We start from the raw sequence: 134,415 nt of genomic DNA, 5'->3' as shown, positions 1-134,415 counted from the left end.
CGTCAAGACATACTGGGAATCTCTGGGACTAGAATCTTCATCTCCTGGGTGAAGTAGAAGGGATTAATGTTCCACCCAGGGGAGGCTTTTATAGACCCAGGGTTGAGAATCACAATGAATTCACTACTTGAAGTGGTACCTATCTGAAGGGCATTTGAAGATTTTGGAATTAATCAGCAAGTCTTTTTCCCCCCTCTTTCTCTTAAAACATTCTGTAAGCAGGATACTGCTATTTCAAGTCTTCTGTTGCAAATTATGTCTTCTACAGGAATGAAGAGTACACGTGGTCCATCTAATCACAATGTAAATCAAAACACATGTCCACAGCTGGACCAAAAGCATTAGGACTGTCTAACTGGATTCCATTGGAATGAGTCAATGTGACACCATGGCAAAGTAATTGTGCAAACTCCCCTAAAAAAAGCTACATGAAGGATAGCCAAAACACACACCAAAAGATGGATTTAACTCAATTTTCTTAAAAAAAAAAGTATAATGCATATACTGTATCTTTTGCAAATAAAAGGATACCAAATGTCAGAAAGCAACACAAGAGTACATTGCTTCCAGACAGGAAGCCCAGACTTATTGTGACCAGTCCTTCCACTACTCACGTTCCCTCCTCCTTTTCTTTAGTCCAAATAGCTGTGTATGCTCTCTTAGGTAATTAGGCAGAGAATGCATCTGAAGATGGAGACCATTAGGAAATCACGCTCCCCTTTATTTATTAGTTTCCATGGCAAGAGCAAAATAAAAGACAATTGTGTTTCAAAGCAACAATAAAAGAAGCAACATCTCTCTCAAGTAGGCAAACCTCCAAGGGAAAGTAAAAGTTACATTGCCCTACATGCCTTTCCCCAAACCAAGGGACATCATTGATAATGGTGTTGTAAACGTTAAGTTCAGAAACCAAGAAGCTACTCCTGGAAGGTACGAGCTTTAGTGTTTTCTGTGGGTATTCTGTTGCTAAGCTTCTCCTTCGATTGACTCCCAGAAATCAGACAGTGAAATCTCTGGGGCTTTCCTGGCCACCTAATTCAAGGTAATCAGGAACCTGAGTAGGGTCAGGATGCTGGCTGCCTTCTTTCAAAAATCAGGGACCTAAAAATTGGTCTACTGAGATATTTAGCCAGCTTTATCCCTTAAGATAAAGTCAGCAGGTAAAATGCCCTAGATAGTTGGCTTGTGTAGTGCTTGAGGCAGGCAAGTCCAAAGCTAGATCCCTCTCCCTCTGAGCAACCAAGGTCATCACACTCGTTAGTAGCATAGTGGTGATACTCCTGCACCTCAGCCTCATCCTGATGGGTCACCTCTGCCTCACATTCAAGGGCCTGGTGCATGTCAACTGCAGCAGTCTGCTTAAATCATTAGTTTCAAGTATCAGATCATTAGTTTCCTCACTACCCAACACAATGACAGTATTCTTTTTTTAATGTTTATTCTTGAGAGAGAGAGAGAAGGAGAGAGAGAGCATGAGAGCATAAGCAGAGAAGGAGCAGAGAGAGAGGGAGACACAGAATCCAAAGCAGGCTCCAGGCTCCGAGCTGTTGGCACAGAGCCCGATGTGGAGCTCAAATTCATGAATCGTAAGATCATGGCTGAGCCAAAGTCAATGCTTAACCAACTGAGCCACCCAGGGGCCCCATCAGTTTTCTCCTTGATTAGCCTCCACAGCCCTATCTTAGAAGAGTGGAAAATTAGGCATAGATACAATGGTGAAAGCAGTAGTTTCTAACCCTTCTTCTTCTTCTTCTTTTATGGGAGGAAATTCCCTCTGTGGATATTTTGCTTTAGAGCAAAAATGGTATCGCAGCGTTGGGCTTGCCCCTACATTCATTCATGTTGGTACTTTTTATTTAAGTTTTTATAGTAGGTAGGTTCCCCTTTGCCTAAAAACCCAAGGGAAAAAACCCAATTCTTTAATTTACTCACATCCTGCTATGCTTTCTCAGGCTATTCATTTTCTTACCCCGCCTCATCTTCAGCTGCAAGGAAGTGGAGTTTGGAGGAAAGGGGAGGCAGGTCAACTGGAGGTTGTCCTGACCTCAGAGGGAGAGGCCCCCTGTCGTCAACACTAGGGCTACCCCAGTCTATTTCAAAATGTCAGCAGGCTCAATTCTAGAAGAAAATACCATCTACTTCCCAACGTGCTGGGGCTCAGTGGGGCATAACAAAAAAATTAAGTAAATTAACTGACAATATTTGGTAATTGTCAGTTCCTGAGAACTTAAAAGAGAAATGGTAAAAGGGATCCTGAACCTTCAGGAGCATGGAGAGAGTATCTTGATGTAATAAAAATAAAGGAGTGATGTGCTCTGCATATTTGGAAAGAACCTCTTCTCTTGTCCTGGGGTGCCCCTGTGTCCCTGGCTCTCAGAGACAACCCAACCAGCAAAATGACACTAAAAAAAAAAAAAAAAAAAAAAAAAAAAAAAAAAAAGAAAAGAAAAGAAAAGGATAATGCTTGCTCTACTTACCACTTGGACCTGTGGACTGCTTTTATTCTAAGGGTGATTTTAAATTCTTCTCTTCCTGTCATGGCTGCTTCACGCTGTGGCCCATCTCAAATATTTATAGCCGGGTTTGAGCACATGGAAATGAACTCTGAGCATCGTCAAGGAACCACAAATGGGGGGAGAGGCAGAAAATTGGGGTCAGAATGCCTACTCTGGCTGACAAGGGTAGTCATGATCTTGGGGTGGGCTGGCGGGATTTTGTGTAGATCATATGTGAGACAGGATCAAACAATAAAGGCGCCTATTTTACTGCCTGGCTGGTGAAGCCAATTTCACTACTGTCCTGCCACATTGAATATGTACATGAACTCCAGGTCTTTTCTTAGCCCTTCCTGGCAAATACGCTTCTAGCTCCTCCTATGCAGCCTCCCCTGGTCCCTACCTGGCCATCAGTTACCTCCAAAGTCCCATGGCCCTCAAAGTAAGGGAGCTCTGGCCACTTGCTATTTGTAATGTCACCCCCTGAAATCCTTATGTCTCCTTTTGAGCTCACACACTTGGATTTTGGCGTTATATTCTTCAACTGAAAAGTTCTTCACTTCATGGCCATTCAGAAGGCCTAACTAAGCAGGCAAGGCTAATTCATCTAGGCAATGGCCGATTTACTCCATGGGAATCTGTTCCTTTCATTACCCTGTACCCGTGGACAGTTAGTTTTCACTCTTTCCCTAATAGCCATTTGACTTTGGGGAAAGGCCTATCTTTTCTCTAGGTTTTGGTTTTCTCCTCTTACAAATGAGAAGCTGGCTAGGCAATCAGTCATGTTTCTTTCACCTGCATTTTTTTTTTTTTTTTGAGGGAGAACTCAAGCAAGGTGGGGGTGGGGGAACAGAGGGACAGAGAGAGAATCTTAAGCAGTTCCACACTCAGCATAGAGTCTGACACAGGGCTCAATCCCACAACTCTGGGATCATGACCTGAGCCGAAATCAAGAGATGCTCAACTGATTGAGCCGCGCAGGTGGAGCCTCCGCTGTATGTTCTACACTTTGTTAACTGAATGTTGAAGATCAGAACTGCACACTCCAAAAGGACTTAAAAATAATAGTACCTAACATGCACTTTCCATGTATTAAGTCATTTAATCCTCTTTAGAATCCTATGAGTAAGTATTATAATTATGACTCCTATTTTTTGGGTGAAGAGAATGGCATAGAGGTTGAGTAGCTTAAACTGTCATGCAGCAATAGGGCAAAGGGACATGAACTCAGGCATTCTGGCCCCAAGCTATGTACTAGAGACCAGGAGAAATACAGGATAATAGGCAGATCTGAGGACCGAGCCTCCTTGATGTTTGTGTGCTTAGGTGAGGATCACAGTTTATCTGCCAGTCAATAGCAGTTACCAGAAACCAAGACTAGAACCAGCCAGTGCCCTCTCTGCCACCTGCTGGATTCTCCTGCATTATTTAGGACACATTTTACCACGGACAAACACAAGCACTTTGTGGCAGTGGCGTGAATCAGGATGATCCTGGAAGCCAAAGCCTAGAATCACGAAAATGACCAGCTTGGGCTCTCTTTGTCACCTACTGATCTGTCAGTGTATTGATGTCGTTCAGGGTAAGAAATATTCAAATGGTACTGAATGAGGGAACACAAGAAACCAGCCAAAAAGAGTAGCTCCCAAGACCAATTTAAAGGAATAATCTGTGTCTTCAGGGGTCTTGAAAATGTAGCCACTCTGAGGTCCTGACTGCCTTCTTCTGATGTCCTGGCTGTTCTCGAGAGCAAGTGCCTTTAGTGCCTTTCATTGAGGCCGATCCTAGCCCAGGGAGATCTTTGCACAGGAAAGACAACATGCTCATTCATTTCCAAAATAGATTCATTAAGAGCCCCAAACTCAACAAGACTCTTCCAGGGAAGTTCTTGCCAGTTCACCATAAAAAAGTAGTAATAGAAATGTATAAAGCTATCTTGATTCTAAGCTCATTACCATCCTGTCCCTAGGTTTTGAGTTGGGCCTCTTTTCAATGCTTAAACATTACTGAGTGTTGAGTGTTGTTTAGTTCTGTGCCCTTCGGGTCTTTTCCATCTTTAATCCTCTTGGAGCAGGGTGGGGCTGAGCTGGGAACTAGTATAACTCAGGTTGCAATTATCCTTGTGCAAATCAGCACATCCACAAGTTAACACCACTTTTGGGAAGAAACCAACACAACAGTGCTGTTTGATACAGCTTCATGCTGCTAGTGGTCACCGACAGGTGCGATGGCCAGCTTGGGAAGAATTCTACGTACTGATACTTTCTTTGACCTTATCAACCAAATAGCTATGTGGCATATATGCTACCATACTGAGTGAAATACCTTTCTTCCCTGGAGCTAACCGCACACCATAATAAGAAGCCATAGATTCTTTGCCACCATGTCACTGATTTATCTACTGTACTTTGTAACCCAAAACTATGAATCATCCTTCCTAACTTTTTAGCTAACAAAACACATTCCTTTTGATACAATCTCTTCTTTATCTAGATTTATTTGTTCTGAGGCCTGATGCATTCTTAGGGCATTATTTCTCACCGAAGGCACCTCTCCCTCAATGTTTGTTTAATGATAATTTTTATTTTAAGCTCTTCCTGAGTAGTATGCTTGTCCTTTCTCAAGGTTTTATATTCCTAGGACTGAGTCAATTGTCAGATTTCCAGCATTCATCAAATACAGGCAATGGGGCCATATTTCCTTTCCTCTCTTCCATGGTCACTGAACAGTGCTAANCCCCCCCCCCCCCCCCCTTCTCTTCTTATTCATTATTTTTAATTTCTAGGTGATGCAACAGGTCACTTATTCATTCCAACACTAGTTGGAGAATAACCATGTGTCAGGCACTTTTTTGGAGACCCATAGATGAAGAAACATGGTCTGCTCTTAGGAAGCTCACAATATAGTGAACAAGATGTGGTCAAGGTTACATAACAAATACGTGCTCCGAGGAAAAGTCGGCAAGGCATTTATAAGTGTGCAGATCCCAGAACATCTATCCTAAAGCCAAGAAATGATGTTTGACCTGAACTTTAAAGGACAAGTAGCAGGCATTTTGGAAGAGTCCTAAAAACGAGTGGATTGATGTGGATGGAGCAGAGGGACATTATAATTAAGGGAGTTGCTGGAGTCATGGCCAGATCATGAAGCACTTTGTCCCTTGGGCTAAGAAATTTGAACTTGATCTTTAAAAAGAGAGGAACCACCAAAGGGGAGAGACAGAATTGTAATATAGAATGGTATTACATATGAAAGAATGAGATCTCTGCTAAGCTCACAAAAATAAGAACATAGTAAGATTCTATGTCCCCATTTCCTTCATCTGACATTGCCTTTTGGCCCCAGGGATGGCTTACAGAGCGTGTGGAGACTAGTCTGGGCTTAGCGCCAGTTCATGGTGCCAGTCCGCCTCTCCAGGAGACTTACAGCACTGACCTTCAAACTCTGAGGGTTGTGCTTGTTCTGCATTCTGCTCTGTACAGTGATCATCCTGGAAGCCTTCTGGAACACGCTCTCTTTGCATAAGGTCATGAAATAAGGAGTCCAGATGGTGGAGAGCGGTGTAAATGGCACTTGGAGATGGGAAGAGAACGTGTGCGCAGCGGCAGACAGTTAGCAAGCCCCACGTGTGACATCTTAAATACAGGGAAGTAGGGGAAGAGGTGAAAAACGTGGGGAAAAAAGATCCTCTGGAGTGATCCCTGTGAGTGTTGCTGCGCATAATCTTACACATTTCCAAGTAGGAGAAACCAGGGTACAAAGAGATGGAGTAAAGGGACTCTGCACAAAGGTGAAGCAGTAGAAAATTAATAAAACAAAGCACATGGGCTTGCTTGTTCCTTTTTCCAATTTCTGTTCTCCATGCTCAAAGCAGCCTTCCTCTCACATCAGGTTAAACATTCTCCCTTGGAAATCCTGCATTCGCAGAGCTTAAGGAAGCTTGTAAATGGAAATGTTATTACTTAAAAAAATAAAAAAGCCTCATGCAATGTCCTAATCATCTCCTATTGTTGCTCTGATCTGTAACACAGCCCACGTGCACTAACACACCTCAGGCTCATCCGAAGTCTGGGAAAGTGCTCAGGAGAACAAGCTGATGCCTAATGATCCCTGAAACATTCTTTTCATGTTCTTCCCCGGACACTGACTTTCTAAATTTTCCTTGAGCAATTATGGGTACAGCTAATTAATACTTACCAGAATTTTATGAGTGAGTGGAACTGAGTTCATCTGGTCCCATGAACCAGATGGGACCACCAGCCTCCCTGCTCCACATCAACCCATCATTTTTTCCCCCTCACATATATGTCTTATGACGGATTTTTCGGGAATTTAAGTTTCACTCAGGCCGAGGTTCCTCATTGTTCATTAGTAAGTTCATTGGCCAGGATGTGTTACAGGGACAAAAAGCAATTTCAAAATTGCTGGCTCAGTGACTCTCAGCATGGCAAAGAAGAAAAGTTGTGTTGTTACTGTCCTCAAACATACACTTTGTGTTCGTATGTGACCCCCTAGTTCCTCTCATTTGGGTCACATTTCCTATTTCACAACTAGAAAATGACCGGTTCTGGATACTGTACGGTGAATGCAAGGTTCCTGTGTTTAATGCAATAGGTGTATTTTCTACAAAATACTAAAAAGTAGTTTACAGTTTTTTTACAAAAATAAGGATTTTGTTAAGCACCATTGAAAACTATCTGAAGGGTATTTTCTAGGGAACTTTCTGCGGATCTTTTCAAACACCAGAAAGCCCTTTGGAAAAATATCCATCTCTACTTCATAGGTTCTAGTTTCCAGTTTTCGTGAACTAATCTCAAAAACTGACGGAGGCCTCCATTCTTTTTCACTTGTCGAGCCAGCTCTGCACCAACCCAACAGCCAGTCACGCTTTGCTCTACAACTTTACTGAACAGTGACATCTGCAACCGTGGACTACTCAAACAGAAAACTTCCCCGTGAGTCAGTAGCCAGTCCCAGCAAAAGAGCTCATGGTTCCAACTAACGAGCCCACGAGCCTTTCATATCCAGTTCTGCTTTTTCAGTGGTCTCTAGGAGTCGAATTTCTGGTTAGGAACTGAAAAATCAGGTTGGTTTTGACTTCCGTAGAATAGTAGCGGTGCTAGCCGCTATAGCCTGGGAGTTCCAGGATCGCTTGCCCACCTGAAGCCCCCACTCTAACTAACCTCTGCCCTGTGGGGTTCCAAAGCGACACCGTATATGAGAGGGAAGAGGAGGCCAGGCAAGAAAGACAGCTTGTTAGCGGGACCCTGCTTCAAACTCGGAAGTAGTGGGTCCTGGGGGGCTGGCGTGGACTATAAGCACTCTCGCCAGAGGAACAGTTCCTAAATCTCCTTACACATCATAATGACCTGGGGAGGTCTAGGTTTTGCAGCTCCGAGTCTCGTCTCAGACTGATCTCCAGGGGTAAGGCCCTGGATTCTGTATTTTAAAAGGCATATTGGCACGTCTCCCCTGTCCCCCAAACCTTGGGCATTAAGGAAGAACTGGTCGGAGATGGAGAGTGAAAAGCCAGTGGCTGGGGCTGCCTCGTACCAGCTTGGGGGAGCAGTACCCTCCTGTACCGCTGTAGTGTTAAGGAAAGCAGATTGTTTCAGGAATTTTCCAAGTCTTTATTAAAAGTTGTTATATAAGCTTACTATTAAATAATTATCAAAACCCAAAATAATACCCAGAGTTCATTACCTCTTACTCATGTGCCGTTATCTATGCTTCTGACATTTTTCATATTTATCTTTACTAATGGCAGAAAATGTTATAAAATGGTGTGCGGCCACGTGCCTCTTCCCAACTCTGCATTCAATACATCACATAGGTAGCTTGAGGTCAGAGCATTTATACAAAAACTAAACGCTAAAAATCAGGACTTGATTTATTGTTGGTTATCTCCAGGCTTAAGAAAGTGGCGGAAAAATGTAAATAATGCAGATGAAACTTAAAAATATGTCATATCAATAGCTGGTATGTTGTGAATAGCACAGAGTTTGAGGAAATGTGCTTCCAGTATCTGAAAATGATCTGATTTCAGTAAAGAAGTGACTCTCTTCATTGACAAATAAGCGAAACTCCAACATATGTCTTTGTTGGTTTAACTTTCATCTTACTCTGTCATGTAAAGTAAAATATCAACCAAGATTCATGCTGGGAATCCTACTTATTCATCACCTGCAACCATCGTTTGGCTACAGATAGAACGGTTCCATAAAATCAGTGAGCACGTTCTGTGAGAATCAATGAGCTATATAAAACTGACAATAAAGGCTGCTGTATGTTCTATTACTTGTGAATTGTATATTTCATTGCATTGTATTATTAATATATTTATGCATTATTGTATTTAATAGCATTATATATCCTATTCAATTTGTTAATTGTATATGGCATTGTTTGTCTATCAGTAAGATGTATAATAGACTTACATTTGATTATAGGCACCTATACGTTTCCCCCCCGAGAGCCAGTTGTTAAACATTTACCAACACGCCACTGCCTAAGCCGAGAACAAAAACAAGTTGAACAGCTTCTTTGGCTTCTATCCTCTAGATCCACACCCTTATCTCAGCCATTAAGTTTACCATTTTCCTGTCAAGAAAAATACAAACAACTGCACAAGAACACAAATCAAAAGGAAAAGAGATTTTCCTAAAGACTCCAAGCAGATAATTTAATCTGCCTAATCCAGCACTTTCTAAGAAGGCTGCCTTCCAAGTAGGTACAGCTTTGGGCTGATCCGACCACACCTGCCGTGTGGAAAGAAAGAACGAAGCCTAACAGATGGCAGTTCTGGCACCATAGCCTAATAAATACCCTCCTACTTGAATCCATGTCAGATGGCTCCTTGGGAGCTGAGAAGAGGGGAATACGAAAAGTGTTGAAATAGGGAACAAAGGAATTTGGATCTTCCTGTCAAATTTGGTACATGTTTGGGGTACGTAACAAAAAGACCAGTGAGGATTCCCACTTTTCACCAGGCAGAGTTCCCCTGCACTCTGTGGCATCTTACATGTTTATTTTTAAATTGTCATTGGTTGTGATTTAAAAAATGCCTGTCTAAAGGTGAAATAAGATGCAGTTACAAAACCAAGAGATATATAGAATTTGTAAAAATATTTTTTAAATGTTTATTTATTTTTGAGAGAGACAGTGTGAGCAGGGGAGGTGCAGAGAGAGAGGGAAACACAGAATCTGAAGCAGGCTCCAAGCTCCAAGCTGTCAGCACAGAGCCTGACGAGGGGCTCGAACTTGTGAACTGTGAGATCGTGACCTGAGCCAAAGTCAGATGCTTAACTGACTGAGCCACCCAGGTGCCCCTAGAAATTTTAAAAATTCTGTTACTTGGTAGCTTTTTTTTTTTTTTGGTAACTTTAGGCCAACAGCCAACACTAATCAGTAAGGGATTTACTTTAGAGCTGGAAAAATAGATTGGAATGAAATTTTAAAGTTTTCTTTAAAAAAAAAAAAAAAAAGCCTGTCCTGTCTCTAATCAAATCAAATTACTGACTGTTCATGTTAACCCTGAGTCCTTGTCTAGGTGTCTATTTAATATTACGAATATTTCCATTTGTGTCTTATTTCTCCTGCCTCATCTTCTCCTTAATGATTTTTCTCTTAAAAAGGAAACGGCAAAAGTCCACCAAATATCTGTTATTCTCTGAGTACCATGAACTAGAAACCTTTTCTAAAGAGTCATCCTCCATTTAAAGAGTGTAATCTTTCAATTGCGAGAAAAACACAATTGATGCAGATAAAGAGTCTTCATCATTCAACAGGTAAGTTGCTTTTATATGTCCACTATAAGGTACTGCAAGCATAAATAGACAGAAAGACTTGGACCTTCAAATAAGAGAGGGCCCTGCTACCAGCCGAAAACGTTCACCTATCTATCTACCCACCATACAGGGAAACTGGCCACAGAACTCATCTTATGGAAAGCATAGTTTATGGGTTAGTTTTTTTTTTTTTTAATTTTTTTAATGTTTTATTTATTTCTAGGAGAGGGAGAGAGAGGGAGAGAGAGAGAGACAGCGTGAGCAGGGGAGGGTCAGAGAGAGAGGGAATCACAGACTCTGAAACAGGCTCCAGGCTCTGAGCTGGCAGTCAGCACAGAGCCCGACGTGGGGCTCGAACCCACGAACCGCGAGATCATGACCTAAGCGAAAGTCGGACGCTTAACTGACTAAGCCACCCAGGCACCCCTGTTTATGGGTTAGTCTTGACAAATGGTAACATTCTTACTTGATCAGTATGTCCTTGAAATCTAGGCACAGAATAGCTCCAACAACATTTTAGGAAGTATTCCTTCCAATTATTTCCCAACGTTGGGACAACTCCTTTAGGAAATGAGGAAACACAGATAAAAGCCCATCCCCCTATGACTATGGAGCTTCCATTTTACCCGATTCTCAGGCTCATGTACTCTCAGCTCAAAGGAGTAACTGGCTTCTGAAAAAAGGGCCCAACCTGAAATTTTTAGATCGAGGATTAGAGTCTACTTTCAGGAACAGATAATCTATAAAATTTAGCCTATACTTCTATTCTTCTGAAGTTGCATCAAAGCATTAAAGTGAATACCTGGAAACTTGCATTCTGATTAGATTTAATTAACAAGTTGAGATAAAATAGTTATTAATTTATCAATAAAGAACAGATGATTTGGTGTCAAAATGAAATGCCCACAGACTGCATAATGTATTGAGTAATGAAATCAAGTTAACCCGAAGGGCTGCGTGGTGCTAGTGAGTGAACAAAGCTGGTCTCCGAAACTACTAATTTGATATTTAGCATTAAAGATACGGAATGCTAAAAAATAGAACACAATTTTCACTTGCTCCTATAGTTTTGTTTAGTTAGCTGGGGAGCCCAAAGATGATCACGATTCTCTGAAAATAAATTTAACAGATGGTCCCTCGAGATGTGAAACTATGGGCGTGAAGATACCTAAAGAAATATCTGTCCTGGCACATGACTTACTCCATAAACAGAACGCATTTGCACACACAAAACGTCTTCAAAACAGCAGAGGCTGAGAAAGAGGTAAGGGAATAGAGGTAATATTAAAATCTATTTCAATTAAACAGGGCACGAGCGCTTATTCCTAAACAAATCTGACTTTCCTTAGGCGTAATGACCTTGGCAAGAACATTTTCTTGCAGGTAATAGGTGTAAAGCTCTCTCCGCCCACACAACTGCCCACTGAGTACCTTTCCTTCCAACTCTGTTTCTAAGCACTGTTGGAGTTAAAGTTACCTGTGGTATGCGCACGTATTGAGTCGAGGTTAAACACGATGGGGTGCTGATACTTGTACATTAGGTGTGTATAAGGTGCTAAATATTTTGGCTAATGAAATTAGAGAAGCCAGAAACAAAAGGGAGTTGGTTAAAATTGGTAAAAACCTGCTGCAAATGTTACATCCTGCAGGAAGCCTGCCTCTTGACCCAGGCCCTGGGCACGAACTTTGTAGAACTTAATGAATTGTGTATCACTTATCTGGAGGTTGAGCTGATTGAGGGCAAAGCCATTAGCTATGAATCCTCAGTAGTGATGCACAGGAGATGCTCACCACTGTTGAATGAATACTGTATTTCACATTTTACTTTTGTTTCAGACTTGAATGAATGTCCCATCTAGGAAATAAGGGGAATCACTTGAGATGAAGTGACGATATTTTCAGTACTACCTGTAGCCTAGATAGGTTTTTACCCACAAAGCAGGTCTAATGCAGACTGCTATGCCTTCCTAAGATGTCTTATGATTTGGTGTTATTCCAAATAATGACATCATACTTTACTTCCCAGCCTTCATGGTTGGGCTTATTATGCCAGTTATTGATTTACTGTCTCTCAATTTCAAATTTACCCTTTAATGCCTGTTGTAAAGTAATGAATGCAATTCTCTTAAGCATTTTCCTTTTACAGCAAAATGATGTTAAGCTTTCTCAGAAGGCGCATGAGGGAACAAGTAGGTGTCTTTTTTCCTGCCATATGTCCAGAATGGCCCTCCTAACATTAAGTCCCGATGGCCCTCTCAATGTAGATACCGTGTGCTCCAAGCCTCCCATCCACCGTGGCACCCTGAGCCCTCTCAGTGTGCCAGCCCAGTGGCTGAGGCTCACCCGTGTCCTGGAGAGCTGCTTCCTGTTTCCCCTGGTGAACATGGACAGATCTGGCCTCGACAACTCAATGAACTCTGCCAGACGGTGAACCACAATCAATGGTCCCTGACTAATAAGGTCAATACACAAGACCAGACCTTGACTGATACTGGTTGTCCACACAGAAGTCTGGAGCCTGGAGAGGAAAAATTGGGAGTAACTACTTTTACTTCTGAACTTGGACCAGATTCCCAGGTATTTATTAAATGTGAAATATATCATGTTTTTATCCTTAGAGAAACTAAGCCCCTAGTTTCTTAAGTTGATATTTTTCTAAGCCTTCCATTCAGAGGGAGGAGCTATATAATACTTAACTTCAGCATTTCCAGTTAACGGAAAATGTCCATAATGAAAACAAATACCCCTCAGCACTTTCTGCATACAATTACCAACCAGAAAGACACAAAGAGAACTACTACAGAAGAAACATGAAATGACTAAAGAGTGGCCATGTAGCAAACATATCAGTGTAACTCCTGAGAAATAAGACCTTCAGTTATTCCAAGTGGAAGGTGCTGTGTATTAATACCCAACTATCTCAGTACCAGTACAGCTTGCACTGTGGTGAGCTTGAATTTGGGTGCTGCACGGGTCCGGGTTCAAATCCCAGTTGTGGTACGTGAGCCATATGCCTCTGGCCAAATTACATAATCTCTTGAGTTTGTGTGATGATGGTAAAGTAGGCTCTACCCGCCTTACAGAATTGAGAAGATTAAACAGGACTAGCAACCACCACCACCACTGGTTCATTTTCCCTCCTGTTTCCTCATGTTTTTATAGGTAAGAGTACTGAGGCACAGGAAAATAGAGTGTTTGCCAAGAGCACAATAATTTATAGATAAAGCTGAACCCAGGCTAAAATACTCTTGATTTAATACTTGGGGTGCAAAGTATGTGCTGAAGAGCAGTTCTGCTGTGAAGGACAGTGACTTACCGAGTGCTCTCCTGCAGTTCCCTGACAAATGCCATTCTTTACCCAACAGGCTGTTGGGGAGCCACTGGAAAGAAGTAGAATGAGTGCAATTTACATGATTAACATTTCGACAACTTACATGTATAGAATACTTTATGCTTCATAAAGTGCTATGACTAATATAATGTCTCATTTGATCTCAACAGCCTCAAAAGAGATCTATTTTTAAGTGATGGGGTAATAAAGGATTTCATAAATGAAGGAATTTCAGAAAACAAATTATTTTTGGTGTGAATAAAGGCAAATCATGACTAATTAATGATTTTGTGAATAATTTCTCAACTTTTAATAAAAGCCCACGTTTCCTTTTATTGTATATATCATGTGTAGTAGAGGCTGAGTTAGAGGTTTAAAAGTATCTACTTTCCTAGGAAGAAAAGGCTGCTTGAACTTGTTGCAAAAAATACAGATGAGTGATAAAATGTGAAAGTAAGCTTTTCATATATGAAAAAAACAAAAGACTAGTACTAAGAGGCTAATCACTTTTCAAAACACATCTTTATAATTTCATTCAATATTACAAGTCTAGACAAACCACACCTTTCCTCCAACCCAGCACCTGTCCCCATCTGCTGCAACCAATGGAAACGAGAACGTAAACTTTAGAGGTTGACAAAACTATTTAAAATTATTTTATTGGAAGACTGCTGCTCTCTCCGTTTGCAGAAAGTTAAATGTCTTCTGAAATATACCATTTGCTGTACATAACTTAATCGTTTGGATACTGGAGATGTGGGCCATGAAGGACTGTGTTTTGGACCGGGAAATTACATTACTGCATCACCTGACAGCACACACCCACTCTCAATATTTATAACAGACCTCAGCAAATAGACATTAAAGTCCCCTGACCTAGTGTAGAGTCTGGTTAATGCACTCTTTCATTAATGCAACAGCTTCCAGATGGTTCTGGCTGACTGCTGTCCTCTCCCTGTTTTGACCTGCCTTGTATATTATGGCCAGCCTAACCTTACAGAAATTCTGCACTGTTACTTCTGGTGTCTGAAAAACAGAAGAAACTTAACAGAAGTTTCTCATGAAGAAGACCAAATTTAAATTAACAGTTAATTCTTACCTGCAACATACTTGGTTCTTTTACTTTTCATGTCACCTGAGACAAAGTCCATCATAATGCAATGTGTAATGAGGATACAGTTCCCTTGAATGTGAAGATTTAAATGCCATTTTACTTTTTTTCCCCCACACTCTAACTATAATCCATTAACTCACAGCACCACCTATCTTTCAGTTAAAAGGTTAGAAAACTAGGTTTATTTTAACATAATGCCTGAATGGCTGGCCTCTACAGTTTAGTGTGAAGTTAAATCCAAAATGCAAAAAATTAAAAAAATTTAAAAATTAAAGTTCACTGGACACTATATATAAGATAGCTGTACTAGTACATATAAGTCTCTTAGTAATGTTTCCAACAAAGGAGTTGGGCCAGCAATATATTGTCGCCACAAAACAGTGAACAAACTCTGTAAATGTAACCTATGAATTGCAATTGGAGAAGCAGGGCCATTTGATTTATAAATTCTAACATTCATTGGTATTTATTTTCATGCCCAAGTGTTAACTGAAATGTGTGTTGCCTTTTCCTTAGAAGTCTTCCCAACATTTTACTCATTTTCCCTGTTCAAATGAGAAAAAAGATGACCAGATATAAAATTTAATTTTTATAACCTCTCAGTGTGACACCTATCAGTACTACAAATGAATATCTATTTTATACATACAATAAAGTATATATAAATAATACATATAAAAAGAAACAAACATCTATATATGTACACATAAAAACGGGAGGAGGGAGCCTGGCCATGTAGCATAAAGCACATCCTCCAGAATAACCCAAACCACGTTACCATGTTTATAGTACTTCTTCTCACATCAGTGTTATGGCCAATTTCCTTCCATAATCAGTGTGAATACTAGAGAAAATGCTTCCAGTCAGAATGAATTTGTACCAAAAGCTGAGAGGTGAACCCGTGAAAAATCACAATGTCTCAAATGTACACGGCATTTCTGCCGTGTGGTTCACGACTTTCTAAGGCAGGCAGTGGGGGGCTAAGAGCACCCATCTCCCTGCCGGGGAAGCAGATGCATTACCGCGTATGCCTGTCGCTATGTGGAAACAGAGCTCCAAGCCAACGCTTATTTATGGTCGTCTCAAGTTCTAGTCCTCAGATATAAAAATTAGGAAAAAGCCAGATAAGTCCAGTGAAAACTGAAAGTAACATAACTTATGAAAGTTATTTTGAAAAAAGCATTTGGTGACAATTTTTAGTGTAACTGTTAATATGACAAAGGTTTTTAAGACTACTTTGAAAAAAAACAGCTTGTTAAAACTGAGCAATTGGATTAAGCACATCCTTAACAACTGATACACTGGGGCTCCAATGGTTTTAGAAGCTCTTTGGCTGGAGCATAAGTAGTGAGCTGTCATGCCATGTGGTGTGTCTTCTAGTGACTCCCGGCAGCAGATGCTAACGCAAGCCTTTCAGTGACTGGGTATTTAAATGAGCACCCAATCTCAGGACAGTTAACATGCTGATCGTAGTACAGTTGTTAAAAGAGAAATAAGCTCTTCTAACTTTTACAATATTTAGTAAAAAGTTCTTACTATTGATGGAGTAAAAAGGAGAGTTCCTGCCTACCTCGTAAGATTTCCTTTCTACTCTCTTTCAAAGTTTTACATTCCATATCCGTTGTTTTCCTAAGGTTGGATCAAGTTTAAATTCTTTCTTTCCTCCTGTAGAATTCCTTATAAGCTGTTCCAGCTAAATTACTGTCCAACTTCAGGGATTTGCTAAACTGTTGTGTCCTAACATTTAAAAAATAAAGAAGTTTTTATATTTTCTCACATTTTATTGCACAATACAAACTTGATTAAAATGCACTAAAAAACATTTTGTGTTTAAATTAACACTAGTTTAAAATGTTTGGTAGGAAATAGCATAATTTATTTTAATATATTCCAACTTAATATGAAGGTGAACAGTTTATTTCAGAAAGTTTAGATATTTTAACTAGTTTATTACTGAAACATACGTTTTGGTCTCTCTCTCTTATTTTTGACTTTTTAATTCTTCCTCTTTAGAAGTTCACAGTGTCATAGAAGTGAAAAATAAGACTGATAGAAACCACTCTAAAACCTATGGCTTTATGTACATAAAAAATTCAATAATGTTGCCACAACCCCTAATACAATGTGATCCTTAGTTACTCACTATTATCCAGAATAAACTTCTGTACATATTAAATTGTTCAAGTATATCTAAAGCAGTGCTTATAAAAAGTGAGGTCCCACTGCTTAAATTAAAGGGCTTCTCTTTGAAGATGAGTTCTAATTTTAACATAATTAGTTCTAACAATTCTTCCATTTTACAACTTATTATATATTCTCAAATAGTCTAAAATGCTCACATGAGCCAAACAATTTAATTTACATTTCACTTTAGGACAGCACCAAAGGTTAAAAATAAATCTAACCAAGTGTTCTCTTTCTTTTACTAGTTACAGTTTGCTATTTATTTCTATAACATCAAACCCAAACTGAAAACGAAGACAACTCGGGCCAAACTCGTTCACCTTAAATAAATAAACAACTCATCCACTTCACGCTCATAAACCTAATTGTTTTCGTATAGTGTAGGTTCTAGTAACAGCTACCCAATTAACTAAGCCAAAGACCAACTTCTTATCTTAGAGAACTAGGCCAGTCGGATAGGGTTCTCTAGGTTTGCTTTAAAAGTTTCAAGAAACCTGGTAGCCAGTTCATCGTCCACGACTCGGCTGTCACTTGACATGGTGACCGTTATGAGCTGGTGCTGCTGCAGCCTGTCGTTCCCTTCTTCGTCCTGCGTGAGCTTGAGCACAGGTCGGAACCTCCCAACAGCCAGAATGCAGGCCTGAGGAGGGTTGATCACTGCAGTGAATTCGTCGATGCCAAACATGCCTAAGTTGGAAATACTAGGGGAAAAGAAAAAACTCTGAAGGTGGCATGTCCTTAGTCAAAGAACACTTTCCTGAAGCCTATGATTTTCCTTTGCTAAAAAACTGATACAGAACCTTATGCCAAGTTACTCAAAGACCAAAGACAAAGACAAACATATCATTTACAACAGTATCAAAAAACAAATATCGACACACATATATCGTATGTCTAATAAATACAACATTCATTCAGCATTGAATTGGAAATCCTTAGCAGTGGAATATGACAAGAAAAAGAAATGACGAGGTATAAGAAGGACTAGAAAAAAGAAATAAAATGGTCATGGGGTGCCTGGGTGGCTCAGTCAGTTAAGTGTCTGACTCTTGGCTTTAGCTTAGGTCATGATCTCATGGTTTGTGGGATTGAGCCCCACACTGGGCTCTGTGCTGGCAGCGCAGAGCCTGCTTGAGATTCTCTCCCCCCTCTCTCTGCCCCTCACTTGCTTACACACTCTCTCTGAAAATAAACTTAAAAAAAAAAAAGAAAACAGTCATTATTCACAGATGAATTGACTATGTACATAGAAAATCTAAGACTACTGATAAAATAGTAGAATACATAAGTGAATTTAGCTAAGCCACCAGATAAAAAGGCCAATGTAAAAATTAGTTTTATATCTATATACAGGTTGCTGTAGTTAAAAATGAAATTTAAGGGGCATCTGGGTGGCTCAGTCGGTTAGGCGTCCGACTTCAGCTCAGGTCATGATCTCATGGTCCTTCTGTGGGTTTGAACCCCTCATTGGGCTCTATGCTGACAGCTCAGAGCCTGGAGCCTGTTTCAGATTCTGTGTCTCCATCTCTCTCTCTGTCCTTCTCTCTCTCTCCAAAAATAAATAAACATTAAGAAAAGAAAATTTTAAAAAATGAAATTTAATACCATTTACAATAGTAGCAAGAAACAGATATTAAGAAATACATCTACTAAGACCTCTCTCTATAGGATTATAAAACAGAACTGAAAGAAACCAAAGAACTGAATAAACAGTGGTTTATACCATGTTCACTGCCTGGAAGATTCAATGCTGGAAAGCTATCAACTCTTCTCAAACTGATCAAAAGATTTAATGCAATCCCAACCAAAATCCCAGCAAGGTTTGTATGTATGTGTATGTATATGAAAAGTGATAAGCTGATTCTGAAGTTTATTTGGAAATATAAAGAGCCAAGAAAGACAATCTTGAGGGTGAACAATATTAAAGACTTCTCTTACCAGGTATCAAAGGTTCTATAGCTTGGTGGTACCGAGCAAGGGATGAACACTCAGGCCATTTGAAGGGACAACACAGAACAGACGAAACACATACATGGTCATTTTCTCAGAGCTACAGAGGAGTCAGCTCTTGAATAAGGGATGCTAGGTCAGTGTAATTAATATCCATTTGAGGGAAGAAAAAAAAGAATCTTGACCTTTATCTTCACACCATATACAAAATCCAATTTTAAATGGATTGGGATCTACATATGAAAAGTTGTAAAACTTCTAGAAAGTAACATAGAAAAATAACTTCATAATTTTGGGATGGTAATTCCAAACAGAAAATAAATACTACAAGCTGTAAAACAAACAAAAACAAACAAACAAAAAACCCCAAACCCAAAAAACTAACAAATAGAACTTCATTAAAATTCACAACTTGTGTTCATTAAAAATACTGTGAAGAAAGTTCCAAAGGCAAGGGACAGAGAGGGAAAGAATATTTGAAATAATATGTATCCTACAAAGGTCTGTGTATCTGTAACTAAGAGCCTTCCACATATCATTTTTAAAAATGGACATAAGATATCAACAGGTACTTTATCTGATAAGTCACCAGATACCCAAAAGGCTGAGAGGGAAATGAAAATAGTATTCAATAGCAATAATTTGCCTGACCCCAAAGAGAACCACTATATACCTCAAGAACTGTTACAATTTAAAACCTAACATTACAAAGTGCTGGTGAGAACATGAAGCAATGAGAATTCTCATACACTGTTCCTGGAAGTATAAATTTGTATAACTGTTTTGGAAAACTGGCAGTATCCATTAAAGCTTTTAATTTAGGAGCTCCACTCCCAGGTCTATACAACAAATATATTCACCATAAGGCACTGATGAGAATGTTCCCGGCACCATTATTGGTAACAGCACCAAACTGTAAACAACAACATATGCCCAAGAGTAAAAGCAGATACCGGCGTATTTATACGTTACAAAATACTACACACTGCAAAAACAAATAAATAACTACTTCACATTGCAACACGGTAATCTCACAGACATTAATGATGAGTAAAAGAAGTCAGAAACTAATGAATATATATTATTTACATAAAGACCAAAGGTAGCAAAACAAATCTATGGTGATAATTTTCAGAATGGTGGTTACCTTTGCCAGGGGGATAATCAGGAAAGGGTAAATGGAAGCTTCTGGGATGCTGGTCATGGTCTAACACTTGCTTTGACTGGTTACACTGAGACCTGTGTTCTTCTATTTTTGAAACATTCACACTATACTCAGTATACTACACTGTATGAAAGTGACACTTAAGATCACTGATAATATCTAAAGGATGGAAATGTTAATATTTTCCCCTGAAATATCTTAAAATAAGAGATCACAAATAGAAAACAAAAAAAGGCTTAAGTTTATAAATGTATTTATAAATATGTATTTTTTTTTAATGTTTAATTATTTTTGAGGGACAGAGAGACAAAGCACGAGTCGGGGAGGGGCAGAGAGAGAGAAAGAGACACAGAATCTAAAGCAGGCTCCAGGCTCTGAGCTGTCAACACAGAGACCAACACGGGGCTTGAACCCACTAACCGTGAGATCATAATCTGGGCCAAAGTTGGACGCTTAACCAACTGAGCCACCCAGGCGTCCCTATAAATACATATTTTTTAAGTTTCAGAACCTGCATGTCATTCTGAGAGTACATGAACAGATTAACTAGCTAACACTAGAAGGCTCCTACCAGCCTCAATATTGTGCTTAAAGTAAAAAGAAGTGTTTCAGAAAATAGATGAAAAGGGCTGACACAGACGTGCAGGTCTGGTTGTCTGTTTGATACTACCAGTAATTCAGAGTTTAAATTTTACCTAAAAGATCCGCCTTGGTATTCTTCGGGTAACAGTTTTCCGTCTCTTGCTTTCTTTGATAGAGCCTGAAAAAGAAAAATGCAAATAGAGAATGAAAACCTACACCACGTGACACAGCTAATTTTGCCCCTTACAATATTTGTCTGGGGATCACGCTCACCGCTGATGTGCCTTCACTGACTTTATAGGACATATATACACACACAAAGTCACTTTCTCTGATGCAATTCAAAAATGAATAAGTTAGAGCACAAATCATCTAAGAAGCTAAAGGTGTGAACTGAAACTCTACAAAAATATTTCCCTTTACCAATTCTTCCAGTATCAGAACAACCCCATAGTCCATTACCATGCAGCACACTTTCCACAGGTACACTGAAATTATTCTGCCTACACAGATTTTCGTGTGGGACAAAGTATTAGGAGAAGCCATTCTTGTCGACCTAGGAGGTTTTAAATAAATTGTCCAATGGCAACAATCACACAACCAACATATTAGTTTTTATCTTTCAGTGTTTGCTTTTTTTTTTTTTTTAATGTTTTTTATTTATTTCTAGGAGAGAGAGAGAGACAGCGTGAGCAGGGGAGGGTCAGAGAGAGAGGGAGTCACAGACTGAAACAGGCTCCAGGCTCTGAGCTGGCAGTCAGCACAGAGCCCGACGCGGGGCTCGAACCCACCAACCGAGATCATGACCTGAGCGAAAGTCGGACGCTTAACCGACTAAGCCACCCGGGCGCCCCAGTGTTTGCTTTTTTATAAAGCCATAACATACTCGTATCTATCACTTCAGGCAGTTGCAAAAAAAAAAAGAATTTTAGATTTCGCTCTCAATATTATAAGCATCTTCTGTGTTGTTGGTCTTTATCAACGATTTTTTTAATGTCTGCTTAATATTCTAAAGGCTACATTTGCCACAATTCAGTCGTGCCCCCAGTGTTTTATTTTCTTTATTTTTTTTTAATAGTTTATTATCAAGTTGGTTTCCATATAACACCCTGTACTCATCCCCACAAGTTCCCTCCTCCATGCCCATCACCCCCTTTCCTCTCCCCCCCACCCCCGTCAGCCCTCAGTTTGTTCTCGNATGGGATCAGTTTCTTGATGTCTCTTTCTGTTGCTTCATTGTTGGTGTACAAAAATGCAACCGATTTTTGTACATTGATTTTGTACCCTGCAAGTTTGCTGAATTCATGCATCAGTTCTAGTAGGCTCCTGGTGGAGTCTGTTAGATTTTCTATGTAGAGTATCATGANGTACATTACACTCTAGGCCTATTTCAAGAAATTAGAAAAAGCGCAAGTGCAAATTCTAACAGTGCACCTAAAAGAACTTGAGGGAGAGCAATAAGAGCACCCCAAACCCAGTAGGAGAAGAGAAATAATAAAAACCAGGGCAGAAATAAACAATATAGAAACCAAAGAAACAGTTGAACAGATCAATGAAACTAAGAGTTGGTTTTTTGAAAAAATAAACAAAATTGACAAACCTCTAGCTAGGCTTCTCAAAAAGAAAAGAGAGAGCATTCAAATAGACAAAATCATGAATGCAAATGGACTTATTACAATAAACCCCTCAGAAATACAAGCAATTATCAGGGAATACTATGAAAAATTATACGCCAACAAATTGGACAACTTAGAAGAAATGGACAAATTCCTAAACACACACTCAATGCCCTCTGTGTTTTAATTTGGTTCACTGGTTTCAATTACTTCATATAAATTTTCAGAAATGAAATTACAAAGCCCTTGAACATAAACATTTTTTGGGTTCTTGATCTATAGCAGAAGCATTTCCTCAATGAGCTAGTCCAATTTACACTGCCATGAGGAATATAAAAATATAGTAATTTCATATCACTCTTGGCAAAACTGATTTCTAAAAACTGACAGAGGAAAAGACAGATGAACGGTCTGAGAATGATACTAAGAAAAGTCGCTCAGGTGCACCTGGGTGGCTAAATCAGTTGAGCATCCAACTCTCGATTTCGGCTCAGGTCATGATCTCTAGGTTTGTAGGTTTGGGCCCTGGGTTGGGTGTGTTTTAACAGTGCCAAATCTGCTTGGGATTCTCTCTCTGCCCTTCCCTTTCTTTTTCTTTTTCTCAGAATAAATAAACATTTTAAAAAAAAGAAAGTAGTTAAATATTCTTTTACTTGCCCTTGCAATTAATTACCCTCGTGTTAATTTTTATGTTTTAATGTTTTAAAGACAAAGAAACGGAGGTTGAGTCATTATATATGAAAAATTAATATGAACTAATTTATGAGGGGAAGGAGAAAAATAAAGGTATTATCATCTGAGGAGATAAAATAAATCTGAAGCTTACTTAATTTTCTGTACTATCGGCCTAACATAGGTACCATTACAGTCACCATAGATGATTTAATTTTTGAAAAATAAAACGTTCTTTAAAAGTCTAAAAATGATCTCAACATATCATGGTGACTTACTGACACCTGAGATGACTACATATTTACTTACACTAGTTGGATGCACTTATTTACAAAATTACTTGGATCCAAATGAAAATTGGAAAGATGAACTTAGCATGGTCCTTAGACTATCAGAAACAGGACAATCTACAAATGTGGTTTTTCTGCCTTAAGCGATGTAACTGTTCACATCATTTAAACAGGTACGTATTGTGAACTTTGAAAGGTATGAATGTATGTGTGTATGTAGGTATTTATTTACATATTTATTTATTGAAAGGCATTTCTTTAAAGGCAGATGATCTCAACAATCCTGATGAATTACCAGGCTAAAACAAATAAAACACATATTCATTTTAAAAACTGGATTGTAAGCCCACATAATATACTTTAAAAAAAAATCTCTGTAGGCCCCAAACATATCAGCAGGATATTCCTACCGATGAACTCGAAAAACCCGGCACAATGAGAATACTTCTGAGGAGGATCCCTGGTTTCAAAACTCCCTAATTCTCACTGGGATTTCCCAGCAACGTAAACTTAAAATCAAGCACACGTTACCTGAAGACTTTAGCTGAAAGGATGTAATACAAGAGGACTAGCAAATATTGCTAAAATATGTCACATTTCTTACTAACTCATTTAAAGAACATTCTGGGTAAACTGAGGAAAACTTTGCATCTGTCTTTTAAAATGTTATAATTAATGAAGCATGAGATCTAAGGCTTGTTACTATATTACTTTCTTTAGGGAATACAAACTTGAACTTAGCAAAGGCATGCCTTCAGCACCGCACAGTGACATCCTTAAGGTTAGTGAGAGTCAGGAAGTAAAACCTTAGTGCCAGTATTATCCATTCTGGGTCCAGATGGAGTTGCAGAGACCCACAAATTCCTTGAAACCTTAATTTAAATAAAAGATTTTATTGAAAGTTAAACAAATAAATTCACTTAGCACCTACTATCTCCATGTACTCTTCTAGAATTGGATATATGACAAAAACAAGACTGTGAACATCAGACAGGAAGGAACAGAGAAGGATCAATAAACAAATAAATGAAGGAGGTGATCTCAAAGAATGATCAACTACATGAACACACTAAAACAGGGTAACGTCAGGAAGCTGCGTTAGCAATGGAAGTCAGAGAAGGCCTAAGAAAATGGCACGTGAATTGAGAGATAGCCAGATTTAAATAAATCCTCACTTCTGCTTTCTAGATGCATACCTTGGGCACATTTCTTAATGGCACTAAAACTCCATTTCCTCAATTTCAAATTGGGTAAATTAAGGTTTCAACTATGATACTGGGCTAATAGGATTAAATAAAGTGCTTAGCCTGGTGTCTCATCTATCCTAAGAACAAGAGAGAGGAGAGTGTTGATCACAGGCAGAAGGGTGGGAGAGAGAAGCAGGGAGAGTGTGAAGCAGAGTAGCCAGAGCACACTAAACCTTAAGGGCTGCCAGGAATTACAGGAAAACCTCAAGGACTATCACAGAGACCCTGGAGCCTTCCAAAGGGTCAAGGCTGCCCTTCCCACTGCTGAGAGGTTGTTCACACTGTTTCCTTACCACTTCAGCTTAGCTTCTTTCAGAATACAAGAAATAGGGAATACTAACACAGCTACTTTAAGAACTATGTATTATCACAGTAAAATTAGTAAATTGGTCAAAAGCAAAGTGGCCTTCCTACAATGCTTACTTTTAATAATTTAATATATAAGAAATACATAAATATTAAAAATAAGAATATATAAAAATACAGAAAATTCTAACTCTATAGTTAAGTTTAATCCCATTTGAATTTCACAAAAACACTAATAATACATGTATTCTCATTGTTGTTGAAAACTTCTGATGAATAAAAGGCACACAACTATCTTAGAAAACCAACATTTTTTACTTTGACTTCTGATCAGGTCAAATTAAATCACCACTCAATTAAAAAAACAGCTGCATTTTTATCTATACAAACACATTCTTCTAATCTTTTCAAAGAGAAGTGAAGAAAGATCTAAAAATGTTCATTCTACTAAGGTCACCCTTAACTATATCCAACTCAAAGATTCTAAGAGTATGCTTTTAAAAAGTAGATTAACTTGTGTTCATGTATTTTGGGCAAGTACATCTACACATGTGTATGCTGTCAGCTCTCCAAAGAGATCTTATCTTCTACTTTTAAAAGTGTAACTCTTTGGTCCACTAGATATGCAACTGGTCTTTGGTAAATGAAAAAGAGAAAAGAATCATTCATCTAAATAGCCTGAAATGTTCAATTCTAACACTATAAGAGCCATGATACTTCTGTCAAAAAAATCTTTGGAAATTATACAGGCTGTCAAAGCCGATCTACTGCCCATGTTCCTATGCTGCTCAATGGATATTTGGGGGGTAATCTCATGCCTTCATATTGGAGCTAGAAAAATTGTTTTTCAAGAAACTCAGGAAAAGTCCAGTACTTTTGCTTCTGGAAAATTAAGGACATTCAGTGGTCTCAATTCTAGAGAGGAAATGAATAACATTAGTTTTTAAGAATAAAACACTGTGAACAGTGAGATCTATCCACCACCTTCATAGAAATATACAGTTTCAGCTTTAACTTTAAAACTATCTAAAATCCCCTCCTCCACTTCTGCTCTGCCCCTCTCTCAGAAATAAATAAAAATTTTTTTAAAATATAGACTTAAGAAAACTATTTAAAATATCATCTTTAGAGTGGAATTCTAGACTTTGGGAAATAAAATCTCACCTATAACCTGAATACAGTAGACCCTAATCTATCTGTATGTTTTTTCTGAATTTTTGAATATTAAATGTTCTTAAAATGGGTTCTACCTAGATAAAACCTTAAAAACGTTCATACACAGCTGACAATCACTTGAAAATACTAATACATATCTATCTCTATCACAGTGTGACTAGATCATGTCAAGACTTTATCAGAGTAAAGACTAACATTTTGAAAGCACAGACATACCTTTACAGAGTCAGCAATTTCCTGTATACCTTTCGCGGCGGCATCTTTTATGATTGGTGTAATTAGACCTTTATCTGTTGCCACAGCCACTGAAATGTCAATAAAAGGCAGTTGCTTTGGGCCCTCTCCGTCCCAGCTCACATTAACATCTGGCATTTGCTACAGAACAGAAATAGAAGAAACATGTCACTAAAGAAGCAGCTTTAGATCGAGGTGGTTAAAGAAAAATAACTAAAATTATTCTGCATTTTTGAAAGTGAATAGAGGTGGACAGAGCTAATAAGTGAAGCTTTGGCTTGAAACAATGATGTGGATCTCAGTGTTAAATGTCATCACTGTTTGGGAAGAATAAACATACACTCTTTTCTGAACCAAGCCTGATAATAAATCATGGCTTATAATAAATCATGGCTAAAAAAAGGTCTCCCTCTGTGAAACCTGATTACTAAAAAGCATTTAGCATTTGCCATACTTCCTGTCTCATACATTGACCGACATGGCCTTGAGGAGAAGAGGGGAGGGGAATGGGTAGCAACGTTCAGCCACATATTCCTGTGGCATATAGAAGGCACAATTTTGTAGTGTAGCCCTGGTGGATATCATCCGGCCCTTAATAAGTGATTTCCATATTTAGGAGAGATTTCCCCGGCCTCACAAACATACGACAGACACTGTATGTACAGCGTGCATGTGTTTAGTATACCTACAGCTACACAGAAGATGAGAAGAGTGTAGGAAACGGATAATGCCTGGAGACAATGTATACTGATAACTGCTGCCGAGTATCAGAGAGAGTGATGCTGAAAGCCAGAAATCACAAATGAATTTCTCTTCCCAAACATTCTCTGCTTTGGTAACAGCCAACCTAAGTGTACTTGTGAGCTCTCCCCAAAGAGGCATTTCCCTCCGTGCTTCTCCCGGTCCTGTTAGACTCACTCCTGCTCTATTCAAAGTAATCAAAGCTCGTTTGTCAAAATAAGACAATGGTGAAGTCCCATCCCCCACCCCCTGAAGATTTTAAATCCTACATAGAGGACACTAAAGAAAAAGAAGGGGGAAAAAAGCCCTTCCCAAGTGAGGAATACCTGGCAAAAGAAATATAATTACGAAGCAATGTAACAAAAGCCCGGGGGACGTGGTCTCAGTTGCAGGCAAAGGAAACTTCATACCCTTAAACTTTCTTATTCATATTGAGAATTATAATAATTATTTCACATTTTCTAACAAAATATTTTTTTAAAAGATTTTTTTAATGTTTTATTTATTTCTGAGAGAGAGAGAGACAGACAGACAGACAGACAGACAGCGTGAGCAGGGGAGGGTCAGAGAGGGAGACACAGAATCTGAAACAGGCTCCAGGCTCCGAGCTGTCAGCATAGAGCCCGATGCGGGGCTCGAACCCACGAACCGTGAGATCATGACCTGAGCCGAAGTCAGAAGCTCAACCAACTGAGCCACCCAGGCGCCCCTAACAAAATATTTTCAACCAAAGTCTAATCTAATTCTACTCTACAGCTAAGGAAATGACGGAAAGAATACATATGGAAACAATATAAAAGGACTGAAAACACAAATATACAATAGTAATAGCGACACAGGGTATAGAATAAAGCCAGCCTTGAGGACATTACAATATTAGAAGAAGCAGATTTAAATAACTCTAGGCTAGTAAGTTTGGGAATCCAGATGAAATGAGTGATTTTCTGGGAATCCAAAAGTGATTCAAGAAAAAACTGAAAATTAAGCAGGTCAATAATTATGGGGAAAAATGAGAGAGTTGTCAAGGCTACCTCCTCAAAACAGAACTAGGCTCAGATATTTTTATTGGTGAATTCTATAAAAGCTTCAAGAAATAAAAATCTTTGTAATAATGAAGTAATCACAGAGAAAGGAAAGAAAAAAAGGACCCAAATTCATTTTAAGAAGCTAATGGTTTTAAAAAAGCCTGATAAAACTAGCACAAAATTTAAATTGCAATCACAGTTCCTGATACAAAATTATGAAATGAAATGTAATGACCACTTGAGAGTCACTTAAGGAGGACAAGAATGATTCATAATTTAAAAAATCACTAATACAATTTAAAATATTATTTGGTCAAAAGACAAAAGCCATATGAGCACTTGGATATAAATAGCTAAGAAAAGACATAACTTTAAAATTCCCTATTATTGTATTCAAGAAATAAAAATAAATTCCTTATAAGCATACTTTAAGTATAGCCCTTGATACACAACAAACCAGAAAAACGGCCTAGTTATAAAAAGAAAGGCAAGACAGAAAACGGTGCAGAGCAGGAAGGCAGGAAATCTGGTTTTCCAACCTATGCATCCAGCCAGACACCCCCACTGCTCACCTGTCTTCCTGGCCGCTCTACTGGGACACCATTTGGCTTCTCAAACTGAGTTCTGTCCAAATCCAACTCTAGAACGCCTACCTCGAACTTGCTCCTCTCCCACATTCCCAATCTCCATACGTGGAAAGCTCCATTCCTCCCCCTGCTTGGGCCAAAGTCCTCGTCTTTCACATCCCACATTCAATCCATCAGTAAATCTTATTGGCTCTGCTTTGAAACGTATCCCAAATCTCGCCTTCACCCTGGCCTTCCTGCTAGCTGCCACCTGTGTCCACACCATGGTCAGGGTGTACAGCCTCGCAGGAGAGCACCGCCACCCCGGCCTCTCCACAGGCTGTACTCCTCAAACCATCAGAGCAGTCACTCCTTTGTAAAGGAGAAGTAGGATGTCAGTCCTCTCTCAATCCCCTCCAAAGGCTTCCTTCCCCTTGATAATAAAACCCCTAGTCCTTTTCATGGCCACCAAGTTGCTTGGGGGCCCTCTCAACTCCTCCGTCTTTTAATATCATCTGTTCAATCTCATCTCCTACCTTCTCTCTCCTGGGCACACTTTGTCCCTGGTGCCATGTCTGAAAGGCAGCACTCTCTTCTCCCAGCCGCTGTGTCTGCAGTTCCCTCTGCCTGGAGCACTCTTCTACCAGGGATGTGTGTGGCTCACACCCTCTTTTTCAGGCCTTGGCTTAGTTATCACCTTGCCAGAGAGGCCTTCCTTGCCTAACTGTACACAATGACACCCCAAATCTACTTTCCCTGGGTCTTCAATCCTTTCACTATCTACAAATACCAGTCTCTTCCATCTAGAGTATATGCCCCAGGAGAGCAGAAAACATGCAGACCTTCATTCACTATTGTATCTCTAATGTCTGCAATGTACTCAGCACACCACAGGGGATCAATTCGTATTTGCTGAATGGTCTTTGTTCTGCTATGATTAGTCATAAACCCTACTGATTCTCAGTTTCATCTGTGTAACTGAGGGGGTGAGACTAAATATCTTTTTAGCAGTAACATTATAAAATTTTTGTGACTTAAAAATGAGAGTTCTATTTATCATATAACAATCCCAAGCCATGAGACTATTTAAAAAATATTTTAATGTTTATTAATTTTTAAGAGACAGAACATGAATGAGGGAGAGGCAGAGAGAGAAGGAGACAGAATCCAAAGCAGGCTCCAGGCTCCGAGCTGTCAGCACAGAGCCTGACACTGGGCTCGAACTCCCAAGCCATGAGATCATGACCTGAGCCAAAGTTGGACACTCAACCAACTGAGCCACCAGGCGCCCTGACATGAGACTATTTTAGAAGCCAAAATTATTTGGGGTCTGCTACTTACTTTAAGGGTAACAGCTGCTGCCTTGATGATAAAATCGTTTACTGATACTTTAATGTCATCTGAAAGAAAAACAAGCATATCAAAATTAGTGTTCATAATAAAACTTTAACATTGACCATTATGATTGCAAACTTACGCATTGACAAACTATAATGAAAAATATTAGAAGTTTTGGTTTGCTTAGTCAGTAAAATTTCCCTGATTAGGAAAACTTATATGAGGCCCTGGACAAATAATATTAGCCATACATGTAAACGATTACTTCCTGGACTTCATTACAATTCTTTTAATTGCTTAGATATAATATACAAGAGTTTGAAGGATACATTATAACCGTAATTAGAAAGAAAAGAAACAACTCCTATGTCTCTAAAAACACAAATGGTCTCTCTATATAACAATTTGAAGGATTCATTTTTTTCTCTCTTCCTTTTCAAATGTCTTCATTCTACATGAGCTTTATAATATATTGATTATACTAGAACAGCAGTAACATAGTCTCTTTAAAGATATCTCTGTCCGTCCGTCCGTCCGTCTGTCTATCTATCTATCTTATCTATCTAAAGAGAAAGAAATTTCTTATTAATGGATACCATAAAAATTTAAGACCATTGAGCTGCTTTTTAACTTAACAAAACAGGATATAGCAAAGGCCAAAGATGAAGCAATGTTGGCACAAGTCCTGGTGCAATGAACAAAATGAGGTTTTCTGTCTAGTTTTATGGTGATTCCATTTGAATCAATTTCCTTCCAGTATACATAATGATTTCAAGATAAAGCTGAGGTCCCCTCCCTTCCCACAGAGCTGATCATAACTAAAGCATTCAATTTATACTTCTGCTTTTCCCGGTGGATAGTAAAGTATTGAAAAATGTAAACTACACTTGATTCTCTATTGCAATGGCTTCTAGACAGAGAGTTTAAGATCAAGATCTAGTCAATGGTATGTGGCAAGATACACAAATCCCATTACTATAGTATCATGGAATCTTACATGAATAACAGCTCATTCCCAAGGCATGCTGGAGATTTCAGAGACATTAGATGAATTACCATAAACCCAAATACTGCCAAACTGTCATGGTAAGAGCCACCTGCTCATCCAAATCATGGCTCTTTTAAATCAAATTCCCAGAGACATAAATATTTTTGTTTGCCTGTTTTAAACCTCTTTATGAGTAAAAATGTGAGTGGATTTCCAGTACTTAGAGAATTTTAATGATAACCACATACAAAAGACTTGGTCTGCATAAATCCCAATATGTGGACAGATCTTATGAACTTATTGTGCTGACTTTTCCTGGCTCCCTCAACCTCCTTCTCCCTTAATCTACTATCCACAGGTATCCACAGTGAAGACTTCTCAAACCATCCACAGGCTGATGGTTCCCTCTCTACCGCTGGAGTCTGCAGTGCTCACCTAAGTTCTCTGCTCTCACTGTACTCCAACATTTGGTGCTCTTGAATTGATCACTTTCTTCTCGAAACACTCTCTGACTGGCTTCTGTGTCACTATACTCCTGTGTTTTCTTCCACTCTTTACCACTTACTCATTTTCCCCAGGCAAGAACTTTCTGTTCCAGGACTTTGATACCATTCATATAATGATAATTCCTTCAAATGCTACCTCCAATGCCAATGCATCAGGAGCTCCAGACTTGTATGTCCTCTCTCCCACATGACATTTCTCTTTGGCATTGAAAATCAAAAAAGTACAAAGGAGGGGTTTTTCAAGTTACTTTATTTTTAACTCTTTATTATGGATATTTTCAAATATATAGAAAGGAGACTGATGGTGACATTGATTGGGATATAATTTGTGAGAGAATATCAATCATTTTCATTTGTATATCATTATAAAACAGTGCAGACATACTTAGAGACTGGTATATTATAACTATATAAGAAAGAGGACTGGAGATAAATAACATGGGCTCTTTGAAGACCTCCCCCCGAAAATTCATAACTGCAAAGACATACCAAAGCTGGGACCATGAAAAGATACTAAACTGCTCCAAATCCCTCCACTGAAATAGTACTGTTCCCTGCTTCATGAAAGGAAGAAACAAGGAAAATTATTCCCCTCATGATCTCTATATCATGACTTAGCAAGTACACTTAAAATCTATTAAAGAGAGAATCCAGGGTTAACTTTTTGAATTCTGAGAATTTTCTCTGAAGTAGCTTTCCATTTATTTCCTTGAACTTTTAAGAGCTGTCAGGTTGTCTTCATATGAATTCTTCAAAGTGTGTATTTAAACTGAAATACCAATTCTGTTGTCACTTAAGATGTAGAAAGCCAGAGGAGAATGTTTTTCCTACCCTAACAGGGCAGAAGAAAAGCAGAAGTTACAAAATCATAACTTTTCTTGAGTCCATTAGGAAGCCAAGGTTACAAGGCAAACAAGTGAACTGAAAGTCAAGGGTGATGGCTCCCCTGAGGAAGGACGAACACATGAAATGATTAACCTCTGTCAGAATATGAGAAAGTACAGGACAAAGTATGGGACAATGCACATGAACAAAGGGGGATATCAGCAGACAGATAGAAACTATAAAACAACATTCATATGGACATCTCAGGGAAAAAAATGCTATCAAAGATAAAGATTTTTTGTTGTTAAGATTCACAGACTAAACATAGCTGAGAAGAGAGTCAGTGACATTGAAGCTAGATCAACAAAAATTATCCAAATGGAAGCACAAAGAGAAAAAAAAAGGTAAAGAAAAAAGAAAAAAATGGGGATCTAAGAGCTTTATACAACTCAAACAGCTGAACATTTATAATCAGAGTTCCAAAGAGAAAACACATAAGGCAGAACATACAGTGAAATATAATGGCTAGGAGTTTTCCAAAATTAATGAAAGACAACAAACCACAAATCCAAGAAGCTAAGAGAAACCCAAATGGAATAACTACAGTAGAAAAAAGACCTAAGGCATATAATAATCAAATTGCCAATGTAGAGAATCTTGAAGACAATGGGGCCGGTGGTGTGACATCATTATAGAGGGGAGCAGAGATTAAGAATGGCAGCAGATATTTGGCCAGTCAGAAGATAATGGAATGGGATCTTTATTTAAAGTACAGAAACCGAAAATCTTTTTACTCAAAAATCTACATCCAACAGAAATACCAGAAGCAAAGGAGACACACCCATCAGGATGGTTGCCAACGAGTGTTGGCAAGGACATGGAGAAACTGGAACCCTCGGGCGCACCCGATAGGAATGCAAAACGGTGCCGTCACAATGGAAAATGGCATGGCAGCTCTTTAAAATATTAAAGACAGAATTACCATATGATCCAGCAATAATATTTCTGGGGATAGACCTAAGAGACGTGAAAGCATGGACACAGAGAGAGATGTATACCTCCATATTCACAAGAGTCAAAGGTGGAAGTAACTCAAGTGTCCACTGACAGATAAATAAACAAAATATGGTAAATACATACAATGGAATATTATCCATTCTTAAAAAGAAAGGAAATCCTGACACATACTACAACATGGATAGACCTTTGAACAGTACGTGAAGTGAAACAAGCCAGGCACCAAAAGACAAGCACTATATGATTCCACTCATATGAGGTACTTAATAGTCACCTCCATAGAGACAGAAAGAATGCTGATGGCTAGAGGCCGGGAGGAGAGGAAAAGAGGAAGCTCTGGTTCTAGTGGGGATAGGATTTCAGTTCTGCACAATGAAGGGTTTTATGGATAAATGGTGGTGATGTTTGCATAGCAATGTGGAAGTACTATGATCCCTAAGCTGTGCACTTAAAAATCGTTAAGATGGTAAATTTTATGTTGTATATACTTTACCATAATTAATAATTAAAGAAGGGGAAATAAATGAAGGAGAAATAGACCTTTTTCAGAGAAAAGCTGAGAATTTATTGCCAGCCAACCTATACTACAAGACACATTAAAGGAAATTCTTTAGGCAGAAGTAAACACCAGACAAGCATTTTGTATCTATATAGAGAAATGTAGAAGGCCAAAAAAATGGCAAAAAGAAAAGAGGCAAATACAAAAAGACTTTTTTTCCCCTGTGTTTTTAAAACTCTTTAAAACATAATTGATTTGCTAAAGCAAAAACACAACAGACATATATGCTGGTCCTTATACCACATGTGGAAATAAAACATGATGATAAGAGCACAAAGGATAGAAGGGAGAAAATATAATATGTTGTTGTAAAGTTCTTACATTACACATGAAGGGGTGTGATAAAAATTTGAAAGTAGACTGTGATGAGTTAAAGAATTATATCATAAACCTTAAGGAAACCACCACATAGAGAAAGGTAAAACAGAAATAAAATGGAATTAAAAAATTAAAAAGGAACCAATCCAGAAAAGAAAAAAGAGGCAAGAAAACAGGAAAAAAAAAAAAAAAGAAGAGATGGGACAAATAAAAACAAAGGACAAAATGGTACAGAGGAAAATAGTACAAAGGAAAAACAAAGGACAAAACTACTAAATGTGAATGGTCCAAACACTTTAATTAAAAGACAGAATATAGGATTAGGTAAAAACGTAAGAAAAATTATATGCTGTCTGCAAGAAGTCAGTTTAAATATTAAGACACAGCGGGACACCTGGGTGGCTCAGTCAGTTAAGCATCTGACTTTGGTTCAGGTCATGATCTCGTGGTTCATGCTTTCGAGTCCTGTGTCAGGCTCTGTGCTGACAGCTCAGAACCTGGAGCCTGCTTCTGATTCTGTGTCTCTATCTCTGTCTCTCTCTCTCTCTGTCTACCTGCTAGTGCTCTGTCTCTGTCTCTCCCTCAAAAATAAATAAAAAAATTTTTAAATTGAAAATAATAAATATAAAGATGCAGATACATTAGAAGTAAAAAGAAATAAAAACATTAATCAAAGAAATCTGGACTGGCTGTATCAATATCAGATAAGGCAGGCTTCAGGGTAAGAAATATCATACCAGGGATGAACAGGGACATTCCAGGACATGTCTGTTCATCAAGAACACATGAAAATCCTAAATGTGTTCTGTGCCTAATAACACATCCTCAGAATGATATAAAACCAATAGAACTCAAAGGGAAAACAGACAAATCCTAATAATAACCAGGGACATCAACACTCTTGTTTCAAGAACCGACAGAACACATAGGAAATCAGTAAGGATATGAAAACATGAACACTACTACGAGCCAACTTCACCTGACGCTTATAGAACACTCCTCAGAGGTAGAACATATATTCTTTTCAAATACACATGGAACATTCATCAAGATAGACCACATCATGACTCTAAAATCTCAAAAAAGTTAAGATTTAAGTCATACAAAGCATGTTCTCTAAGCACAATGGAGTTAAGCAAGAAATCATAAAAGAAAGGCTGAAAGGTCCCCTAAATATTTGGAAATTATACTTACACTTCTAAATAATTCATGGATCAAAAGAGACATGACAAGGAAAATTAGAAAACATCTTGAATAGAAAGAAAAATAAAACACATCAAACTTTGTGGAAGTGCTTCATCTAAAGCACTGCTGAAAGAGACCTTAAAAGTATTATATGCTTATGTTAGAATTAAGGTTTATTATGTTATATTGATCTCAGCCTTCACCTTAGGAAACTAGAAGACTTAAGAGCAAATTAAAACCAAAGCAAACAGAGAAAAAGAAAAAAAAGGTAGGAGCAGAAATCAATGAAAAGAAAATTATAAAAACAATGAAGAAATCTTATGAAATTAAATGCTGATTATTTGAAGAGATCAATACGATTTATAAATCTCCAGCCAGATTGATCAGGAAAGTCAAAAGACACAAATTACTAATATTGAAAATGGGGAAATCACTTCAGATTACAGTGTTAGAAGTATAGTAAGGTAGTATTATAAACAACTTTATGCCAACACAGCAGACCCCTTTATCCATAGTTCTACTTTTCAGAGTTTCAGTTACCCATAGTTACCCAGCAGCCCCGAAGCAGATGGCATACTGTTAGAAGGTCATCAATACCCTAACACTACGTCACAACGCCTACATCATTCACCTCGCACCATCTCATCACGTAGGCCTGTTACCATCTCACATCATAACGAGAGGGGTGAGTACAGCACAGTAAGACATTTAAAGACAGAGAGACCACACTCACTTAACTTTTATTACAGTATATCATTATAGTTGTTCTATTTATTACGTTGTTGTTAATCTCTTTTTTTAATTTTTATTTTTTTAAATTTTTTATTTATTTCTGAGAGAGACAGAGACAGAGACAGAGACAGAGTGAGCAGGGAAGGGGCAGAAAGAAAGGGAGACAGAATCTGAAACAGACTCCAGGCTCTGAGCTAGCTGTCAGCACAAAGCCTGATGCAGAGCTCAAACCCATGAACCGTGAGATCATGACCTGAGCCCAAGTCAGGTGCTTGACCGACTGAGCCACCCAGGCCATAATTATTGTTGTTAATCTCTATGTCTAATTTTTAAGTTAAGCTTTATCACAGGTATGTATGCATAAGAGAAAACAGAGTATATACAGGGTTTGGTACCATCAGTGGTTGCAGGCATCCACAGGGGGTCCTGGAATACATTCCCTGTGGATGAGGGGAGACTACTGTAAATTTCATTACTTAGATGACATAAACAAATTCCTTGAAAGACACAAACTAAAGCTCATTCCAGAAGAAATCGATACATCTATTTTTAAAAATTGAATTTGTAGCTAAAAATCTGCCCACAAGAAAATCATAGACCTAGACAGGTAGCCTCATTGGTGAATTCTACTAAATAATTAAAAAGGAAATAAAACCAATTCTACCCAACCTTTTTCAAAAAATAAAGGAGAAGGAAACATTTCCCAATTTATTCTGTGAGATCTGGTAACAAACCCAGGGAACAAACAAACAAACAAACATCTTTAAGAAAACTACAGGGAAGTATAACAATTCTTAGCAAAATTTTAGGAAATGGGATCAAGAAATATATAAGAAGGGGCGCCTGGGTGGTTCAGTCAGTTAAATGTCTGACTTCAGCTCAGATCATTATCATCTTGCGGTTCATGAGTTTGAGCCCCACATCAGGGCTCTTTGCTGACAGCTCAGAGCCTGGAGCCTGCTTCAGATTCTGTGTCTCCACTCCCTCTCTGCCATTCCCCCCTCACTTGCACACGAGCGGTCTCTCTCTCTCTCTCTCTCAAAAGTAAATAAACAGTAAAATATATATATATAAGAAAATTAATGGTTGATGAGTTTTATACGAGGAATACAAGTTTATTCAACATCTAGAAATCAACCAAAATAATTTACCAAAATAACAGAGTGAAAAAGGAAAGATTATCTCAAAAGATCCACAAAAGCATTTGACAAAATTCAACATCCGTTTATGCTTAAAACTCTCAGCAAATTAGGAACATGAATCTCCTCAACCTAACATAAGGCATCACAAAAAACCTACAACTAACATTAAAGACTGCATGTTTTCTCCTAAGACCAAGAACACGGCAAAAATGTCTGCTTTTGCCATTTATATTCATCATTGTACCAGAGGTCTTGGCCAGTTCAAAAGAGCAAGAAAATGAAATAAAAGCCATACAGATTGGAAAGAAAGAAAACATCAGTTCATGCTAAGAATGTGCAGCTCCCCCAGCAATCTTAGTTTTAACTGATGTGCTGGGAAGTACATTACAAATTTCATAACCTGAAAGTTCATTTTGAAGAAGATATAAAAAATTAAAACTTATGTAACGAAGAGTGGTATTTAAGATATATGTAAAATCTAAAACATTCTTCAATCAGTTTTGGATTTTATACTTTCTAAAATGTTAAGGATTGCTTTGCTCAGATATCATACTAAAACACGTGATTTACTCAATACTATGCAATCAATTTGTTTCTTATAAGGAAGGTGAACCAATTCTTTTCTTTAGCACTAAAATACACCCAGATGATGAAACTGAAATAAAAAGCTGCACAATGTGCCTTTATAAGTAAAGGATTATACAATACGTGTACTATATTAAGTAAACTTAACTTTACTAACCTCTGACCAGACTTTGTCTAGCTTTTAAAACAGCTCCAAGGTCACAGTCAGCAGTAGCATATGCATGTGGTACAGTACTTTTAGATTCAGTTAACCTCTTGGCAATAACTCTTCGAATATTGCTAGCAGGGATTTCAGTGAATGTGCCCTGCAAAGAAATTGCAATCTGTCCATTAAGCCATAAATGGAAGTTGAAAAAATAAATCCTAATACTACAATCTAGTCACAGTGACTTAACTTTGGGTAATAAAGATTAATAGAGGAAAAATACAATTAAAAATTCTTAATATAAGGAGGAATATGAGAAATCCACAGTTTTAATTTTATAGTATGTAACTGTAGAAAAAAGTAGTAAAATTCATATTTTAGTTATAAATGAGTTATTTTATGTTACTTTGTATAAGATGATCAAACAGAAATCTACCAGGTCATGAATAATTCTCCCATGGGTGTCTATATGGAACAGAGACAGAGACACAAACATGTACCACCTGTCAGTAGCTTATTATAAACATCACTTAATAAAACTCAAAGCATCCAAAAACATCAATAAACCAACAACAGACAATTCCTATTTATAAAAATGGTGTGCAGTAGAAAAAGATAATATACTGGATGATCTGCCAAACTCTTTCTATTTTGGTTTGTAATTTATAAAAGAAATCACATGAGTATCATATTTCCTAAAAATGCATAATAAAAAGTGTAAGTAAGAGAATAAAATCTTCCTATAACATTACTATAGCTTTTCCACTCTGCTCCTTGAAACTCTAACAGAAGCAGGATGCACCTTAAACTACCTGTGATTCCTTCCTTGCCCTTCACCCCATTCTGGGACAAGATCATCGTCACTTCTAATTAAGCAGCTAAAAATATACCTGAGTCCTTAGGAAATGAAACACTTTATATTGGCAAAGTATTTGTTCAGATAGTATAAATGCTCTCTGTATACCATAAAAATTTGAAAGTAAGGTTTATCTTCCTAATTTGAATAGCCTACTTCTTAAAAACATAAGATTTGATTACACATAAATTTTTTGTATATGCAGTCATGAATCATGAATTTACATTAAAAATTGTTTCACATGAAATTTATACTGTTTGCAACTATTTTAAAATATTACACTGGAATATATTTCTCCATTAGAAAGAGCAAGATAGCTTTATTTATTTTTTAAGTGCCCATTCAGGGTTTTTTTTGTTTTGTTTTTTTGTTTTCCCTCTCAGTTTTACATGAACCTGATTATCCTGCATTTCTTCTTCTTCTTTTTTTTAAAAATTTTATATTGTTTTTATTTATTTTTGAGACAGAGCATGAGTGGGGGAGGGGCAGAGCGAGAGGGAGACACAGAATCTAAAACAGGCTCCAGGCTCTGAGCTGCCAGCACAGAACCTGATGCTGGGCTTGAACCCATGAACCGTGAGATCGTGACCTGAGCCAAAGTTGGATGCTCAACCGACTGAGCCACCCAGGCGCCCCTATCCTGCATTTCTTCTGATGGGAAGCAAATGACATTGAAGATACTAAGAAAGGGAGGTACAAAGATACAAAGAGGCAAAATGGAATATTCTGACAACAAAAAAGGGCTGTTACTGCCTGTATCTGAGAAAGAACGACTAGCTATAGAGTCTCTATAGTTCTTCATGGTGAGAGTATCAATTCCCTCGGGCAAGGGGAGCCTGGGTGGCTCAGCCGGTTGAGTGTCCGACTTTGGCTGAGGTCATGATCTTGTGGTTCGGGAGTGCAGGCCCCGCATCAGGCTCCATGCTGCCAGTGTGGAGCCTGCTTGGGATCCTCTGTCCCCCTCTCTCTCTCTATGCCAATCTCCTGCTCATGCCCTCTCTCTCAAAAATAAAAATAAACATTAAAATAGAAAATAAAACAGCCACAGAAGAGGGCTAGCAGTGGCTACCAACTATTAGTACCACACCCGAGAAAAGCTATGTGAAAAGCAGCATGATTACAGAGCATACTTCTATGGCACTGGATTTGAAAGTTAGCACCACACAAATTGGGTTTGCGCTAGGAGTCTACGAAACAAAGCATCTGGAGAATTTTTCTTAATCACTGTTAGCTACTACTAAAATGGATTGGTAGAATTATTTGTCAAACAGACAGTTGGGGTGCCTGGGTTTTCAGTCAGTTAAGCATCCAACTCTTGATTTCAGCTCAGGTCATGATCTCGCAGTTTCATAACTATGAGCCCCAAGTTTCTCTCTCCCTTGCTCTCTGCCCCTCCCCTACTCACAGTCTCTCTCTCTCTCTCAAAATAAATAAACTAATTAAAAAAAAAAAACAGAGAGTAACAGTTCTTATTTTCTTACTTAAGTCTGAAAACATAAAAATCTACTCAAATGATATTACCGCTACGTTAGGTTGTCCAGGAGTTGATATTGGTGGGACCATCGGCCGTGGATAAGGTGGCGTGGCTACGGCCTGAGGGGGCACAGGCACTGTGGGAGTAGCTACAGGGGCTGGAGTGGGTCTGGATTCAGTAATCTTGCCCGTTTCTTTCAACTGGACCAGTTTGAGAGCATCCCTGAAGAGAGAGATAACCACGATTAGCAACAAGGAATAGAAGAGAACGTTTAGAAAATGGAGATGAGATATGGAGAGAAGGTACTGAAATAGAGAGATGTCAAGGCTGTGATGCAAAACGAATTACTTGAGTTAGACAAGCAAATCTTATCGGGTCTGCTGGTTCATATTATTCACCCAACGGCTATAATATTTGAGCATTATCAAAAACCAAACAATTTGAATTATATCAAAGTTTTGGTTGTAGATATCTTTAGAAAGGAAATTAGTCCTTTTGGGTGGGGGGGTTTCACTTGTTAGATGAACCATTCATAAATTAAACCATATTCTCATTCTTTATACCTGTCAAATAATGTTCATATGGCACTCAGAAAATGTCAAGTTTATGATGACTTTTATTAGTATATTTACTAAATTACGGATTTTCTAGTGTAAATAAACTTTTTTATGGTCAGAAAATCATACCACTTTAAATATTGCTCAAAATGTTATCAGCATCATCTAATGAAATAAACCTAACCCACAGCATCATTCAGAATGAAAGATAACGAAACTAGTAATAGACTTACCCTGCATTAAAGGTAGCTTGTTTTTTAAAAGGATAGAATTGGATTACTAAATATACCAAGCTTTCAATTTATGCTAAGTTACAGTGGGTATGAAATAATACATTTTCTTAGACAAAATGACTTCTTGAAAATTATAATACCTGACAATTCAAAAGAACTCTTTTCAAAAACAGAACTTTACATTAAAAAAAAAGTTTTAATCCAAAACAAATTTTAGAAAGGTTTTACATAACCTAAAAACAACTTCAGGGTGACACAAATTTAAAGGCAATTTACATTGTTTAAATATCTCAAACACAGTTAATAATTTGTTATTGTTTACTGAAAGAACTGCTGAAGGGAAAAACCCAGCAACTGTTGGGTATATCTGAAATTATCCTCCTCCAAACAAAACATCTTACTTAATATCTTATGGCAACATGGTAGGCAGAGTTCTGAGATGGATGACCCCAATATTCTTGTATACACAGAATTATCTGGTGTACACACCCCGCATAATCCCTTGTGTGGGGCCTATGAGTATGACGGATGCCGCTCCCTGATTAGGTTGCATCGTGTGACAAGCATGACGGATTCTGTACACATGGTTCAGGTCCCAAATCAGTTGACATGAAGTTAATCGAAAAGCAAACGGAAAATTACCCTGGCAGGATCAGACACATCAGATAACCCCTTTCAAAGGAACCAGGAATTCCTTCAAGAAGAGATGTGAATGGAGAGAGACTCTCCTGCCAGCACCAGAGAAACAAATGGGCACTTGTGAACAGCCTGTGGAGATGACCATGTGAAACAGACCTGAAGGGGGCCTCGAGGAGCAATGACCAATCCTTGGCTAAGACCCAGTAAGGGGCTAGAGTCCCACAGCCCCAAGAAACTGAATTCAGCCAACAACCATGTGAGTCTGGAAGAGGACTCCAACCTTCAGATGAATCCCTAGCCCTGGGCCAACACCTTGAATTCAACCTTGTGACCATAAGCTGACACCAGCCATGCCGAGCTGTGGCTTCTGACCTACAGAACTGTTAGACAACAAGCGGGTGCTGTTTTAAGTTACTAAGCTTGCTGTAATTTGTTATGCAGCAATGGAAAACTGACCCAGGCAGGAATGCTCCACCCTGGGGCACATTATTAGAGGAATCCCCCAATGGGTACTGATAGCATTTTTAGGAAGGAGGGTCCATTCGTTATTCCCGGTCCAGATAGGGGTGCACGGAGTTAACACCAAATACAACTAACTTACTCACTTCAAAATTAAAGAGCTGACATTTAATATGAGAGGTCAGATGACAAAGAAACCTTAAATGTTTTATCATCTTGGATCTCTAACTAATAAGCATTGAAAGTGGGAGTAAAAGGGGCACCTGGGTGGCTTAGTCTGTTAAGCATCCAACTTTAGCTCAGGTCATGATCTAGTAGTCATGGGTTAGAGCCCTGTGTTGGGCTCTGTGCTGACAGCTCAGAGTCTGGCACCTGGTTAGGATTCTGGGTCTCCTTCTCTCTTTGCCCCTCCCCCACTTGTGAGTGCACGTGCGCACTCTCTCTCCCTCTCTCTCTAAAATAAATAGACATTAAAAAAAATTTTTTTTAAAGTGGGAGTAAAAGTGGAAAAATGAGCCTCTTATGTATGTATTGTGCTAATTATGTTATCTTACACCAGCCCTATGAGGGAGGTATTATTATTTCCAATTCAAAGATGAGTAAGCAGGCTCAGGGAGGTTAAATTCCAAGTCTGAATCAGGATCTCAATCACCTACTCTGTTCCAGGTGTCGAGGATACAGTGTAAAACCAGACATTTTCCATCAAAGAGCTTTATTCTACAGGACAGTCTATATTAATCAGGCAAACAAATAGTGATGCACTATGAAAAAAATAAAGCAGAATAACAGAATGAGTGATAGGTGAGAGGACAGGTGCTTTTAAAACAGGGTGGGCTGCCTGGGTGGCTCAGTGGGGTAAGCGTCTGACTCTTGATTTCGGCTCAGGTCATGATCTCACAGTTTATGAGATCAAGCCCTGCATCGGGCTCCATGCTGTCAGCGTGGATTCTCTCTCTCCCTCTCCCTCTCTGCACTCTCCCCCAACTCCCCACCACTGCCTGCTCTCTATCTCTCTCTCTCAAAATAAATAATTAAACTAAAAAAAAAAAACAAAATAGGGCAAGATGGTCAGGGAAGGAGCCAGCCTTAGGAGGAGGAGCCCAGAAAAGCAGGTTTCCAGGCAGGGAGAAGAGCACAGGCAAAGGCTGCTCCCAGGAAGAGAAGATAGAGGCCAGCATGAAGAGCAGGGAATGAGGGGAGAGGGTTAAGAGACAAAGCTGGACAAGTGTGTAGCAAGTAGCCGCCAGGCTGGCCTCACATCCAGGCATGGCCAATGTCACAGCCTATGCTTGTCCTGCCACTTTCCTAATATCTGTGCACAGAGGATGCAAATATGAACCAACGCGGACTCAGAAGAATTTTTTCTCACGTGAACAGATTAGAACAGAATTTAGTACATCTTAGATGAACAACAAGTCTGGGACTGCATGGAAAAATGTGATCTATGTAATCTAAAGCTAAATGTAGGACACCTCCTGACCAGGGCCTCCAACCCGTCACACAGAAAGTCGCACGGGTGTGACCGGAGGCCATGCTGCTTCTCAGGGCCTGTGCCACAACACGGTGGCAGGAACAGACAGGATGCGGAGAGGAGGAGGTCCGCGGCTGAGGCAATGGCCTTATGTACTTGTAAGGCTTTAAAGACCAAAATTCCTTCTATTTGGACATTAATTTTTAATTTACTTATATTTAGAACCAAAAGCACCATCTTCTAATTAATTATGATAATATTTACATATGAAGGAAATGACTGCCAGCATCATTTCTGGGGATTTATGCCATGAGCCAAAACCCTAGCCAGATAAATAAAAATATGAGCACTGATATATAATAAGGCCTTCTGCTGATTCAGAAAAATACCTTTGTCAGAAGATAGTTAGCTTTTAAAAGTTCTTACAAATCACAGTCGAACATTACTAGTCCCTTTCCATTATATAAAATACATCTCTCTCACAAAACCTATTACTAATCTGGGTTTCAAGTCAAATTAAAGTTTAGCATCAGAGTGGCCTATCTAAAACACATTAATTTCTTTATATGGGGATCACTAGTTTACTCTCACTTATCAGTTAAAAAGAAAAAGATAAAAATAACAGGTGAAGAGACTAAAGAATCTAAAATATTAATGCCTGAATACATCTATTTAAGACTGGTCACACTAAACTGACACATCTTTATTTATTTATTTTTAATGTTTATTTCTGAGAGAAAGAGCACAAGCGGGGTAGGGAAGAGAGAGAGGGAGACACAGAACCCAAAGCAAGCTCCAGGCTCTGAGTTGTCAGCACAGAGCTGGACACAAGGCTCGAACCCACAGGCCGTGAGATCATGACCTGAGCTGAAGTTGGGAGCTCAACCGACTGAGCCACCCAGATGCCCCTAAACTGACACATCTTTAATTTCACTATCAGCAGAACTACTATTTTATCAAGAAAAAGGCAGTTTAGTTTCATTCTTGTAGTAATTAAGATTCTGGGGTAAAACAGCTCTTAGTAAAGACTAAAAGCAAGGAGAAGCCATCAATCATAAACAAGTAAACAGAAAATCAATTCTGGCCACTGCTTCACAGTCAGCTTTTATTGCTGATTTCACACTTCCATACCTCGTAAAGTATAAATGTTAACTATTGTTTAATCGCAGCCAACAATTCAGTTTCTATAATGCAGAGAATGATTTTAATGATTTCTGGCCATGAAATAAGTCATCAGACTCGACTGAAGAATTAGGTAGGCTTTAAAAGCTCTAAAAATTAGGAGAAAAACAAATATGCCACACACTCCTGCAGAACCACAGAAGGTAGCTTGGCGGTTCACTCCGGGTAGAATCTTCTCTATCAGGATCCCTTAGAGAGTAATTCATTTGGGTGGACAATGACTTAGCTTACAAAACAAATACTACTACAAAAATGCTAGACACCCTCCTGTCACACCGGTCAGATGCTGTGATGTTAATACAAACATTAACTACACGTATGATTTAAGACACAGACATACCAAAGATATTAGGTTACAGGCAAAGAACTCAAATATATTCTGTCTCTAATGGTGGCCCCAGTACTCGTTTTCCTAAAATATTACATACTCAGGCAAAATAAAGCCTATATGCTTTTGCGCAACACATATTCTCAACAACATGTTTGAGCCACATTAAAATAGCAACCCTAACCCTTAGGATCTACCTTGTAAATACAATGCATCAGAGGCACTTTCCTCAGCAGTTAGTACTGATTTTTGTATTCTACTTGCATTCTTAGTTGACAGTAGAAAAAGGAAGGACGTCCCTCCAAATTCTAAGAATGAGTGCTAAGGGACTTTGCAGGAAGCTTATGTCAAAGCCTACAGTTTTTCAATCGTATCAGAATATAACATTTTCATAGATGACAGTAAGTCAAAGTTTTTCCCAAAGTCCACCTTAATGTTAAACTTAAAACATAAGCATTTTTAGTGGTATACAAAGCAAAAATCCTGAATACTGCATGCCTTCAAGGATCTATTCTTCTCATGAAATCTTTTGTAATGTGTCAAATTTTGAAGACCAAAGGTTAAGTCTCTTATGGTGCAAAGTTAAAGAATATGGACAGGAAGGAGAACTGGTGGGGGAGGGAGATGGCAAAAATATTAAAAAATAACTCTATTTTAATAGTGTTGCCTTTGGGTATATAGCAAGACAATACCATTTTGTTCTTTTAATAAATGTTACATTACTATTATAACTTCAACTCAGGTTTAAAAAAAAGATATTTGTTCATCATCAATGTGGTAAGCACATATGGAAAGAGAAGGGAGGAATGAATACAGCACTATTTCATTCCTCTGCTATCACACCATTGAACTGCCTTCTAACATGTCACCTAACAACCAACTTCAAAGACTTTTCTTAGATCACACCTTCTTAACTTTTTATCCAGTCCCTAGAAATCCTCCAACACAGGAATTTCAGCATTCTAGAAGTTTACCTCCTGGTTATCACAATTACAACTACTGCTCTACTATCTACTGAAGATAGGTAGTAGATACTATCTACTACTACGATCTACTACTCCCGCTCTAGTTCCAAAGTATTTCCTGCAAATCACGTTCATCTCACTGATCCAGATGCCTGCATGGCTCGTCCGCACTGATACTAAGCTTCGGAGCTACCACATGGCTCACTCCACCGAGACAAATACTTTCCCAAGGCCTGTATTGTATTTACGGAGCCTAAATTTCATGACACAGATGAGAATCCCAAATTCATTCCTTGACTGGTTGCTATCCTGGTCTATGGTCCACATGAAGTGCTTTACGAAAGTGTCTGGGTTCCATCCTATCACACTGCCTGCATCAGTAATCTCCCTTTTACTTCTTCCACCCACGTTCAAGCGTTTTTCATCTTTTACCTGAATTACTTTATAAGCCTGTTAATTTATCTCCTTCCCTCAAGTATTCTTCTACTCCAATTTATCTTATGCAAATTTGCAAAATTAATCTTTCTAAGGTACAGCTATGACTATTTTACATTTCACTAAATCTTGATCGATAGTTTGAATTAAATGTAGACCCTTTGTCCTATGCCTCAGAAATACACGTAAGTCTCCCTGGTTATAAAGAAAGTTGCTTTATCCCATTTTTGTGGAGAGTTTACGAAAACATAGATTGGTAGATTAATAAACTTAAGGTATGAATGGTAGATATCAAATAAGGATTAATGTGGGAGAAAAACTAGGCATAACTGGCTATTGAGACACTTAATTTTAATTTTTTATGGCTAAGTTTTTAAGTCCTTTAACTAAAATTCACAGCGTAGGATGCTATTTTTCAGTCTGGAGTCAAAGACAGCTGATCTCCTACTCACGTAGCATGGCAGAACCTCATAGCATGTGTTTAAGAGAACCATGTACACATATTTGATGAACAAATCAGTAAGGCTATAAGATAGATTAAGTGAGACTAAGAATTAAAGGGGTATTGCTTCCTGTAAAAAAAATACCCAAAAATAAACAAATGTTTTAATGAAGAGTAAAATAACCAATGGAAAAAAAAAGAAAGTTCCCTGGTCCAGCACTGTCACTTAATAATTTCATAACTTTTGCCCCATCTCAACTTAAAAACTTTTAGCCAATATTACTCATCATTTTTTATCAATATTAGTTGAACAGGGAATAGGCATATTGTTTTAAGACGTTAACTCAATTTGAAGACTTTAATATTACTGCCATAGAAATATAACATATAACCACTGTAGCAATTTTATATTAGTTCATATGCCTAAAGGATTAACGTTTGTCTTCCCACTAGACCAAGTTTGAATAGAGCAGGGGCTATCTATTCTCATACACTCCTGAAAGAAACAAATGGAAAAACATATCTGTGTTCTTGAACAGGAAGACTCAGGATCATCAAGATCTCAATTCTTCCCCAAGTTAACTGTACAATGTGATACAATCCCAATAAAATCACCATCATCCCCTGCGGAGATCCACCATAGGGCATATGAATGGTTTAAAATTCATTTGGAAGAATAATAAAGTAAGAATAAACCAAGAACATGGTCTACTGAAAAAGAAGAGCAAGGATAATTCTATTAAATTTTAAACCTTACTTGAGAATATTTATAATTAAGAGTGTGGTACTAAGCAAGGGAGGTCCTAACTCATGGACAGTGAGATCAGTGCAACAGAAGAGAAAATCCAAGAAGAAGGCCAATTATAAACGGAAATCTCTTTGATCATACAATTGACTAAATTCCAAACAGATAAGAATGAAAGTATTTTTAAAAGTATATTTCTAGGTTTTAAAATTTTAACTGTGATTGCGAACCTATTTCAAGTAAACGTAAAACAGTATAAAGGTTTACCACTCTGCACTCCAATTTTCTTCACTTATCACCATTTCTAAGGATCTGGCTTTGTTACCAAATTAAAACTGTTCTTCACTCATGCTGTAATTATTCAGAAACAACCCTTGCACAGAATACGAGTCCACACTGATAAAAGCAATTAAAAATACAAAAGAACAGTATACATCCTTTTAAATCTTAACAGTGAATAAGCTCTTCTTTAACTACTTTCAGAAGAGGATGATCATGATAAATAATGGAACTGGTTGTTACAAAAAGCACAAATAGGGCGCCTGGGTGGCTCAGTTGGTTAAGCGTCTGACTCTTGATTTCAGCTAAGGTCATGATCTCACAGTTTCGGGAGTTCTTGGGCTTGCACTGACAATGCAGAGCCTGCGTAGGACTCTATTTCTGTTCCTCCCCTGCTTGCACCCTCTCTCTCTGTCTCTAAATAAGTAAATAAACTTAAAAGAATTTTTTTTAATTAAAAAAAAAAGCACAAACATACTCTTTAGTGAATATCCCCCGAGGGCCAGTGGCTGTGCCCTGGCTAGCATCCAGGGAGTGTTTTTCCAGAATATTACGGGCAGCTGGACTTAAACGGAACCTAAGAACAAAACATGAAGAGATTAAGGAAACCAATAAACACTTACATTTGAATCAAATATACCTAAACGTCAACAGTTTTGCTGAAACTTAGAAAAATAAAAACTTAAAATGAAGTTATATGAATTCCAGAGATAGTCACAGTCTAACAAATTCATCTGTACTAATCTGGTTTATTTTACTACCAAAACATTTTCATACAAATTTAATTAGTTACTATTTCAAAATATTCCTTTAATAAGGGTAAATATTCAGGGTGCCTGGGTGGCTCAATTGGTTGAGTGTCCAACTCTTAATTTCAGCTCAGGTCATAGTCCCAGGGTCATGAGATTGAGCCCCATGTTGAACTCTGCACTGAGAGTAGCCTGCTTAAGTTTCTCTCTCTTTCTCTCTCCTCTGCCCATCTCCCCTGCTCTCACTCTCTAAAAAACAAACAAACAAAAACCAGTAAATATTCAAAAGAAGAGAGCTTCTATTTTGAGTAGTAATTTTTCAAATGATTCCTAATCAAATACATCAATACGGAACTAGATATATCGTTCCCTCATTTTTTCTGTGTGTGGTAAAATATACATAAAATTTATAATTGTAAACATTTTTAGGTGTACAATTAAATGGCATTAAGTACAATTACACTGCTGTGCAATCATCACCACCATCCATCTTCAGAACTTTCATTCTCTAAACTGAAACTCTGTCTCCATTAAACACTAACTCCCCACTTCCCCAGCTCCCAACAGCCAGCTTTTACTCTGTCTTTACCAATCTGACTACTCTGGGTAATTCATAGAAGTGGAATCATATAGTGCCTGTCCTTTTGTGGTTGGCTTATTTTACTTAGCATAATACCTTCAAGGTTCATCCATGTCATGGTCTATGTGTCAGTATTTCCTTCCTTTCCAAAGGTGAACGTATAGAGCACACTTTGGACACATGAGTGGTTCCACCTTTTAGTTACTGTGAATAACGCTGCTATACTATACATGGCTATGCAAATATCTCTTTGAGTTCCTGCTTTCAATTTTTTTGAGTATATACCCAGAAAAGTCATTGCTGGATCATATGATAATTCTATTTTTAATTTTTTAGGAACTGCCATGCTGTTTTCCAGTGATTGCACAATTTTACATTCCTACCAACAGTGCACATTGGTTCTAATTTCTCTATATACCATCAACACTTACTATTATCATTATTATTTTAACAATGCCAATCCAATGAATGTGAAGTGGTAGCTCGTTGTGGCATTGACTGGCAATTCCCTAATAATTAGTGACACTGAGCATCTTCTCACATGTTTATTAGCTATCCATACATTTTCTTTGGATGAAATGATATTTGAGTATTTTGCCTGTTTTTTAAAAAATTTCTTTAATGTTTATTTTTGAGAGAGAGCACAAGCGGGGGAGGGGCAGAGACACAGGGACACACAGAATCTGAAGCAGCCTCCAGGGTCTGAGCTGTCAGCACAGAGCCCGACACAGGACCCGAACCTGCAAACCAGGAGATCATGACCTGAGCTGAAGTCGGACGTTTAACCAACGGAGCCACCAGGCACCCTTACTCTGCCTATTATAATTGGGTTGTTTGTTTTGTTGTTGTTGAATTGTATGCTTCATATATTTTTAAAAGTCATTAGTATTTATATGAAAGCATTTTTATTTTATATTTACTCCAAAGAGTTAAGAGGCAAAACACTTAGGTTGACTATTAGACACGGAAACTGAGATATACCAAAAGGTCCCACAACTACTGAGTATCCACTCTTCGATTAAGACCTTTAGGCAAAGCAGCAAATACAAATCACTATACAGTTAGATAAAGATTTGAACACTGAAAATTGAATACAAGGGGCTGGCTCCCAAAGTGTGTAACTAAAAAATGGAGAGGAACAAATGTAGTACTTTCTCCATTTCAGGGAAACAGCTCTAAACTAGGATATGGGCTGGTGCTATCAAATCTTTAGATTTTTCAGAAGAAACTGAAATTTTAGATTTTTTGTAAGATTAATTATAACCAAGTCAAAAATTTTATTTAGGAAAATCATGAGGGCTCCTGGGTGGCTCAGTTGGTTAAGCGTCCAACTTCGGCTCAGGTCATTGATCTCATGGTTCGTGGGTTCAAGCCCTGCATTGGGCTCTGTGCTGACAGCCAGCTCAGAGCCTGGAGCCTGTTTCAGATTCTGTGTCTCCCTCTCTCTCTGACCCTCCCCTGCTCAGGCTGTCTCTCTCTCTCTCTCTCTCAGAAATAAATAAAACATTTTAAAAAAGGAAAAAAGAAAATCACGGTGTGTGCCAACACTGTGTGGCTCACAGGTCTGCTGGTTTTTAACCTACACGCTGGGGCCTCAGGCTCATTAAGTCTCTAGTGATGGGTCTTCACAGAAAGACAGAGAACCTACCGGCTGTGGTCTCTGCAACAGGGGAAGGGCAGTAAACACGGCCATGAGCTGTCTTCTGATTTGCACGGTAAATGAAGCGAAGTTACAGCAATGTGGTCAGAAATGCCATGTAAATGGTGATGGGAATTTACAACTCAGCACTTCAAAAGCACTATGGATTTTTTTGACACTGGTAAGCTGAAGGAAAACAATTTTAGAAAGGAAAAACTCTGCACTTTTATTTAAGTTCGAAAGTGGTTCTTAAGAGGACCCTTCTTGATGAACTTTTTCTCATAAAGTAATTTTGCATAATTATAGAGAATGTTAAAGTAAATAAAAGAACTTGTTAGAATTTTCTGAGTTCATCAATTAAAGCTATGCAGAGCTGAAACGAAATGGTGTTTACTAAGTGTGTTATACAGGGACAAAATTGAGCTTTAATCTGTGTCAGACACTCACATGCAGAATAGTTGCAAAGAAATGCATGTTAAGATGCTGATTCCATTTTATTTTTAAAAAGTTTTTTTAATGTTTATTTAGTTTTTGAGAGACAGAGACAGAGAGACAGAGAGAGAGGCAGAGAGGGAATGAGCAGGGAAGGAGCAGAGAGCAAGGGAGACACAGAATCTGAAGCAGGCTCCAGGCCCTGAGCTGTCAGCACAGAGCCTGGCATGGGGCTCGAACTCACGAACCATGAGATCATGACCTGAGCCAAAGTCGGAGGCTTAACCGACCGAGCCACCCCAGGCACTCCTGCTGTTTCAATTTTATATCAGTTATACATTTAAAACTGGAATTCACATCATGGCAACTAGAATGCCATGGATGAAAACATGATATGAAGCTTGATATATTAAACTCCATCCTGGAATCCTAAAAATGAATTCAAGTTCAACATGGATAACACAGACTTTTTGCTTTGTTCTCCATCAGGCGAGCAGGGCTTTCCTACGACCTGGAACATGGCAGGTATTGAAGAACTATTTGTTTGCTGAATGAACAAAGACAGTAAAATAATCATTTGTAGGCCTCAGTTACCTAAGAGAAAAAAGGGAAGATCAGCCACTTCCTACATAAGGTACAAAGATGTTATAAATATGATAATAATTAAAATACCCTAAAAGTTGCCATAACTTTTTTTTTTTTAAACATCAGCATCCAAATAAACATACTCACGGCAGTTTTCCTGGTACATGTTCCTTTTTGGCAGGAGTGGAAATCTGTGGCTCTGGCGAGGGAGAAGGCACCGATGGTTTTGAAGCTGGTGGTGGAGGACCTACATCTTTGGGGATTTCAACATGTTTCCAATCTTCTCCTTCTTCAACTAGCAAACCAATTAGTGAACCTAGCCGTATATTTTTAGATCCTTCTTCAACCTATATTTTAAAAAGAAAATAATTGCAGAGATGGAAAGGCTCATGATCTCCTGAAGTTTAGTTTACATAATTCTGTACTGATGAGAAAGATCTTAATTTGAGCTAAAATCTGTTTCTAAGCCGGCCTGCCTCCTCCTTCCACCCACCACCATCTTTTCCCGCCTTCCCCCATGTATGCCTTCCTTCACCATTCTCCCTCTCCCAGTCATTAATGTGACAGCATGAAAAAACATCTAGAATCTTCTTCTGACAGCTTTTAAATATATAAGAGAAATCATACCATCTTCCTTTTGATGGTGATCAGTACAAATCCAAACGGGAGACTATGGTTTCATGCTTCAACTAACTATTTGTCTTTCTCAGATAGTTTCTTTTTTTGTCTCTAATTTTTTAATGTTTGTTTATTTTTGAGAAAGAGAGAGATAGAGCATAAGCAGGGGAGGGGCAGAGAGAGAGAGAGGGAGACACAGAATCCAAAACAGGCTCCAGGCTCTGAATTGTCAGCACAGAGCCCAACACGGGGCTCGAACTCACGAACTGTGAGATCATGATCTGAACCAAAGAGGGATGCTTAACTGACTGAGCCACCCAGGTGCCCCGATTTCCCAGATAGTTTCTACACAATGGCTTAGGAATTCCAGGAGCTCACAAGAAATTAATTCCCCTTGGTTCTCTTTACTAACATTAACATGAAATATGTTCAGTGAACAGTCTCTGGAGAAAAGAATATTCCATTGTATAAACAGAACTGGTTAACTACCACCCACCAACTAATGTTGGTTTCTGTCTTTCCCAATATTTATTTTTTTCCCTATGTATCTATTTACAAAACCTGAGAAATAAAATCAAACCCCATGAATTTTTATAAGTACAACAGAAACACAGTGGTATCTCAGCTAACCAAACAATTTTTCATCGATAATGCCAATTAAAAGGATAAATAAGATTGAAGTCTTTTACAAAAATTTAAACGTACTTTAAACATTTCAGCAGTATTCATTTATAAAGGAAGAGTTGATTTTTATTTAGTTAGTAAGAGAAGTCCCTAGAGAAACTTCAGATGACAATGGTTTTCAGGTCAGTACTGGAAGAAAATGTCATACCTCTAAAATTTGTATCATTCCCTTTCAATTACATTAAATAGAGTTCATTACGGATGTAATGTAGTGAATAATGGAATGTGAGGCTGTAGGATGTTCACTAATAGAGTAATTATAAGCAAGAGCTTAGCTCCTAAAATGGGTATGACATTTCCGATGAACATTAATTTAGATGTTTATTAGTATATGCACTAGTCTAAAAATAAATAAGGCTTAAGTTCTGGGAGTGAGGAAGTTTTCAAAGTTTACTAATTACTGATGGAGAAGAACAGAAATAATGCTTTGATGAAGCTAAACGTATATATAAGAAATGGGTACATAAGATAAGGACATCTCATGAATTGCAAGCTGTGAAAAAAATACAAAACAACCCAAGAACAATTTGTTTAGCTGTCTGTCACATACTGAAAAGTTTTAGTTCTGCAGACTAGTCATGTTGTTTTATATTATGTCAAAAGGATGAATTAATATTATTTCAAATAAAATTTTGTTTTAAAACAAAAAATACACTCAACATGGATCAAGAGTGGACAGGAGAGGAGCGCCCCATCGGTTAAGGGTTGGAAAGTTGTGCCTAAAGGCCCATCAGGAGGCTGGCATGACTGGGGTGGAGAAGGCGAGCCAGTAGGTGGGAAGGCCTGAGGAGACCTATTTCTCCATTAGGACCACACACAGGCTGCTGACCTCCATGCCCAGACAGACCCTGGATATGGGGCTACTTTCCTTACAAGAGACATGCCCATAGGCTGAAATGAATCACCTGCAACGTGCTCAATACAACCCACCAAAGCTCATCAGTGTATCCATGAATATGAGATGCTGAAGTCAACAGACAAAATAACCACAGCAGGATTTCCCAAGAGAGAATTTATTTGAGGGGGTTTACTCCGTTAAAGGTGCTGGTAAAAAACTGTATTTTGACTGTGATGTTAAAAAATAATAAGCAATTATTTAAATATTTTCTTCTGTAAAACGGGACAGTGAGAGCTGCTGGGCACAGAAGGGGCATGCACTGTGGTTAGTGGAGAGGAGCTGAGTCACATGACTGACTTGGTTTGAAAACTTAGTAAAAATTTTCTATCATGGGCTAACCATTATACAGTTTTAAATTGTTTGTATTCCTTAACATATATACTTTAAGTCATGGGCACAATAAACTTTGGTCTAAAAGGAAGACACATAAGAAACACCGACACTGAAAACAAATCAATGACAAACTAAAACTGCAGAGCGGGGAGAAAAAACACTCATTCAGTCTTTGAGGAACAGTCTGGAATTCAGCTGCCAGGCACTGTTCTAGCACTGTGTCAACTCATTTAATTCTACTAACAACATTACAAGGTAAGTGCTACTATTATTCACGTACAGATGAGGAAACTGAAGCACAGAAAGGTTAAACAACTTTCTCCGTAAAGGAGGAAAGGGACCTAACGATAAAAACTATATTGAAAAACTACCTTCTTTAAACAAAATGCCAGTGACACAATATTAGAGTGAAATGCAACTAAAAGATTGAGTGAAGAACATGAATAGTACCAAAAATAATGAGCCTTTGTTGTTTTTTTAAATTTTTGTATGATCAAGTAAGCTCTGTCCAACACGGAGCTTCAACTCATGACCCGGAGATCAAGAGTTGCATACTCCTTGACATGTGTCCATGACACTAAGCCAGCCAGGTGTACGTATAGCAAGTATTTTTTTTAAATTTTGCCTTAATATCCATGGATTACAGAAAGAATTCTATTATTAAAAATTATTTTAACAATAATGATCTACCAATATTATAAAAATCTAGCAGTGAATGTTTTGGTAGTCAATAAATTAAAATTTCAAAAAATTATAGAAGTTTAAATAATCTTAACACCTCCATCCTCTTCACCCTCAAAAGTATCCTGGTTTGTAACAAATCATATAATAACCCTAAATATGTTAGAAGTCAAACCAGACAATCTTTAATAAATTCTCCAAATATGTCATCCTAATATTCTATTATCATTTAAAACACTTGCTGTCCAATTTGCCGAAAAAATTTTAAGACGAAGCTTACGAACTGGTATTTGTGTAAAGATTTAAGGTTTTCCACATAGCAATTTACTAGTGATTAAATGAGACTTTTTAACAACTCTCTCATTAACTGAACTAAACTGGAAATGAATCATAAAAGTATCTACACTGACAGCAATTATTATTTATTAACATTATTAAGAGCTTCTAAGCTTTTCACTCGTTCTAATTAAAATGTAATAAATATTATTTTATATCTAAAATGGAAATCAGATGCAAAAATTACGAATGAGAACAAAGAGAATGAAACTGGGCAAGGGGAGGGGAAGAATACAAAAACCTCTCAAAGACTGTGCAAACAAATCTCCATGTGAAGAGCAATACAGACAATAATTTCTAATTGTTTCAAAAACATGGGCAAGCTAAAAACTAGATCTTTTTGTCAACACTTGCCTTTTAATAAGAACAATCATTCAACTTCTTGATTCTGAAAGTAAAGATCTCTCATATGTATTCTTATTAAAATCATTTTATTATGGGTGCTCATATGACAATTATTCCACAATGAAAGACAAAGGTGTGACTTGCAGGGGGGTGGGAGGGCTGAGAGTGGAGTATGGGGAAAGACTAAAAATCCCCAGTAATTTTACCTTGATTGTTTTTCTCCAGAAAACTATATACATTAGGACATGAATATACTCCCATTCCTATTATCCAAAATGCATGTGGAATAATAATAAAGCCATAAAGCCCTAAAATATACATATAATCTTCCCGTTGGCCAGGAAGTAGGCATTGTGTTGCTAAAGCCCTTATCAATCGTATCTCCCACTCGACCCCCAACCTTTTCAGAGCATTAGGGGCCAGATGAAAAGGTGCTACTGACCTATAACAGTGTTAGCAATGTGAAATGTATTACAAGGCAGCTAAGTGGGAAAAGCTGTCAATTCTGGAAGGAAGACTTTCACAGTCAAAGGACGCAGTGCTAGGTCTAAGAATGCAGTCTGCCAAAAGCATACACAATAAAATGCAGCTGGGATTATTACATATGGTAATTTAAGCAATCTTTTCCTTTTTCAGAATGCTGCATAAATTAGTTAAAACTATTTTTTTATTTTTTTAATGTTTATTATTTTGAGAGAGAGAGAGAGACAGAGCACAAGCGGGGGAGGGGTAGAAATGGGGTGGGACACAACATCCAAAGTAGGCTCCAGGCTCTAAGCTGTCAGCACAGAGCCCCACACGGGGCTGGAACCCACAGGCTCAAATCCACAGACCATTAGATCATGACCTGAGCCCAAGTTGGACGCTTAACCGACTAAGCCACCCAGGTTCCCCAGTTAGAAACTAGTTTTGGTATGAATAGTTATATTTTCCTTGTTATGAAGGTACAGAAATTTCAGCTTTCCATCCATATTTCCTCCAAGGAATTATTTTCAACAACGTGTTTTAACAGGGCTGTTAATATTGTAGATGACATACATGTAAAGAAAGTTTGATAATTAGAATGTAAAAAGCAACATAGAAATGACTAGATAACAGGAAAAAGGATTTTCTAGTAGGAAACACGAATGGAAAACTATATATAGATCTACAGCTAAATAGACAATAACATTCCAAAGTGCAGTCTTTGGATAAAATGTACAAAGGAAGGGGTTACATCCATGCCCAAACAGAGGTGAGCTGGCGTCTCAAATTAAAAACACATCAACAATGGACTACTAATAGATGTGCAGTGTCTCTGTACCAAACTACAGAGGCACAAGTGAATACTAGCCATCCAGTCGCAAAAAAACAATACAAATTATTAGGTAAACAGACTGACATGCGAGCTAATGGTCACCAAGAGCTGGGCGCATAATTGTATTAAGAATGAAGATAGCAATATATATTGATGCTTGGTGGGTGACAGGTCTTGTAATGAGTGTATATGTATTATCTCAATCTCTACTACGATCCATGATGTACACATTATTTTCTCCATTTCATTATGAAGAAAAAGGCACAAAGGCTAAAGAATTTGCCAACTATTATATAACTGGCAGAATGTATTAGCTATCTGAATCAGGCAGCAGAGTATCTCCAGAGCCTACAATCTTAGCCGTTACAACATATTATTACATGTTCTAGAAGAAACAAACATGCTCCATCAGTGAATGCATCATGTAATCCTAAATAGGCTTTAAGCATTTTAACTTTCACATAAATGCTAATATCTCATTATAAAAACAAAATATATATTATAGAAAATTGAGACAATACAGAAAAATAGAAAATACGGGATAGGAGGATCTTAGTTCCATCCCCCCAAAACAACTGACATTTTAATAACATTTTATTCTAATCTTTTCTATACACATTTTTCTTTAAAGTCCTGTAAGAATGGGGGGCCTGGGTGGCTCAGTCGGTTAAGTGGCTGACTTAGCACAGATCATGATCTCGAGGTTTGTGGGTTTGAGCCCCACAGTTGGGCTCTCTGCTGTCAGTCCAGAGCCCACTTCGCATCCTGTCTCCCATTCTCTCAAAAATAAACATTAAAAAAATATTTTTTTAAGCCCTATAAGATTATAATCACTGCTCATATACAATTTTTTAATTTTTTAAATGTTTTATTTATTTTTGAGAGAGAGAGAGCAGGAGCAGGGGAGGGGAAGAGAGAGAGGCAGACAGAAGACCTGAAGCAGACTCTGCGCTGAGAGCAGAAAGCCCAATGTGTGAGCTCGAACTAACGAACCACAAGATCATGACCTGACCCAAAGCCAGACGCTCAACCGACTGAGCCATTGAGGCGCCCCTGCACATATATGATTTTAAAAGTGTTTTTTCAAAAAAATGTTTAAATTTTTATTAATGTATAACATGTAAAGAAATTATATTTTTTTCTAGAAAAAATTTTTATGACTACATGATATTCCACATTTTCTTCTGTTAACTAACCTTTCTTTTATTTCTAGACATTTTGATTGAAATTCTATGCTAATAGCTTCTGCTTCTAGTAATACCATTACAGTATTCAAGGCATACCTCCATATTTTAAATTAGTTATAAAGCAAAGACTGCCCAGAGAAAAATATTCAAAATTACTGCATCTATTTAAATTGAGATCTCAAAGGAAATGACTTCAGTTTTGCTAAACCCACAAGTATGTATTTCATTAAAAAGCTTATGAAACAGAAAATATACTATCAATAGACAAGACTGTCAACTCAACTATATTCAAGTATGTGAAATATACTACATACATATCTTTTTATATAAATATATTTTTAAATGATTACAAAAGTGTCCAAACTGTAAGGATGAGTAAGAGTTGGGCCAGGCCACTGAGTGTTGCTATGAAACCTATAGACAAGAATCTACACCAGACAACTTAAGATCTTCTGGTCTAGGGAACGGGGGCTGGACAGATGGCCACCTTACACACCTCTAATCCTGGGAGTCCTGGGATAGAGGAAGAAAGGATTTCTTGATTTCATGGGATACAGTAAAACTTTCCTTCTCTCTGATTTTACGGACTACCAACTCGGCAATTGCTAGTGCTGAGCTTAAACCTACTGTTTTCTTTGTCTTCAAATTCTACCTCAAAGAGCCTTCTCTCTTCTCAGGCCAGAATGCTTCTCATTCTGTACCAGGGAACTCAAAACACTGAGTACCATTGTCATGGTTGAAATATTTCCGTGTTGTCTGATCATCACTGGCTATCATCAGACCTTAAGCCTCAACTATTTTAAACATCTGAATTAAAAATGTATTATGTAGATACAGATAACACAATACCGTAAATACAGTGGTAAAAATAAAGGGTGACTTTACGTCAAGGTACTTCCCATTTAAGAGATCTTCATCCCATGGAAGACAATCAAAATAAAAACTTACCACTATTTTGGCCAAGATGCCATCATCACTTGCATCTAAGGTGACCACCGCTTTGTCAGTCTCTATTTCACATAAGGCATCTCCAGCACTCACAGCTTCACCTACAAAACAAGACTGGGTTTGTTTTGTTTTTTTTTTTTTTGAATATGAATATTAGTATGTGGGTTGGAGTGTGCCTAAGTGGGTAAAACATGAATAAAAAATACCAAAATATTCAGTAGCCAGCTCTGGGCTATGGAATTACAAGTAGTTCTCCATGTGTATGTGTGTATGCCTGAATATGTGTATAAATGTATGGTTTGCTGTATTTTCTAAAGGCTCTCTAATGGACATAAACTGTATTGGTTATAATAAAAAACAATTACTAAAGATTATTAAGCAGACGTTAAAAGATGAAATTTACATTTTAGAGACAAGAACAACGAATGCATACTCTCCTCCAAACAAATCAATTCCAGACCCATTCCTTTCTTTTTAATATATTTTGACTGTTATTCCATGAAGAGAAAAGCTTTACAATTAATAGCACTTCTGGGTTAACATTGTAGGTGAGTTCTGAAACCCTGTTGGCACTGTAGAGCATAAATAAGTGAAGTATATTAAACAAAGTGAGACAATGTCATAGACACAACTGAGGTCAAATAAGAAACATGTCTGTGCAACAGAAAGTATGGAAACTCAAAAATGTTGAGCAGGACCTGCCTTGCTGTTTCTGGATCTAGAAGCAGGTGTGTGTATTGTGTGGAGGGGGTGGTTAGCAGGGAGAATGCAGTGGTTTCCTTTGGAGCAAAGAGAACTAAAACTGATTTACTGATGACAGGGATGCAAATCAGAATCTCCCCTTAAAGCCAGGGCTGGATCAGTGCCTTTACTCATTATAGGAGGCTGATTAAGTGAGCAATGAAGACATGTTGACTAGGACTATGGCTTTAATCACAACTGCAGGTCTCGGAAGGTGGGGTACAAAAACACTGCCTGACTACCAGGATCTGAGCCAAGCCACCCTCTGTCTCCATTACTGCATCTTACGGATATCTCCAATATCAACAACAAAATCCCTAGACTAGGAGTGGGTAAAGGGAAGGGTGGGAAGACATTGCAACACGAACAAAATGCCTTCCACTGAAAAGTAAATTAAAACATGAAATTCCAAAACATTTGAAGAAATTTAATGCTAAGAAAGAAAACCACAAAATTAATAACCAAAAAAAATATTTCAGACGCAATCCATTTAGGGCAGCCTGCCAAAGATTTTTAAAGAAGTATTTTGAAGATGTTCAGAAAGACAAATGAAGGTAAAAGACCCATCACAAGAACAAGAGATAAAAAACAATGTACAGAAACAAAGTAATATCACGTAAGAAGGAAAGAACTAATTAGAAATCTTGGAAATGAAAAATACAGTCGCTAAAATAAAAAGAAACAATCAATGGGATGTATTCTAGACTGGACATAGTGAAATGAATTCGTGAGTTAAAGGCTGCATTAAGGAACTACCTGGAACTTAATATAGGGAGGAAAAAAGATTAAAAATAGAAGAGAGCACTTAAAGAGACACAGATTGAGGCTGCAATGTTTGTCTAATGGATTTTCCAAGGGAAGAGTAATATATGAAAAGATAATTGCTGAGAACTTCCTACAACGGAAAAGAAATATGTATCCTCAACATGAAAGAGCTCTGAATGACTGTAGAGTAATTTTAGCCTATGATGTATGGAGTAGGAAGGGGTACTAAGAGCCTTTAGCTTGCTGAAAATACTATGAATCTTGACTAGTAATGGTTACCTGGTATACATGTATGTAAAAATTAACTGAGCTTATACTTTATATAATTTATGTCTGACTAAAAAAAAAAAATTCAACAGAAAAAGAGCATTAGACTGTATAAACATGAATCCACATTAGAATTTCACTACTGAAATTCTACACAATAAAAACAATCTTTTTTTTTTTTTTTAAGTTTATTTATTCTGAGAGAGAGAGAAAGACAGATGAAGGGTAGGAGGGGCAGAGAGAGAGAGGGAGAGAGAATCCCAAGTAGGCTCCATGCTGCCAGCGTAGAGCCCCACGTAGGGCTCAATCTCATGAATCATGAGATCATGACCTGCACCTAAATCAAGAGTCAGACGCTCAACCAACAGAGCCACCCAGGCTCCCCGAAAACAATCTTAAAAGCTATGAGAGAAACAACAAAACGGATTACTTCAGAGGAATGACAGAGAGCCCACTTCTCAGAAGCTGTAATAAAGGTCAGAAGACAATAGAGTAATATCTTCAAAAAGCTGAGAAAAAAATAACGTAAAATTTTATATGCAGCCAAGCCATCATTCAAGAATAAAGGAAAAGAATTATTTACACATATAAAGGCTAAGAAAATGTACCACCTATTGATGAGCTATTAGAAAATCCAGTTCATCAAGAAGAAAAATGGACACAGAGGGGACCCATGGGCTACATGAAGCAAGTTACTATAGAGATTGATAGAACAGTAACCATTAATCATTTAAAAGCTAATTTCTGAGGGTTTAAAAATGTAAAACTCAAACTCTTAAAAACAGTAAGCTGGATACAAGGGAATGTTTAGTTGATAACTAAGGCATGCTATGAACTTTGACATAAATAGGCAAAAAAAAAAAGCTAGATAACTCTAGACTTTATTGGCAAAATTTAACTAAATATATACCCAAAATACTTAATAGTGTACACCAAAAAAATATACAGAAATATAATCCACAGCATTCAAAAAAAGCAGAGGAAAAGTTCAATGAAAACTTCATCCAATTGAAGGGAGACACATGAAAAGAAAAAAAATAAAAACAAAACCCACAAAAATTGTAGAAATAAGTCCAAATATATCAATAATTGTAATAAACATAAATGGATTAAAGCAACCTACTAAAAGCAGAAATTACCAAAATGAGTAAAAGTAAAATGAAATCTGGATAAATATGGCTTATAAGAGACAGACCTAAAAACAAAAACACAATAAAAATACAGATATAGAAAAGCATGTAACATACAAATACATACCCTCACACATAAACCGAAAATAGCTGGTATAGCAGTATTAAGAGGCACACTCAATAAAAGAACATGAAGGAAAATCTAAAACCCTAAGATGAATATGCTCTGGAAGGTGACTGTACAGAAACTATTTCATTGTATTCCAAGATGTTCATATAGATGGTTATTTTATCTTCAGTTAAAACAGTTCAGAACCATCAATACAAACTATCTTAATGAAATAAACATATCTCCCTCTTCGATGATATTTAAGAAACACCTAAAAGGTGATTGGCCTAACCCTAAGGAGATTTTTCTACTTAATAAATATTTATTGAAAATGCATTAGGGCATTGAGGATACAGCTGTGGGGGGTGGGAGGTGGGAAGGGGATACAGTTAAGATTTCTGGGCTCAAGAAGTTTGCTTACTACCTAGTGGTAAATAAATTGGAAGTTATGGTGGGGATTAGGTAAAGTCAGAATGCTATAGGAAAATTCAGGAGGGGCATCTAATTCAGTTTTTGCAAGGTGACAAGCTTCCTAAAAAAAAAGGATATATATATTTATTTATTTACCATACATTATTATGTATATTGTTTATGTACATTATGTATACTATGTGCGTGCGTGTGTGTGTGTGTGTGTGTGTGTGTGTGTATAATCTGAGGCTGAAGAGATGAGAAGACAATCAAGTGAAGAGGCAGTTATCCAAGAAGACACAACATACCCAAAGCCCAGGAGGCAAAAGAGAACAGGAAACTTGGGAGGAGCTGGCTAAGAGTACCTGAGAGAAGCAATGAGAGATTAGGCTGGTGAGGTAAGCAGAAATCAGACCAAAAAGGAACCTTGTGTGTCATACAGAGAAAGCAGATTATATCACCTTACACGCTTCTTTATAATGACAGATGTTTCCGTAGTTAAAACAGATTGTATTTCAAAAGGGAAAAAAAAATCATGCCCTTGTATGTTTCTGCTGTAACCATGGAAAAAAACAATTGAACTAGGCAACCTGGCAATTAAATACTTCTAGACATCTAGAAATTCTGCCCATAGGAGTACAGTAAAATGATGTGTTCTTACTTGTGCTCACCTACTGCAAATTCCTTTAAAAACCACAGATCAGCCATCGATCAACCCAGATGACTTTGTTCCTATTTGTGAATTCCTATAGCAGTTGTAAGGAATTTGAAATGAATCACAAACTGCATTATAAAATGTTATGTTGCTGTTAATTTTTTTGCAATCAGGTTTTCCTCTATTTACCAGACTATGAGCTTCTTCACAATAGGAACAGGACACATCTTAAGTGTTTTACATTCTACTTCATTACCCTGGATTCCAGCTAGTATTTCACACATGAGTTTGAGATTAAAATTCTTGAGGAAAAAACTACAATAACTTCACAAATCCTCATGTCATCATAAGGTCTACATCAAACTATCACTTACATTTCATTTGGTTCTAATATTTGGTTTGTATCATGCTTCTAACATGTAACATCTCAGGTAGCCTATTTCCTTCTTATGGTGCTTTAATTATATGTATACCTATCCACATAACATAGACATAGATGTTAGCTATATGAGAATGCCAAGAAAGAGAAAATAGAAACACAGAAAAGGATCGATTCATTATGTGGTAAACTTTCCCCAGAAATCACAGCAAAGTTTAAAACACCGTATTATTATAGGAAGGTGGCCCTCATCTTATGAAACTAAGCTTCTAGCTATCAATAATCAAACATAATAGGGGCACCTGGATGGCTCAGTCAGTTAAGCGTCCGACTTTGGCTCAGGTCATGATCTCACAGTTCGTGGGTTCAAGTCCCGCATCAGGCTCTGTGCTGACAGCTAGCTCAGAGCCTGGAGCCTGCTTCAGATTCTGTGTCCCCCTCTCTCTCTGACCCTCCCCTGCTCACACTGCATCTCTCTCTCTCTCTCTGAAATAAATAAAACATTAAAGTTTTTTTAAAAAATAATCAAACATAATATAAATGCCAAAAAAGTATTTTGAGAATAATAAGCCATGATGATTTAATGATCTTCAGTTTGGGCCCTGATCAACAATTTAGTGCTGTAATTGAGAAAAGCTGCAAAGCAGAGTAGTTACAAGGAACTGTTCCAACTCAGACACAGGTTTGATTCCAAGCTCTGACACTTAATGAGTAATCTTGACCAAACTACTTAATCTGACTCTCAGGAAGGTTTTGTTCTGAATAGGCAGCTGCTTAAAGAAAAAGATCATGGAACTGGAAATGTTGGGTTAACTCTTCAAATGCATCTTCAAATAGCACTTCACAACACATTTAGATAAAAATGTTAGTGTGTTACTGAGAACTGTTAAGAAGCAGGACTCCTTCTCACTGCCTATCCCACACTCTGTCATTCCAAACAGATCATTCAACAACCATCTGTGCAGGAGGCATTGTACTAAGCACTGGGTAGAAACACAACAACAAGACATGGTTCTGTCCACAAAGAGTTCGTACTCTAGAGGAGACAGCTGAGAGGCCAGGACAGAGCATCATGGACGGTGAGGCGACAGACGGCTCCTCAGCAGTCTTGTCGCAGGAGATGGTGGCTGTGCAGTGCTCCCGTGTGTCCCTGCCCATCTCCTCGTGGTGCACGTCAGCAGCTGAGGTGGAGCGGGCCCGGAGCGAGAGTGCGGGCCCCAGGAGGGGCCAGAGCAGAGGCCCGCCCGGGGGCCGCTCCCCAGCACCGACGCCAGCATCATGGTCTGTTCCTCTGTCCAGATGGGCGGCTGCCGGAGCGGAGGGCTGCAGTGTACAGAGGCTCCCCTTCCTCTTTTTAGATTCTGGGTATAGAGTCTTGATTGAACACACTGCTGATGTTTATGAACTAAACACATCCTGTGGCTTTAACAAAAGAATTCTGCCCCACCAAAAATTAAGAATAAAAGTCTTTATTTAAAAGGTGTATATAGTGGTAGTGGCGGGGGAGAGCTAGCTTTTATCTGTTAAGACCATGTAAATCACACCTCCATGAACATTAAAGAAAAGACTCTCTGATTAGTGCTAAGTTAAAGCAAAGTCGCAGCTCTGATTAGTAACAAAATAATTCAACTGTTTACACAACAAATACTTCCTACCTGCCCCTATGTAAATGACACACAAGACAGTATGGTAACAATAATTCTAAAATAAGACAGACCTGCTTCATGAAGTTCCCAAAGTGACTGAAGGCCCTGCCAACCCCATCCAATCAGTGTTTACAGCAGCGTGTGAAGTCAGAGGAGGCGGCCCTTACTCAGTTGGCCAGCCCTTTCCACTTCATCACACACAAAAAGACGTCTGCATGACCAAAGACCTCAGGCAGCTGGGCTCCTAGGCCAACAGAGGAGGTCCTGCCCTAAGGGCTAAAAGCATGAGCAGCAGTTAGATAAGGAAACGTAGGGGCAAAATTAACCTTCCTTACATCCTTCTGACCTCTTACATTTTATGACGTTACCGGTTTCAAGTGCTCAACACACATGTGGCTAGGGGTCACTCATACAGGACAGTGCAGGTACAGAACATTCCATCACCACAGAAAATTGTATTAAACAAAGCGGCAATCAGTAAGGGCACCCACCAATTCTAAAATTCTGACATAAGAGAAATATTAACAATAAATGTAAGAAAGTATGCCGATGGAATGCTGTTCAGGAAGAAAAGAAGGAACTGCTGATACAGGCTACCACATAGATGAACCTCAAAATCATGTTAAATGGAAGAAACCGGTCACAAAAGACTACACATTGCAGGAGTCTATGACATGAAATGCCCAGGAAAGGTAAACTCTGGGAGCCCGAAAGCAGATCACCCTAGGGATGGGAGAAAGAAGTGAGTGCTGTCAGGCACCTGGGATCTTCTGGGAGATAGAAATGTTCTGAAAGTGGGCTTTGGTGATGTCACACAAGTCTTTCTATTTAGAAAAAATTGTGGAACTGTGCAGTTAAAAGAGGTGAAATCTATGGTATGTAAATCAGACCTCAATAAAGCTCTTAGAATAGTAGTATACGGGAAAAAAAGGTGAAGCTATTTGTGAAATGCATTTACCAAAAGTCTTCCATTTTAGCACCACAAACATGGATACCAATCCCCAGAAGTAACAGACACCACAGCTCTTGTACAGTAGAAGCCAGAGACCTATGTGACCCTGCCAGGGTACCTAGTGATAACACTTCAAACAGTCATCGACTCCTTCAAAAACAGTTTCACTTCAGAATTTTATACTCTGCATTAGTGAGATAAAAGCTATTTGAGACCGTCACAATTCCCAGGAATGTCCACACGAAATGCCCGTTCTCTGAAGGGGAACATCAAGAGCAGCAGCAGTAAATGAACATCGCTGATGAGGCATGCGCTATGTTCCACACACTGTGGCTAAGTACTTCATGCTACTACCTCAACTGAGTTTTGTTCCAGTGTTTCGTGAGATACTTCATGCTCTGAAATATCTCAAGAAAGAAAACAATGTTTTTCACATCCTCAAATATGCTCTCACAAAAGGGGGGAATGAGAATATTTTCTTCCTTTTGTTATTCTAACAGATTTGATTTCAATTGATGAAAAAAAGTAAGCTATATCCATGTTAATGAAACTGAAACTATCTGAAGCACATTTTTCTAAGTAACAAACTTGTAAAAAAAGATGTAGAATTACAGCTCGGTTCACCTTTCAAGAGATTCTGACGTTGTACATGTTACCTATCACTTTCATGTGTCTTCTCTACCAATTTTATAATGCATACTCTTTACTTAATTCCGGACTAAAATTAAGTATTCTAATACTAATTATAAAACCACTTTGCTAACATTCATTAGATCAACAATAATGGGAAAAATGTATGGTTTTTTGCCTATTTCCAAGACATCAACAAAACGAAATGAAACTGAGTTACAGAATTCTAAAGCTAGAGATACTCCTTAGATTTCAACTCATTCACCTCGCCCCCAGATGTTTCATGGCAGAGTTGAGAACCCCAAAGGACAAACTGTCCTGAGTTCTTTTCACTGCACCCTTATTACCTTGGCTTAAAACCCACCCCCCCACATACCCTTCACACATACCCTCATGACATTAGTAATAATAGTTGTGAATTACAGTCTCAGATTTTCAAGAAACATGAAAGGTTTGTAAGACCGAACTACTATCCATTAAAGGTTATCAGATCATTAGTCTCTGCTTAAAAATAAACTAGATTTATAATTAGATAACACACTATTCTTTTCCATGAAAAAACATACAGTCCTCTTCATGTTTGAAGATCTAAACTCATTGTTTTAAATAACACTGACCATGCATTAAAAAGATCTCAAGATAAATCTTTTTTAAAACACAGCTAATAAAAAATGGTATCAAGTTGAACCCATGAATATGTTTTTAATACAGAATGACTGAACCAAGTTATCATAAATGTATGAAGCACCAAACATACTTAGAAATACAGTCACATGTGTATAGTACATAAATGTACAATGAAGTTTACGTTATGCTCAAAAGATCAGCATTAAAACATAAACATGAACTTAAAAAAAAGAAGACAGTGAATTACCGAATCTTTGGACCAAAGATTAAGATTACTCGCAATTATTTATAGTCTATTAGTAAACAAACATTTCTCTTCAGTTGGCAGAACACCATTTTAAGAGCAAACTTGAGGCAAATGCTCCCGAAGTTTAAAGTATATTCTGGCTCGTCCTCTGTGAAAACGGCACATTGTAGAATCAAAAGGAAAAAAGAACAGAATGATAAGACCATATGTCTCCCGGCTCTTCATCATACTCTCCACATTCTAATGGATGTGAAGAACTTATCAGATTGCCAGTGAGCTAGAAGTCTGAAAGATAAATGTGCTCCAAAGAATCCTTCTTATCTACTTGCCTCAAAATGTGAAGAAATTTAATCTTTTTATAATAACCCTAAAAGGCTGTTCTGTGTCTGAATCATTATGTAATGACACCAACACTCTGTCATATTGAATGTGAAAATAGCCAAAGCTCTGTAATTCATCAGGAACAAGAAACCTAAAAATAGATTCCAATTGATTACATTATTTATAAAGGTGAAACTTTCTTAGATACTGATAATTATTTTAAAAGAGAGCAGCCATGCAGAGCCAATTGCTCAGAGTGCTTCCTCATGAAGTATTGGCTCTTGCATTTAGTGATATATGTCCTTCTCAAATTCTAGAAAATTCTCAGCCACGTTTGCCTTGAAATTACCTTTTTCTCATTCTCTGTTTTTTTCTCCTAGAATTTCTACTATTGGATTACTGGATGATTTTCATCTTATAGTCCACATCAATGTCTTGTTCATATTTTCTACTGCCTTATGTCTCTGAGCTGCATGTAAGCTAATTTTCTCAGGCTAGACTTCTGTTCAGTAATTCTTTGCTCAGTCACACTTGAACCCAACCTGGAGTTTTTCTTTTTTAATGTTAGAGACAGTATTTTTCATTCTTAGAAGTTCTGTTTGTCCTTTTCAAATCTGCCTAAACTTTCTGCAGAGTGTCTCTTTTCATATTTTCAACTCCTTCTCTTACATGTTTAGTCATTTCGAACATACATTTTTATGTGTCTAATAATTCCAATTAACTGAAGTCCTTGGATCTAGTTCTGCGATTTGTTATGCCTCATGACCCTCGCTCCTAAAAGACTGCTTCCATGTACAACATGAAATTTGAGAGTGTGAACTCTTCGTAAGTGGGACTGGAAATCTTGTATGGCTTGGACTGGAGGTTGCGTCCTTCTAGAATAATGGCTTCTGCCAGGTAAGCCAGGAAGATTATCAGCCCAGAACCACTTTACCTCTGCCTGTGAGTTCCCAGAAAATGCCAAGTACGATAATGTGAACCTCAAAGCCTCATGAGGACAGGCCTCTGAAAGCAAACTTTCAAGGGAGTAGGCATTCTTATTCCGTATCGAGTCAAACAAAGGAATTTGCCTGTTATCGTATGGCATTAAATTCCATCCATAGGCTGATGACTTCACTCACGAACTTCAAATCCTACAACCATCTATTCGACATCTTTGCTTGAATGTCTAATAAGCACCTCAAAGTTACCACATCCAAGCCTAAACCTAATTCTTGATTTCCCTTCCTTTCCTCTTCCCCACTCAAAAACACCTGTTCCCACTCTCATTTATTCTTCTTCCAGCTCAGGCAGTGGGGCACACGGCTTCAACTCTCACTCACCACTATGGATGCTGCTAGCATCTGAGGATTCCCTCTTCATGTATTTCAGCATTATTTACCATTAAGAAATTGGTTTTATAGTTTTCTATCCAGTAGTGAGCAGAAGCCTTACCCCATCTGCTTAGATGGTCATACTGACTGAAAGTCCTCATGGTGGACTTTTCAAATGTGAGCAGGCAAAGAGGACTAATTAAATCACCTGTGGTTTGCTCTTGATGCCCGAGCGCTGTGAGGACCTGATCTGTTCAGTGTAATGCTACTAACAAGGCTCAAGAAAGCACACAGAAAACACTTCCTATAAAAAAACAAAAACAAAAACAAAAAACCTGTAAGTGGGGTATCTTGGCTTTAGGATAAGGACCCTCACAGACTGACAAACTGACGACTAGCATTGACGTCCCTTCCTATAACCTATCTAACGTCACGCACACAGCGCCCTCAATGCAGCCTGAACTACCTGCTGTTGCCAAAATACATGTCAGGATATCTCACTTCCAAGGTTTTGCCAAATCATTTACATTACCCAGGTCCTTTCTCACCTTTTTTTTTTTTCCCCCCAAATAAAACCCCTGTATTCTACAAGGACCAAGGCAAATAGCACCTCATCTGCAAAGCTCTCTCTGATCCCTGTCACAGTGCCTGCTTTCCTGCTTTTGGCTTACTCTTCCCTCTGCTAATATACTTACTGATCAACCACTTACCGTGCTGCCAGGTGTGTTCCAATTACTATGCTAGTCGTAACACAGAAAGGAGAAATATCAAAATGCAGACATATTACCCACTAAGGAACGGAGTTAGGTAACACTTCCAACCAGATGTGGTACCTAGCACAGCCAGGACCAGTTACGGTCATCTGGATAGCCTCACGGTACCACACCTCCTTAGCCTCCATATTGGCCCAAGCCATAGTCCCAAGCTTGTACCGTGCCGTCCATTCTGTAACCTATCTACCTTTCCTGGCACTCTTAGTCTCCCTCAAAGAACTGGGGCCTTCTCTCAAACTCTCAAGCTCATTTGGCTATATTTCAGAAGTAAATACTTGTAGCTTTCTCCCCAAGATCCTTAACTGTCATCACTGGCAAAAGCGATACCGTGGGTGGCTTTATCTCCTGGAATCATAGCATCACTGTCATACTCTGAGCTCCTGCCTACCACCTGAACTCTCTCCGTGCTATCTTATAAGCACACACTGGATTTGCCTGGATGACATCTGTGCCCACAGAGTCACATACCGACATCCCAGAAGTCCTTGCCAGGGCCAGTCTCCAGAATCAGATACAGCATCCCAAGCCATGTCGTCCACTCTGCTCCTCTCTGTTTTTAACACTTGGTTCATTATTTCTCAAGCTGAAGCACAGTAATGGCTACGGGAACTCATCTGGTCTATTTCTCTAACAACCTCTAATAGGGACTGGAGATATACCCTCTTTCCTCCACAAAAGTTTAGCGTATTGCAGACCGAGTAAAGCACAGGGAAAGTATGGCTACATAGGGGGCGGAAAGAAGCTGTCCCCCAGTCAATACCTGCACGGGGGCAGAGTACTCTACCGTTGCAGAGCGGCCAGAGGGTAAAAAAAAAAAAAAAAAAAAAAAGGAACAGAAAGCCACCACCAGAAAAATAAAGTCTCCTTCTCCAAATGCCATCACAGTAATTGTTCCTGTGTCCCTGAAGAATAGGGGCATAACAGTACATTTACTATCTAGCAGGGCTAGACTCCTCCACTGCTCTTCTTTTGAGAGCCTTCTTTATTATCCTTACTTATTTGTTCTTGTCAATGACATTTATAATCAACTTGGTTAGCTTCAGGAAAAACACACACATACACAGAATCATCATAAAGCCACAGATTAACATAAGGGGATCAACAAACTTATGAGGCTGAAACTAAAAGCTAAATATAAGGACTAAAACACAACAAAAGCCTCAAAATATTTTACCATTCTCTGCTGGTGAAAAGATATGGGCTGAACTCAGAAAATCTTTGCTACATTATACATTGCCATGGGAAAATTTTATCTAAACAAACTTAAATTAATGAGCAGAGGACATGGTTTATTTCATGTGTTGTATAATAGAACTGATTGGAAAAGAACCCCAAATGATGAAATAACACAAGGCATTAGTAGCGTACTTGCTCACCTTCCTTTTTTAGCCATTTCACGATGTTTCCTTCTTCCATCGTAGGAGACAGTGATGGCATCAGTATCTTAATGGGATCAGCTGGAATTTAAAAAAAGGAAGATTAGATGGAGTGCCTGGGTGGCTCAGTCGGTTAAGCGTCCAACTTCAGCTCAGGTCATGATCTCGCCATTCTGGAGTTCGGGCCCCGTGTCGGGCTCTGTGTTGACAGCTCAGAGCCTGGAGCCTGTTTCAGATTCTGTGTCTCCCTCTCTGGCTCTGCTCCTCCCCAACTCGTGCTCTGTCTCTCTCTCTCTCAAAAATAAATAAACATTAAAAAAATTTTTTAAAAAAGAAAGATTAGCCACAAAAAAAGAATGCACCTCATGAGGCATCAATAAAAAGGTCAAATACACTACAATCAAATTCAATTTGAAAAGGAAAATATTCCAAAATCTAAAAGACTCCCAAGTGGTCAAATTAAGGTCCAGTAAATAGCATGGAAAGATAAAATTCTCATATTTTTCTTACAATAAAACTCTTTTGTGTAATAATTTCAATTCATTTTTCATAGTTTCCCAGTCCTGTGTATTTTCAAGCCAGATGCTTGCAAAATTAAAAAACAAAACAAAAAAAAGTTGATTTATGTTTCATCTCCTCCTCCTTCATGTTTGTCACTACAACACACGCACACATGTAAAGTGACCAAAGAAAGAGACAAATAAGAAAAACAAAACCAAACCAGGGTTCTGATAACCTACATCAAAGTAATCAAGATTAGACTTTAAGAAATTGATTGCATTTTTTTATTTTCCTCTATCACACTATTCAAGAATCAAAGGTTCTTGCTGGTAAGCATTAAAGGAAAGATTTGCCTTGTCAAAGATGACCAGGCAAGCGAACCTTTATGATTAAACTGACCTCAGATTGTGTGCCCCACCTCAATTGAACTAGGGATCTCAAAAGGGACATGGCTCAGTGAAGCACAGCTACTTTCTGCTTACATATCCAAAAGGACACACTCTCTATATTTGTGCAGATGTGCGTTTCCAATAGTTGCCCAGTGTCCAGGACCACACTCAAAGAGCACACAGCTGGTACATTAAATTTGTATAAAGTTTATACTAATAAAACAGTTAACAGCATATTCCAGCTATAAACGGTAGCCATGGTAAGAAATAACATTCCCTGAAACCTTCCAAAGAACCTATTCTATCCTCAGATTATTCAACTCCGACCCAAAAAAGCAAAACACTATAGCACATGTAACATATTTCAAATGAGGAAGAGTACTTAAAAGGGCTTCTTCTTTTCCCATTGACGTTTTAGGGTTAAAAGCAAAGGAACTGAACACTAATGTTAAAGGAGGTTAACTATGTCCTTTGGGAAAGTAAACTAATAATTTACTGTGACTTCAAGCGGAGAGTTCCTATAGCTTCATGGTAAAGGAGTTCCATCTCTGAAGCATTTGGAGGGAAGCTTCTGTCCACTCTCCGCCAAGCATATGTACCTGCCTCAGCTTCTTCCTTATTTTCTCTTAAGAACTGCCTGCCTTAGGGAACTTGCATTTTCCTCTCAGCACTTCCTGTGCTAGGCATAAACGCACCTGCCTTTCAAAGGCAGAGAGCAGGCCTACCTCTGTCTGGTCCTGCCATCAGGGCCCACTGGGTATGAGGAAGCAATTCAGGTATGTGTGTTTGTTTTATATACATGAACCCTCCTCAAAAAAAAAAAAAAAAAAAAAAAATCCAAAATCTAAATATGCAGTGATTCTGAGAAGCCTAACTGTAGAGGGCCACAGATCTAAGTCACATTCTCCGATACAAAAAAACCCACCAGCATTAAAACTGTTACTTTGATCTCCATCTGACTTTTTGCCTCTCTCTCAGTGGACCCCAAACTCTAAGGACAGAAAAACAGAATTATCACTTCTTATACCCAACAATGGTAGAGCCCAAACCAAACTCTGAGTCAACATGCCCATTTCATCAATGAGAAAACTAGCCATTGATTAAGGGATCTGAATTCTTAATGTCTAAATCCCAAGGCTATACTCTACTGCATGGCACCACCTCTCATCATTAATTGATGATCCTTACAAATACAGATCATCAGTTAATCACTGGCTCTTCACCCAGAAATTCAAACACAGCATATCACACATCTCAAGTCCATGTGACCATTTCTCATATCTTCAGTCAAATATCCCAATAAGCCCTTTCCCTACCTTAGGCTTAAAGAACTCCTGTATTGAGAAACCACTTTTAGTACCAACACTGAATATTTTGAATGTAGTAGAAAACAAGTAATCATGAAGTGCATTGTATCTTGAAAATAATGGAGTAAAAATAGCCACAATGACTTCCTAACTCCTGATAAATCCTTATTTATTATTTATTAATAATTAACTTATTATTAATAAGTCACTTATTTCTTATTAACACCTGATTTACTATTAAAACACAGTTATCTCAGAAGAGACTGGTGAACACAGGCTGCCAATTCTTGTGCTTTATGCCTCTTGAGAACTTTCACAGCAATGGTTTCATTTAATTTCCAAGCATTTCCATGGTGAAATGCAAACCATGACTGTAACACGGCTTACAAAACTCTGCATTTTTTTCTTTAGTGAAATAAGTCCTCATGGACTAAAAAAGACACATTAAGAGACTGAATGGGTAGAAAAGAATGCAAACAACCGTGCACAACCTCAGTGCGTTATTGTCTGTGCAACACCAGAGTACTAAATTGTGACGTGAATTAGAATTCGGGTAAGTGCATTTAGGGAAAGCACAACACACACAGGCAAACTTGACATTAGTGATGCATCTCCACACCCGAACCCCTAACAAGCCTACACTGAGTTGGAAGAATTCTTAAAAAGTTCTCAATGCTTGACAAACTAACAACATTTGGAAACAATAAAATAAGCTTTCTAATTCCCTACATTATGTTGTGTGTGCCTTTTGCATTTTTTTCATGGCTTCATTTAGAAAACAAATAAAAACATTTGCCTTCCCAATGTTAAGCAGGCCCCTGCCTCAGTATTTTTTTAAGCCACAGTGACAAAGGGGGTTTGAAAAAAAAATTACCTTCTAATAGCAGGATGATAAGAGGTGAGCCCCTGCCTGAAAAAAACAGCTTTAAAAAAGTCCCAATATATTGCTTCCATCAAAAAGTTCAAGGCTGGTGTTATGAGACAGAATTATTCATAATCACATACATATTAAATTTATAGCAAATAGAGTTCCATTCCAAAGCAGCGAAATAAATGGACTTCAGTGACTCTACATCCAGATTCTAATTTATGACAAACACTAAATCAAGTCTTCCAAAACAAAATCTCGCTTCAATATTTTTATACCTTGGTTCTAGTTACCATGTCACAATTCATATTTATTTTACGATTCTATCTCCTATTATAATCTCTCACCTACGAGACCTTCACATTTCCATTATTTCTGACATTAAGGACTATATTATGAAACTTTTGTATTTATTAAGTATTATTTTCCAAATTACCACATCAAGAACTCAAAAATTTTCATATTTTAAAAATAAAAAGAACATAATCATTCCTCATACAGCCACCCTTCAAGGATGAATTGAAACTGCTTCTCTGAATAATGACAATAAACTATAACAATTCTATAATAGATCACTATCTTTACTCTGAAATGAAAGTGACAAAAGACAAAGAAAGACATTTTGGACATCTCTCATATTTGGTACTATCTCTTGACTGATTACACCAGCTTACTATAGAAAGTAAAATGTGCAATGTATTTTCTGATTAATCTAGCCAATCTACTCTCAGATTCTCAAGCCAGAAAATCACTTCAAAATATAAACATTAATTTACTAATAATGGTGTGTTTTCATTCTAGTGTATCCTCTTTTGCCTGGAACATTATACGTACCTTTTCCATATGTATATTTTCCAGTGGGGAAATACCAGCTTTGAATGACAGGCTGCACATAATTAATACCTGCCCTTTATGGCTGTTGTCAATTCTATTCAGATCGTATGGGCTTTTCTAGACTTCTCAGAATTTTGGCCTAAACCTAATATTTTTACTTTCATTAGAAGTTAAGTATTTCTCATTCCATTCCAGTAAGCAGTCTGTTCTACCTTTCTCCTATCGAGCTGAGGAGGCTGTGAAATGAGAACCAATTATATTTCCTAATAACTGGGCACAACTATGAATAAGAATAAAGGAAATGTGTTTTATTCTCCACTGGTCATACCAGTTCTTCCAATTAGCATTCAAAAATACACCCAAATTTTAGTTAGAGTTTAACTCTCTGGTTGTCATTTTAGTGTTAGCATTTTATTCCTTTCTATCAAACTAATAAATTATAGCTAATGGCTTGTGAAGTCTTTCTGTAGTTAAATAAAAGATGACTATGACAATGTACATTTCCAGTTTATATTTCATACATAATGATTTTAAAAAGTGGAGTCTCAAAAATCACTAGAACTATTCTAATCTTGTGTTTTCTTGAATAGAATGACACAATTAAACTTTTTTGCTTAGTATACTGCTGCCTTCCAGGTCATTACCAGGCACACAAGCAATCTATCAATCCCTGAATTTTACAGCAGTTTCTCCAAGCAATTCCTACGTTTCTTCAAATCTGTTCTTCCAGTCTTTCTGCAGAATAATTCTATCTTCAACTTCAAATAAAGTACACTAATCTAATTCTACTTCTTGCTCCCTAAAGAACTTCATTTATCCTAAGAACAAAACATTCATACTTCAGTAATTATATGCAAGTTTTAAATTGATGATCTACACATCAATTCTAAAAGATCTCCAGATTAAAAAAAAAAAAAGAAAAATCAATATATCCAAACTTTTAAATATAAAAACAGAACAAATGGCTTTGTGGTTAATATGAAGCAGATCTAAGCTCTATCACTCTAAAGAAATTAAGAAAACTCAGCAGTTTACATATGAATATTGTTTGAGTATCAGGCTCTGGTCCATTTAAGGGACTATAATGCAAATACACAAAAAACTGTGAAGACAGACCACATGAAGAAGTAAATTATTCAATACTTCCTTAGTGTACCTCCCTGTTCTTAACATTAATTTGCTTCTTCTCTAACAGGAAGAGATGATGCTCATTTAATCACCTCTCTTTCCAATGCAGGAGCTCATTAAATACAATTAACCTTTAAAATTTCTGTTAAAAATAAAACAATTGTGCCACCTGCAGGCTGGATGAAATAAAACAGAATGGAGTACAAGTAATTTAAAAATCAACAGCGGGCACAAACCAATATTAACTCTAAGCTTTGAATAAAGGCAGCTAAAGCAAATTTTTTAAAAAAAATAAGTGCTCGCCATAGAAGTCTTCTTTACTCAGTGACTAAGGTGTAGTACCAGTATAAGACTCAATTGAAAATGTCAACGGAAAACAGAAAACGTATGCATAATAGTTTGTGAAAATGACACTTACAAGTCCTGCCCTGGTAAAAGGCAGCCCACAAACACTATATGTGGCACAATCCGTTTCCCACCTGCTAGCTTGCACACCTGCAGACTGACGATATACTCCAAAATGGCAACAGTGGTTCTCTGGCTGGTGACAGTATATAAGTGTGCTTTATTTCTTTTGTTTCTTATAATCTACGTTTAAATTTCCTCTAGTAAGTTTATCCAATTTCACTCCGTGCCCAAAACTTATCTAACACTAAGAAAACAAAACAAACAAAATTAAGTCCTTTGTTTTGTTATTTTTGGACAAAACCCACAAGGATAGGGCAAAAAGAAGGAATAATAGCACACAAATCTGGAGGCAGGAAAGCTAAGAGATGAGTAATCATTGTCCAAAGAGATTCTAGTGACCTGTATCCTAAGCCAGCAGTGGGGAAAGCCGAGAAAATCAAGTTTTCATGCAAAAGAATTGCCCAAAAGCAGAGGAACTGGCTGTACGAGGACCTCTGGAAGTGGGGAATGGGAGTGGGCATTTGGGTGAATGCTATCTGAGATGCAGGCAGATACGTAGATCCCCTCCTGCAGTCCAGTGCTGGGTAACAACCCACCCTCACTCAACAGAAGCCTGGGACACTGGAGACTGTTTCTCTGGAGAAGGCAAAAGAGAAGATCTTTAGAATGGAGAATCCACTTCTACATGGGGGTATGCAGAAACTGTACAGAGGAATTAAGAGATTATCTGATGTGACTGAGAATACAGCAAGTTGTGCTGAGAAGCTATTAGATAGTGTGGGAGGAATCAGCAATAGTTAACAGAGAAAACAAAAAATTTTAAAGGCAACAATATCAGGAAAAGCAAAAAGTAAGAAAGGTAACAATCATAATTTGGGACAATATAGGACAATCTCAAGATGTGTTTAGTGTAAACACTGAATACAGATTTAACCACAAATTGCAAAATAACTACTTTGGAGGAACGAGAGAGGGAAAACCTAGGGGATGGCACTGACCAGCACTCGCCACAGAAAATATGTAAATTAGAAATACAGAGCCGAGCAAATGCTGGAATAAAGTTAAGAGACAAAACTTGTTGCCTATAAGAAAGAAGACTGGGGAAGCAGGGAGAGATGGGGAGAGATGGGCTGCACTGTTAGGTCTTTTAGTACTGACTGTTTACATGCATGTGGGGCACCTGGGTGTCTCGGTAGGTTGGGCATCCGACTTAGCTTAGGTCATGATCTCATGATCTTTTGGTTCATGAGTTCAAGCCCTGAGTCGGGCTCTGTGCTGACAGCTCAGAGCCTGGAGCCTGCTTCGGATTCTTTCTGTGTCTCCCTCTCTCCTTGATCCTCCCCAACTCACACTCTGTCCTCGCTCTCCCTCTCTCTCTCTCAAAAATAAAGAAACATTAAAATAATTTTTTTAACTATATGTGTTACTGTGCTAAAGTAAATATTTTATTATTTAATAAAAATGTTTAGTTAAATTTATAAAAATCCGAACAAGCAGCAGCATTTTGTAATGATTTAGAGAACAGGCACGGAACCAAACTGCCTAGGTTCTAAGTATAGATCTACCACTTACAAGTCACTTACTCCTTCTGTGCCTCTTCTGAAAAGCAGTTTGTAAGGACTAAATGAGGTTAACACATGCAAAGTCTTCACAGGGCACCTGGCAAAAAGCCAGTCAGTCTCAAAAACATTAGCTAAATATTACCACTAGGTAGCATAGAAACGGTTAAGAGAGTGGATTCCGCACACAGCCAGAGTTGGCTACATGCATCACCGTATGGTGCGTTCCAATTCCTTCCTCAAGCAACAGAAGGTAGATCCACAGTTCCCTTCACATCTCAACCCTAACCACAAAGGTTTCCTGTCTACCCTCTCCTTCACCTAATCCAGCCTCATTCTCACAGCTACAGTATGCTAGCTCTGCACATTTGAAAACCAAGCTCTCATTAAAACCAGCAGTAAATGTGGGAGTGCCTGGGTAGCTCAGTCAGTTAAGCGTCGGACTCTGGATCTCTGCTCAGGTCATGATCTCACAGTTTGTGGCTTTGTGCCCCCATTGGGCTCTGTGCTGACAGTGCAGAGCTTGCTTGGGACTGTCTCTCTCCTTCTCTCTGCCCCTCTACCCAACTTGCGTGCTCTCTCTCTCTCTCAAAATAAATAAATAAACATTTTTTTAAAATCATCAGCAAATGTTTGACTTCAGTGGTGCTGTCATAACATTCACTACCAAAGCTAAGGAGCAAATTAGGCACCCAGTAAATGCCTCTTGAGCTGTTATCTTAGTCCTAGACCAATGGAAGACCAGAATCTTGACCTCAAAATGATGACAGTTTAAATTAAATGAGAAGTCAAGATACATACACAAGTACTAGAGGGTAGTAGATAAAAATGCTGTAAGAATACTAAAGAGCAATGAAAGCTGAGATTCTGGCTGATCGAGAAAGGAAAAAAAATCTGCTATGGCTATTATCAAAAAACAAACAACAAAAAACAAATGAACAAACAAGTTCAGAAAACAAGTTCACTTGTTCAGAAAACAAGCGTTAGCAAGATGTGGAGAAATGGGAATCCTTGTGCACTGTTGGTGAGAAAGTAAAATCGTGCAGCTGCTATGGGTAACAACAGGATTCCTCAGAAAATTAAACACAGTCATTACCATTTTCTCCAGGCCTCCTATGTCTAGGTATATACCCAAAAGACTTGAAAGCAAGGGGTGGGAACAGATTACTTGTACACCCATATTCACAGCAGCATTATTCATAGCAGCCAAAAAGTGGAAACAACCCAAATGTACATCGACAGATGAATGGATAAACAAAATGTGCTACATAAATACGATGAAATATGATTCAGCCTTAAAAAGGAATGAAATTTGAATGCCTGCAACAAAACAGATGAAACCTGAAGCCACCGTGCTATGTGAAATTAGCTAAACACAGAAAGACAAACGCTGTAGGATTCCAGCTGTGTGAAGTACTCTGAACAGGCACATTCACAGTGACAGGATGAGGGGGCGGTCACCTGGGGCTGGGGAGAGAGGGTAAAGGGGAAGCACCATTTAAGGGACACAGGGTTTCGGTTGGAGAAGATGGACAAAGTTCTTGAGACAGGCCGTGGTGATGGCTGCACAACAGTGTGGATGTATGTAACGTCATGGAACTGAACACATAAAAATAATTAAAATGGTGAATTTTACACACATTTCACCAATTTTTTTTATTTGAAAAATGTGTGCTAGGCAAAGAAAACAAAGTGAGGGAATGAGGAGATATTGCAGGTGAGGAGAGCACCACATGCAAAGGAGGAGGGAATCTGAGTTTAGTTTGCCTGGAGAGCAGAATTTAATGAACATGAAAAGTGGGCCCGTAAGGTAAAAAAAAAAAAAAAAAGGGATGTTGAGGCTACTCCTTTACACCACTATCAGAGCTCAACTTGAATACGTCGTTAACGGGTCTGACGTTATTTAAACTGCAATGGAAAATTATGAAAAAAAAATTTAGCAAGAGAAATACCACAATTAAAAACTGACTTGTTTGCAGTTCCACATAAACAGCTCGTGTTCACAAATCTGTAATTTGCAGAAAAAAATAACATCACACAGTTGCTTTGACAGGGTGGCAACTATATACCTTGCAGAAAAATTAAAATAATGGGACTTTAAGTACAAAAAGAAGCTACCCGTGAATAATGTGTTACCTGTTCGCCTTTACTCACTCAGACCGTTTGGCCTGAGACACTGAAAAGGCACCTAGGATCTTCCATTAGATCTTCCAAATGTCTGGCCTTCATTCTAACAGTGGTAGAGAGAAAGGACAGGCATTTCTGGAAGATCATTTCACGACAGAGGAGTGGAGTGGAGAAAGGAGAAAGACAAGGACACTTGTTTATTCATTCATTTGTTTATTCAACAAATATTTATTCAGCGCCTACCAAGCGTTAGGTGCTCTTCAAGAGATTGGAGGTATCAAAAGTGAATAAAAACCGACAAAATTTCCTGCTTTCATGAAGTTTACATTCTAAAGAGGGGAGACAGAAAATAAATAGGACGTGTCTGGTGGTGATAAGAAATAAGAAAAGAAAGGCAGTTGAGGGGATACAGAGACAGTGGGAACTATTTTCTCAGCTGATCAGAGGAGGCCTCCTTTAATAAAGTAAGTAGAGCTGAACAGAGGAAGCCATCCAATATCTGATGGACGAGCCTTCTAAACAGAGGAAACAGCAAGCACAAAGAAGGAGTAGAGAATATGCTTCTTGGTACGTTCCAAACAGACAGAAAGCCAGCACATGAGTGTGGAGTGAGAGAGTGAGGGGGTATGAGGTTGGCGGAAGTCAGGGAGTGGAGGGTTCCTATCACATAGGTCCTTGTAAATCACAGTCAGAACTTCAGATCTCATACTGAGTTTAATGAGAAGTCTTGGAGGGTTTTCAGCAGAGAACTGACATGATCTAATTTATAATTTAAAAGCACTGTGAAAGCTGCACGGAGAAGAGTCTGTACTGGGCCGACGGGAATGGTAGGGACACCTCCTGGGATTACACTAGCAATAATCTAGAGTAGAGAGCATGGTAGCCTGGACCATGCTAGCTGGTGAGGCATGGTCAGGTTACATTTCAAAGGTAGAGCCAAAAGGAATTTCTGATAGACCGGATGTGCCATATGAAAGGAGTCCGGAATGACTCTAATTGTGAGTACAAGGGGTAACAAAAATCAAAATTAGATGCCACAGCTCCAAAAAGAAAATCTTTCTTCCTGTAAAAAGTACCCAAAGAGCCTTATAAACTATATAGATTCTATTCCTATCCAGTTGTTCAAACGTATACAGAAAAATCCCATTAAACATCAGGTCAGTAACACAGACCTGTGCTTACTCTTGTGCAAGGCACTGGCCTCAGGACACAATGCAGAGAAATTATACTTGCTCTTTTCCCCTCTCTGAGCACTTGAGCCACCACATTATAAACAATACAGTATGTGGTGTTTCAGTGCTCACTAAAGTACAAAGTGTGATGACTGACGGGTGTGAGGCAGGAGGGGATGGGAGAGAGCTCCCATTTACCCATCTAAATCTACCCCTCGACCTTCCCCAAACCACTGTGTGTGCTTCAACAACATGCTTCCTTGTGCTCAGGCCACGACCCGGGTTCAGCCACAGGGCAGTATATGCAGGAGATGAAGGAAAAGAGGAGAGGGAGGTCAGGGTATTTACTTCCCCAGCTCCTTCCCAGTGCAGCCACCCGGGCTGGTTAGATCCTTCCACTGAAGGACACACCTGCATCACAGATCCTCCCAGCAGGCTCCCTCCTTCCCAGCTCTAGCAACTGCCCCCTTCCCATGCCTCAGCCACTCAGCACCTTGCTCTAAACAGCCCCTTAGTACAGCACCACCTCTACACCCTGAATTCACAAAAAGTAATCACTTAGTAAATTCTCCTCCAATTATCCATTTTACAGTGCCATCTATTCCCTGCAGGACCTTACAGAAGACTTACGAGAATAACATTTAATTAGAAAAATTTCAAACCACAGAGGTCACGCCATTTGAAGAAATAGTACGAATCAAGATTTCCAAATTACTGGCTCTATATAAATGTATTCACTAGCCATTTATTGATAATGGGAACCCCTATACAAAAACATACAATTCTTGTTCTCAGATATGGTAAGTATCCTTGCAAAATACCACTATTTTCTGTAGGAAATGACTGACATGTTTATGGAAATAGGCTGGAGACTAAGTGGTGTTTATAGATAAATTACAGGGAGATCCACAAGTTTCTGGAAACTACATAGAAAATTTTGCCATGTACACATTTTTCTGAAGAAGTGGTATAACTTTTATCAGTTTTCAAACAGATTTGTGTCCCCCCCGTAAAACCTAGCACTAGTAGAATCCCAAGGAAGCTCTCCTGAAATGTGCCAACCTTAATTCTTCCCCCCAAATTTTCATGTAATACAAGAAAGCCTTTGATTGCAGCAAGTATTGAGTAGATCACTAGCTATAGTAAATGTACTGCCTACCAAGTACAAAAATAAAATAAAATAAAATCACCATTCCCTCCATTTTGTTTAAGGAATCTGCTAATTCTTTCATACACTTAGTATCCAATGGTGCACCTGTAAGGAGGCTGGCCAGGATTGTAGGTACTCCACGGCTATGGAAATACTTTCTCTGAGTGGGAGAAACCGCACACAATAGAAGAGGTTTCAGCTTGCAATACTGGTCTTCTTGTTATTAAATTATAAAATTAAAATTCTACTTGAATCCATTTATTTTGCAATCTTGGAACCGGACAAAAAGAAATCACGACTTAAGAGGCTAGCAAAAAAATGAACACATGCATAAGTCTGGGGACTTACGCATTGCCTGTAAAAGGCAAATGAAGCTCAAGAAGTTAACAAGACACATTCAAAAGGACAGTTTACCCTTGAACAACATGTGTTTGAAATCTATAGGTCCACTTAGATGCAGATTTTTAAAAAATAAATATATTGGGAAATTTTGTGGAGATCTGCAACAATTTAGAACTCACAAACCACATAGCCTAGAAATACAAAAAATTTTAAGAAAATGTTATGTATATAAGAATACAGTCTATGATACGTATAACACACAAAATATGTGTTCATTGACTGTTTATGTTATCGGTAAGGCTTCTGGTCAACAGCAAGCTACTTGTACTTAAAGTCTGGGGCAGTCAAAAATTATACATGGATTGTCGACTACGCTAGTGAGAGTGGTCAATGCCTCTAACCTCCATGTTGTTCAAGGGTCAAGTGTGTATCAATTAGAAACCTGCAGATAGGAAGACATTAACATATACTCTAACTTTCTTAAAGGGTTCTGCCACCCTTTATACAGTCAGTCTAGAATTGTAACTGTTAAACGGTTCTAAAAAGAATTATGATATCAAGACTATCACTGAAATACTATTTCATAATGTAGGTATTACTAAAATAGGTCTCACTTCATTAAAAAAAAAAAGTGTAGGGGTTCACACAGGATATAAACATGGTGAACAGAGCTTCGGCATCCATGACGTTGTTTTGTGGACGGCTACGGCCAGGCCACCACCTGACACCAAGGTGGACTGTTGTTAAGGAAACAGGCTCTGGCATCAGGCAGAGCCGGGTGGAAACTGGGGTTCTATCACCAGAGGACAGCATTAGCCACTGTGAGTATTACGTGAATTAAGTCATGTAAAGTGCTGAGGAGGGGGCATGGTACACAGTAAGCTCTCAGTGCTACTTGTTATACTCAAACCCACTTCCCCGACTTCTTTCCTGCTGGCAGAGACCCAATCTTGTTCAACTGTGTACCTTTCTTGTGAACATGTGCTCTGAGTTAGTGACTCCATTGCCCAGTGTCTTGGACAGCTGTAATAAAATACCTGAGGCAGTGACTTACAAACAACATTTATTTCTCACAGTTCTGGAGGCTGGAAGTGCAAGATCATGATGCTGGCAGATGTGGTATGGTGGCTGATGAGGGTCACTTCCTAATTCATAGATGGTGCTAAGCACGGGACACATGTCATTGCTCATAAAAATGTCGACAACAAACACCACTTAAGGACACCATTACTCCAAGTATGACTCCCACGGACAGACTTTAAGATCCTGGATAGATGCATGAAAACAGAAATTACTCAGTAAGTGTACTTAATTTATATAGTCTATAGATTACAAAGTAGTTGTTCAGTTTTATGAAATTACAATTTCTACCAAGCTTGGAGAAAAACAAGCCAACACCGTGTAATTCATGCTCTGTAAGACAAATAGTTCAAGGACTGCCACCCATTTTCACCATGACAAAACAAAAACCTGGATGTGGAAAATTAGGAGACAAACTTTAGCTCAGTATATTAGCAAATAAAAACCCCAAGATTTCCAAATAACTTCAAGCCACCCAACAACACAGTCAGCCACTGGGGTAAGCGGAATAAGCACCCTGCCTCCCATCCCCCACTCCTCCAAGATATCCCACGTCCTAATGTCCAGAACCTGTGAATATGTTTTGTTACATGGCGAAGGGGGAATTAAGGTTGAAGAAGGAATTAAAGTTGCTAAACAGCTCACAATGAGATGGGGAAAGAATCCTGGCCCAATATAATCACCAGAGTCTTTACACATGAAAGGAGGAGGAACTTGGAAACTTAAGACAGCTTCCGTGGAATACAGTGTTCTCCCTCTTACAGATGACGTTCAGGCCACATGAGACAAATCGTTCATGGTGTGCAGGCGAGTAGGTAAAATGTCATGAGGCATCAGATGAGGATTGCCTAAGTGAGTTTCCAGAGGCAGAAGTCCTTAAACGGGGTCTAAAAAAAACCTCTTAAGCTGCATGCACCTTTTTGTCTGTAGCCACATACATCCTTTCTCTTAGAGAGCGTCTAAAGCATTCAAAGATTCTCTAAAGAATCTGTTTTCTGGGGCGCCTGGGTGGTTCAGTCAGTTAAGCCTTCAACTCTTTGGTTTCAGCTCAGGTCATGATCTCACAGTTTGTGAACTCGAGCCCCGTGTTCAGCGCAGAGCCCGCTTGGGATTCATTCTCTCTCTCTCTCTCTCTCTCTCTCTCTCTCAAAAATAAATAAATAAACATTAAAAAAAAAAGATTCTGTTTTCCAAACCAGGTTAAGAGCATTCTTTCTAAAGCCAACTGGTACAGTATGGAGATTCCTCAAAAAGTTAAATATAAAACTACCCCACAATCTGGCAACTGCACTACTAAGTATTTACCCAAAGGATACAAAAATACAGATTTAAAGGGGCATATGCACACTGATGTTTACTGCAGCATTATCAACAATGGCCAAATTATAGAAAGAGCGCCAAGTGTCCATCAATTGATGAATGGATAAAGTGTGTACACACACACACACACACACACACGCATGCATGCACAGTAGACTATTACTCAGCCATCAAAAAGAATGAAATCTTGCCATTTGCAACAACATGGATAGAGCTAGAGAGTATTCTGTTAAGTGAAATAAGTATATATAACTTAAGTATTAAGTCAGTCAGAGAAAGGCAAATACCATAAGATTTCACTTATATGTGGAATTTAAGAATCAAAACAGATGAACATGGGAAGAAAAAAAAGGAGAGAGGGAAGCAAATCATAAGAGACTCTTAACTATAGAGAACAAACTGAGGGTTGATAGAGGGGGATGCACTAAATGGGTGACGGGCATTAAGGAGGACACTTGTTATAAGGAGCACTGAGTGTTACATCTAAGTGATAAATCACTAAATTCTATTCTTGAAACCAATATTACACTTCATTTTCACTAGAATTTAAATAAAAATCAGAAACAAAAGAATACTCTTCCTAAATTATTTCCAACACTGAGCTTTTACTATTTCATGGTTTTCTAAGGTAGTGAGTCTCAAAGTGTAGCCCATCAAACACCACCATAAAATATCAAAACTTGAGCTTCATCCCAGACAGAATATCTGAGAACTAGAGGAAAGTTCAATATTTCACAAAATGGAGAAAGGGAAAACAGGGAATTCTGTAAGAGGAATTTTATGAAATAGTCAACTGAAGAAACTGAAAGAGTTCCATTACCAAATCTTAAAATCTCAGTGCATTCATCTTACTGTGTGACTCTGTGTAACTTATTTTTTTTTTCCCTCAGTCTTAGGTAGCTCAGGCAGAATACGTAAGCAATGCCTACTACCCCTAATCTTTTATATCAAAATTAAGACTGTGAAGTATCGATGATTGGCAGGTAATAACACATCACACTTAAAACAGCCACATTCCCCCAACCCTCATGTAAAGAAAAATAATGCTCAGCATACTATATTACATCCTATTAAATACTAAAAATACTGTGTTGTTAATGGCATTACTTAATGCCAACTTTCTATAATAACTTCTTGGTATGATTCACCTCCTAAATTTTCACTCTGTCAAGCGCTTATTCTGCTTAAAACATTCTTCTGGATCTCTGTCTGTGATGTCATAGGTAATAACAAATTAAGTCTTTCGCTGGTCGCGCGGGGCAACCGAGAGGCCTCGAAGAAAAGATAGAGACGGGCCAAGAGAATGAGTAAGAATGGCTGCAGCGGCTTGAATCTCAGCAACCATCGGCACCTTGACAGCTCTAGGGGCACATGAGACTGGGAAATGGCTTGAAAGAAGAACGTTTAGGACCTCTCTCCGCGCGTCACAAAGAGCCCAAATTCCAAGGCAAGGTCACAGAGAAGCCACACTAACCAGGGGCCCAGGAATGGAGTCAAGTTCTCCCAGCTCCCAAGAAAACCCTTCGCGGCATGCACTAGGCCAAGTCAGCGGACCTCTTCCCGAGTAAAGGCCTCAGGAACCGGGAGCCCCGGGCACTTCCACACCGATATGGGCCTTGAATCCAAAAGCCCCTGACCCAGGCCCATTACTCAGCTACACGGAGAGGCTGAGCAAGCCCCGACCACTCACCCCGCAGCCACTGCGTGCTGTGAACCCATCTCCAACTAGCTCCGCGGCCGAAAGACCATCCGGAAGCACCCCTCACCATCCCGAGTCTTCGGCAGCCGCCGAAGCCCAAGAGGTAGCGCAGTACCCGAGGGTCACAGCCTAGCCTCCAGGAGGCCGCCATCTTCCCGGCCTTGTCGCGGGCTGCCCGCAGAACCGCCTGATCGCCCAATCATCAAGACCCTCCCAAGCTCCGCCTTCTGTCACATTGGCCACACCCCCTAGCTCCCGTGGGGCCATTTGAGTCTGTGACTCAAGATTCTCCAAGTCCCGCCTCCAACCTCGTCGGCCCCGCCCCTCAGCCAGGCTGCGCGCCTCTGGATCTCGTGTCCGCCAGGCCCTCCCAGACCCGCCTTCAGCCTTTTCGCCCCGCCCCCGAGCTGCCCTCAGCGCCGCCCGATTGCTGCTGTGGCCACGCCACAGACTGATCTTCGCCCAGACCAAGCTCGGGTCCCGAAGCCGCTCGGAGACAGGAGGCCGTGGGTTCCCCTCATCCAGGTCATGTCGGGCTGTCACACTCCGGAGGGAGACTGCTGCTCGCAGCGCTGCGGCGCTAAGGTAGGGGCGGGGCCGCGGGTGCCCCGTTTGCCCGGACGTGAGGCACAGGAGGCATGCGGTGGCGGGCGCGGGGCCTGGGACCCGTGTGGACGCGACCGCTGCCACCCTCAGCCTTGGCTCCGCAGGCCGATTCGAGGCCACGGCAGTCCCTGTTCCGGGACTGAGCTCCGATGGCGGGCTCTGGGCGCCAAAAGCTGAAAAAAGGAAAATAACGGAGGAGAGCGCTGCGCTTCTTGAGTGTGTTTTGAAACAACTTACCGGGAATACAGGCCAAACAAGGCAGCAGGAGGCGCTGGAGTGGAAATGGAGTTAAGACTACTCTCGAGCTTATTTTCTGAGCCCTGGAGCCCAGCCCGACGTTTGGCAGGCAGTAGGCGCCTGGGAGACGGTGGCCAAACCGGGGCTGTGCTTCAGTAGTTCCCTCTGCCTGCCTCAGTGTAGAGTGATTATGGAATGAAGTCAAAGGAACATCCACCCTCGGGCTGCACCTGCCTTTCATCTACTGGGTATACACACCAACAGTTTTATGCAATACCTTTGTGTCCATGGACACAGCGACGATTAAGACGAATAGCCTGGGGTCTGGAGGAAAACTGGACGAATAAATAATTACAATACAGCGTGAGAAGCCCTGCTTAAGAGGCAGGGATAGCTCCCTAAAATTATCCCCCTTATTCTTCCTGTTATTCTTTCTTAGGACTGAAGGTCCCAATTTAAAAAGTCATAACGTGGGAGGTTTTATTGTGAAATACTTGCGAATATTCTTGTGTGAATAAGTAACTCCCCAGCTTAACAAAGACGACTGTGAAAATTGCCTAGAAAGGGGGAAGATGCTGGATACAGGACAGATAGCTAGGCAGGTTTGCCTGGACAGTGCGGAATGCAACCTGTTAGTAGAATCGTTGCTAAGATGCTTCAGTAGCATGTGTGTTCATGCCACCAGTAAGTGAATCTTGGTGAAATACTATCTAAATGAGCATCAAAGAGAGCCTTTATCAAGGGATCTGAGAACAAACAAGACCTCTCAAACCAGACACAGCCAACAGTCAGTTGGTAACCAGACAGGTTACCAGAGCTCTACTACCCACAACAGATTTGTATATGCATTTAAATAAACCACTTCCTGTAAGCCTGATTCAGTCCATGAGCCGCCAGTATGTAACCTCTGATATAGGACTTTTCTTAATGTAGGAGATGTGATCTTACTTCACAGTGTTTATTGAGCAAAGCACTATGGTACGTATATATCAAGAGCATGTTCCCTACTTTGTAGGCAGCTATGCTTAGCTGGGAAATAAACCAAGAACTACATCTATTTTTTAATTTTACCTTACCTCTCACAGTGTGCTATATATATGAACCCTGAGTAAATATTTGTTCTTTGATATTATGATAACACAAGGGCTTTCAGTACCCTTCTCTCTATTTTCTTTGACCTGATCAGTTCTGTTCATCTTTACCCCTCCCATCCATTCTAGCAACCCATTTCCATGGCCATATCCTTCCCTCGCCAACCACTGCCCCTGTACCCCGCACTTTTTTGGGTGAAGGACTTTTCTTTTTTTACTCCTACACTTCCCTCTGTGTAGCCTCCACCAGACGATCCACCATACAGTCTTATAAATAATTGCCTTGACTTAAATGCCTCCCATGCAGACCCCTAAGGGAGTTAGGTGTTGAGGGAGTGTCCCTCAACTATATACATTTGTGTCTCTACAAATATTCTTGTGTCCTACTGCGGCTGGGTCCTGGACACCTCCTGGGGACCCCCTGAGGAGCTTCCCTTCGCGTTCCCTTAAGTGACTATCCCCATACCTCACCGTCTCCCCTCATCCTTTCCCCCAAACCTGCTCTGAGGATGACTTTGCCTCCAGAATGACAAAAGAAGGTGAAGCTATTAGTTGTGAACATCTTAACTTCAATTTCTTCCTGTTCCCTCTTACATATACATTACATTGTAAAGATTAAGCACAAGACATCTAGAATCTGACTGCTAGCGAAAATCGGGGTTCTGCCAGTTGCCACGTGGGCAGTCTTGGATGCATTAATCTTTTTTTTTTTTTTTTTAGAGAGCAAGTGAGTGGGGGAGGGGCAGAGGACTTGAGAGAGAGAGAGAGAGAGAAAATGAATGTGAAGCAGCCTCCACGGGGGCTCAATCCCACAAACCTGGGATCGTGACCTGGGCCAAAATCAAGAGTCAGACCTCAACCAACTGAGCCACCCAGGTGCCTCCATCTTTCTTAAAGTAACAAAGCTATTACAAGGATTAAGTTAAGTTGTACATATAAAGCCTTTAGAATACTACCTGGCATAAAATAAGTATTCCGTAAACATTAACAATTTTTGTTATTAATCATATTATTACGTATTTTTCTGAGTTTTCTTCTTCCTCCTAAGATAAATATTTCCCTGGTCTAATTCCAGCTGCTCTGTCTCTGCAAAGATTGACCTATTAGTAAGGATTTTGCTCTCCTTTGGTGCTCATCTCTCCCTCTTCCCTAATTTTACCTTGTAGCATGAAGGGAAAACTGGTTAATACAGATTTTTAGCATGTAAAGAAAACTCTGAAAGAACCAGTTTTCCCTTTGGTTTCCCTATCCAGCCCTTCATAGCCACACTATTGAAAGAGTCTTTAGAATTCTCTGTCTCTAAGTTTTAGTCACTTCTTAACCCACTGAGATCTGGCTTCTACACTCAACCTATTAAAACAATTCTTTTTTTTTATATATATTTTTTTAATGTTTTATTTATTTCTGAAAGAGAGAGAGAGACAGCGTGAGCAGGGGAGGGTCAGAGAGAGAGGGAGACGCAGAATCCGAAACAGCTCCAGGCTCTGAGCTAGCTGTCAGCACAGAGCCTGACGCGGGGCTAGAACCCACAAACCCGTGAGATCATGACCTGAGCCGAAGTCGGAGGCTTAACCGACTGAGCCACCCAGGCGCCCCAAAACAATTCTTCTTAAGGTTGACCTAACTTACAAAGATAGTTGGCCTAGCAAAAACCCCAAGTGAACCCATCGTTTTTGTGATTGCACTGAGCTGCATTCCTAGAGAAAATTATGGAACTGCACTGAGCAGCCTCACTTCATATTCAAGATTTCAACCTCAAATCGACACAACACTGCCCAACAACCATCCCGTGTTTCCCCAGTACCTTACTGTCCCACTCCCTGAGATGACTAGTTTATACCTTTTATTATTTTTTCAAGCCTCTTGTACCCTGTCCCCACATCGCTCCTCAGCCGATGACTTTGTTTATACTTAAGAAAATAGAAGGTATCAGATATGAACTTACTTGCCGTCCTACCGCAAAACCTAAAGTCTGCTGAAACATGAACCCATCTTCTCATTTTTCAAGATGGCAGAAGCCCAGTTTCTTCACTTGTGCTCAGGATCTGCCTCCCCTCTCACATTCGGAAGTTGTTTCTCTCTCCCACCCTGTCTGTCCTACTGTGAATCAGTCTCCTCTCAGCCAGACTGTTCTCCTCAGCATGGCCTCCAAGGCCCTGATCTGGCCCCTGCAGATTCATCCGCCTCTCTCAGCACTTGGCCTTGTCAGCACTTCTTTCCGGCCACCTGGCCTCTCTGTTAAACATGTCAGCACTGTCTCACTCACTCCGGGGCCTTTATGTGTTCTGTCTTCTCTGCCTGGAGTGCTGGTCTCTCCCCAAGACAAAACCTTGTGTGTGCAACCACACTCGTTCAACACACACTGGGGTTTTCTTTCACATTCTGTGGGCTTTACATTGTCAAGTGCTCAAGAGACTTTCCTTAACCACTTTATTGAAAATCAATCTCTGCTATGTTTCTCTAAGTTTCCTGTTTGGTTTCCTTCTTCCTATTTATTACAATTTATTCTTCTCTTTGCTCTTTTAAAACTACCCCCCCCCCCCCCCGAATGTGAATTTCTCCAGGGCAGGGACTTTGTCAAGTGTTCGTGGCTAAATTGCCAGGAAATGCTTGGCGTACTCCCACCATCCTTCAGTGAGACGCAGCTCACCCACCCCTCGGTGAGGCTTTGCCCAACTCCTGCTCCCACCCCCCACCCCACCCACCACTAGCTTCTTCCACCAGTAGCTTCCTTGAACTGTCCTGTATTATGTATTGCTTTGTCCTTTCCTAACTTCTCTACTAGATTGTAAGCTTCCTGAGGGTAAGGGTTTTGTCTTACACTCATTTCTTCAGAGCCTGCAGTAAAAGTTTGATGAATGAATGAAAGGAAAGGTACATAGACAAATGCTGTGGCACGGGATTAGAGGAAGGAGCGGTCACTTCCTGCTGGGATGATGGGAGAAGGAATTGCAGGGGAAGCGGTAGAGAGCGTGGTGTAAACACTGACAAGCCGGAGCCTGACAGCTAGTGTTGCAATAATTGGAAACCCATCAGGATCAGTAACAGTGCAAAGAAAAAAAGATACACTCGCTAGTGCTCCATAGCAAATACCCCAAAACTTGGGCTTAAAACACAACACTTACTGTCTCAAGGAGGAGTCTGAGGTTTAGGAGTCCAGGAGAATTTGGCTCAGGGTTCTGGCTTAGGGTCTCTCTTAAGGTGGCTGGCAGACTGTCCGCTGGAGCTACTGCCGTCTCGAGGCCTGCAGACAAGCTGCAGTGTCGCTGGCAGGCCTCCATTCCTCATTGATCATTGTCCATGCGCCCCAGTTCTTCACCACACGGCCTTCTGTGCAGGCTCCGTACCCTTACCATGTAGCCGCTGGCTTGCTCCCCCAGGGCAAGGGATCCCAAAGGAGACCACCAGAGACGGAAGCTTCAGTGTTTTATAACCTAAACTCAGAAGTGACACGCTGTCACGTCTGCTGTACCTCTGTAGTCTGCTGGCCACGCAGCCCCGGTACCATATGAGAAGGGACTGCACAGCAGGCTGTGAATACCGGGAGGCAGAGACCATGAAGAGCCATCTGGAGGTTGACTACCACAGCTAAGTCGAATAGAACTGAGAGATTTATATAAAAATGGACTGAAAGAAAATATTTGAAAAGTGAAATTGGGGCAAGAAAGCAGAAGGACTTAAATAACACACCACAGAGGTGGCACCTGAGCATTAAGTGATTGCAGGGATAGGGTTCCATGATCAAAGAAGTATATTCCTTAAGTACTGATGGGAGAGTGGAGGGTAAGCTAGGGAAGAGGGAGAGGGGGGTGCCTGGGTGGCCCAGTCGGTTAAGCATCCGACTTCGGCTCAGTTCATGATCAAACCATCCATGGGTCCAGGCCCCTCATTGGGCTCTATGCGGACAGCTCGGAGCCTGGATCCTGTTTCACATTCTGTGTCTCCCTCTCTCTGTTTCTCCTCCACTCATACTCTCTCTCTCTCTCTCTCTGTCAAAAATAAGTTTAAAAAAATTTTTAAAAGTAATTTAAAAAAAAAAGAGAAAAAAATTGTAGGCAAGGAGATCAAATATGGAAAGATAACTTTATTCCTCCCCAAATATGAGTTCCTGAAAGAGTTTTTACTCAACTATTGCAAAAAAAAAAAGAAAATAAGGACAATCAAAAAGTGAATTTTACAAAATTAATGCAGTCAGGTTAAAGGACCATCTTTTATTCTGAGATGATCCTTCCTACTCTTTTTTTTTTATACTAAAAATGTACTTTTTGGGGGTCGCCTGGGTGGCTCAGTTGGTTAAGTGTCCAGCCCTTGGTTTTGGCTCCGGTCATGATCTCTTGGTTTTGTGAGTTCAAGCACTGCATCGGGCTCTGTGCTGGCGTTGCGGAATCTGCTTGGGATTCTCTCTCTCCCTCTCTCTCTGCCCCTCCCTACTCACACTCTCTCCGTCTCTCTCAAAATAAATAAACTTTAAAAAAATAAAATTTAAAAATATACTTTCTTTTTTGAAAAAGTTGATAGTAGATGGTTAAATGTAATTAACGTTATAACTTGGCAACCCTATGTCAGTCCTTAAAATTTAAGCTACAACAGCAACAACAAACTCTGGTTTAAAAAAAATTTTTTTTTAGCGTTTATTTTTGAGAGACAGAGAGAGAGAACACATAAGTTGAGGAGAGACAGAGAGAGAGGAAGACACAGAATCTGAAGCAGGCTCCAAGCTTTGTTGAGCTGTCAGCACAGAGCCTGATGTGGGGCTCGAACCCACGAATGGTGATGACATGATATGAGCCTAAGTTGGACGCTTAACCGACTGAGCCACCCAGGTGCCCCTACAGACTCTGATTTTAAAAATCAGAAGTCTGGGGCGCCTGGGTGGCTTATTCGGTTAAGCGTCCGACTTTTGCTTAGGTCATGATCTCGCGGTTCGTGGGTTCGAGCCCCGTGTCGGGCTCTGTGCTGACTGCCAGCTCAGAGCCTGGAGCCTGTTTCAGTCTGTGACTCCCTCTCTCTCTGACCCTCCCCTGCTCACGCTGTCTCTCTCTCTCTCTCTCCTAGAAATAAATAAAACATTAAAAATATATATATATTTTAAAAATCAGAAGTCTGGGAATCACTGATCCCTATTAACATAAGGAAACTAATACCCAGAAAGGGTCACTGACTTGCCTTATGGCATTCAGCTAGTGCGGGTCAAAGCTGAAGCAAGGCTCCACGCCTTCTCATTTCTTCTCGTCAGTGCCTAACTGGTGTGAAGAAGAGTTTGTAAGTGTGGTGAAGGTGAACGGGAGAAACAGGGCTCAGTGGAGGTAAAGTTGCATTTATGCACGGAAAGGGGAATGAGATGTGCAGAGAGACGCAAAGCCCAGAGACAAAAAGTGCTGACAGCTTGGCTGTGTCTGCATCCAGTCCCTTCCTCAGGCCAGTGTCAAGAATTTTGAAAGACCAAAAAAAAAAAAAAAAGAATTTTGAAAGACTGAAATGAGCACAAAAGATCACTAGGTGTCTTCGGGCTATCCTTGAGCTATTGTGCAACTCTGTAAATTGAAGAATCCTGACAGCTGTGCAGATGAATCCTGATCATAGAAATGCAGGCTGTATTCTGGACATTCCATTGGTTGCTGCCTGGTGGATATTGTCCAGTTTTTCCTCATTTATAAGCCCGGGATTCCAAATTACTTATATGGGTGATGTTTTGCCTTCTCTTGACACAGCAGTGTCATCTTTCTGGTTCCCTCACTAGTTGATGGGTTAAATAATATATTTGACATGTGTTTATTTTGTATTTGTTTGAGAGTCTCCCAGGCAAACCTCTGTCCAAACAATACCTCTCTCTACTGCTTTAATTGAAAGAAAAGGTGGGAGAGAGGATTAGAATCCTTGTGGGCAGTGACCAAGTATTTCAATGACAATGCAACTGATTTCCATAAAATAACTGGACTGAAAAATTGGAAAAGTAAAGTATTGCTTCAAAAACTTTTCAGGCTTTAATGTTTTTACTATATACAAAAGACTGTTAAATGTTTCTCCCTCAAACTATAGGACCTCTGCTCTCAGAAGTTGATTGTAATCCATCCTCAGTTATGTCTTTCAAAATTCTTAGAAAACCAGACATAACAGTAACAGATAAGTAATATTACTGACATTCAGGGAAGAAGTAAATATTAACCAAGCTTTTTCCTTCTTGTCAATTCTTATTGAAATATACATTCTGGTATTTACTTTCTTACCATTCCGAACAACTTAAATGACTGCATTTTTACCAAATCTATGTTAGTTCCCACTCCTACAATTTCCTAAAATTGAAATTTTGTGGGTTGGAACAAATGAATGAAACTTCATTAAGAGCAGCTGACTTGCCATTGTTACCCTCTAGTAGGAAATGGGCTAATTGCCGTGATAACTCAGGACTGGAAAAGACAAAAGGGAAAGAGGAGACCCGTAACAACAGACCACTTTCTATAATGTTTGCAACTTTCTATGCAAATGGATAGTTCTAAGGATTGGAAAACTGTAGGAGTTTTCTCCTTATCTGTTATTTAATACATAATTAAAATTTTTTTAATGTTTAATTTATTTTTGAGAGAGAGAGAAAGACAGCGTGAGCAGAGGAGGGTCAGAGAGAAGGAGACACAGAATCTGAAGACACGCTCCAGGCTCTGAGCTAGCTGTCAGCACAGAGCCCGACACGGGGCTGGAACCCACAAACCGTGAGGTCATGACCTGAGCTGAAGTCGCACCCTTAACCGACTGAGCCACCCAGGCACCCCTTTAATACATAATTAAAATATCATTTGTATCACTAAAAAAGGAAGTAGCAAATAATACAAGGCATGGATAATTTTGGCTAGATTCTGTAAGGATAGACATAAGGAAAATCAACACAGCTTTATTATTAGTTTTAATTCAAGAATTTTTAGCACTTCTGAGGCACCTGGGTGGCTCGGTGGGTTAAGCGTCCGACTTCGGCTCAGATCATGATGTCACAGTTTGTGCGTTCGAGTCCTGCTTCAGGCTCTGTGCTGATAGCTCGGAGCCTGGAGCCAGCTTCAGATTCTGCATCTCCCTCTCTCTCTGGCCCTCACCCGTGCACATTCTGTCTCCCTCTCGAAAATAAATAAACGTTAAAAAAATTTTTTTAAAAAGGAGAATTTTTAGCACTTTAAAATTGGAAGGAAGGTAAAAATTCAAGTTATAAAATAAATATATCACAGGGATGAAGAGTACAGCATAGGGAACATAGTCAATAATGTAGTAATACTATGTGGTGACAGGTGGTAAGTACACTTACTGTGGTGAGCATTGCCTGACATGTGGAATTGTCAGAGGATATTGTACACCGGAACTAATAGAACATTGAAAGAACTGGGAGGGAAACTAACATGGTCACACTTTGTCCCGGATGCTTTATCTTCATTTTTTCTCATGTTTTAAAAAAACATATTTACTCCATTCCGGGAAGCCTGTGGCACTGTATCTCAATTTAACCCTCATAATGTTCTCATTTTATAGATTAGTACACTGAAAGCCATAGTCATAGAAGCAATAGTGTAGCAAAGGTTTGATTTTATGTCCGTTAACTCCTAAGCCTATGTTGAATCAGAACTTTAAAAATTTTTAACATTCCCATGTTCTTTATTTTATATTTTGAAGTCTACTCCATCAAATTATTATTTATAATAAAATACAAAGTTTACGTAAAATATTAACAGTGAATTGGGAAAAACACCATAATTTCAGAAAGCTAGTTAAATAGCTGAAAATTCGGTGTATTCAACAGTCACCCCTCTGGGCTCAAAGATGTTTCTCCCCTTTACGCAGAACCAGGATTTATAGACACAAGCTTCCCTGCTGTACTTTTATGCACAGAGGGTCTATTTCTTGTTTACCCTTAACCGGAGGGTATAACCCCTTATCTGGTTTCACGCCCAGGGAGGGATTTTCTAGTAAGTACCCCATTCTGAGCACACCCTAGGTTTTATTTCATGTTTCTAACAGCTTCCAAAGCTATTAAAATTGAAGAGCTTCTAACAGCTTCCATAGCTATTAAAATTGAAGGTCAAGCTCGCCAGAGTTCTGCAAATACCTTCAGGGAAATGGCTTCAGAGCTCCCCTCCCAGGTAGACTCACCCTGGTTTCTTTTTTTTTTTTTTTAACAACATTTTGTTTTTACTGATGATTTTTTTTGAGAGAGGGAGAGTGAGCTTGCACAAGCAGGAAAGGGGCGGGGAGGGGTGAGATAATCCCAAGCAGGCTCCACGCTGTCAGCACAGAACCCAATGTGGGGCTCAATTTCACGAACCGTGAGATCATGACCTGAGCCAAAATCAAGAGTTGGATGCTTAACCAACTGAGCCACCCAGGCGCCCCACCCTGGTTTCTTTGATGGCCACTGTGAAGCCTTCCTTACTTTCTTGCTAGCTCAGCAGTTTAATTTGAAATTTTTTTTTAACTTTATTCAGGAAAAAAATTTATTCAACATTTTTAGTTGTTTTCAAGGTAAGAGTTACATTTCGTATTGCCAGAAATGGAATTCATTACATTTTTTATTGTTGTTTTGGGTTTTACTAATTTTAACTGTAAAAAACGGAGGAAACATTGATCCTTTTTTTCCTAATTAGACTTAGTAAAAGTAAGCTCTTACTTTAACTAGACTTATTGTTCTGATCATTTACAACATATACAGATACCTGCTCTTTATGTTATACACTTGAAACTAATACAATGCTGTATATTGATTATACTTCAATAAAAATACATGAATAAAGTTCTATGTTTATCCTAACATATATATGTACACACAGATCTTCATACAAATGGACCGAGAAAGTATTAATTGTGATTGCTTCTAAGTGAGTCCTTTCTTTATTTTCTTGACTCTATTATTCCATAATGAGTATATGTTGATTTTATAATAAGTGAAAAAAATGTAATCACTATGGGGGAAAAAAGGCATTTTAGAATAAAAATAAAATCAAATGAACACAGAATATGAACAAATAGCTGTCATATGTATATCATGACTTAACTGAAAAAGATATTTTGTGTAATGAAATTTGCTGGACAGACCAAGCATGTTCCTTTTGGCACTAAGTTCTGTTTTATTTCAGCCGTTGCAGTAGACACTTTGCATTATATCCTGGGCATTTCCCCTCCTTGTTCTTGAAGCATGTTCCATAGTGTTGGACTATACGGCCCTATCCTGAATGAATTCAGGGTGCCAAATAACACAGATCCACTTTTTAAACATTAAAAACAAAGTGGGGCGCCTGGGTGGCTTAGTCGGTTAAGCGTCCGACTTTCTCTTAGGTCATGATCTCGTGGTTCGTGGGTTCGAGCCCCACGTCGGGCTCTGCTGACTGCCAGCTCAGAGCCTGGAGCCTGTTTCAGTCTGTGACTCCCTCTCTCTCTGACCCTCCCCTGCTCATGCTGTCTCTCTCTCTCTCTCCTAGCAATAAATAAAACATTAAAAAAAAAGTTAAAAAAAAAAAGAAAAAACATTAAAAACAAAGGATGGGGGCCCCTGGATGGCCCAGTTGATTAAGCGTCTGACTTCGGCTCAGGTCATGATCTCACAGCTCGTGGGCTCCAGCCTCACATCAGGCTCTGTGCTGACAGCTCAGAGCCTGGAGCCTGTTTCAGATTCTGTATCTCGCTCTCTTCTGCCCCTCCCCCAATCACACTCTGTCTCTCCTTTAAAAATAAATAAACATTAAAAAAAAAGTTTTATGGGGCACCTGGATGGCCCAGTTGGTTGAGCATCCGACTTTGGCTCACACTCTGTCTCTGTCTCTCAAAAATAAGTTTAATAAATTTAAAAAGCAAAGTATGTTTGTAATAGTTTTCTCCCTCATGGTACCCTGTCTATAGATTTTTTTTCTATAGATTTTCTTAAACTTCCTTATGTTGGCTTCTTAACAGAGATGTCAGCTAGAATAGTCACTCAATAATATAGTGTCTGTTTGAAAAATCATTATCTTCTTTTTAAGGACAAGGAACATCCAAGATACCTGATCCCAGAGCTTTGCAAACAATTTTACCACTTGGGCTGGGTCACTGGGACTGGAGGAGGAATCAGCTTGAAACATGGGTAAGTTTCTGGCTGATCTCGCTTCTGAGAATTCTCCATGTAAGTAGCCCATGGGGAGTCTAACATGTGTTATGTCCAAAGAACAACTGGTACTCAGTTGTATGTGGTGGTGAAAGTATCTCGTTTCTAAACGGAGAAATGACCATTTGCATATCTGAATGACAAGTGTGTAGAAGTTGTAGATACAATAAATACCTAAGGATTTAAGAGTCACAATTTCTAGACAGAGTAATTTGGTCCTCAGTCTTTGGAATCCCAAAGTTAAATTACATGCTGCCAAGGATGTTTCTATGTCTGAAATTAGAAAGGGTTCCAGGTAAGCAGGATTTGTTACAAGGGTCAGTTACAGATTTTAAAGTCACTTAAATACAGATTACAAAGCATCAAAAGTACTAAACATCACATTAAGTCAGAAGATGACAATATGCCTTTCTTTTTTTTAAATATTTTTATTTATTTCTAGGAGAGAGAGAGTGTGAGCAGGGGTGGGTCAGAGAAAGAGGGAGACACAGAATCTGAAGCAGGCTACAGGGTCTGAGCGGTCAGCACAGAGCCCCACGCGGGGCTCGAACTCCCAGATTGTGAGGTCATGCTCTGAGCCGGAGTTGGACGCTCAACCGCCTGAGCCACCCAGGCTCCCCAATAAATGTGTTTTTTTTAAATATTTTTATTTATTTCTAGGAGAGAGAGAGAGACAGCGTGAGCAGGGGAGGGTCAGAGAGAGAGGGAGATACAGACTCTGAAATAGGCTCCAGGCTCTGAGCTGGCAGTCAGCACAGAGCCCGACGCGGGGCTCGAACCCACGAACCGTGAGATCATGACCTAAGCGAAAGTCGGACGCTTAACCGCATAAGCCACCCAGGCGCCCCTGACAATATGCTTTTCTAAGTGCATCGTGTTTCATCATTCATGGCCAGCACCTGCTGGTCTTTTTTACTCAGAGGATAAAACAAGAGGCACTGGTTGAAACAGAAAGAACGAATAGTATTTAATTGTTCATTAGATAACGTTCAGGGTCTTTCCTCCAAGAAGGTGAAGAAACAAGTGAGTACCAACAATAAAAATGCAGGTTGTAGAAACTCAATTCTTTCAAGTGTTTCTGGAATAGAATGAATGTTTTTTTTTTTTTCTCCTTAAATGTTTCAGGAATAGCATTGTCTGGAGGCTGAATGTTAAACTGGGTAACTTGATTTACTTTTTTATCCTAATTCACTTTCTGTAACAACATTGAATTACTATAACGTTTATATAATATTGAATTCATATAGTAATACCCCCAAGGGGGCTGCATTTCATAGAAAGTAGTGGAATGGAAAATTTTAATCAGAAAGCTTAGAACAAAAGCGATTTTTCGGAATACTGCAAGATGATGCCAGTGAAGTCTCATCTACTTCAGATTACCAAGTACCTCATGGAATAGTAATTGAACTGTGGGCAACGTCAGCGGGTCCAGATGTCACAGTTACACGTATAGGGGTGCACTCAGTCTGGAAAGGGCGTGTTCCTCACGGAGCATCGCACATCCGTCCGTGCCCCTCTCTCACCATCAGCCCAGTGCTCCGTCAATCCAATTCAGCATTTTGCAGGTTTTCAGATTATTTTGCCAGAGCTTTCAAGTTGACCTGTTCAGAGCAAAGTCCTAAGATAATGACATTTGTCACTGTTGTTTCATTTATCCATTTAGTTGAGTTCCCAATAATTTGGTTTCTCAGCTACGTTTATAATAAATCCTATTCTAAACATTGCCTTTAGTTAACTGCTTTTTATTTGCATATGCAGAAAGTTTATGTGTGTACAGAATAGAACTTTCTATCAAACTGAGTAAAAATAACCATTTTTTAAGTGGCTCTTTCAAAAAAATGGCAGTGATGTGGTAACTTAGGGGCACGTGGGTGGCTCTTGGTTGTGTCTGACTCTTGATTTTATCTCAGGTCATGATCTCATGGTTCATGAAATCCATGCTGTCAATGTGGAGCCTGCTTGGGATTGTCTCTCTCCTCTCTCCCTCTGCCCCTCCCCTGCTCACTCACTCTCTCTTCCTCACTCTTTGTCTCAAAAGAAATAAACATTTAAAAAATGGCAAAGTGAAAACTGGAATGCAGATAAGCGGCCCATTACAGATCCCAAAAGTAAATTTGTATCGTAAAGACGTAAAAGACTATGTTCTTTCTAGAAGAATTTTACTAACCCACGCGCTAAAAATGTGTGTGGTCACCCTACAGCACTCACTGGCACCTTTTAAAATTAAATGGTTTTTACAGCACTACAATCAATTTATGGGGACATTGCATCCGAAGCGAAAATGTTTGGTCCTTGGTTAGGTTCTTAACGGGTGAGGAGCTCCTCCTGGAGGTCACGGGTGGAAACAGCCACAATTTTATGGCATTGTTTGGAATCTTACCAAATGTGTGCTAATTTACAGAGTAAGATGGGTGATTTGTAGTAAAATGTTGAATTTTTTCCTAGTATTTAAATGACTTAATAAGCTCACATCATTAACTCTATCTGCTATGTTATTCCCAAGTTATAGGTGAAAGTTTGGTTTTCTTTGATGCTTAAAGCAAATAAATTTGGAATGAAGGACAAACCCAATAGATTATATTTGGAAATATAAAATTATTTACTGATTCCAGGGTTTGACTGATACCATTTTAGATTATACTGCTTGTGTGTTAGTACCAAAAGACGTATATAAAAGACAACTTAAGATACATATGAGAGTTAAATCAGGAGGAAATGGAAGACCAAGAAAATGACAATAATCCAAGCAATTCCAGGACACTCAGCAGCCATTGTTTTTAGGTTGGGGTACTACCATTCACACTGAGCATTTCCTGTTTCTGTGGTGTAATGTTGTAATGTGCCAGAGACACCAATCCTGTTGCATGCTATTAGAATTAAATTTGATAAACTCATAGTGTAGACAAGATATTAAATTTAAATTTTTTAAAAAATTTTTCAGAGACCACAAGCAGGGGAGGGGCAAAGAGAGGGGAACAGAGGATCTGAAGCAGGCTCTGAACTGACAGCAGCGAGCCCAATGTGAGGCTTGAACTCAGGAGCCACTAGATGTGACCTGAGCCAAAGTCAGATGTTCAACCAGTTGAGCCACCCAGGTACCCCTAGATTTAAATTTTTTTAAACAACTAGGCAGTAAATAAAAATAGAGGTAACAGAACATAGATGTATTTTGAACTCTTGAATTTAGTTTCCCCTCCTTATGGAATAGTGAAAGAGCAAGTAGCATGGAGGAAGAAATTCCAAAACTTAATACCTTCAAGTTCAAAATGCTTTTTCTTTGTGGCTTACAACACCAAGTAAATACTTCACTTTTAGTCTTTGGCATGTTTCCCTCCTAAAATAAAGGTTCTAGGGACGCCTGGATGGCTAATCAGTTAAATGTCCAACTCTCGATTTTGACCCAGGTCATGACCTCAGGGTCATGAGATCGGGTCTGTGCTGGGCATGGAGCCTGCTTAAGATTCTGCCTCCCCTTGCTCCTCCCCTGCACTCTCTCTCAAAAATAAACTAAAGTTTCTATCAACTTTGTATTTTTATCCAGATATCTCCTTTGTAGATGTAAATATATTTTCCTAAAACATATTTAGCTAATCTTTTAATTACCCAAAGTTGATCAGTCTAAACTGATTTGTTTTCAGGAAGATAGTAATAAAAACAGATTTAGATTACCAGATCACTTGAATAAACAGAATACCCTGGATTGTCCCGTTTTGTGGATGGATTGTATTTACCAACAGGCTGTTTTAATCTTTATTTGGGTCTGTTCCTAGGGCTGCATAAATTTCTCCCTACATAAGAAGACTTAGCCTACAAGTCCACTGACTATATACCACACATGAGTCTAGAATTTCTCCCATGTTGCATAAGGACAGAAGATTTGGATCCCGGTATTTGCAAAGAACCCCTTTTAACTGTGTGATCCCTACTGATTCCACTGGCTCCAAAGGAATGCCACTCCTTGGTTTTCTTATGTCGTGGTTTTTTTAGGCAGCAAAGCTCTAAAGGGAGCTATTTCATGAAAACAAAGGACTAAATATATCTTGCTGTGTTTTGGATTTCACTCCCATTTTAGTTTACAAGCAGACCCTTAAAAGAACTTCCATTTTTGTCAGTTACAAGTCTATAGGTTTATTAATAACCCCAACTGGATTGGTGGCTTGATTCAGTATCGGCCATCATCCTCATTTTCACCAGGAATCAGTGTCCCTCCATCCATGCCTCAACGGCAGAAGCTGGAGCATGCGGGTGACGGTATTTTTCATTTGCACGTATGTGGCAGCTCTTTACTACCCTCTGGCAGCCACTGAAACTGACAAAGGCACCTAAGGACCTTTGTTGAGGCTGGAGAGAATTTAGAGATTTTGAAATTAATTTCCAAATCAAATTTGAGAATGCTTTGTGACAAATGGTACAGTATAGCTGCTCCCCTAGCACAACATTCTGTAACAGAGACCTCTCCAGATGCCATTTATATGTATTTTTAACTTTTCACAGTTGTTTCAGCTTTATTACCAGATATTTTCACAAAATAGATGTGCTTTTCAAATAGGAATCTCAGATTCCGCCCAAAATTAGTAGCCCAGTGTTAATGCTGTAATTTAATAAACCTTCCAGCAGGGGTCCCTGAACTTCATGTTTTATAAGCAGAGCATTTCAAGCACTAAAATTAAACTTGATCCCTTGTGAGACAAAGATCTACTCCTCATAAGCATATTTTCCCCCGATTGGAATTTTTAATAACTATTCCACAATTAATGAGGTAAACTGCAATCTCATATTTAAAGATGCCAAAGGCTTGTTTTACTTTCCAAAACCAGATAAAAGTCTGGTTACCATTGATTTTGCACTATAAAAAGAAATAAAGAAATATATATGAAAACTATCAGCATTTTACTGCATCACCAGCATTACATTTGTAATATAATTACAATGCATTAGTAATTTGGTATTATTTCTATACAGCATATACCATTAATTAGATCAAGCAGCTTTCTGTGTGACTTGATTTATAAAGAATATTGATGATTGGACTATAAGAATACACTTGCCTTTGTTCAAAAGCAGAACAGTAGAGTTAAATAAATACCAATTTCTACATTTTGTGTTACCAGCGATGAAATCTACATTACTCCTTCAGGAGTGCAAAAGGAACGGATTCAGGTATGTTTAAAGGCTCCTTCTTGACCCCAAATCTCTTTTCTTCTCCACTTGACTATTGTTTTGTAAAATGGAATTCATTTTAAAAGAAGTTTTGGGGGGGTTGTACTGTAAACATTTAAATGAATAATCAATAAACATTTGTTAAGTAACTATTAAAATTTTTTTAAGGTGAACCTCCATGCAACTAATATTTTTGAATTCTCATTCATCCTCTAGAGGGCACAAGTGAATTGCACAATCTTAAGTCCTACTACAAAGTGATTATAATTTTGCAGAATTTTAACACCGTCATTATTAGGCTAGTAAGGTAATCACATTGATGGTCTCAAATGGACCAAACTGGCTCATATTAACAATAGCAAAGCTATTCCCATCTAAGTTATAAAACTTTATTTCAGATTTTTGAGAAGCCTTGTTTCATATTAATGCTAGAATGCTGAAAATTTAGTTAAACATAACGCTTACCTTCTATCTAAGGCATAATCCTTCATTAATAAAGCTCTTATATTGTAGTTTGTAATAAACCCTGGCAAATGAAAGTTACAAATCAGAAGTATGCATGCACTACTAGGGAAAATCTGTGGAGCTGCTTAATTACTTGAACTTTAAGAATAACATAGCTTACTGAGATTAACATTTCTGAGTACCATTTAGTTTCTCAGGAGATAAGAAAATTCTACTCTATATTTTTCCTCATGACATATGAAGAAAAAACTGTAACCCCTCATTGTAGAATGATTATTTCTTTGTAGAGTTTCTCTGAAATATAGTTGTGAAATTACAAGGGAAAGCCAAGAAGCTAAGTTAATGAAGTATCATTACATGCATATGAAATTATCCATATCAATTGTTTCTTCAAATTCTAGAAGAAGAATTTCAGCTCTCTTGGGAATATTTTTATCAGTAGAAAACATTTTTTTAAATTTCTCAAAATGGCTAAAACATTTTGGTAGGGAAAGTACAATTATAGGAATATTTACAAGATGAGTTAAATATGCGTATATACATTTTAGCACACACAAGTAGGGGACACTTCTAATTGATGTTGTATAAGCCTTCTTTTCTTCTCTGCCCCCTCTACAAACAGCCTGAAGACATGTTTGTTTGTGACATCAATGAACAGGACATAAGTGGACCTCTGCCACATAAGAATCTTAAAAAAAGCCAGTGCACTCCTCTTTTCATGAATGCTTACACAATGAGAGGTAGGCAGAAAATGTTTTCAACCTAAATAAGTATTTGCTACAGAGTAGGTTTTCTAAATAATTGTAATTATTGTTGTAGTTAACATTTCTTGAACACCTGCTATGAGCAAGAACTCTAATTATGTTAACACATTCAGTGTGCTCACATAAGCCCACGTGGAAGGTCCATTCTTTCTCCATTTTACATACAAGAGGACAGAGGCTCTGGGAGATTCTCCTAAAATAAATAGCTAGTGAGTATTGGGGCCAGAATTCTAACCTAGTGTGACTCCACCAGATTGTCAGATTGACTGACTCAACACTATATTTACAATCAGATTCCTATTCTAGTTTAGAGTTCTACCTCTGGGAACTTGTAGGACTTGAGTCAGATTACAAGTAAGGGAAAATTGTAGCCTTTTCTTTACTTTTAGTGGAAATAGTCCTCTTTGGAAAAAAAAAATGTACCATCTGATAAAAGTAGGAGTCTTATTGCCATTCCCAGAATTTGTGGTAGAAAACCAGTCTGGAAAGGTTGAGGCTAGAGGACAGTGTGAAAATAGAAGATTATACCTGAAACACCATAGCGATAAAGTTATTAGAACCATGCTTTATATAGCCCCTGAATGAAATCCGTACTGAGCATGGACTCATGCTGTGTTCTGTTCCCGGACACTGTCAGCTGCTCCTGACAGGGTAAAACCTCAGGAACAGAGTGTAACAGCATGAAACCCTTCTCCCAGCATAAAGCAAAGTAAACCTCCAACTGCAAGAACAGCCATTACTGAATTTTATAGCCTACAAATCCTTTTTTAGGTAAACCCATTACACTATACCTTAAAACCCCTACCACCCCTGTGCCACCAGGACATGACATATGAAGCCTAACTCTGTGATTAAGGGTCACCCTGACCTTGGTTCAAATCCAAGTGCCACCACTGCTATCTGTGAACCACAGACAAGTGATTTAAAGTCTCTCAGCCCCCATTTCCTTGACCATTAAGTCGAGGAGATAGAATTTACGTCTCTGGTCATTGTGAGGACTCAAGATCAAGAGATCACACATAAAGGGGGTTTGCCCAGGGCCTGGCACAGAGGAAACCCCTAATCAAGTGGTAATATTTTGACTGATCTCCATGGTTATTATAGTTATACTTCAGACCATCTAAAAGCTATTTCTTGAGCATGTGTATTGTACCTTGTCCTGATGTTGATAAAGTTTAAAAGCTTTTTGCTTTGTAGGTCCTCTGTTAGTATTTCTCTCTTCCTTCCTCCCTCCCTCCCTTCCTGTCTACTGCCAACTTATTATTCCATGCCAAGAAAAATAAGTTTCTCATCATATACACATATACAAATAAATGTATGTGTGCATTACATATTTATATATGTGTGTGTATGTATATATGTGTGTGTGTGTGTGTGTGTGTGTGTGTGTATTAGTTTTCCCTGAGTATGTGACTTTCTTTTCCTTCCTCCAGGAGCTGGCGCAGTGATTCATACCCACTCAAAAGCTGCCGTCATGGCCACCCTTCTCTTTCCAGGACGAGAGTTTAAAATTACACATCAAGAGATGATAAAAGGAATAAGGAAATGTACTTCAGGAGGGTATTATAGGTATTTTTTTCTATTTTTGCTTAAGTAATTTCAAGTCTTTTTCTGTCTTTTGATAAAGAGGCTTCTCATCTTTTTATGAATTTAATGAGATGTTGTGGGATCTATGTTAAATAATAGCCGACTTACGCTTACACTTCCAGATCTTGGTGACACAAATCAGACGCCACCCCTCCTCCTCCCTACCACCACCCCAGTCTTGGTAAATTATTAGCAACGTGAATAATGAAACCGTGTGTCAGAGTTAAGTGGAAAACCCTTGGCTGAGCTTTCTGTAGAGATGGAAAGATTACGTTTCTGTATGGAAGCGCCCAGAGAGCATGGTGGCCTCACCTCATTCTGTCTTCAGGAAGCTTCAGCCCTGACTGAAGCTTCATCTTGATTTAATTTAGTTTTTCTAGAGACGCCTGTGTGGTTCAGTCAGTTAAGTGTCCAACTTCGGCTCAGGTCATGATTGTGCAATTCATGAGTTCAAGCCCCATATTGGGCTCTGTGCTGACAGCTCAGAGCCTGGAGCCTGTTTCAGAGTCTATGTCTCCTCTCTCTCTGCCCCTCCCCTGCTCATACTCTGTCTCTCTCTCTCTCTCTCAAAAATAAATAAACATTAAAAAAAAATTTTTAGTGTTTCTAGAACATTTTCATATTAATGATTATTTCAATTAAGTAGCTCTCTATATTTTTATAATTTTTCAGTATGGAAAGTGGGATAGTTCGTATAGAATGGAGGCCTTCTAGATAAAATCAACTGAATCTACCAGCCAACCAAAACGCAATAATTATTCGCCAATCTAGAATACAGGGATGGGAAGAAGCGTGTTCTCAGTGTTCAGGTAGAAGCTAAGCATTTCATTTAAATGTACTGGCATTCTTATTCCTGCGCTTCTTACTTTGCTACCTTAAATTTGGGCCCGATTCTACCTTACCTTGCTTAGAGGAAAAGGGTGCCAGTTTCTCTAAAGTGTTCTTAACTGCAATATCTTATTGTTGCTGCATGTTATGGAATGTACATGTTTAAACTAGTGAGCCAGGAACTCAATATGGTTTGATTTTAGTTACTATTTATTGTATGCCTACAGTATTCCTCAGCACTGCGGAATACCTATTACAAAAGTGAAATGTTTAAATTATGAAAGTGTACATACTTTCATATAAAGAAAGTATAGCCCCACAGTGCCCTTTCCATTCTGGGTCTCCAAGCAGAGGCATTGTGTGTGCTATTAATTTCCTCAGCATTTGATTGTTTTGGTGAAGAAATGAAAGCAGGCGAGGAGGCGTGAAAGGGCAGGTGGAGGGACGGCTGAGAGCCTTCTGGATTCTGTGGGGAAAAGAATGGCCTGAATGAGGACGGGCCACTTCTTACACACCATAGCATACACACTTTACAGATCACTTTAAATGTTTTTGAATTTAAAGAATACAAACTTTTTTGAAATGTCCTTTGCAATTCTATTTGAGCCTGGCTGGGAAGTCAGTAACAGAGTCATTATCAAAGCTCAGGAGGCAGTGATCTTTCTTCAGAATTTGGGGAGAATCCTAAGAGTCCAGTTTTCAAAAGAAGGAGCATTGAAGGCTGGATGAAGGAAGAAAGGAAGGTTTTGATATTCCTTATTTTTTAAGTCCATCTTGAAACAACAAAAGTTTTCAAATACACACCTAATTCCCCTCAGGGGAGGTTACTGTATGTAAGTGTGGTTGTCCCTCCTTCCGGCAGGACACGGCTGGCCTGTGGCAGAGTGAAAAGCACACTGTTTAGAGGTCAGAGGACCATCTTGGCTCTGTTCCTCATTTAACTCAGAAGGGACAGTGTTCTGTCTGTAAAGTGGGTGGCTTGGATTGAATTTCAGCTCTCATTTTTCTGTGATATTATTTTACTCCTGAAAAGATGTCTGACTACTCAGTGTATACTAGAGGAAAATATATGTTTGTGATTCTCTTAGCCAATACTAGGGAAGATCTGGGGGACGCCTGACTGGCTCAGTCAGTTAAGCGTTCAGCTTCAGCTTAGGTCATGAACTCGCATTTCGTGAGTTCGAGCCCCGCATCAGGCTCTGTGCTTGGTATTTAAGAAGATTCTTCAATTACCTCTATTTCACTTAAGTGAAATAATATACATCTCCATACTGTTAATGGCAGTGGTTGGCCAAACTTTTTATCACATGGCAGCTTCCTAGCCTATACCTGCCCTAAAGTAGCAATAGCAATTTTTGATAAAACTTTACCTAGAATTTTTGTTGTTGTTGCTAAGTTTGGCCATTATAGAGGTAGTGAAAAGAGAAATTTATGTAAAAGGGAAAACATGTCCAAATTTGACTAGGTATAAATGACCTCAGAGATAAACTTAATTTTACCAGTAACAAAGTTATTCACTTAAGTATTATTACTTGAGTAGAAAGGAAATGCATATTCTGATTGTATCACTTGTATTTACTGAAAACAGGTGGAAGTAAAAGAAGTTCCAATGCCACAGACTTGAGAATGTTCTGAAAGTACTATCACACCTTTAGTAATTATTTCCAGAAGATTCTTGCTAACCCAGTACTATAAACCACACCTGTGTTTATTTATTTGCCTGAGACACTTTGAGGTCTTACAGAGATAAAATAAAATGATATTGTATCTTTGGAAAATTCATACTTAATGAGTAGTTCAATCATTAATCCTTTCTATGTTTCTGGTTCTCGGATCTATCATTTCTCATCTTCTGTTAAAAATACTATGATTGTTTCTGCTTCAAGGAAATACTTGTATGGTCTTGATAATTTCTTTGTTAGGTTTTGATATCCTATACAAATTTCTGCCACTTCGAAGAATACCTGCCAAATTCCCAAGGTGTCTTATGAGGTAGCTGCCTATGCAGGATATACAGAATAACATGCAAAATCTTGTTCATAATGTGGAGTGGCTTTCAGATACAAACAGAACGTCTAATTGGTTAGGTGAAAAAAAAACTGTATGTTTTTACGTGTGAATACCTTTATTTATTTTAGTGGGAAAAATGGCTTGTCTTGTTCCATAGGAATGATGATATGTTAGTGGTACCCATTATTGAGAATATGCCTGAGGAGAAAGACCTCAAAGAACGAATGGCTCGTGCAATAAATGAATACCCGGACTCCTGCGCGGTCCTGGTCAGGCGTCACGGAGTGTATGTCTGGGGAGAAACCTGGGAGAAGGCCAAAATCATGTAAGTATCCATCAAAGGGTGTTTGGGACAAGTCACTACACTCCAGATGTGAAAAGGGAATCAAGTGTGTTTTATGATTTGAAAGGAAGTACAACTTTGCGGTGTGTTATTGGTGAAATTGGTTTAAATTAAGTCGTCTGTTATTTCTACGTATTTGATTTGTATTATTATGTATTCATTTATTAAGAAATATATCATTTGGCAAGGCACTATGCACTTGATACAAAGGAGAAGGAAACCCAACTTTTTTTCTCCCAACTTTAAGGCTAGAAGGGAGATAAAGCTAAGTTATACAGCTTTATACAACCCAAGTTATATAATGATTTGCTACAATTCTTTCAAAAAGTGACACAGAGTAAAAAATTTAAACTCCCTTTTATTTCCTGAGAAGCATGTAATATGTTTGCATGATTCAGTATGATTCCTTTCCATGTTTTAATAATGCTGGGGGCAAAATGAGAAACATTTGGCCTGGAACCGAGAAAAAAACAATGCACTAGGAGCAGGGTTAGCTTGATGGAGAGGAGAAATGTGGTTGGGAGGGCTGCAGAACTCTGTTTCACGAAGCCCTTCAGTTCCTTGCTTTTTCTTTTCTAGGTGTGAGTGTTACGACTATTTGTTTGACATTGCCGTGACAATGAAGAAAGTCGGCCTGGATCCTACACATCTTCCAGTTGGAGAAAATGGAATTGTATAAGCCAGACGAAAATGTGATTCTCTACGCAAAGCTTATCTTAATTATTATGCGAATGAAACTTGATTATTCTTTTTAATGAATTGAACATTTCCATGATACAATTAATTTGTCCCTAAATACTGAAGACAATCACCCTGAATGTCTTCTGACATTGGACGATATTTGCTTATATTCTTGTAATTTTAAATGGCATTGCAGTGNTCAACACGGAAGTCAGCCAGTGTTGTTACGCCTGAATCGCGAGTCCCCTGAGACCTCCAAGGAGCCGACACCGATGCAAGTATATAAGGGTCTTTATTACAAGCTAGAGCAGGGGCTCACCCGTCAGCCAGCGCAGCAGCAGCCNCATTTTGTAATGAAGGGCTTTTTTTTTATGTTTAGTTTTAAATCCTTCACAGCAAAATACTCTCGCTTTAACTAAGTCCTTTTTTATGGACACTCCTAGAGAATCCCTCTTATTCTCTAAAGTTGCTGATGATACCAGATTCGTGAGAAAATTTCCATTCGTTATGAAATGAGCATTTTCTTATTTTAATATTGGCATCGTAAAAAATATGTGAAAAGTTAAAGCCAGATGTGTCTCTCTCTCCATATTGATGTCAAAACAGCTTACAGATTTCCCCTGTGTACTATAGTGCTTCCCTGTAACAAAGCATAAGGCACTCATTTCATAGTGGATCCGACTGTGAAATTCCCGTTGACTCAGACTCTACTAGCCAAACCAACCCCAACCAAACCAGTGATAGAATCAGAAAGTGTGTGTTTTCTCAGGTGGCCAAAGGCAACATCACCTTGGTCATAAAAGTTTCACTTGGTTAGTGCTTTCGTCCGTTGGGGACAAAATCAATGAGGTACCATCTCCACAGTCTTCGTGTCATCTACCACCTCTGCTTGCTGCCCTCCGCCCTTCAAGCCCATTTACCCTCATTCTCTCACTCCAGGCCCTCGAGCAGACCCTGTGTCATTATCCAGGACCCCCTTCACACCATTGCTTCCCTCCTTTTGAAGCCCAGACGATGGCCCCATATCTGTAGTACTTCACTGCTGACCCCCGAATCCCGGTGCCTTGACCCCTCCACACACTCTCCTGGCACAGGCCTCAGTCCTCATTTAGCCACTTAGCAACTGCACCCACACGGCCAGGCCCGGTGGGGAAAAATTACGCAACTCTGTTGACTGATCCCACTTCAGATTTAGGACCACAGATCTCAGGTGGGCACGCAATACTGCCAAACAAACCTGTAATTCTTTAGTAAATTCATTCTCCCAACCTCGTGACTGTTTCTCCTCACCCTTATCTTTCATCAAATCTCCAACATCCTCCTCCCCCACACACACACAAGATGACAACCTCTCATACTTACAGAGATAAAATAGATTCATCCCAAAGAGAACTAACTCATCTTTCCAGTTGCTGTTTCCACCAGCCTTCCTGCCTATAGCCTTCTTTGCTACTTTTCTTGTACAAAGTTGGTTCTATGGCCAAGGCTTCCACTTAGGCCTTGGATCCAGTGCCCTCTGAACTTTTCAAGGGCTTTGCTTCTGCAAGGACCCCATATCGAGCCCTTTCTTCTCTTGTATTGGCAGTTTTTTACTCTTAATCTGGCTCTTATTGGTATAAAAACATGCTGAAATATCTACCTTAACTCACACACACACACACACACACACACACACACACTAACTTTGCCTTCTGCCTTCAGCTCATCCAGCACCTTTGGAGCAAAAGAAATTTTTTTTAAATTTTTTTAATGTTTTATTTATTTCTAGGAGAGAGAGAGAGAGACAGCGTGAGCAGGGGAGGGTCAGAGAGAGAGGGAGTCACAGAATCTGAAGGAGGCTCCAGGCCCTGAGCTGGCAGTCAGCACAGAGCCCGATGCGGGGCTCGAACCCACGAACCGCGAGATCGTGACCTAAGCGAAAGTCGGACGCTTAACCGACTAAGCCACCCAGGCGCCCCTGGAGCAAAAATTTTTGAGAGTTGTCAACTTTTCTGTCAACCATCCTTGACTCCCTCCAGGCAGGCCACACCACTCCACCTGAAATAGATTTACCCAGAGTAACAAAACCCCCACCTCCTCAGCCTCTTTGAATGCTTCCTTTACTTCTTTGTTCAGAATTAAACCCTTTTCTCCCCAAGACACAGTTTCCCCTGAGGCTCTCAAGTGGTGGTAATTCTCACTTCCTCTTACCCCTAGGCTGAGGTGAGTGAATTCCTTGAACACTGAATATCTTTGGCCTTCTCTCTTTCCATGGTACTCAGCAAACCTTCAGCCACAGCTAATTCCAGCCAATTCCAGCTCTTCTGACTCCACACCCATACCTGTGTGCCGTAAGGTGGCCTAAGGAAAATGCATAGCCACCTTGAGGTCAAGTGGGCCTTTAAGCTGCCCCTGGAATTTTGCTTTACTGCCCTCCTCCATTCATTCCCCCACTCTCCTCAACAACTGTCTCCTCAAACTTCAAACACCTCCTCCCTGCATATTCACGATGGAAGACCCTTTCATTGAAAAAATAGATGTCATCCAGAGAAAGCATATATAGAGGGCATAATATATAGAGTTGTCGAATCATGGAATCACTACGTGGTACAGCCAAAGCTCATGTAACGAACAGTTCAATTTTTTAAAAAATTAATTTGAAAAAAGCGCTTGCATGGGCTTGCACCTCTCTGCCTGTGCTTTGCTGATGAGCTGTCCATGCCCCCACTAAGGTCGGCTTCTCCACTGAAGCAGATCTCTGCCCCCCCTCTCGTGTTTAAGGACAATATCCCCCAACAGACTCCCCAATTTCCTGAAGTCCTCCTCAACTTAGTTCATGGTAACTCCATCCTGCCAGCTGCTCAGGCTCATAATCTTGGTGTCATGCTCAGTGGTTTCTTATACCTGCTACACACACACACACACACACACACACACACACACACACACAGCTTATCAGCAAATCCAACCTGCTGTAGATTCAAAGTGTATCCAGAATCTCTCAACTTCTCACTAGGCTTACCATTACCACCTGGCCCAAGGGATGCCATTTCTCACCTAAATTATTGCAGTTGCCTCTTAACCAGTCTCCCCACTTCAGCCTTTGCTCAGCACCCCACTCCTGTCCCCAGGAGTCTCTTCTCAACACAGCAGCCTGCATGAGCCTGTCAACACGGAAGTCAGCCAGTGTTGTTACGCCTGAATCGCGAGTCCCCTGAGACCTCCAAGGAGCCGACACCGATGCAAGTATATAAGGGTCTTTATTACAAGCTAGAGCAGGGGCTCACCCGTCAGCCAGCGCAGCAGCAGCCGAGTGAAGCCCCGAACAATAGCAAGCAGGGTTTTTATGGGGTAAGGGACGGTGTTACAGTGTACACGTTGTACGCATAGCATCATCACATAAGCACCAATCATAATTGTACAGCACCCATGGCAACAGTTTTGACCATTCCGTATCTGTGAGGTGTTCGTTACTTTTGGCGGGACCCAGTCGTGACCTTTGAGAATCCTTTGAAAACTACCAATTATGAGGTGAGTTTCAAGGGCCCATGTGGGGTTCAGGCAAGCGGTGGGTGATTGGCTAGTTTGTGCAAAGTAGTTATCTATAGTCCCCAGACCCCGACTCAGACCACAGGAATGTTACTCCTATCTTTCTTAGCTTCTTTTGATTGGCTGACCTGAGGGTGGTCCGTGAGTGGCTTCAGCTANATAATTGTACAGCACCCATGGCAACAGTTTTGACCATTCCGTATCTGTGAGGTGTTCGTTACTTTTGGCGGGACCCAGTCGTGACCTTTGAGAATCCTTTGAAAACTACCAATTATGAGGTGAGTTTCAAGGGCCCATGTGGGGTTCAGGCAAGCGGTGGGTGATTGGCTAGTTTGTACAAAGTAGTTATCTATAGTCCCCAGACCCTGACTCAGACCACAGGAATGTTACTCCTATCTTTCTTAGCTTCTTTTGATTGGCTGACCTGAGGGTGGTCCGTGAGTGGCTTCAGCTAAAGTTTTTCCTGGAACTGGGGCTATGTGCAGCCCGAGGTTGCTCTTAATGGAGGCCTTAATCTCAAAATGGCATTACTTAGGCCCTTCAGTGTCACCCCTCTGCTCAAATCCCTGGCTTCCTGCCTCACAGGGAAGGCTCCACACAGCCTCCCCCATGCCACCATTTGCCTTGTTCAATTACTGTCTTCCTCACTTACTCTGCTCCAGCCACACTGGCATCCTGGTGAATCTTTACATCTTACAGGCAATTTCTTTGGCAGTGTTCTTCCCCCTTTAAGGGCTCTTCCTCCAGAGGCCTGCAGAGCTCATTCATGCCCTTGGCACATTCAGGTCTTCAAATGTCACCTGTGTGTTTTTCCCTGCTCACCTGTTTTAATCGCCCCCCTACCCTACCCACCTCATCCCAAACTCTCTTCTTCCTTGCTTTAGTTTTCTGTAAAGTACTTCTAACCAACTAGCATGGTGTTGTGAAAACTAGTAAGGGGAAACCTCACTAAAATAAAGTCAGGAGGTTTCCACAGGGGAAGCGCTCACACCCTGCCATTCAGTAGCCAATTGCAGACTCAACAGGAAGAGACTGACTTGACCTTGCCCAAGATTCTTCTCTACCGATGCAGCTGGAGGAAGACTGGCTTCCCTTATCCGCCCCCCCCCCCCCGCCCCCAGCAACAGCTTAGCCAATGAGAAGCCACCATGCTTTGAACTCCCAGTTTACTCCAATGGACTTTTAGTTCCTAACAGCCTTTCCAAATAACTCCTTTTCTCCTTAAACAAGCCTCTCCTTTGTCCCCCTCTTCTCCACTTGCCTAGGGTTTTGCTGCAGCTAGTTTGTCCCAGATTGCAAATTCTCTTTTACTCCCAAAAAAACCTATCTTTTGCGGGTAAAATAAGTGGCAGGTCTTACTTTTAAAGTTAACACTGTGATTTAATTGTTCACCTTTCCCTTCCCTACCCCTCACCAGATAAGGACAAGGATTTTCATCTGTTTTGTTCACTGAGCAATATCTTGAGCAATATCTAACACAGAGTTGGTACTAAATAAATATTTGTTAAATAAAAGACCAACTTTTTGCCAAAACCAGTGATCAGTCCTCTGTATTTTACATGACTTTATAGTAGCATTACTGGTGATTATTCATTCCCTCCTTGAAATGTTTTCCTCTAGGTTTCCATGACCCCTGACTCAGGTCATTTTCCACTTATCTCATTGGCCATGTCCATGGTTCTTTTCTTGAATATCTCTCCTGTCTCACACCACAGGGTTGGAGGGCCTCAGGGCTGTCTGCCCTTAACCCTGCGCTCCATCGTTATGTTTTTCTGGGAAATCTCGTTCCATGCCGAAGCTTTGAATATTATCTATATACTGATGACTCAGTGTTGTATCTCCAGCCCCGACCTCTCCTTTACACTCCAGACTTGTCTCTCTACCTCCCACTCTTTGTCCTTGGGTATCTAACAGGCATCTGAAACCCAGCATGGCCCAAAATGGTGCTATTGATTTTTCTTCCCTATAAGCCATCACCCTCCCCTCACCCCCAAACGTTTTCTGGTTGTTTATGCTTAAGATCTCTTTGAGACAGACCTCTTTCTTGTTTACTACAACCAAGAAAATTTCCCAACACATTATAAGCACCCAGTAAAGTATTTGTTTTCTGGGTGCTAGATTCTAGCTTTGGTTACTTCAGCTTAATATCCTCATCAAAAATTTTTTTCAATGTTTTTATTTACTTTTGAGAGAGAGACAGAGATGGAGAGGGAGACACAGACTCTGAAGCAGGCTCCAGGCTCTGAGCTGTCAGCAGAGAACCTGAGGCGGCCTCGAACCCACAAGCCCTGAGATCATGACCTGAGATGAAATTGGACACTTAACTGACTGAGCCACCCAGGCACCCCCACTTTCCTCATTTTAAAAATGAAGCTGGGGACACCTGGGTGGCTCAGTCAGTTGAACGTCCAACTTCCGCTCAGGTCATGATCTCGTGGTTCATGAGTTCAAGCCCCTCATGGGGCTCTGTGGTGACAGCTTAGAGCCTGGAGCCTGCTTCAGATTCTGTGTCTCCCTCTCTCTCTCTCTGCCCCCCAACTCACATTCTGTTGGTCTCTCTCTCAAAAATAAACATTAAAAATTTTAATAAGTAAAATGAAGCTAATGAATGAGATAAAGCATGTGAAAAAAAATAAACCATAGTGTTTGACCTTTAGTAGGCATTCATTAATTCAAAAAATATGAATTACCCTCCTTTCTAGAATTTCCATTTAATTCTCATGAGAATCTTTTGAGGGATGTATTCCTCCCTGTTCCATTCTCTCTCTCTTTTTTTTTTTTGATGATGAAATTGAAGCTCGAATAGGAATAATAAATATATACAATTAAAGAAAAAGTAGGTAAGCATCTTACCATCGTACCTCAAATATCCATGCACCCAAGGCATTCACTCAAGTCATACAGTTTCTCTCCTAAACACCCCTAACTTAGCTATCCTCCAGGTAACTGTAATGCAGGGAAGTCACTGAAGGCCTGTTGCACTGGGCACATCTGATTGTAAGTTTCTTCCCACTGGAAGTGCAGAAAGGATTTGCAGAAACCTCACTGAGAGGTGGAGAAACAGCTGGGGGGAGTCTGTATCACCTAGTTGGTTTTTTAAAGATCCCTACAATATGGATTGCTAGGAAACGAGGTCCAAAGGTGGATATGGATATAGCTCTAGAACAGCTTATTCTCAGTGTCCCACATGCGTGCCTAGTGAATATTTGTGCAGGGGGCAACAGGCATCCTTCAAATGTCCTTGTAACTTGTCCTCTCCATTATTTCTCCTTCTTCTTTCAATAAGGAGGGGAAAGGTTGGTTATGAATGAAGGATAAAACTGCACTTCATTTCATTAAGTGCAGCATATTCCATTCACTCTCAGTTGAATGAGGGATTAGTATATTTTAGTCAAGAGGATGTCATTCTTTCTCAACTGACTTAGAGCTGTTTTGTCCCACCCAGCTCTCTTTTGTGAGAAGCACCTCAAAATCATATAATTCCCCAGAGAATGTCATAGGTGAAGTCCTAATCTAAAAGAGAGTTTCATCTTGTATTTCAGTTTGCTCCGAGACTTCCCCTTTGATGAAGAAAATTTTTATCTCATCAGCCATTCTGGTCAAGATGGTCAGATGTGGGACTCACTCTTGGGAGCACTTTTTGAGAAGTAATTGAACTCCCCCTCCAAGATTCTTTAAAACAGCCTCCAAGAGAAAGAGAATTTGTTTTTCATTTCATTGAATGAAACACATTTTGGATGATAATCACAGAAAAAAGTATTCCTCTTATGTGGTTATAAGTTATAACCACTGTTCATCTCTGGCTCTGTCACAGTCCTAATTGAGTGATTTTGTCATTGGGAAGTAGAGTTTCTGAAAAGTAAAATAAACGACTTAAAATCAAAACAGATGCAGTTTTCCTCCGTTTACTGCCGTTAAGTTACAAAAATTCAACGAAGTAAATTCTAAAGATCTAACTGGCTTTATTAATTGATTCATGAATTGGGCAGCATTCCATCTAGCAAGTAGAAGGGAGCTGTGAGGAGTTGTTAAAAAAAAAAAGTACATTTATATAGGAAGAAGGAGAGGCAAGACACTACTGGCAAAAGAAAATAAAGGATTGCTATAGGCAAGATCGCCTTTCCTTCAGGGGATGGGCAGGGGGGCCTTATCAGGCACGGGAATGGGAAGGCCCATGTGACAGATTGCCTCATCAATGCTGATCAGAACATTCTTGACTGAAGAGTTAAGACTACATTTCTGGGGACATTGAAACTGAAGTTAGGTTAGGTATTAAGTACAGTTTGATTTGGCCTAAGTGACACCATTTGGGGCCTGTGGATTTCATTTTAATACTGTCTCCTTGTTTAAAATTCTACAAGTTTTTCATTATTGGACCTATAGAAATTTTTTTACTGTTTATTTATTTTTGAGAGAGAAGTAGAGTGCAAGTGGAGGAGGGGCAGAGAGAAAGGGAGACACAGAATTCGAATCAGGCTCCAGGCTCTGAGCTGTCAGCACAGAGCCTGATACTGGGCACAAACTCACGAATCATGAGATCATGACCTGAGCTGAAGTTGGACACTTAACTGACTGAGCAACCCAGGTGCCCCTCATTGTTAGACTTGTAAAAGCCAGAGAATAAGCAAGGCAATTCCTATCATAAATGTTGTATTAATCTCCTATATGATTGCTCTTGAAACTTTCTCATTTACAAGCAAAGTTGTGAGGATAAAATGAACTTATTCACATAATTAGAAAGGCCAGGTATAATTGTAGTAATCATGGCAGTTCGTATGTTTTAGGAGACTAAGTAGTGTATATGGTAAGGACCTTTAAATACAGTATATCCAATTTTTATAAAAACCCTTGTAGTTGTTATTACTCTTCATTTTACAGATGAAGAAAATCAAATTTAGAGGTTAAGTTACCAAATAAAAAATGTACCAAGATCACTCAGTAAGCCCTCTGCACTTTCCCTCATTAACTAGCTTTATGTCATCAGTGTGATACCAATTGCTCTTTGGGTATAAAGGGAATTTGCCTCTTAAAGTATATGTGGCTTCTGAGATAGTCATTAGGGACTTAGGAGTCTAAGAATTTTAATATGTTTTTAAACAAGCGTCTTTGGCTTTACTCATCTAATACTTCCCAAAATTTCTTTAGGGACCATTTATTGATCATGCATTGAGTTTCCACTTGTTATTCAACTGTATGATTAATTTTTTTTAATGTTTTATTTATTTCTAGGAGAGAGAGAGAGAGACAGCGTGAGCAGGGGAGGGTCAGAGAGAGAGGGAGTCCCAGACTCTGAAACAGGTTCCAGGCTCTGAGCTGGCAGTCAGCACAGAGCCCGACACGGGGCTCGAACCCACGAACCGCGAGATCATGACCTAAGCGAAAGTAGGGCGCTTAACCGACTAAGCCACCCAGGCACCCCTGTATGATTAATTTTTATCCTTTTGAATATAAATATCATATTGTATTTCTGCTATTAGTTTACTTATACTTTTACTAAATACCTTTTACTTTCCTACTTGATATTATTTATCACAACAAAGTTCACATTTTTGCAAATAAAACCAAGGAATCATTTTGTTGATATATAGTAGAGCCATATCTTAGGTTTGAAAGTTAATGAATAAAGTGAAAATCTCCAGTAGTCAAATTACGATAAAAAACTCTCTAAATCACCATGAAGTGTAGTACTATATATGTGATTTGTGAATTAAGCCTAGTTCTTTTCATTCTTTCAATAGTAAGTATTATATATGCCCCTCAATCACACTTATTTCCCATCTTAAGGATATTGACCAAGCTATCACCGACCATTTATCTACTACTTGAACAATGTGTTTTAAAATCACTCAAAAAATTTTCCATCGGTTTCACAAATGTTCATTATTGGTTTCAGGTTTCATTGCATATATCACTTTTAATATAAGAAAAAAGGGATATTGTCCTGGTATACAACCCTTTTTAAGTTAATTTGAACGATTCAATACCACTGTAATTGGAACCTACTAGCTGGCTCAGATTTCTTCTCTCCTCAAGTATGGATGAACTATTCAATTAATAAGCTTTTCTTTCCCATGCTGTAAATATAAAACTATTGTGTGTGTATGTGTATATGTAATCTTATGCTCATTTTGGTTTCTATTATTTTACAAAAACTGGATAAAAAGTAAAATATCCTATCCCAAGGGAATATAATGTATTAGTGTAATAAGTTCTCTCTTGAAGCAGGCAGTTCTGTTGGTGTTCAGTGTGTGACTTTCCCACTTGAAACACTGGTGACCATTGGTAAGCCTATCAGTTTGATATAAATCAAACTAAAAGACACCATGAGATTGATACAGCAGTCAAAGGCATGAAATAGATAGACATTCCCAGGCACTGAATGTCCCTGCCCAACACTGGGTGGGAAATCTTGACCCTTCAAATGATATGGCTATAAACCAAGGATAGTAAATAGATGTCAACAGATGTCAAATGAATATTTGCCCGCCCCTAACCATTGAAACAGATGGGAATTAGAAGTAAAATGAATTGTCTGCCTCACCTCCTTCTCCCAATTCCACTGGGAGAGAAATGAGTCTAGGAAAAATTAATGCCATATTAGCTTTTATATTATGGACATAATTGGCCATGGCAGTTAATGGAGTAGGACTGGAAAAGTCTTAAATCCCTGGTTGAGACAACATTGGGAGGGGGGGTTATAAATACACAAATCAGTCATATATTACATTGCAAAAGTGGGGATTAGAAAGATCAAGATTATAAAAATCTTGTTGAGGCAATGAAGCTTATCTAATATCTCTTTATTGAAATGTCTTTAATTTTTATGAGTCTTCCCATTAGCAAACTATGAATCACTTTATTCATTAACTTTATTTAATAACAATAATTTCATAAAATCTTGTAGTTTAACAAACACTTCTACTCTCCTAGTTAGCTTCTCAACAGCTCTGTGATTACACTGCTATCACCATCCACCCACGCATCGAAGCTTCAAGGGAACTAGCGCCTTGTCCTACCGATTTCCATAGTTCTGTGCCCATAAGCAGCAGGCCATCTTGTTTTCTGAATGTAAACCTCAATATTACACATGAAAACACTTGAGTTTCAAAAGATTAACTTGCCCAATACCTGTGAGTAGCAGAGGTGAGAATATTTCCTAAGCCTTTGGCTCTACATTCTGTGGCATTTGCCCAACCTGGATGAACAAATTTCTCTCAGTAAGTACAGATAAATGTATTTAATTTATACATTTTAAAATTGTTCAAGACTTGGGCAGCCTGGGTGGCTCAGTGGGTTAAGTGCCCAACTCTTGATTTTGGCTCAGGTCATGATCTCATGGTCCATGAGGTTGAGTCCCATGTGGGGCTCTGTGCTGACAGCACAGAGCCTGCTTGGGATTCGATCTTTTCCTCTCTCTTTGACCCTTCTCCTCCACTCCTCTCTCTCAAAAAAAGAAAAATAAATAAACATTTTTTAAAGGAAATTATATAAATTGTCCAAGACTTAAAATGCACATAGGGACATTTTTAGTTGACAGCTGTTTTTATTATATAAATTTCAGGTAGGAACATTTTTAGGTCCCTTGTATAAATTTCCTTATATAAATTTATTAATATTCCTTATATAAATTTCAGGTATATTCTTTCTGACATTTTAATAAAACTGCATACATACTTCAACAATATTCACAGAGGTGATTAACATCACAATATTAGAATATTAGGGTGTTATTAAAGAAACAACTATTTTCATTTCTCTACAATTCCTAACCGGTAAGGCTGCACATTTCTGCCCTTTCTACTCTGTTCCAGTAGTTTTTCACAGATATGTAGATCCTGATAACCTCTGTCTCGTGTAACTTAGAAATGTGTTGATTCTGTTTTAAATTCAAACATCTAAGGACTCTGCCCCTAAGTTCCAATGGCACTTTCAAAGCCATTCATTTTACAGCCTGTCAGGTCGAATTCTGCCCTTTAAATGCTCTTATTTTCAACAATTATTTCAGTTAATTCGATCTCCTGGCATCTCTAACTGGTGATTTTATCACATAATGGAATGAATTAACTCATTCCAATCTGTATTCATCAATGTCACAGCAGCAACCCTTGTGCGCTTTTTATAGAAATTCTCTGAAAAAGACTTCTTTCCTCCATCCTCCTAAACTTCAGAACCTGTTGCAATTTTCTCCTTCGCCTCTTTTTTATTTGGAAAGCGAAATTGAACTCTTACATCACAGTTGCTGATTTCACTCACTAGCCAGGAATGATTGATAAAAACCTCACTGGCTTGTGAAAGCTCGCTGCTGTGAAGGATATTACTTCGGCCCGGGTGACTTCCTAAGAATTACCTTTTAGCATTTACAATGACTCTGACTTACCAAGCTTACAAATAAGTGTGAGTTTTAACCGGGGGCCTTAACTACTTCTAGCTGTTAATCTTCAATCATTCAATGCCATTCGTATATTCTTCAGGCATTTTTCCTATTTACTTAAGAAACAAATCACAGCCTGTAGTCCCAATGTGAAATAAAAACTTTACCCTTAAACCAAATCCACGATAAACTAAACTATGTGTTATCACTTCTAATCTTTCGTAAAGCTTTCACACCCTGACAATGAGGTTTTCCTACTGGGTCTCCTTTACATTAGTTTCTTCTGCCCACCATTGTTAATAAAGGAGATTTTATGTGTTGCTTTATTCCAGCCCCCTACTTTTGGGGGGGGGGGGGTTTTTTTTTTTTTTTTTTGCTTCCCTTCCTTTTTATTCATTATATGTCATTTATTTTATTCCTTTATTCTTCTATCTGGACTTATACTTTCTCTCCTGACAATTATATTCTCAGCATATGTGCTAGCTAGCTAGTACTTTTAATATTTTACATTGACCTTGAGCAGAAGCACTTACTTCCATTGTTTGGCTGACATTTCCTAAGCCTCTTTTAACTAACTTCAGTTACTCTTCTTTTTATACTCAGTACTTCCTCAGTACTCAGGTATTGGTTTGCAGGTAGTGGTAAGCTGGTGTTTGATTCTGCCCCCTTCTCCTCATTCATTGGTCCCCCTTCCACCCTGCCTGCTACCCCATGATGTTCAGAATGACTGTCAGTCACAAAGTCCTGCCTGGAGGACTTATGTGCGGGTGTAAACACACAACCCAGGCCTGGCCAGTCGTGGCACAACACTCCCCAACCCACAGGGATCGCTCCAAGTTTGAAGTTCCTGACTCAAGGAGAGCTGCGAGGTCCCATCTCTCTGGCCACGGAGAGGAAATCTGTCTCTGGTAGAAGAAAATGAAACCAACACACAAAGAGAAGCATAAAAAGCAGATATGAAAAAAGAGTCCTGGGGCGCCTGGGTGGACCAATCGGTTAAGCATCCGACTTCTGATTCTGGCTCAGGTCATGATCTCATGTCTTGTGAGACTGAGCCCCACATGGGGCTGAAAGCATGGAGCCTGCTTGGGATTCTTGGTCTCCCTCTCTCTCTGCCCCCTGCCTGCTTGTGCGCACACCCTGTCCCTCTCTCTCTCTCTCTCAAAACAAGTAAAATATTGAAGAAGAAGAAGAAGAAGAAGAAGAAGAAGAAGAAGAAGAAGAAGAAGAGGAGGAGGAGGAAGAAAAGAAAATGGAGCTCTGATAGAGAACTATCTACTGAAATAGTGAGTTTCAGTACCTGGATTCAGCAGTGACTTTGAATTGACTTTCAGCCTTTTGAGTCAGAAGGGATGAACAAATTTGCTTTTTTTAACTTTAGTTATTTCAAGGTAGATTCTTTCATAACAGAATCTTAACTGATCCCATGTCTGACTAATAGTAGAGGCTATGCAATTGTATGGGATAAAAGGCTCACTCACATGAATGCCGATGAGATACAGGCTTCTAGGCACATTACTTCATACAGATTGGCAAATAGAGAAATGGGGCTGGTGAACCAGTGTAGCTCGGAAGCTGTGTTGACTCATGCACAACTTTTCTCTGCACATTGTTTTAAAGCAACCAGGGGAACGTCTTAGAAATATATGAAAACCTTGGGTAAAAGGTGACAATCTGCAAAAGTTCATTCTTTAAAGCAAAGGAAAAAGGGGGGATAAAGTGGGACTAATTGAATTGTCTCACGGGCCACCAGTATTTCCATTTTGTTAAGTCATCCAAGGCAGGTGTGGATGAAGACGCAAAGAAGAAAATAATGGATTAATGGGGAAGGCTTCAGACTGGATCCGAATTTAAATTTGATGAAAATAGAGTCTTTTAGGAGCAAATGCCTCTTAAGAACTACATCTTAAAAGAGGAAGAGAAATCCCATGGAATTCTAAGGAAATAAATGATTAGCGGTGTTTCTCAGTGCAAACACTAGAAAAGAGTTAACCCTGCTAGCATTTTTATTAGTGATATTATTGCTTTTATTTGTATTCTGGTGCCTGGTCCCATAAACATGCTAACATGTTTCATGGTCTGCCTCAGCCTTGTTGATCCCATATGCCATATATATGTATTTGTATATATATACATATATATGTGTTTTATACATTTATAGACATCTGCATATATATATACATATATAGTATATGGCATTTATGTTTTGTTTATACATATCTACAATCATTCTGAAAAGGATTGAGGACCATATAAAAATTTACATAAGAAGTTGATTTGTGGAGAAAGGGGAGGGAAAGGAAGAAATAGAAATAGAAATGTTAATACTGAAGGGTAAAGTTAAAGTGAAAACAAAATGAGTGTTGAAAGCCCAGTGTTGGTGGATATACTGTTCAGAGTTGATGTAAAATCAGGGGGCAGTTCTATCATAACCCCATTTGTTAATATTACCATTTGTCTCTTGCTACCCAGCTGGCTATATTGGTTTAGACTGAAAAATAAGAACATAAGGACACGTGAATGGCTCAGTTGGGTAAGCATCTGGCTGTTGATCTCAGCTCAGGTCTTGATCTCAGGATCATGAATTTAAACCCTGCATTGGGGCTCTGCGCTAGGCATGAAGCCTACTTAAAAAAAGAAAAATGAACTTAAACTTGGTAGAATTTAAATATTTTTACTCATTTTGTTAGCAAGAGGTATGGTAGACTTTTAGATCCCTAAGAACAGGGATTTTCTCAATTCTTCATTTTTGGAACTCCAGGATCCTGGTACATAATAGGTGCTCAATAAATATTTGTTAAATGAGTGTACTTCGATTTATTTTAAATTTTCTTTAAAATTTATTTTGAGAGAGAGAGAGGAAGCATAAGCATGAGAAGGGCAAAAAGAGACAGAGAGAGAAAATAGCAGTCAGGCTCCATGCTGTCAGCATAGAGCTTGACACAGGGCTTGATCTCACAAACTGTGAGCCAAAGTCAGGAGTCAGACACTTAACCAACTGAGCCACCCAGGCGCCCCAGAGTGGATCTTTTAAAAAGACATTTTAGGGGCGCCTGGGTGGCTTAGTCGGTTAAGCGTCCGACTTTCGCTTAGGTCATGATCTCGCGGTTCGTGGGTTCGAGCCCCGCGTCAGGCTCTGTGCTGACTGCCAGCTCGGAGCCTGGAGCCTGTTTCAGTCTGTGACTCCCTCTCTCTCTGACCCTCCCCTGCTCATGCTGTCTCTCTCTCTCTCTCTCCTAGAAATAAATAAAACATTAAAAAAAAAAATTTAAAAAGACATTTTATATTCTTAGGTCTTGAGTTATTTCTTATTTCTGTGTTTATTTATTTATTGAGTAGATTTGTCAACTTAAATTCATGTTTGCAAGCTGAGGGAGCAAGAAGTAGCTAGCATCTGTTCCAGCGAATGGGAGATAAACTAGACTCTGGGGCATGACACATGAGGGGAAAACTTAAAGGTCCAATAGTTAGAGATATGTTAGGATATCTAATCCAAAGTGAAAAATGAATTACTACATCTTGTTCTTCCTGCTAAAAGAAGGAGGCCTAGTAGACTCCTTTGGGTTCCAGAAACAACACATCTCACCCATGGAAATACTGTTCCATTTATATGCTGAGTGACTTGGGAGGCTGCCAGCTTTGAGTGGGACCCAGAGCAGGAAAGAATTCTGCAGCAGCTCCAGATTGTGGTCCAAACAGTGCCAGTGCTTGGGCCGTATGACCCAGAAGCCCTGTGGTATTGGAGACTGCACTGAAAAAGATGTCATGGCTAGTTTATGACAAGTCTCACTGAGAGAGTCACTGTGCAAGTCCTGGGTTTCTGCAATGGAAAGTTCTTTGCCTTTTGGGAAATCTTGGTGTGCTCTTGGGCCTTTGTAGAGATGTAGAACTTGTCTATGAGACTCCAATGGTGACGGTTAATTTTATGCGTCAACTTGCCCAGGTTATGGTGCCCAAATGTCTGGTCAAACGTTAGTCTAGATGTTTCTCTGAAGGTATTTTTTTTTATATGTAATCAATATTTAAATCAGTACACGTGGAGTAAAGCAGATTATCCTTCATAATATGGGTGGGCCTTACCCAATCAGTTGAAGGCTTTAAAGGAAAAAATTATGGTGCTCTGAGCAGGAAAAAAATACTGCCTCCAGCCTGCTTTCAGTCTCCAGATTGCATTGTTAATGTTTCCTCTTGCCTCTAGGCAGCTGGCCTGCTCTACAGATTTTGGACTGCCAGGCCCACAGTCATGGAAACCAGGTTCTGTAAAATAAATCTCTTTCTCCATATGAATATGTAGATGTGTGTGCGTGTGTGTGTGTGTGTGTGTGTAAGATATACAATACGTAACCAATGTTTCTCTCCTATTGGTTCTGTTTCTCTGGAGAACCTGACTCGTATGCCATGTGATCATGCATCTAGAACACCCATCACCCATCACCATGTTGGGCTTCTCAGACCCACCGACAGACAGACAAGCCCAGACACAATTCATAAGATGGCAGTGGGACACCGAGGGTCAAGCATGAGCTGGGCCAGAGGCCACAGGAAAGCTGCCACAATAGGTAACCTAGGCTTTCCTGCCATTTATTACTGTCACATGAGTGCTTTTGCCTTTGCTCACACCTATGGTCACATGGTGGATTACTTACAGCCACTGACAGAGAAGGAAAAAGCCTGGGCTTGCTCTAGGCATAGGTCAACTCACTATGTGGGTAGAAGCCAAACATGGCCAGCAGCTGCACTCTGTTCCCACCCAGGGGTGGCCTCCAAAGACAGTGGCGAGTCAAAAATTCTTCCAAAAGGCAGAGTATCCAGCGATGAATTTGGTCACCCACTTTGGATGGACAGAAGAGGCCCAGCATTAAAATATATAAAGACTCACTGGCAAATGCCCTGACTGGCTGATCAGGTGCCTGGAAGGAGAAATATAGGAAAATTGGGGTCATATTGGTCTGGGATGAAAGCAAGAGGATAAACACATGAGAGCAGGCATAACGTGGACAGATTTTTGAATCACATGTTGATACCCACCAGAAGTACCTAGTATAGAAGAGGCAGGAAATAAGTGGAGACCATGGCTCAGCCCGTAGACGTCATCCCACCTCAAAGTGTCTCTCAGATCAGACCTTCCACAAATTGTTTGATTAATTATTTAAGAATGAACACATCCTCAGTGGGCCACACCCCTAGTAACTAAGGCCAGCCACCAACTTTGGCATCCACGGCCAAGTTTTATGGGAATATTTGAAAACTCACAGCAGGAAGAGGTAACCAAGGGACAGATCTGGAGGCTATGATAGGATCATGACTCTTCATAGCTATGAGCTCATTATTCTTCCATACCTTGACTTGACCTGGAATTAAGTCTCCCTGGGCATTCAATACTAGGACACATTTACCCAATGAGTGGGGTGATATTGTCACCTTCTAATGAGTGACCAGTGGCTTTGGATCCAGTGATCCTTTTTCATCCATGCCTACTTAGCAAGGACTCCAACCAGTAGCTGCACTGACACCTTCTCAAAGAAGCTCAAACTCACATCATTAGAAAGAACCAATCTTCTCTTCTCCCATACAGAGAGTCTATATAGCTGTCTTTAATGGGAAAACATGAGAGAGTCCAATTGGTATGGCTGTCCCAGCAAACTGTCAATTAGTCTACTAGTCTCTTATTACCATTTCATAGCACAGGTAGCTGGAAATATTTGTTTAGACTTTGGAAAAAGAGTTATCTAAAAAAATCTCAGTAGATCAGTGACTCACCCATTTAGGCATCCATTCATTCATTCAACAATATTTAGTGAAAATCTACTGTATATCATACGCTCTACAAGAAGCTTGCAATTTTCAGTAAATAGGACAGATCTGATCTCTGTGGTCTGGTATTTAGAATCTGGTGAGATCAGGGGAGCCTGGGTGGCTCAGTCGGTTAAGCGTCCGACTTCAGCTCAGGTCATGATCTCACTGTCCGTGGGTTCGAGCCCCATGTCGGGCTCTGTGCTGACAGCTAGCTCAGAGCCTGGAGCCTATTTTGGATTCTGTGTCTCCCTCTCTCTCTGACCCTCTCCTGCTCATGCTGTCTCTCTCTCACTCAGAAATAAATAAAAAACATTTAAAAATTAAAAAAAAAGAATCTGGTGAGATCAAAGAAAGGTTAATTGAAACCATGAGTATAGATACTCTTTCCAAAGGTGAGGAGAAAGACTAAGCTTTGGGGCACATTCTAGAGTCTAAAAGAGATAAAACAAACCAACAATAGAAACAGAAAGAGGAAGTAGGTGAAAACCAGGAAAGCATGGCACATCGTTTAAAGTGTGAGTGTTTCAGAAGGAAAAGAGAAGGCAGAATATCATCTGCTGTAAAAAAAAAAATTGGGTGAGACTGAGAAGAAAAAAAACATGGCATGATATTGTTTAGAACATGGACTTAGCTTCAGAAAATAAGCTTTGAGTCCTGCCTCCTCCATTTACTGGTGATGTGAGTTTAGTGGGGATGAAAATGCCTCCTTCAAGGGCGATATAAGTGAGATCATATATGCAAAGTATCCAGTATACTGCTTAATAAATAGAAATTTGGTTTTTTATTTTGCTTTGTTTGTTTGTTTGTTTTGGCACCTTTGAATTTGGCAAAAAGGAGAATCAATGCATTCTAAAAAATTTGCCTGAAACCCTCAAACTTTAAATTCCAATAGGCTCTTCATAAAATCTTCCAGAGTCTGTGTATCTCAGACCAATAGTCTTTCACTACACACCCCTCTGATAAGATATAGAAAGAAGGGTAATACAGGGAACATTTGTGACAAGAATTTAGGCACTAAGATGCCACAACCTTTTCTTAAATTATAGTTTATTGTCAAGTTGGTTTCCATATCACACCCAGTGCTCATCCCAATAAGTGCCTTCCTCCATGCCCATCACCCATGCCTCAACCTTTTACCTTACAGGATGTGGTCAGACCCACAGCTGGAAATTTTATCAAAGTATTTCACACTTTCACAACTCAGAACTTGGGAATAAATTGGACTCCGTCTCACACAGCCAGTGTAGCACATGAATGAATCAAGCATGAGACTCACCCCAAGTTAGAAACGACAAAAGATCTTCTTCTTGCTCATGCTTGGACTTTGGAGGTGGGGATAGTGGCAGAGAACCATTTAAAGAAATAGCAGGGCAACCATGGAAAGCACTGACAAACAAAGATCCAAAGGGGGAGCTGGTCAAGCTTGGGGAAGACTGAAAAATGAAAGCCTAATAATGTTGAAGGGTTAAGGAGAAGACATTGAGAAGCACACACAGAACACTCATCGGAAAATTTTGTCATGAGAAAACAGACTACTGTCAACTTCTCCCCAAGCTTATACCAACTACTGAAACTTAGTCCTATTTGATGAGCCAGTTTCTCAAACAAGCAATTTGTCTCAGCTATGTCCCAGGACTGGCTTTCTCATGTTCCATAAGCAGAGAAGATCATAATCCCTACTGGGATGTCAGTAAAGAAGACTAGTATGCTCAGTCTGCAGATAATGATCTCGCCTAGGAGACTGCCAGGCAGTGAAGAGCAGTTAGGGTGCCAGGTCCCACTGTCTGTTCTTACTCCAACAGGGGAAAGAACATTCTTCCTATGCTTTAGCTTAGGCAAATAAGACAATCACTGTAAGTCCCGTTCTCTGCAGTGATACAAGGTTTCACGTCAGCTCCTCCTCTGGGATTGAGGACATCTCTGAATCTGGCCTTCCAAATTATTGACAGGCTATGGATGAATTCTAGGGCCACATCATTTTCTAAAAGAAGACCTGGTCGGTGATGGAGGATGAAGACTATGGTTTGGTTCAAAATTTGTATGACGCTCCTTCTCATCCCAAATCTATTCCAGAGCCCCTTCTACTGTGGTTCAATTGGTCCTAGCCCTGACGCTAATAAACTGGAGGAGACTGGACCTTCCATGTTGGCTCCTGTGTCCAACCCTTGTCTTCTTTGCTGAAGCCGATCTAACAGCCCATGTTCACATCGATGGATTTACCACCGGGCCTACCTTTTGACCTGTTGTGTGCATGTNCAATAGTTAGAAAGCATGATGAACAGGTGTTTATAGTGATGTCTGACTGATGGATTTTAAAGCCCCTAAAGCTTAAGGTCCCAATTTTTTTTTATGTTTATTTTTATTTATTTTTACTTTTTTAAAGACTTTATTTTTTTATTTTTTTTAATGTTTTATTTACTTCTGAGAGAGAGGGAGACAGTGTGAGCAGGGGAGGGCCAGAGAGAGGGAGACACAGAATCTGCAACAGGCTCCCGACTCCGAGCTGTCAGCACAGAGCCCGACACGGGGCTCGAACCCACGAACTGTGAGATCATGACCTGAGCCGAAGTCAGATGCTTAACTGACTGAGCCACCCAGGAGCCCCTAAAGACTTTATTTTTAAGTAATCTCTACACCCAATGTGGGGCTCGTATCCATAACCCCGAGACCAAGAGTCATGCACTCTACTGACTGAGCTAGCCAGGCACTCCGAGGTCCAGATTTTAAGTTAATCTACTTATTAGCCTCATGGTTGTACAAAGGCCTTGCCAGGCTTACTTCTGAGTCCATTTATACCTGCTATCCATCATTGGCTGGCTTGAGACAGGCCAGTCTATCACAGTGATAAAGTGTGATGTTTCTAGAGATGTCCATTGTTGGAATCAAGTTTAAAAAAAAAATTTGTTTTTGACAACAGGTTGCTGGATGGTGAGGACAGGACTAAAACAAAGCATTACAGTTTTGTTTTTGTTCATTCATTCATTCAACATGTATCTGTGGAGCACGTGCTATGTGCTGGACATGATGCTTGGTGCTGGAGATGCAGCGTGAACGACACCTATCAGGTCCCTGCCCTTGCGGAGCAGGAAGAAATTAGGCAAATCATCTTCCAAGTAACACTTGGTAGCCTTGGAAAAGTCTTAGTTATGGCATCCTTCCTCTATTCTCCTCAAACTCTTCCATGTTGCTCTCCAGGTGGAAAGAGAATACTAGAGAAACCGCACAGGTTTAGGGGATACATCTGGAAAAAGAAGTAATCCAATAAGAGAACGTAATTTCTCCATTTACTAAGTTCAAGGCCAACTATGTTAGTTGCTACTGTCTACATGAAAACCTGTCAGGTAGAATCACAAGACACTGCTTATATTAGATCTTTTTGAACCATAATTGTAGCAAATTCATATGGTTTGGACTAACTGTATAGAGACTCAGATGAAGAACTTTAAAGTGCTGACACTGGAGAACAGGACTGACCTTAAACATGGTATTTCAGTGATAGAAGGTTCAGGTAAACTCTGCGGTAACAAAAAGATATAAAAGAGCACTAGACTGGGTCAGGAGACTTTGGTTCTAACTCCAGTAAGACTATGACTCCAGTATTTCCTCTGTGACTTTACGTAAGTTGCTTTCTGTCTCAGAAGCAATAGTTCGCCATCTATGACATTATGGTTTGACCTGTAATATATGAGGTCCCAGCCCTTCGAGACTTTCTTCTACTCCTTGCTGCTATAAGACCGCAAGCCTTACAGTAACACATCTTTATGATCCCAGCTCAGAATACAAATAACTCTCATTTCCTATGCCTCCCTCTACGGACAGATGCAGACAAATGGCAATATGGCCCATATCTGTCTGTCCATCACATGTGCTCCATGTGGACCAAGGTAGAAATAGATTTACCTTTCTTGGTCAGAAGATTTGTAGTTTAGAGCTCAGATTTGGATCCAAGTTAGCTAGCTTTAGCCATTTACTACCTGTGTGATCCATGTAGCTTATTTCAGCTCTCAGAGACTCTATTTGCCCATCTGTAAAATGGGGACAGCAATCATCATGGTTCAGGGTCATCATGTGTCTGGAATTTAATAAATGGAGGTAGATAACTTTGCAGCTATGTGCTAAAATGCTGGACTCATATACTTGGGTTTGAATCCCATGCCCACCACTCATCAGCCCTGTGCCCTTGCTTAGATTACTTAGTTTGCCCTGAATTTCACTTTCCAATCTGTAAAATGGACCTGATAATTATAGCAGTGTGCATCATGTACCTGGCTGTTGTCAGAACTCAATAAAAGTTATCTATTATTATTAATAGATGGTGGATAATATTTTTTATGTTAGAGTACACACTATACATCAAAAATGTAAACAATGAGCAGGAAACCATTAGTGAGAACATTATCCAAGGAATCAGAAAAGGAATTGACCTAACTCCTAGCTAAAGCAAACATAAATTAATGACTGAGCATTTTGTTTTTCACACTTGATGAAAACAGAGACCGTATGGCTCCGCCCTCAGAAGTAGAATCGGACAGGAACTGCTTTCTGAAGTCCAGCTGGGCCATGGGCACGCATCATCGCCACGCTGCTGCTAACCAGCCTGACCACGTGCCAGTGCTTGGCAGAGGGGCAAGTGGTAACCACACAGGACTCAGGTCTGCCGCAAGTGAGGTCATGATTCAGGGCTTGACTCTGTCAAACAGTGCTGACAAAGACACACTGTTTTCCCTGACAGAACAGAATCGTATTACTGCACACACAAGTGTCTCACACCTGAGAAAGATGAAATTACACTGAGCTTAATCCTCCGAAACCAGCTCAACAAGAAGTCACTTAAACATGTAGCTTAGGAGTTGTCTCCTGGCAAAGAAAATATGGCGAGGCCAGTGGGCAGTTTTCACTAATTAGAAGGGCCTGGCTTTGTCAGTTGAGGTGATCTTTGATCCTTTATTCTCTTTATTAATTATACCTTGAGAGGTCTAAACACAGTCTCTTTTCAATGGCCACTTGGGTCTTCTGCCCTCGTCCTTACAAAGGGAGGAAGTCAATCCTTCGGTGGTTACGTAAGCCTCTGAAAGAAAGCACACTGATACCCGATATTTCACTAAAGATAGATAAATACATTCATCCCTTTCAGCAAAACTGAGCTTTGCTTCGATTAGGGCCAGGGAAGATTATTCACATACTGGAAAGTGTTCATGAATATAAACTGTGGCTAGACAGAAGTTTCACAAACTTTATCTCTGGGTCTCAGTCACGCAAAGGTGACTTGCAGGTGTTTAAACAAAATTCGTCCAGCGCACTTTGCCCTACACCTTCGCCCAGACACACAATCTCTCCTAGCAGCCTGTCCTACGGGAGGTGAACAGAAGCGGTCTCCTCCCCAGGCCACTTTCAGCCAGCAATTCCAGCTGATGGT

At 39.4% G+C, this 134,415-nt stretch overlaps 2 protein-coding genes and 1 long non-coding RNA gene across 3 annotated transcripts; 1 reads left to right on the top strand and 2 right to left on the bottom strand.

Moving 5' to 3' along the window:
* Positions 1 to 16,187: 16,187 nt before the first annotated feature.
* PDHX (pyruvate dehydrogenase complex component X) lies at positions 16,188 to 87,622 on the bottom strand. Its single transcript, XM_077777478.1, has 11 exons — positions 87,416 to 87,622; positions 71,541 to 71,621; positions 59,199 to 59,299; positions 52,019 to 52,218; positions 48,365 to 48,463; positions 40,199 to 40,373; positions 37,834 to 37,981; positions 29,823 to 29,881; positions 26,132 to 26,290; positions 20,722 to 20,786; positions 16,188 to 17,612 (listed from the first exon to the last, which is right to left on the bottom strand). The coding sequence occupies exons 1-11, from the start codon at positions 87,573 to 87,575 to the stop codon at positions 17,354 to 17,356; spliced, it is 1,506 nt and encodes a 501-aa protein (XP_077633604.1). The 5' UTR covers positions 87,576 to 87,622; the 3' UTR covers positions 16,188 to 17,353.
* LOC144242516 (uncharacterized) lies at positions 84,372 to 87,100 on the bottom strand. The gene is made up of 2 exons (XR_013338366.1): positions 86,874 to 87,100; positions 84,372 to 84,591 (listed from the first exon to the last, which is right to left on the bottom strand). It is a non-coding gene; the product is annotated as an uncharacterized LOC144242516 (long non-coding RNA).
* On the top strand, positions 87,480 to 111,496 carry APIP (APAF1 interacting protein). Its single transcript, XM_077777479.1, has 7 exons — positions 87,480 to 88,009; positions 99,345 to 99,445; positions 104,578 to 104,626; positions 105,714 to 105,831; positions 107,289 to 107,424; positions 110,438 to 110,605; positions 111,203 to 111,496. The coding sequence occupies exons 1-7, from the start codon at positions 87,953 to 87,955 to the stop codon at positions 111,300 to 111,302; spliced, it is 729 nt and encodes a 242-aa protein (XP_077633605.1). The 5' UTR covers positions 87,480 to 87,952; the 3' UTR covers positions 111,303 to 111,496.
* Positions 111,497 to 134,415: the final 22,919 nt, after the last annotated feature.

This window comes from Crocuta crocuta, unplaced genomic scaffold, assembly GCF_008692635.1.
Source record: "Crocuta crocuta isolate KB4526 unplaced genomic scaffold, BGI_CrCroc_1.0 scaffold384, whole genome shotgun sequence".
In the NCBI taxonomy this organism is placed as follows: Eukaryota; Metazoa; Chordata; class Mammalia; order Carnivora; family Hyaenidae; genus Crocuta; species Crocuta crocuta.
Note: the sequence above shows the minus strand (reverse complement) of the source record. Positions and strands in the feature narration are given on the sequence as shown.

Excerpts from the sequence above, each read along its gene's own strand:
- APIP (XM_077777479.1), top strand. The coding sequence starts at position 87,953 with ATGTCGGGCTGTCACACTCCGGAGGGAGACTGCTGCTCGCAGCGCTGC. Across the intron at positions 88,010-99,344 it reads CGCAGCGCTGCGGCGCTAAG|GACAAGGAACATCCAAGATA; the intron begins GTAGGGGCGGGG and ends CTTCTTTTTAAG. Across the intron at positions 110,606-111,202 it reads TGGGAGAAGGCCAAAATCAT|GTGTGAGTGTTACGACTATT; the intron begins GTAAGTATCCAT and ends TTTCTTTTCTAG.
- PDHX (XM_077777478.1), bottom strand. The coding sequence starts at position 87,575 with ATGGCGGCCTCCTGGAGGCTAGGCTGTGACCCTCGGGTACTGCGCTAC. Across the intron at positions 37,982-40,198 it reads CTGGACAACCTAACGTAGCG|GGCACATTCACTGAAATCCC; the intron begins GTAATATCATTT and ends ATTTCTTTGCAG. Across the intron at positions 29,882-37,833 it reads TAGACAAAGTCTGGTCAGAG|ATGACATTAAAGTATCAGTA; the intron begins GTTAGTAAAGTT and ends TTTTTCTTTCAG.